This window comes from Ceratotherium simum, chromosome 6 (genome assembly GCF_057802395.1).
Source record: "Ceratotherium simum simum isolate JZ-2026a chromosome 6, ASM5780239v1, whole genome shotgun sequence".
NCBI lineage: Eukaryota > Metazoa > Chordata > Mammalia > Perissodactyla > Rhinocerotidae > Ceratotherium > Ceratotherium simum.
In genome coordinates this window covers 20,632,074-20,771,745 of record NC_141905.1, presented here as the reverse complement: position 1 = coordinate 20,771,745, position 139,672 = coordinate 20,632,074, and the positions used below count along the sequence as shown (strand labels likewise).

The 139,672-nt window shown below is 51.8% G+C and overlaps 1 protein-coding gene, 1 long non-coding RNA gene and 16 other non-coding genes across 19 annotated transcripts; 17 read left to right on the top strand and 1 right to left on the bottom strand.

Annotated features, from left to right (window-relative positions):
* The first annotated feature begins 272 nt into the window (after positions 1-272).
* On the top strand, positions 273-391 carry LOC147916802 (5S ribosomal RNA). Its single transcript, XR_015552629.1, has one exon. It is a non-coding gene; the product is annotated as a 5S ribosomal RNA (ribosomal RNA).
* Positions 392-2,369: 1,978 nt separating this feature from the next.
* LOC147916801 (5S ribosomal RNA) lies at positions 2,370-2,488 on the top strand. The gene has a single exon (XR_015552628.1). It is a non-coding gene; the product is annotated as a 5S ribosomal RNA (ribosomal RNA).
* A 2,001-nt stretch (positions 2,489-4,489) lies between these two features.
* LOC147916800 (5S ribosomal RNA) lies at positions 4,490-4,608 on the top strand. Its single transcript, XR_015552627.1, has one exon. It is a non-coding gene; the product is annotated as a 5S ribosomal RNA (ribosomal RNA).
* Positions 4,609-6,569: 1,961 nt separating this feature from the next.
* LOC147916799 (5S ribosomal RNA) lies at positions 6,570-6,688 on the top strand. The gene has a single exon (XR_015552634.1). It is a non-coding gene; the product is annotated as a 5S ribosomal RNA (ribosomal RNA).
* A 2,000-nt stretch (positions 6,689-8,688) lies between these two features.
* On the top strand, positions 8,689-8,807 carry LOC147916798 (5S ribosomal RNA). The gene has a single exon (XR_015552626.1). It is a non-coding gene; the product is annotated as a 5S ribosomal RNA (ribosomal RNA).
* A 1,957-nt stretch (positions 8,808-10,764) lies between these two features.
* Positions 10,765-10,883, top strand: LOC147916797 (5S ribosomal RNA). The gene has a single exon (XR_015552625.1). It is a non-coding gene; the product is annotated as a 5S ribosomal RNA (ribosomal RNA).
* A 1,983-nt stretch (positions 10,884-12,866) lies between these two features.
* Positions 12,867-12,985, top strand: LOC147916796 (5S ribosomal RNA). The gene has a single exon (XR_015552624.1). It is a non-coding gene; the product is annotated as a 5S ribosomal RNA (ribosomal RNA).
* Positions 12,986-14,962: 1,977 nt separating this feature from the next.
* Positions 14,963-15,081, top strand: LOC147916795 (5S ribosomal RNA). The gene has a single exon (XR_015552623.1). It is a non-coding gene; the product is annotated as a 5S ribosomal RNA (ribosomal RNA).
* Positions 15,082-17,064: 1,983 nt separating this feature from the next.
* On the top strand, positions 17,065-17,183 carry LOC147916794 (5S ribosomal RNA). The gene has a single exon (XR_015552632.1). It is a non-coding gene; the product is annotated as a 5S ribosomal RNA (ribosomal RNA).
* Positions 17,184-19,172: 1,989 nt separating this feature from the next.
* Positions 19,173-19,291, top strand: LOC147916793 (5S ribosomal RNA). The gene has a single exon (XR_015552621.1). It is a non-coding gene; the product is annotated as a 5S ribosomal RNA (ribosomal RNA).
* A 1,995-nt stretch (positions 19,292-21,286) lies between these two features.
* LOC147916792 (5S ribosomal RNA) lies at positions 21,287-21,405 on the top strand. The gene has a single exon (XR_015552631.1). It is a non-coding gene; the product is annotated as a 5S ribosomal RNA (ribosomal RNA).
* Positions 21,406-23,382: 1,977 nt separating this feature from the next.
* On the top strand, positions 23,383-23,501 carry LOC147916791 (5S ribosomal RNA). The gene has a single exon (XR_015552620.1). It is a non-coding gene; the product is annotated as a 5S ribosomal RNA (ribosomal RNA).
* A 1,991-nt stretch (positions 23,502-25,492) lies between these two features.
* Positions 25,493-25,611, top strand: LOC147916790 (5S ribosomal RNA). The gene has a single exon (XR_015552619.1). It is a non-coding gene; the product is annotated as a 5S ribosomal RNA (ribosomal RNA).
* Positions 25,612-27,621: 2,010 nt separating this feature from the next.
* On the top strand, positions 27,622-27,740 carry LOC147916789 (5S ribosomal RNA). Its single transcript, XR_015552618.1, has one exon. It is a non-coding gene; the product is annotated as a 5S ribosomal RNA (ribosomal RNA).
* A 1,973-nt stretch (positions 27,741-29,713) lies between these two features.
* Positions 29,714-29,832, top strand: LOC147916788 (5S ribosomal RNA). The gene has a single exon (XR_015552617.1). It is a non-coding gene; the product is annotated as a 5S ribosomal RNA (ribosomal RNA).
* Positions 29,833-31,810: 1,978 nt separating this feature from the next.
* On the top strand, positions 31,811-31,929 carry LOC147916787 (5S ribosomal RNA). Its single transcript, XR_015552616.1, has one exon. It is a non-coding gene; the product is annotated as a 5S ribosomal RNA (ribosomal RNA).
* A 30,044-nt stretch (positions 31,930-61,973) lies between these two features.
* On the top strand, positions 61,974-116,731 carry CAPN9 (calpain 9). Of its 2 annotated transcripts, XM_014789043.2 has the most exons (20): positions 61,974-62,186; positions 69,835-69,904; positions 72,866-72,984; positions 75,264-75,397; positions 80,843-81,011; positions 81,892-81,975; positions 84,235-84,320; positions 86,433-86,510; positions 96,759-96,919; positions 97,966-98,123; positions 98,292-98,500; positions 102,132-102,168; positions 103,277-103,357; positions 105,344-105,401; positions 106,947-107,011; positions 107,713-107,781; positions 108,140-108,218; positions 110,206-110,322; positions 112,844-112,902; positions 115,892-116,731. In XM_014789043.2, exons 1-20 carry the CDS (start codon positions 61,974-61,976, stop codon positions 115,916-115,918), a joined length of 2,073 nt encoding a protein of 690 aa, XP_014644529.1. In that variant the 3' UTR covers positions 115,919-116,731. The 2 variants fall into 2 exon arrangements, with proteins under 2 accessions (XP_014644529.1, XP_087288081.1); XM_087431955.1 differs by lacking the exons at positions 69,835-69,904; positions 72,866-72,984.
* On the bottom strand, positions 98,610-103,435 carry LOC147916786 (uncharacterized). The gene is made up of 3 exons (XR_015552451.1): positions 102,969-103,435; positions 102,276-102,452; positions 98,610-99,110 (listed from the first exon to the last, which is right to left on the bottom strand). It is a non-coding gene; the product is annotated as an uncharacterized LOC147916786 (long non-coding RNA).
* Positions 116,732-139,672: the final 22,941 nt, after the last annotated feature.

The following is a 139,672-nucleotide window of genomic DNA, read 5'->3' as shown; positions in this document are numbered from 1 at the left end:
CAGCCGGCGGCGGCGGCGGCGGCGGCGGCGGCTAGGTGGCAGGTGGAGCGCGGCGGGCGGGCGGCAGCGGGCGGGGCGCGCGGGGGGCGGGGCGGCGGGGGTCGCCGGCGGCTTGTGAGCCTCACAGGGCTCTGGGGCGCGCGTCACAGAGCTCTGGGGCCGCGCGTCACAGGGCTCTGGGCGCGCGCCTGACAGCGGCCTGGGGCCCGCGGCACAGGGGCCCGGCGGCGCGGCGCGGCGCGCCTTCTTAGGCGCCCGGCGGCGGGCCCGACGTCTACGGCCATACCACCCTGAACGCGCCCGATCTCGTCTGATCTCGGAAGCTAAGCAGGGTCGGGCCTGGTTAGTACTTGGATGGGAGACCGCCTGGGAATACCGGGTGCTGTAGGCTTTTGGCCTCCCGCCGTCTCCCTCTCCTTTTGCCACCGCCCCCAGCGCGGCTCCCTCGACACACCGGCCGCCCCTCCGGCCTCCGCGCCCGCCCCCACCCCCACCGCTGCCCAGCTGCTGCCCGTGTGCGCGACATCCGCCCAGGCGCCGGCAGCAGGCTGTGGAAGCCCAGCCCTTCAACCTCGCGGGCCCCCCCCCACCGGGACCCAGGGCCCACTGGGGCCCGGCGTGACCCCGACTCCGCGCTCGTGGGCTCCCTGTGTCCTCGGCCTCTTCCCAGCCGCTAGGGGCCCGACAGACCCGAGCAGTTCACTCGGCCGCCCCACCCAGTTGGCAGCGTCACCGTCACCGCGTCGCGTCGGAGAGAATGGATTCCGTTCCCCCGTCGGGGGGCCCCCAACGGATCAGAGAGCTACAAGCAGCAAATACTTCTTCCGGAGCTGAGACACCACAGGAACCTGGTGAAGGTTTTCAGAAGACCGTCTGCAAGGACAGGGAAAATGGGTTAGGGGAGCACTGCAGGCAGTTCATCCAAAACGCCACGGCTTCTGGATTTTCTGATGTTTGTGGTGTGTCTCAATCAAGTTAGTGCGTTGTTCTCACTTGTGATCTCACTCAAAATAAACGTCCGTTTCCGCACCTGTGTTTCCACGTGTCACTTTTCATTTATTTATCTTTGTTTGTTTGCTTTTCTCAAAGAAGTCCCCTTCCCCAGTTTGATAACTTTCCGGCCCCACGTGACCGGCATCCTTTCCCTTTTTCTTCCTGGCCCTGCCTTTACTTGAAATATTGACGTTTGGCTCCTCGTGGATATCTTGCAGTCACTTTGGTTTCTAAAACATCCAACGAAAATACCGTGAATCTGGCTGGCTGAGATGTTCCCTGTCCCCTCGCTCAGGTGCCTCGCTCTCGTCTCCCTGGTCCTGGCCCTGTCTGTCAGAGGTAGTGGAAGAGTCCCCTGGGACAACATTGCCCGAGCGGCACCGGACTCCTGAGACCGAGGCTGCGCGTCCTAGGGCCCCAGGAGTGATTGCCTGCCCCAGGGCCACTGCCTCCTTGCCTGAGGCCCAGCTCAAGCACGACCACCCTGCCGTGGGCAAGCTGCCTCTTCTGCAGAGGCTCTCTGTGTCAGCGTCAGTGGCTGTGTGTCTGTCCCGGTGGGTGTCTGTCCAGGTCGGTGTCTTGGATGCTCTCAGAGGCTCTGTCTCTCCGCTCCCTCGCTCAGGAGCTCTCCTGCGTCCCCACGGGGGGGGTGGGGACGAGCGTGGGCGGGGTCTCAGTCTCGGTGGGGGGACGTGGGGTAACGGTGCCCGCCCCCGCCCGACGCGAACCGAGGGAGGGCGGCGGGGTTCCGCCGATGCCCTCTGGTCGCGAGGGGGGCTCGGGGTGGTTTTGGGCCACTTGGGGCCGGCCCGGAGCAGCGGCGGCCAGGGCCCGGGCTGGGAGGCTCCTCGGGCCGGAGGGGGCTCAGAGGAGCGCGGGCCGGGGGGCCCTGACGCCGCGACGCCTCCCGCCGCACGGCCCGGAGCAGCCCGATCTCCTGCGACCTCGGGAGCGAGCCGAGCGGGCAGGAGCCTGGAGACTCCCGGGATGGGGCGGGAGAGCGCCTAGGCTGGCGCCCCGCCCCCCGCCCGCGGGGTGCCGGAGGCCTCTCAGGCCCTGGGCGGGCGGCAGGGCAGCGCACCGCAGGGTTTGGCTGGCCAGCCGGCGGCGGCGGCGGCGGCGGCGGCGGCTAGGTGGCAGGTGGAGCGCGGCGGGCGGGCGGCAGCGGCGGGGGGCGGGGGGGGGGGGGGCGGCGGGGGGTCGCCGGCGGCTTGTGAGCCTCACAGGGCTCTGGGGGCGCGCGTCACAGAGCTCTGGGGCCGCGCGTCACAGGGCTCTGGGCGCGCGCCTGACAGCGGCCTGGGGGCCCGCGGCACAGGGGCCCGGGCGGCGCGGCGCGGCGCGCCTTCTTATGGGCGCCCGGCGGCGGGCCCGACGTCTACGGCCATACCACCCTGAACGCGCCCGATCTCGTCTGATCTCGGAAGCTAAGCAGGGTCGGGCCTGGTTAGTACTTGGATGGGAGACCGCCTGGGAATACCGGGTGCTGTAGGCTTTTGGCCTCCCGCCGTCTCCCTCTCCTTTTGCCACCGCCCCCAGCGCGGCTCCCTCGACACACCGGCCGCCCCTCCGGCCTCCGCGCCCGCCCCCACCCCCACCGCTGCCCAGCTGCTGCCCGTGTGCGCGACATCCGCCCAGGCGCCGGCAGCAGGCTGTGGAAGCCCAGCCCTTCAACCTCGCGGGCCCCACCGGGACCCAGGGCCCACTGGGGCCCGGCGTGACCCGACTCCGCGCTCGTGGGCTCCCTGTGTCCTCGGCCTCTTCCCAGCCGCTAGGGGCCCGACAGACCCGAGCAGTTCACTCGGCCGCCCCACCCAGTTGGCAGCGTCACCGTCACCGCGTCGCGTCGGAGAGAATGGATTCCGTTCCCCCGTCGGGGGGCCCCCAACGGATCAGAGAGCTACAAGCAGCAAATACTTCTTCCGGAGCTGAGACACCACAGGAACCTGGTGAAGGTTTTCAGAAGACCGTCTGCGAAGGACAGGGAAAATGGGTTAGGGGAGCACTGCAGGCAGTTCATCCAAAACGCCACGGCTTCTGGATTTTCTGATGTTTGTGGTGTGTCTCAATCAAGTTAGTGCGTTGTTCTCACTTGTGATCTCACTCAAAATAAACGTCCGTTTCCGCACCTGTGTTTCCACGTGTCACTTTTCATTTATTTATCTTTGTTTGTTTGCTTTTCTCAAAGAAGTCCCCTTCCCCAGTTTGATAACTTTCCGGCCCCACGTGACCGGCATCCTTTCCCTTTTTCTTCCTGGCCCTGCCTTTACTTGAAATATTGACGTTTGGCTCCTCGTGGATATCTTGCAGTCACTTTGGTTTCTAAAACATCCAACGAAAATACCGTGAATCTGGCTGGCTGAGATGTTCCCTGTCCCCTCGCTCAGGTGCCTCGCTCTCGTCTCCCTGGTCCTGGCCCTGTCTGTCAGAGGTAGTGGAAGAGTCCCCTGAGACAACATTGGCCCAGGGGCACCGGACTCCTGAGACCGAGGCTGCGCGTCCTAGGGCCCCAGGAGTGATTGCCTGCCCCAGGGCCACTGCCTCCTTGCCTGAGGCCCAGCTCAAGCACGACCACCCTGCCGTGGGCAAGCTGCCTCTTCTGCAGAGGCTCTCTGTGTCAGCGTCAGTGGCTGTGTGTCTGTCCCGGTGGGTGTCTGTCCAGGTCGGTGTCTTGGATGCTCTCAGAGGCTCTGTCTCTCCGCTCCCTCGCTCAGGAGCTCTCCTGCGTCCCCACGGGGGGGGGGTGGGGACGAGCGTGGGCGGGGTCTCAGTCTCGGTGGGGGGGCGTGGGGGTAACGGTGCCCGCCCCCCCGGCCCCACGCGAACCGAGGGAGGGCGGCGGGGTTCCGCCGATGCCCTCTGGTCGCGAGGGGGGCTCGGGGTGGTTTTGGGCCACTTGGGGCCGGCCCGGAGCAGCGGCGGCCAGGGCCCGGGCTGGGAGGCTCCTCGGGCCGGAGGGGGCTCAGAGGAGCGCGGGCCGGGGGGCCCTGACGCCGCGACGCCTCCCGCCGCACGGCCCGGAGCAGCCCGATCTCCTGCGACCTCGGGAGCGAGCCGAGCGGGCAGGAGCCTGGAGACTCCCGGGATGGGGCGGAGAGCGCCTGGGCTGGCGCCCGCCCCCCGCCCGCGGGGTGCCGGAGGCCTCTCAGGCCCTGGGCGGGCGGCAGGGCAGCGCACCGCAGGGTTTGGCTGGCCAGCCGGCGGCGGCGGCGGCGGCGGCGGCGGCGGCGGCGGCGGCGGCTAGGTGGCAGGTGGAGCGCGGCGGGCGGGCGGCAGCGGGCGGGGCGCGCGGGGGGCGCGGGGGGGGGGGCGGCGGGGGGTCGCCGGCGGCTTGTGAGCCTCACAGGGCTCTGGGGGCGCGCGTCACAGAGCTCTGGGGCCGCGCGTCACAGGGCTCTGGGCGCGCGCCTGACAGCGGCCTGGGGGCCCGCGGCACAGGGGCCCGGGCGGCGCGGCGCGGCGCGCCTTCTTAGGGGCGCCCGGCGGCGGGCCCGACGTCTACGGCCATACCACCCTGAACGCGCCCGATCTCGTCTGATCTCGGAAGCTAAGCAGGGTCGGGCCTGGTTAGTACTTGGATGGGAGACCGCCTGGGAATACCGGGTGCTGTAGGCTTTTGGCCTCCCGCCGTCTCCCTCTCCTTTTGCCACCGCCCCCAGCGCGGCTCCCTCGACACACCGGCCGCCCCTCCGGCCTCCGCGCCCGCCCCCCCCCCCCCCGCTGCCCAGCTGCTGCCCGTGTGCGCGACATCCGCCCAGGCGCCGGCAGCAGGCTGTGGAAGCCCAGCCCTTCAACCTCGCGGCCCCCCCCCACCGGGACCCAGGGCCCACTGGGGCCCGGCGTGACCCCGACTCCGCGCTCGTGGGCTCCCTGTGTCCTCGGCCTCTTCCCAGCCGCTAGGGGCCCGACAGACCCGAGCAGTTCACTCGGCCGCCCCACCCAGTTGGCAGCGTCACCGTCACCGCGTCGCGTCGGAGAGAATGGATTCCGTTCCCCCGTCGGGGGGCCCCCAACGGATCAGAGAGCTACAAGCAGCAAATACTTCTTCCGGAGCTGAGACACCACAGGAACCTGGTGAAGGTTTTCAGAAGGCCGGCTGCAAAGGACAGGGAAAATGGGTTAGGGGAGCACTGCAGGCAGTTCATCCAAAACGCCACGGCTTCTGGATTTTCTGATGTTTGTGGTGTGTCTCAATCAAGTTAGTGCGTTGTTCTCACTTGTGATCTCACTCAAAATAAACGTCCGTTTCCGCACCTGTGTTTCCACGTGTCACTTTTCATTTATTTATCTTTGTTTGTTTGCTTTTCTCAAAGAAGTCCCCTTCCCCAGTTTGATAACTTTCCGGCCCCACGTGACCGGCATCCTTTCCCTTTTTCTTCCTGGCCCTGCCTTTACTTGAAATATTGACGTTTGGCTCCTCGTGGATATCTTGCAGTCACTTTGGTTTCTAAAACATCCAACGAAAATACCGTGAATCTGGCTGGCTGAGATGTTCCCTGTCCCCTCGCTCAGGTGCCTCGCTCTCGTCTCCCTGGTCCTGGCCCTGTCTGTCAGAGGTAGTGGAAGAGTCCCCTGAGACAACATTGCCCCGCCGGCACCGGACTCCTGAGACCGAGGCTGCGCGTCCTAGGGCCCCAGGAGTGATTGCCTGCCCCAGGGCCACTGCCTCCTTGCCTGAGGCCCAGCTCAAGCACGACCACCCTGCCGTGGGCAAGCTGCCTCTTCTGCAGAGGCTCTCTGTGTCAGCGTCAGTGGCTGTGTGTCTGTCCCGGTGGGTGTCTGTCCAGGTCGGTGTCTTGGATGCTCTCAGAGGCTCTGTCTCTCCGCTCCCTCGCTCAGGAGCTCTCCTGCGTCCCCACGGGGGGGGTGGGGACGAGCGTGGGCGGGGTCTCAGTCTCGGTGGGGGGGCGTGGGGGTAACGGTGCCCCGCCCCCCGCCCCGACGCGAACCGAGGGAGGGCGGGGGGGGTCCGCCGGTGCCCTGTGGGCGCGAGGGGCTCGGGGTGGTTTTGGGCCACTTGGGGCCGGCCCGAGCAGCGGCGGCCAGGGCCCGGCTGGGAGGCTCCTCGGGCCGGAGGGGCTCAGAGGAGCGCGGGCCGGGGGCCCCTGCCGCCGCCACGCCTCCCGCCGCACGGCCCGGAGCAGCCCGATCTCCTGCGACCTCGGGAGCGAGCCGAGCGGGCAGGAGCCTGGAGACTCCCGGGATGGGGCGGGAGAGCGCCTAGGCTGGCGCCCGCCCCCGCCCGCGGGGTGCCGGAGGCCTCTCAGGCCCTGGGCGGGCGGCAGGGCAGCGCACCGCAGGGTTTGGCTGGCCAGCGGCGGCGGCGGCGGCGGCTAGGTGGCAGGTGGAGCGCGGCGGGCGGGCGGCAGCGGGGGGCGCGGGGGGGGGGGGCGGCGGGGGGTCGCCGGCGGGTTGTGGGCCTCACAGGGCTCTGGGGGCGCGCGGCACAGAGCTCTGGGGCCGCGCGGCACAGGGCTCTGGGCGCGCGCCTGACAGCGGCCCGGGGGCCCGCGGGACAGGGGCCCGGCGGCGCGGCGCGGCGCGCCTTCTTAGGGCGCCCGGCGGCGGGCCCGACGTCTCACGGCCCTACCACCCTGAACGCGCCCGATCTCGTCTGATCTCGGAAGCTAAGCAGGGTCGGGCCTGGTTAGTACTTGGATGGGAGACCGCCTGGGAATACCGGGTGCTGTAGGCTTTTGGCCTCCCGCCGTCTCCCTCTCCTTTGCCACCGCCCCAGCGCGGCTCCTCGACACACCGGCCGCCCCTCCGGCCTCCGCGCCCGCCCCACCCCCACCGCTGCCCAGCTGCTGCCCGTGTGCGCGACATCCGCCCAGGCGCCGGCAGCAGGCTGTGGAAGCCCAGCCCTTCAACCTCGCGGCCCCCACCGGGACCCAGGGCCCACTGGGGCCCGGCGTGACCCGACTCCGCGCTCGTGGGCTCCCTGTGTCCTCGGCCTCTTCCCAGCCGCTAGGGGCCCGACAGACCCGAGCAGTTCACTCGGCCGCCCCACCCAGTTGGCAGCGTCACCGTCACCGCGTCGCGTCGGAGAGAATGGATTCCGTTCCCCCGTCGGGGGGCCCCCAACGGATCAGAGAGCTACAAGCAGCAAATACTTCTTCCGGAGCTGAGACACCACAGGAACCTGGTGAAGGTTTTCAGAAGACCGTCTGCAAAGGACAGGGAAAATGGGTTAGGGGAGCACTGCAGGCAGTTCATCCAAAACGCCACGGCTTCTGGATTTTCTGATGTTTGTGGTGTGTCTCAATCAAGTTAGTGCGTTGTTCTCACTTGTGATCTCACTCAAAATAAACGTCCGTTTCCGCACCTGTGTTTCCACGTGTCACTTTTCATTTATTTATCTTTGTTTGTTTGCTTTTCTCAAAGAAGTCCCCTTCCCCAGTTTGATAACTTTCCGGCCCCACGTGACCGGCATCCTTTCCCTTTTTCTTCCTGGCCCTGCCTTTACTTGAAATATTGACGTTTGGCTCCTCGTGGATATCTTGCAGTCACTTTGGTTTCTAAAACATCCAACGAAAATACCGTGAATCTGGCTGGCTGAGATGTTCCCTGTCCCCTCGCTCAGGTGCCTCGCTCTCGTCTCCCTGGTCCTGGCCCTGTCTGTCAGAGGTAGTGGAAGAGTCCCCTGGGACAACATTGCCCGAGCGGCACCGGACTCCTGAGACCGAGGCTGCGCGTCCTAGGGCCCCAGGAGTGATTGCCTGCCCCAGGGCCACTGCCTCCTTGCCTGAGGCCCAGCTCAAGCACGACCACCCTGCCGTGGGCAAGCTGCCTCTTCTGCAGAGGCTCTCTGTGTCAGCGTCAGTGGCTGTGTGTCTGTCCCGGTGGGTGTCTGTCCAGGTCGGTGTCTTGGATGCTCTCAGAGGCTCTGTCTCTCCGCTCCCTCGCTCAGGAGCTCTCCTGCGTCCCCACGGGGGGGGTGGGGACGAGCGTGGGCGGGGTCTCAGTCTCGGTGGGGGGGCGTGGGGGTAACGGTGCCCCGCCCCCCGCCCGCCGGCGCACCGAGGGAGCGGGGCGGGGTCCCGCCGATGCCCTCTGGTCGCGAGGGGGGCTCGGGGTGGTTTTGGGCCACTTGGGGCCGGCCCGGAGCAGCGGCGGCCAGGGCCCGGGCTGGGAGGCTCCTCGGGCCGGAGGGGGCTCAGAGGAGCGCGGGCCGGGGGGCCCTGACGCCGCGACGCCTCCCGCCGCACGGCCCGGAGCAGCCCGATCTCCTGCGACCTCGGGAGCGAGCCGAGCGGGCAGGAGCCTGGAGACTCCGGGATGGGGCGGGAGAGCGCGTAGGCTGGGCCCCCGCCCCCGGCCCGGGGGGTGCCGGAGGCCTCTCAGGCCCTGGGCGGGCGGCAGGGCAGCGCACCGCAGGGTTTGGCTGGCCAGCCGGCGGCGGCGGCGGCGGCGGCGGCGGCGGCGGCGGCGGCGGCGGCGGCTAGGTGGCAGGTGGAGCGCGGCGGGCGGGCGGCAGCGGGCGGGGCGCGCTGGGGGCGAGGGGGGGGGCGGCGGGGGGTCGCCGGCGGCTTGTGAGCCTCACAGGGCTCTGGGGGCGCGCGTCACAGAGCTCTGGGGCCGCGCGTCACAGGGCTCTGGGCGCGCGCCTGACAGCGGCCTGGGGGCCCGCGGCACAGGGGCCCGGGCGGCGCGGCGCGGCGCGCCTTCTTAGGGGCGCCCGGCGGCGGGCCCGACGTCTACGGCCATACCACCCTGAACGCGCCCGATCTCGTCTGATCTCGGAAGCTAAGCAGGGTCGGGCCTGGTTAGTACTTGGATGGGAGACCGCCTGGGAATACCGGGTGCTGTAGGCTTTTGGCCTCCCGCCGTCTCCCTCTCCTTTTGCCACCGCCCCCAGCGCGGCTCCCTCGACACACCGGCCGCCCCTCCGGCCTCCGCGCCCGCCCCCACCCCCACCGCTGCCCAGCTGCTGCCCGTGTGCGCGACATCCGCCCAGGCGCCGGCAGCAGGCTGTGGAAGCCCAGCCCTTCAACCTCGCGGCCCCCCCCCACCGGGACCCAGGGCCCACTGGGGCCCGGCGTGACCCCGACTCCGCGCTCGTGGGCTCCCTGTGTCCTCGGCCTCTTCCCAGCCGCTAGGGGCCCGACAGACCCGAGCAGTTCACTCGGCCGCCCCACCCAGTTGGCAGCGTCACCGTCACCGCGTCGCGTCGGAGAGAATGGATTCCGTTCCCCCGTCGGGGGGCCCCCAACGGATCAGAGAGCTACAAGCAGCAAATACTTCTTCCGGAGCTGAGACACCACAGGAACCTGGTGAAGGTTTTCAGGGGAGCACTGCAGGCAGTTCATCCAAAACGCCACGGCTTCTGGATTTTCTGATGTTTGTGGTGTGTCTCAATCAAGTTAGTGCGTTGTTCTCACTTGTGATCTCACTCAAAATAAACGTCCGTTTCCGCACCTGTGTTTCCACGTGTCACTTTTCATTTATTTATCTTTGTTTGTTTGCTTTTCTCAAAGAAGTCCCCTTCCCCAGTTTGATAACTTTCCGGCCCCACGTGACCGGCATCCTTTCCCTTTTTCTTCCTGGCCCTGCCTTTACTTGAAATATTGACGTTTGGCTCCTCGTGGATATCTTGCAGTCACTTTGGTTTCTAAAACATCCAACGAAAATACCGTGAATCTGGCTGGCTGAGATGTTCCCTGTCCCCTCGCTCAGGTGCCTCGCTCTCGTCTCCCTGGTCCTGGCCCTGTCTGTCAGAGGTAGTGGAAGAGTCCCCTGAGACAACATTGCCCGAGCGGCACCGGACTCCTGAGACCGAGGCTGCGCGTCCTAGGGCCCCAGGAGTGATTGCCTGCCCCAGGGCCACTGCCTCCTTGCCTGAGGCCCAGCTCAAGCACGACCACCCTGCCGTGGGCAAGCTGCCTCTTCTGCAGAGGCTCTCTGTGTCAGCGTCAGTGGCTGTGTGTCTGTCCCGGTGGGTGTCTGTCCAGGTCGGTGTCTTGGATGCTCTCAGAGGCTCTGTCTCTCCGCTCCCTCGCTCAGGAGCTCTCCTGCGTCCCCACGGGGGGGGGTGGGGACGAGCGTGGGCGGGGTCTCAGTCTCGGTGGGGGGGCGTGGGGGTAACGGTGCCCCGCCCCCCGCCCCGACGCGAACCGAGGGAGGGCGGCGGGGTTCCGCCGATGCCCTCTGGTCGCGAGGGGGGCTCGGGGTGGTTTTGGGCCACTTGGGGCCGGCCCGGAGCAGCGGCGGCCAGGGCCCGGGCTGGGAGGCTCCTCGGGCCGGAGGGGGCTCAGAGGAGCGCGGGCCGGGGGGCCCTGACGCCGCGACGCCTCCCGCCGCACGGCCCGGAGCAGCCCGATCTCCTGCGACCTCGGGAGCGAGCCGAGCGGGCAGGAGCCTGGAGACTCCCGGGATGGGGCGGGAGAGCGCCTAGGCTGGCGCCCCGCCCCCCGCCCGCGGGGTGCCGGCGGCCTCTCAGGCCCTGGGCGGGCGGCAGGGCAGCGCACCGCAGGGTTTGGCTGGCCAGCCGGCGGCGGCGGCGGCGGCGGCGGCGGTGGCGGCTAGGTGGCAGGTGGAGCGCGGCGGGCGGGCGGCAGCGGGCGGGGCGCGCGGGGGCGCGGGGGGGGGGCGGGGGTCGCCGGCGGCTTGTGAGCCTCACAGGGCTCTGGGGGCGCGCGTCACAGAGCTCTGGGGCCGCGCGTCACAGGGCTCTGGGCGCGCGCCTGACAGCGGCCTGGGGGCCCGCGGCACAGGGGCCCGGGCGGGGCGGCGCGGCGCGGCTTCTTAGGGGCGCCCGGCGGCGGGCCCGACGTCTACGGCCATACCACCCTGAACGCGCCCGATCTCGTCTGATCTCGGAAGCTAAGCAGGGTCGGGCCTGGTTAGTACTTGGATGGGAGACCGCCTGGGAATACCGGGTGCTGTAGGCTTTTGGCCTCCCGCCGTCTCCCTCTCCTTTTGCCACCGCCCCCAGCGCGGCTCCCTCGACACACCGGCCGCCCCTCCGGCCTCCGCGCCCGCCCCCACCCCCACCGCTGCCCAGCTGCTGCCCGTGTGCGCGACATCCGCCCAGGCGCCGGCAGCAGGCTGTGGAAGCCCAGCCCTTCAACCTCGCGGCCCCCCCCCCCCGGGACCCCGGGCCCACCGGGGCCCGGCGGGGCCCCGACTCCGCGCTCGTGGGCTCCCTGTGTCCTCGGCCTCTTCCCAGCCGCTAGGGGCCCGACAGACCCGAGCAGTTCACTCGGCCGCCCCACCCAGTTGGCAGCGTCACCGTCACCGCGTCGCGTCGGAGAGAATGGATTCCGTTCCCCCGTCGGGGGGCCCCCAACGGATCAGAGAGCTACAAGCAGCAAATACTTCTTCCGGAGCTGAGACACCACAGGAACCTGGTGAAGGTTTTCAGAAGACCGTCTGCAAAAGGACAGGGGAAAATGGGTTAGGGGAGCACTGCAGGCAGTTCATCCAAAACGCCACGGCTTCTGGATTTTCTGATGTTTGTGGTGTGTCTCAATCAAGTTAGTGCGTTGTTCTCACTTGTGATCTCACTCAAAATAAACGTCCGTTTCCGCACCTGTGTTTCCACGTGTCACTTTTCATTTATTTATCTTTGTTTGTTTGCTTTTCTCAAAGAAGTCCCCTTCCCCAGTTTGATAACTTTCCGGCCCCACGTGACCGGCATCCTTTCCCTTTTTCTTCCTGGCCCTGCCTTTACTTGAAATATTGACGTTTGGCTCCTCGTGGATATCTTGCAGTCACTTTGGTTTCTAAAACATCCAACGAAAATACCGTGAATCTGGCTGGCTGAGATGTTCCCTGTCCCCTCGCTCAGGTGCCTCGCTCTCGTCTCCCTGGTCCTGGCCCTGTCTGTCAGAGGTAGTGGACATTGCCCGAGCGGCACCGGACTCCTGAGACCGAGGCTGCGCGTCCTAGGGCCCCAGGAGTGATTGCCTGCCCCAGGGCCACTGCCTCCTTGCCTGAGGCCCAGCTCAAGCACGACCACCCTGCCGTGGGCAAGCTGCCTCTTCTGCAGAGGCTCTCTGTGTCAGCGTCAGTGGCTGTGTGTCTGTCCCGGTGGGTGTCTGTCCAGGTCGGTGTCTTGGATGCTCTCAGAGGCTCTGTCTCTCCGCTCCCTCGCTCAGGAGCTCTCCTGCGTCCCCACGGGGGGGGTGGGGACGAGCGTGGGCGGGGTCTCAGTCTCGGTGGGGGGGCGTGGGGGTAACGGTGCCCCGCCCCCCGCCCCGACGCGAACCGAGGGAGGGCGGCGGGGTTCCGCCGATGCCCTCTGGTCGCGAGGGGGGCTCGGGGTGGTTTTGGGCCACTTGGGGCCGGCCCGGGGCAGCGGCGGCCAGGGCCCGGGCTGGGAGGCTCCTCGGGCCGGAGGGGGCTCAGAGGAGCGCGGGCCGGGGGGCCCTGACGCCGCGACGCCTCCCGCCGCACGGCCCGGAGCAGCCCGATCTCCTGCGACCTCGGGAGCGAGCCGAGCGGGCAGGAGCCTGGAGACTCCCGGGATGGGGCGGGAGAGCGCCTAGGCTGGCGCCCCGCCCCCCGCCCGCGGGGTGCCGGAGGCCTCTCAGGCCCTGGGCGGGCGGCAGGGCAGCGCACCGCAGGGTTTGGCGGGCCGGCCGGCGGCGGCGGCGGCGGCGGCGGCGGCGGCGGCGGCGGCGGCTAGGTGGCAGGTGGAGCGCGGCGGGCGGGCGGCAGCGGGCGGGGGGCGCGGGGGGGGGGGGCGGCGGGGGGTCGCCGGCGGCTTGTGAGCCTCACAGGGCTCTGGGGGCGCGCGTCACAGAGCTCTGGGGCCGCGCGTCACAGGGCTCTGGGCGCGCGCCTGACAGCGGCCTGGGGGCCCGCGGCACAGGGGCCCGGGCGGCGCGGCGCGGCGCGCCTTCTTAGGGGCGCCCGGCGGCGGGCCCGACGTCTACGGCCATACCACCCTGAACGCGCCCGATCTCGTCTGATCTCGGAAGCTAAGCAGGGTCGGGCCTGGTTAGTACTTGGATGGGAGACCGCCTGGGAATACCGGGTGCTGTAGGCTTTTGGCCTCCCGCCGTCTCCCTCTCCTTTTGCCACCGCCCCCAGCGCGGCTCCCTCGACACACCGGCCGCCCCTCCGGCCTCCGCGCCCGCCCCCCCCCCCACCGCTGCCCAGCTGCTGCCCGTGTGCGCGACATCCGCCCAGGCGCCGGCAGCAGGCTGTGGAAGCCCAGCCCTTCAACCTCGCGGCCCCACCGGGACCCAGGGCCCACTGGGGCCCGGCGTGACCCGACTCCCCGCTCGTGGCCTCCCTGTGTCCTCGGCCTCTTCCCCGCCGCTAGGGCCCGACAGACCCGAGCAGTTCACTCGGCCGCCCCACCCAGTTGGCAGCGTCACCGTCACCGCGTCGCGTCGGAGAGAATGGATTCCGTTCCCCCGTCGGGGGGCCCCCAACGGATCAGAGAGCTACAAGCAGCAAATACTTCTTCCGGAGCTGAGACACCACAGGAACCTGGTGAAGGTTTTCAGAAGACCGTCTGCAAAAGGACAGGGAAAATGGGTTAGGGAGCACTGCAGGCAGTTCATCCAAAACGCCACGGCTTCTGGATTTTCTGATGTTTGTGGTGTGTCTCAATCAAGTTAGTGCGTTGTTCTCACTTGTGATCTCACTCAAAATAAACGTCCGTTTCCGCACCTGTGTTTCCACGTGTCACTTTTCATTTATTTATCTTTGTTTGTTTGCTTTTCTCAAAGAAGTCCCCTTCCCCAGTTTGATAACTTTCCGGCCCCACGTGACCGGCATCCTTTCCCTTTTTCTTCCTGGCCCTGCCTTTACTTGAAATATTGACGTTTGGCTCCTCGTGGATATCTTGCAGTCACTTTGGTTTCTAAAACATCCAACGAAAATACCGTGAATCTGGCTGGCTGAGATGTTCCCTGTCCCCTCGCTCAGGTGCCTCGCTCTCGTCTCCCTGGTCCTGGCCCTGTCTGTCAGAGGTAGTGGAAGAGTCCCCTGAGACAACATTGCCCGAGCGGCACCGGACTCCTGAGACCGAGGCTGCGCGTCCTAGGGCCCCAGGAGTGATTGCCTGCCCCAGGGCCACTGCCTCCTTGCCTGAGGCCCAGCTCAAGCACGACCACCCTGCCGTGGGCAAGCTGCCTCTTCTGCAGAGGCTCTCTGTGTCAGCGTCAGTGGCTGTGTGTCTGTCCCGGTGGGTGTCTGTCCAGGTCGGTGTCTTGGATGCTCTCAGAGGCTCTGTCTCTCCGCTCCCTCGCTCAGGAGCTCTCCTGCGTCCCCACGGGGGGGGTGGGGACGAGCGTGGGCGGGGTCTCAGTCTCGGTGGGGGGGCGTGGGGGTAACGGTGCCCCGCCCCCGCCCCCGGCGCGAACCGAGGGAGGGCGGCGGGGTTCCGCCGATGCCCTCTGGTCGCGAGGGGGGCTCGGGGTGGTTTTGGGCCACTTGGGGCCGGCCCGGAGCAGCGGCGGCCAGGGCCCGGGCTGGGAGGCTCCTCGGGCCGGAGGGGGCTCAGAGGAGCGCGGGCCGGGGGGCCCTGACGCCGCGACGCCTCCCGCCGCACGGCCCGGAGCAGCCCGATCTCCTGCGACCTCGGGAGCGAGCCGAGCGGGCAGGAGCCTGGAGACTCCCGGGATGGGGCGGGAGAGCGCCTAGGCTGGCGCCCCGCCCCCCGCCCGCGGGGTGCCGGAGGCCTCTCAGGCCCTGGGCGGGCGGCAGGGCAGCGCACCGCAGGGTTTGGCTGGCCAGCGGGCGGCGGCGGCGGCGGCGGCTAGGTGGCAGGTGGAGCGCGGCGGGCGGGCGGCAGCGGGCGGGGCGCGCGGGGGGCGCGGGGGGGGGGCGGCGGGGGGTCGCCGGCGGCTTGTGAGCCTCACAGGGCTCTGGGGGCGCGCGTCACAGAGCTCTGGGGCCGCGCGTCACAGGGCTCTGGGCGCGCGCCTGACAGCGGCCTGGGGGCCCGCGGCACAGGGGCCCGGGCGGCGCGGCGCGGCGCGCCTTCTTAGGGGCGCCCGGCGGCGGGCCCGACGTCTACGGCCATACCACCCTGAACGCGCCCGATCTCGTCTGATCTCGGAAGCTAAGCAGGGTCGGGCCTGGTTAGTACTTGGATGGGAGACCGCCTGGGAATACCGGGTGCTGTAGGCTTTTGGCCTCCCGCCGTCTCCCTCTCCTTTTGCCACCGCCCCCAGCGCGGCTCCCTCGACACACCGGCCGCCCCTCCGGCCTCCGCGCCCGCCCCACCCCACCGCTGCCCAGCTGCTGCCCGTGTGCGCGACATCCGCCCAGGCGCCGGCAGCAGGCTGTGGAAGCCCAGCCCTTCAACCTCGCGGCCCCCCCCCGGGACCCAGGGCCCACTGGGGCCCGGCGTGACCCCGACTCCGCGCTCGTGGGCTCCCTGTGTCCTCGGCCTCTTCCCAGCCGCTAGGGGCCCGACAGACCCGAGCAGTTCACTCGGCCGCCCCACCCAGTTGGCAGCGTCACCGTCACCGCGTCGCGTCGGAGAGAATGGATTCCGTTCCCCCGTCGGGGGGCCCCCAACGGATCAGAGAGCTACAAGCAGCAAATACTTCTTCCGGAGCTGAGACACCACAGGAACCTGGTGAAGGTTTTCAGAAGACCGTCTGCAAAAGGACAGGGGAAAATGGGTTAGGGGAGCACTGCAGGCAGTTCATCCAAAACGCCACGGCTTCTGGATTTTCTGATGTTTGTGGTGTGTCTCAATCAAGTTAGTGCGTTGTTCTCACTTGTGATCTCACTCAAAATAAACGTCCGTTTCCGCACCTGTGTTTCCACGTGTCACTTTTCATTTATTTATCTTTGTTTGTTTGCTTTTCTCAAAGAAGTCCCCTTCCCCAGTTTGATAACTTTCCGGCCCCACGTGACCGGCATCCTTTCCCTTTTTCTTCCTGGCCCTGCCTTTACTTGAAATATTGACGTTTGGCTCCTCGTGGATATCTTGCAGTCACTTTGGTTTCTAAAACATCCAACGAAAATACCGTGAATCTGGCTGGCTGAGATGTTCCCTGTCCCCTCGCTCAGGTGCCTCGCTCTCGTCTCCCTGGTCCTGGCCCTGTCTGTCAGAGGTAGTGGAAGAGTCCCCTGAGACAACATTGCCCGAGCGGCACCGGACTCCTGAGACCGAGGCTGCGCGTCCTAGGGCCCCAGGAGTGATTGCCTGCCCCAGGGCCACTGCCTCCTTGCCTGAGGCCCAGCTCAAGCACGACCACCCTGCCGTGGGCAAGCTGCCTCTTCTGCAGAGGCTCTCTGTGTCAGCGTCAGTGGCTGTGTGTCTGTCCCGGTGGGTGTCTGTCCAGGTCGGTGTCTTGGATGCTCTCAGAGGCTCTGTCTCTCCGCTCCCTCGCTCAGGAGCTCTCCTGCGTCCCCACGGGGGGGGTGGGGACGAGCGTGGGCGGGGTCTCAGTCTCGGTGGGGGGGCGTGGGGGTAACGGTGCCCCGCCCCCCGCCCCGACGCGAACCGAGGGAGGGCGGCGGGGTTCCGCCGATGCCCTCTGGTCGCGAGGGGGGCTCGGGGTGGTTTTGGGCCACTTGGGGCCGGCCCGGAGCAGCGGCGGCCAGGGCCCGGGCTGGGAGGCTCCTCGGGCCGGGGGGGGCCCAGAGGAGCGCGGGCGGGGGGCCCCTCCCGCCGCCACGCCTCCCGCCGCACGGCCCGGAGCAGCCCGATCTCCTGCGACCTCGGGAGCGAGCCGAGCGGGCAGGAGCCTGGAGACTCCCGGGATGGGGCGGGAGAGCGCCTAGGCTGGCGCCCCGCCCCCCGCCCGCGGGGTGCCGGAGGCCTCTCAGGCCCTGGGCGGGCGGCAGGGCAGCGCACCGCAGGGTTTGGCCAGCGGCGGCGGCGGCGGCGGCGGCGGCGGCGGCGGCGGCTAGGTGGCAGGTGGAGCGCGGCGGGCGGGCGGCAGCGGGCGGGGGGCGCGGGGGGGGGGGGCGGCGGGGGGTCGCCGGCGGCTTGTGAGCCTCACAGGGCTCTGGGGGCGCGCGTCACAGAGCTCTGGGGCCGCGCGTCACAGGGCTCTGGGCGCGCGCCTGACAGCGGCCTGGGGGCCCGCGGCACAGGGGCCCGGGCGGGGCGGCGCGGCGGGCCTTCTTAGGCGCCCGGCGGCGGGCCCGACGTCTCACGGCCATACCACCCTGAACGCGCCCGATCTCGTCTGATCTCGGAAGCTAAGCAGGGTCGGGCCTGGTTAGTACTTGGATGGGAGACCGCCTGGGAATACCGGGTGCTGTAGGCTTTTGGCCTCCCGCCGTCTCCCTCTCCTTTTGCCACCGCCCCCAGCGCGGCTCCCTCGACACACCGGCCGCCCCTCCGGCCTCCGCGCCCGCCCCACCCCCACCGCTGCCCAGCTGCTGCCCGTGTGCGCGACATCCGCCCAGGCGCCGGCAGCAGGCTGTGGAAGCCCAGCCCTTCAACCTCGCGGCCCCCCCCCACCGGGACCCAGGGCCCACTGGGGCCCGGCGTGACCCCGACTCCGCGCTCGTGGGCTCCCTGTGTCCTCGGCCTCTTCCCAGCCGCTAGGGGCCCGACAGACCCGAGCAGTTCACTCGGCCGCCCCACCCAGTTGGCAGCGTCACCGTCACCGCGTCGCGTCGGAGAGAATGGATTCCGTTCCCCCGTCGGGGGGCCCCCAACGGATCAGAGAGCTACAAGCAGCAAATACTTCTTCCGGAGCTGAGACACCACAGGAACCTGGTGAAGGTTTTCAGAAGACCGTCTGCAGAAGGACAGGAGAAAATGGGTTAGGGGAGCACTGCAGGCAGTTCATCCAAAACGCCACGGCTTCTGGATTTTCTGATGTTTGTGGTGTGTCTCAATCAAGTTAGTGCGTTGTTCTCACTTGTGATCTCACTCAAAATAAACGTCCGTTTCCGCACCTGTGTTTCCACGTGTCACTTTTCATTTATTTATCTTTGTTTGTTTGCTTTTCTCAAAGAAGTCCCCTTCCCCAGTTTGATAACTTTCCGGCCCCACGTGACCGGCATCCTTTCCCTTTTTCTTCCTGGCCCTGCCTTTACTTGAAATATTGACGTTTGGCTCCTCGTGGATATCTTGCAGTCACTTTGGTTTCTAAAACATCCAACGAAAATACCGTGAATCTGGCTGGCTGAGATGTTCCCTGTCCCCTCGCTCAGGTGCCTCGCCCTCGTCTCCCTGGTCCTGGCCCTGTCTGTCAGAGGTAGTGGAAGAGTCCCCTGAGACAACATTGCCCGAGCGGCACCGGACTCCTGAGACCGAGGCTGCGCGTCCTAGGGCCCCAGGAGTGATTGCCTGCCCCAGGGCCACTGCCTCCTTGCCTGAGGCCCAGCTCAAGCACGACCACCCTGCCGTGGGCAAGCTGCCTCTTCTGCAGAGGCTCTCTGTGTCAGCGTCAGTGGCTGTGTGTCTGTCCCGGTGGGTGTCTGTCCAGGTCGGTGTCTTGGATGCTCTCAGAGGCTCTGTCTCTCCGCTCCCTCGCTCAGGAGCTCTCCTGCGTCCCCACGGGGGGGGTGGGGACGAGCGTGGGCGGGGTCTCAGTCTCGGTGGGGGGGCGTGGGGGTAACGGTGTTCGCCTCGCCCCGACGCGAACCGAGGGAGGGCGGCGGGGTTCCGCCGATGCCCTCTGGTCGCGAGGGGGGCTCGGGGTGGTTTTGGGCCACTTGGGGCCGGCCCGAGCAGCGGCGGCCAGGGCCCGGCTGGGAGGCTCCTCGGGCCGGAGGGGCTCAGAGGAGCGCGGGCCGGGGGCCCTGACGCCGCGACGCCTCCGCCGCACGGCCCGGAGCAGCCCGATCTCCTGCGACCTCGGGAGCGAGCCGAGCGGGCAGGAGCCTGGAGACTCCCGGGATGGGGCGGAGAGCGCCTAGGCTGGCGCCCCGCCCCGCCCGCGGGGTGCCGGAGGCCTCTCAGGCCCTGGGCGGGCGGCAGGGCAGCGCACCGCAGGGTTTGGCTGGCCAGCCGGCGGCGGCGGCGGCGGCGGCGGCGGCGGCGGCGGCGGCGGCGGCGGCTAGGTGGCAGGTGGAGCGCGGCGGGCGGGCGGCAGCGGGCGGGGCGCGCGGGGGCGCGGGGCGGGGGGTCGCCGGCGGCTTGTGAGCCTCACAGGGCTCTGGGGGCGCGCGTCACAGAGCTCTGGGGCCGCGCGTCACAGGGCTCTGGGCGCGCCTGACAGCGGCCTGGGGGCCCGCGGCACAGGGGCCCGGGCGGCGCGGCGCGGCGCGCCTTCTTAGGGGCGCCCGGCGGCGGGCCCGACGTCTACGGCCATACCACCCTGAACGCGCCCGATCTCGTCTGATCTCGGAAGCTAAGCAGGGTCGGGCCTGGTTAGTACTTGGATGGGAGACCGCCTGGGAATACCGGGTGCTGTAGGCTTTTGGCCTCCCGCCGTCTCCCTCTCCTTTTGCCACCGCCCCCAGCGCGGCTCCCTCGACACACCGGCCGCCCCTCCGGCCTCCGCGCCCGCCCCCACCCCCACCGCTGCCCAGCTGCTGCCCGTGTGCGCGACATCCGCCCAGGCGCCGGCAGCAGGCTGTGGAAGCCCAGCCCTTCAACCTCGCGGCCCCCCCCCACCGGGACCCAGGGCCCACTGGGGCCCGGCGTGACCCCGACTCCGCGCTCGTGGGCTCCCTGTGTCCTCGGCCTCTTCCCAGCCGCTAGGGGCCCGACAGACCCGAGCAGTTCACTCGGCCGCCCCACCCAGTTGGCAGCGTCACCGTCACCGCGTCGCGTCGGAGAGAATGGATTCCGTTCCCCCGTCGGGGGGCCCCCAACGGATCAGAGAGCTACAAGCAGCAAATACTTCTTCCGGAGCTGAGACACCACAGGAACCTGGTGAAGGTTTTCAGAAGACCGTCTGCAAAAGGACAGGGGAAATGGGTTAGGGGAGCACTGCAGGCAGTTCATCCAAAACGCCACGGCTTCTGGATTTTCTGATGTTTGTGGTGTGTCTCAATCAAGTTAGTGCGTTGTTCTCACTTGTGATCTCACTCAAAATAAACGTCCGTTTCCGCACCTGTGTTTCCACGTGTCACTTTTCATTTATTTATCTTTGTTTGTTTGCTTTTCTCAAAGAAGTCCCCTTCCCCAGTTTGATAACTTTCCGGCCCCACGTGACCGGCATCCTTTCCCTTTTCTTCCTGGCCCTGCCTTTACTTGAAATATTGACGTTTGGCTCCTCGTGGATATCTTGCAGTCACTTTGGTTTCTAAAACATCCAACGAAAATACCGTGAATCTGGCTGGCTGAGATGTTCCCTGGCCCCTCGCTCAGGTGCCTCGCTCTCGTCTCCCTGGTCCTGGCCCTGTCTGTCAGAGGTAGTGGAAGAGTCCCCTGAGACAACATTGCCCGAGCGGCACCGGACTCCTGAGACCGAGGCTGCGCGTCCTAGGGCCCCAGGAGTGATTGCCTGCCCCAGGGCCACTGCCTCCTTGCCTGAGGCCCAGCTCAAGCACGACCACCCTGCCGTGGGCAAGCTGCCTCTTCTGCAGAGGCTCTCTGTGTCAGCGTCAGTGGCTGTGTGTCTGTCCCGGTGGGTGTCTGTCCAGGTCGGTGTCTTGGATGCTCTCAGAGGCTCTGTCTCTCCGCTCCCTCGCTCAGGAGCTCTCCTGCGTCCCCACGGGGGGGGGTGGGGACGAGCGTGGGCGGGGTCTCAGTCTCGGTGGGGGGGCGTGGGGGTAACGGTGCCCCGCCCCGACGCGAACCGAGGGAGGGCGGCGGGGTTCCGCCGATGCCCTCTGGTCGCGAGGGGGGCTCGGGGTGGTTTTGGGCCACTTGGGGCCGGCCCGGAGCAGCGGCGGCCAGGGCCCGGGCTGGGAGGCTCCTCGGGCCGGAGGGGGCTCAGAGGAGCGCGGGCCGGGGGGCCCTGACGCCGCGACGCCTCCCGCCGCACGGCCCGGAGCAGCCCGATCTCCTGCGACCTCGGGAGCGAGCCGAGCGGGCAGGAGCCTGGAGACTCCCGGGATGGGGCGGAGAGCGCCTAGGCTGGCGCCCCGCCCCCGCCCGCGGGTGCCGGAGGCCTCAGGCCCTGGGCGGGCGGCAGGGCAGCGCACCGCAGGGTTTGGCCAGCCGGCGGCGGCGGCGGCGGCGGCGGCGGCGGCGGCGGCGGCGGCGGCGGCTAGGTGGCAGGTGGAGCGCGGCGGGCGGGCGGCAGCGGGCGGGGCGCGCGGGGGGCGCGGGGGGGGGGGCGGCGGGGGGTCGCCGGCGGGTTGTGAGCCTCACAGGGCTCTGGGGGCGCGCGTCACAGAGCTCTGGGGCCGCGCGTCACAGGGCTCTGGGCGCGCGCCTGACAGCGGCCTGGGGGCCCGCGGCACAGGGGCCCGGGCGGCGCGGCGCGGCGCGCCTTCTAGGGCGCCCGGCGGCGGGCCCGACGTCTACGGCCATACCACCCTGAACGCGCCCGATCTCGTCTGATCTCGGAAGCTAAGCAGGGTCGGGCCTGGTTAGTACTTGGATGGGAGACCGCCTGGGAATACCGGGTGCTGGAGGCTTTTGGCCTCCCGCCGTCTCCCTCTCCCTTTGCCGCCGCCGCCAGCGCGGGTCCCTCGACACACCGGCCGCCCCTCCGGCCTCCGCGCCCGCCCCCACCCCCACCGCTGCCCAGCTGCTGCCCGTGTGCGCGACATCCGCCCAGGCGCCGGCAGCAGGCTGTGGAAGCCCAGCCCTTCAACCTCGCGGCCCCCCCCCACCGGGACCCAGGGCCCACTGGGGCCCGGCGTGACCCCGACTCCGCGCTCGTGGGCTCCCTGTGTCCTCGGCCTCTTCCCAGCCGCTAGGGGCCCGACAGACCCGAGCAGTTCACTCGGCCGCCCCACCCAGTTGGCAGCGCCACCGTCACCGCGTCGCGTCGGAGAGAATGGATTCCGTTCCCCCGTCGGGGGGCCCCCAACGGATCAGAGAGCTACAAGCAGCAAATACTTCTTCCGGAGCTGAGACACCACAGGAACCTGGTGAAGGTTTTCAGAAGACCGTCTGCAAAAGGACAGGGGAAATGGGTTAGGGGAGCACTGCAGGCAGTTCATCCAAAACGCCACGGCTTCTGGATTTTCTGATGTTTGTGGTGTGTCTCAATCAAGTTAGTGCGTTGTTCTCACTTGTGATCTCACTCAAAATAAACGTCCGTTTCCGCACCTGTGTTTCCACGTGTCACTTTTCATTTATTTATCTTTGTTTGTTTGCTTTTCTCAAAGAAGTCCCCTTCCCCAGTTTGATAACTTTCCGGCCCCACGTGACCGGCATCCTTTCCCTTTTTCTTCCTGGCCCTGCCTTTACTTGAAATATTGACGTTTGGCTCCTCGTGGATATCTTGCAGTCACTTTGGTTTCTAAAACATCCAACGAAAATACCGTGAATCTGGCTGGCTGAGATGTTCCCTGTCCCCTCGCTCAGGTGCCTCGCCTCGTCTCCCTGGTCCTGGCCCTGTCTGTCAGAGGTAGTGGAAGAGTCCCCTGAGACAACATTGCCCGAGCGGCACCGGACTCCTGAGACCGAGGCTGCGCGTCCTAGGGCCCCAGGAGTGATTGCCTGCCCCAGGGCCACTGCCTCCTTGCCTGAGGCCCAGCTCAAGCACGACCACCCTGCCGTGGGCAAGCTGCCTCTTCTGCAGAGGCTCTCTGTGTCAGCGCCAGTGGCTGTGTGTCTGTCCCGGTGGGTGTCTGTCCAGGTCGGTGTCTTGGATGCTCTCAGAGGCTCTGTCTCTCCGCTCCCTCGCTCAGGAGCTCTCCTGCGTCCCCACGGGGGGGGTGGGGACGAGCGTGGGCGGGGTCTCAGTCTCGGTGGGGGGGCGTGGGGGTAACGGTGCCCCGCCCCCCGCCCCGACGCGAACCGAGGGAGGGCGGCGGGGTCCGCCGATGCCCTCTGGTCGCGAGGGGGGCTCGGGGTGGTTTTGGGCCACTTGGGGCCGGCCCGGAGCAGCGGCGGCCAGGGCCCGGGCTGGGAGGCTCCTCGGGCCGGAGGGGGCTCAGAGGAGCGCGGGCCGGGGGGCCCTGACGCCGCGACGCCTCCCGCCGCACGGCCCGGAGCAGCCCGATCTCCTGCGACCTCGGGAGCGAGCCGAGCGGGCAGGAGCCTGGAGACTCCCGGGATGGGGCGGGAGAGCGCCTAGGCTGGCGCCCCGCCCCCCGCCCGCGGGGTGCCGGCGGCCCCTCAGGCCCTGGGCGGGCGGCAGGGCAGCGCCCCGCAGGGTTTGGCTGGCCAGCCGGCGGCGGCGGCGGCGGCGGCGGCTAGGTGGCAGGTGGAGCGCGGCGGGCGGGCGGCAGCGGGCGGGGCGCGCGGGGGCGCGGGGGCGGGGGGTCGCCGGCGGCTTGTGAGCCTCACAGGGCTCTGGGGGCGCGCGTCACAGAGCTCTGGGGCCGCGCGTCACAGGGCTCTGGGCGCGCGCCTGACAGCGGCCTGGGGGCCCGCGGCACAGGGGCCCGGGCGGCGCGGCGCGGCGCGCCTTCTTAGGGGCGCCCGGCGGCGGGCCCGACGTCTACGGCCATACCACCCTGAACGCGCCCGATCTCGTCTGATCTCGGAAGCTAAGCAGGGTCGGGCCTGGTTAGTACTTGGATGGGAGACCGCCTGGGAATACCGGGTGCTGTAGGCTTTTGGCCTCCCGCCGTCTCCCTCTCCTTTTGCCACCGCCCCCAGCGCGGCTCCCTCGACACACCGGCCGCCCCTCCGGCCTCCGCGCCCGCCCCCACCCCCACCGCTGCCCAGCTGCTGCCCGTGTGCGCGACATCCGCCCAGGCGCCGGCAGCAGGCTGTGGAAGCCCAGCCCTTCAACCTCGCGGCCCCCCCCCACCGGGACCCAGGGCCCACTGGGGCCCGGCGTGACCCCGACTCCGCGCTCGTGGGCTCCCTGTGTCCTCGGCCTCTTCCCAGCCGCTAGGGGCCCGACAGACCCGAGCAGTTCACTCGGCCGCCCCACCCAGTTGGCAGCGCCACCGTCACCGCGTCGCGTCGGAGAGAATGGATTCCGTTCCCCCGTCGGGGGGCCCCCAACGGATCAGAGAGCTACAAGCAGCAAATACTTCTTCCGGAGCTGAGACACCACAGGAACCTGGTGAAGGTTTTCAGAAGACCGTCTGCAAAAGGACAGGGGAAAATGGGTTAGGGGAGCACTGCAGGCAGTTCATCCAAAACGCCACGGCTTCTGGATTTTCTGATGTTTGTGGTGTGTCTCAATCAAGTTAGTGCGTTGTTCTCACTTGTGATCTCACTCAAAATAAACGTCCGTTTCCGCACCTGTGTTTCCACGTGTCACTTTTCATTTATTTATCTTTGTTTGTTTGCTTTTCTCAAAGAAGTCCCCTTCCCCAGTTTGATAACTTTCCGGCCCCACGTGACCGGCATCCTTTCCCTTTTTCTTCCTGGCCCTGCCTTTACTTGAAATATTGACGTTTGGCTCCTCGTGGATATCTTGCAGTCACTTTGGTTTCTAAAACATCCAACGAAAATACCGTGAATCTGGCTGGCTGAGATGTTCCCTGTCCCCTCGCTCAGGTGCCTCGCTCTCGCCTCCCTGGTCCTGGCCCTGTCTGTCAGAGGTAGTGGAAGAGTCCCCTGAGACAACATTGCCCGAGCGGCACCGGACTCCTGAGACCGAGGCTGCGCGTCCTAGGGCCCCAGGAGTGATTGCCTGCCCCAGGGCCACTGCCTCCTTGCCTGAGGCCCAGCTCAAGCACGACCACCCTGCCGTGGGCAAGCTGCCTCTTCTGCAGAGGCTCTCTGTGTCAGCGCCAGTGGCTGTGTGTCTGTCCCGGTGGGTGTCTGTCCAGGTCGGTGTCTTGGATGCTCTCAGAGGCTCTGTCTCTCCGCTCCCTCGCTCAGGAGCTCTCCTGCGTCCCCACGGGGGGGGTGGGGACGAGCGTGGGCGGGGTCTCAGTCTCGGTGGGGGGGCGTGGGGTAACGGTGTTCGCCTCGCCCCGACGCGAACCGAGGGAGGGCGGCGGGTTCCGCCGATGCCCTCTGGTCGCGAGGGGGGCTCGGGGTGGTTTTGGGCCACTTGGGGCCGGCCCGGAGCAGCGGCGGCCAGGGCCCGGGCTGGGAGGCTCCTCGGGCCGGAGGGGGCTCAGAGGAGCGCGGGCCGGGGGGCCCTGACGCCGCGACGCCTCCCGCCGCACGGCCCGGAGCAGCCCGATCTCCTGCGACCTCGGGAGCGAGCCGAGCGGGCAGGAGCCTGGAGACTCCCGGGATGGGGCGGAGAGCGCCTAGGCTGGCGCCCCGCCCCGCCCGCGGGGTGCCGGAGGCCTCAGGCCCTGGGCGGGCGGCAGGGCAGCGCACCGCAGGGTTTGGCTGGCCAGCCGGCGGCGGCGGCGGCGGCGGCGGCGGCGGCGGCGGCGGCGGCGGCGGCTAGGTGGCAGGTGGAGCGCGGCGGGCGGGCGGCAGCGGGCGGGGCGCGCGGGGGGGGGGCGGCGGGGGGTCGCCGGCGGCTTGGGAGCCTCACAGGGCTCTGGGGGCGCGCGTCACAGTGCTTTGGGGCCGCGCGTCACAGGGCTCTGGGCGCGCGCCTGACAGCGGCCGGGGGGGCCGCGGCACAGGGGGTCGGGGGGCGCGGCTCGGCGCGCCTTCTAGGCGCCCGGCGGCGGGCCCGACGTCTACGGCCATACCACCCTGAACGCGCCCGATCTCGTCTGATCTCGGAAGCTAAGCAGGGTCGGGCCTGGTTAGTACTTGGATGGGAGACCGCCTGGGAATACCGGGTGCTGTAGGCTTTTGGCCTCCCGCCGTCTCCCTCTCCTTTTGCCACCGCCCCCAGCGCGGCTCCCTCGACACACCGGCCGCCCCTCCGGCCTCCGCGCCCGCCCCACCCCCACCGCTGCCCAGCTGCTGCCCGTGTGCGCGACATCCGCCCAGGCGCCGGCAGCAGGCTGTGGAAGCCCAGCCCTTCAACCTCGCGGCCCCCCCCCACCGGGACCCAGGGCCCACTGGGGCCCGGCGTGACCCCGACTCCGCGCTCGTGGGCTCCCTGTGTCCTCGGCCTCTTCCCAGCCGCTAGGGGCCCGACAGACCCGAGCAGTTCACTCGGCCGCCCCACCCAGTTGGCAGCGGCACCGTCACCGCGTCGCGTCGGAGAGAATGGATTCCGTCCCCCCGTCGGGGGGCCCCCAACGGATCAGAGAGCTACAAGCAGCAAATACTTCTTCCGGAGCTGAGACACCACAGGAACCTGGTGAAGGTTTTCAGAAGACCGTCTGCAAAAGGACAGGGGAAAATGGGTTAGGGGAGCACTGCAGGCAGTTCATCCAAAACGCCACGGCTTCTGGATTTTCTGATGTTTGTGGTGTGTCTCAATCAAGTTAGTGCGTTGTTCTCACTTGTGATCTCACTCAAAATAAACGTCCGTTTCCGCACCTGTGTTTCCACGTGTCACTTTTCATTTATTTATCTTTGTTTGTTTGCTTTTCTCAAAGAAGTCCCCTTCCCCAGTTTGATAACTTTCCGGCCCCACGTGACCGGCATCCTTTCCCTTTTTCTTCCTGGCCCTGCCTTTACTTGAAATATTGACGTTTGGCTCCTCGTGGATATCTTGCAGTCACTTTGGTTTCTAAAACATCCAACGAAAATACCGTGAATCTGGCTGGCTGAGATGTTCCCTGTCCCTCGCTCAGGTGCCTCGCCTCGCCTCCCTGGTCCTGGCCCTGTCTGTCAGAGGTAGTGGAAGAGTCCCCTGAGACAACATTGCCCGAGCGGCACCGGACTCCTGAGACCGAGGCTGCGCGCCCTAGGGCCCCAGGAGTGATTGCCTGCCCCAGGGCCACTGCCTCCTTGCCTGAGGCCCAGCTCAAGCACGACCACCCTGCCGTGGGCAAGCTGCCTCTTCTGCAGAGGCTCTCTGTGTCAGCGCCAGTGTCTGTGTGTCTGTCCCGGTGCGTGTCTGTCCAGGTCGGTGTCTTGGATGCTCTCAGAGGCTCTGTCTCTCCGCTCCCTCGCTCAGGAGCTCTCCTGCGTCCCCACGGGGGGGGTGGGGACGAGCGTGGGCGGGGTCTCAGTCTCGGTGGGGGGGCGTGGGGGTAACGGTGCCCCGCCCCCCGCCCCGACGCGAACCGAGGGAGGGGGGCGGGTTCCCCCCGATCCCCTCTGGTCGCGAGGCGGGCTCGGGGTGGTTTTGGGCCAGTTGGGGCGGCCCGGGAGCAGCGGCGGCCAGGGCCCGGGCTGGGAGGCTCCTCGGGCCGGAGGGGGCTCAGAGGAGCGCGGGCCGGGGGGCCCTGACGCCGCGACGCCTCCCGCCGCACGGCCCGGAGCAGCCCGATCTCCTGCGACCTCGGGAGCGAGCCGAGCGGGCAGGAGCCTGGAGACTCCCGGGATGGGGCGGGAGAGCGCCTAGGCTGGCGCCCCGCCCCCCGCCCGCGGGGTGCCGGAGGCCTCTCAGGCCCTGGGCGGGCGGCAGGGCAGCGCACCGCAGGGTTTGGCTGGCCAGCCGGCGGCGGCGGCGGCGGCGGCGGCGGCGGCGGCGGCGGCGGCGGCGGCTAGGTGGCAGGTGGAGCGCGGCGGGCGGGCGGCAGCGGGCGGGGCGCGCGGGGGGCGCGGGGGGGGGGCGGCGGGGGGTCGCCGGCGGCTTGTGAGCCTCACAGGGCTCTGGGGGCGCGCGTCACAGAGCTCTGGGGCCGCGCGTCACAGGGCTCTGGGCGCGCGCCTGACAGCGGCCTGGGGGCCCGCGGCACAGGGGCCCGGGCGGCGCGGCGCGGCGCGCCTTCTTGGGGCCGCCCGGCGGCGGGCCCGACGTCTACGGCCATACCACCCTGAACGCGCCCGATCTCGTCTGATCTCGGAAGCTAAGCAGGGTCGGGCCTGGTTAGTACTTGGATGGGAGACCGCCTGGGAATACCGGGTGCTGTAGGCTTTTGGCCTCCCGCCGTCTCCCTCTCCTTTGCCACCGCCCCAGCGCGGCTCCTCGACACACCGGCCGCCCCTCCGGCCTCCGCGCCCGCCCCACCCCACCGCTGCCCAGCTGCTGCCCGTGTGCGCGACATCCGCCCAGGCGCCGGCAGCAGGCTGTGGAAGCCCAGCCCTTCAACCTCGCGGCCCCCCCCCACCGGGACCCAGGGCCCACTGGGGCCCGGCGTGACCCCGACTCCGCGCTCGTGGGCTCCCTGTGTCCTCGGCCTCTTCCCAGCCGCTAGGGGCCCGACAGACCCGAGCAGTTCACTCGGCCGCCCCACCCAGTTGGCAGCGGCACCGTCACCGCGTCGCGTCGGAGAGAATGGATTCCGTTCCCCCGTCGGGGGGCCCCCAACGGATCAGAGAGCTACAAGCAGCAAATACTTCTTCCGGAGCTGAGACACCACAGGAACCTGGTGAAGGTTTTCAGAAGACCGTCTGCAAAAGGACAGGGGAAAATGGGTTAGGGGAGCACTGCAGGCAGTTCATCCAAAACGCCACGGCTTCTGGATTTTCTGATGTTTGTGGTGTGTCTCAATCAAGTTAGTGCGTTGTTCTCACTTGTGATCTCACTCAAAATAAACGTCCGTTTCCGCACCTGTGTTTCCACGTGTCACTTTTCATTTATTTATCTTTGTTTGTTTGCTTTTCTCAAAGAAGTCCCCTTCCCCAGTTTGATAACTTTCCGGCCCCACGTGACCGGCATCCTTTCCCTTTTTCTTCCTGGCCCTGCCTTTACTTGAAATATTGACGTTTGGCTCCTCGTGGATATCTTGCAGTCACTTTGGTTTCTAAAACATCCAACGAAAATACCGTGAATCTGGCTGGCTGAGATGTTCCCTGTCCCCTCGCTCAGGTGCCTCGCTCTCGCCTCCCTGGTCCTGGCCCTGTCTGTCAGAGGTAGTGGAAGAGTCCCCTGAGACAACATTGCCCGAGCGGCACCGGACTCCTGAGACCGAGGCTGCGCGTCCTAGGGCCCCAGGAGTGATTGCCTGCCCCAGGGCCACTGCCTCCTTGCCTGAGGCCCAGCTCAAGCACGACCACCCTGCCGTGGGCAAGCTGCCTCTTCTGCAGAGGCTCTCTGTGTCAGCGTCAGTGGCTGTGTGTCTGTCCCGGTGGGTGTCTGTCCAGGTCGGTGTCTTGGATGCTCTCAGAGGCTCTGTCTCTCCGCTCCCTCGCTCAGGAGCTCTCCTGCGTCCCCACGGGGGGGGTGGGGACGAGCGTGGGCGGGGTCTCAGTCTCGGTGGGGGGGCGTGGGGGTAACGGTGCCCCGCCCCCCGCCCCGACGCGAACCGAGGGAGGGCGGCGGGGTTCCGCCGATGCCCTCTGGTCGCGAGGGGGGCTCGGGGTGGTTTTGGGCCACTTGGGGCCGGCCCGGAGCAGCGGCGGCCAGGGCCCGGGCTGGGAGGCTCCTCGGGCCGGAGGGGGCTCAGAGGAGCGCGGGCCGGGGGGCCCTGACGCCGCGACGCCTCCCGCCGCACGGCCCGGAGCAGCCCGATCTCCTGCGACCTCGGGAGCGAGCCGAGCGGGCAGGAGCCTGGAGACTCCCGGGATGGGGCGGGAGAGCGCCTAGGCTGGCGCCCCGCCCCCCGCCCGCGGGGTGCCGGCGGCCTCTCAGGCCCTGGGCGGGCGGCAGGGCAGCGCACCGCAGGGTTTGGCTGGCCAGCCGGCGGCGGCGGCGGCGGCGGCGGCTAGGTGGCAGGTGGAGCGCGGCGGGCGGGCGGCAGCGGGCGGGGCGCGCTGGGGGCGCGGGGGCGGCGGGGGTCGCCGGCGGCTTGTGAGCCTCACAGGGCTCTGGGGCGCGCGTCACAGAGCTCTGGGGCCGCGCGTCACAGGGCTCTGGGCGCGCGCCTGACAGCGGCCTGGGGCCCGCGGCACAGGGGCCCGGGCGGCGCGGCGCGGCGCGCCTTCTAGGCGCCCGGCGGCGGGCCCGACGTCTACGGCCATACCACCCTGAACGCGCCCGATCTCGTCTGATCTCGGAAGCTAAGCAGGGTCGGGCCTGGTTAGTACTTGGATGGGAGACCGCCTGGGAATACCGGGTGCTGTAGGCTTTTGGCCTCCCCCCCGCTCCCTCTCCTTTGCCACCGCCCCAGCGCGGCTCCCTCGACACACCGGCCGCCCCTCCGGCCTCCGCGCCCGCCCCACCCCCACCGCTGCCCAGCTGCTGCCCGTGTGCGCGACATGCGCCGAGGCGCGGGCAGCAGGCTGTGGAAGGCCAGCCCTTCAACCTCGCGGCCCCCCCCCGGGACCCAGGGCCCACTGGGGCCCGGCGTGACCCGACTCCGCGCTCGTGGGCTCCCTGTGTCCTCGGCCTCTTCCCAGCCGCTAGGGGCCCGACAGACCCGAGCAGTTCACTCGGCCGCCCCACCCAGTTGGCAGCGTCACCGTCACCGCGTCGCGTCGGAGAGAATGGATTCCGTTCCCCCGTCGGGGGGCCCCCAACGGATCAGAGAGCTACAAGCAGCAAATACTTCTTCCGGAGCTGAGACACCACAGGAACCTGGTGAAGGTTTTCAGAAGACCGTCTGCAAAAGGACAGGGAAAATGGGTTAGGGGAGCACTGCAGGCAGTTCATCCAAAACGCCACGGCTTCTGGATTTTCTGATGTTTGTGGTGTGTCTCAATCAAGTTAGTGCGTTGTTCTCACTTGTGATCTCACTCAAAATAAACGTCCGTTTCCGCACCTGTGTTTCCACGTGTCACTTTTCATTTATTTATCTTTGTTTGTTTGCTTTTCTCAAAGAAGTCCCCTTCCCCAGTTTGATAACTTTCCGGCCCCACGTGACCGGCATCCTTTCCCTTTTTCTTCCTGGCCCTGCCTTTACTTGAAATATTGACGTTTGGCTCCTCGTGGATATCTTGCAGTCACTTTGGTTTCTAAAACATCCAACGAAAATACCGTGAATCTGGCTGGCTGAGATGTTCCCTGTCCCCTCGCTCAGGTGCCTCGCCCTCGTCTCCCTGGTCCTGGCCCTGTCTGTCAGAGGTAGTGGAAGAGTCCCCTGAGACAACATTGCCCGAGCGGCACCGGACTCCTGAGACCGAGGCTGCGCGTCCTAGGGCCCCAGGAGTGATTGCCTGCCCCAGGGCCACTGCCTCCTTGCCTGAGGCCCAGCTCAAGCACGACCACCCTGCCGTGGGCAAGCTGCCTCTTCTGCAGAGGCTCTCTGTGTCAGCGTCAGTGGCTGTGTGTCTGTCCCGGTGGGTGTCTGTCCAGGTCGGTGTCTTGGATGCTCTCAGAGGCTCTGTCTCTCCGCTCCCTCGCTCAGGAGCTCTCCTGCGTCCCCACGGGGGGGGTGGGGACGAGCGTGGGCGGGGTCTCAGTCTCGGTGGGGGGGCGTGGGGGTAACGGTGCCCCGCCCCCCGCCCCGACGCGAACCGAGGGAGGGCGGCGGGGTTCCGCCGATGCCCTCTGGTCGCGAGGGGGGCTCGGGGTGGTTTTGGGCCACTTGGGGCCGGCCCGGAGCAGCGGCGGCCAGGGGCCGGGCTGGGAGGCTCCTCGGGCCGGAGGGGGCTCAGAGGAGCGCGGGCCGGGGGGCCCTGACGCCGCGACGCCTCCCGCCGCACGGCCCGGAGCAGCCCGATCTCCTGCGACCTCGGGAGCGAGCCGAGCGGGCAGGAGCCTGGAGACTCCCGGGATGGGGCGGGAGAGCGCCTAGGCTGGCGCCCCGCCCCCCGCCCGCGGGGTGCCGGAGGCCTCTCAGGCCCTGGGCGGGCGGCAGGGCAGCGCACCGCAGGGTTTGGCTGGCCAGCCGGCGGCGGCGGCGGCGGCGGCGGCGGCGGCTAGGTGGCAGGTGGAGCGCGGCGGGCGGGCGGCAGCGGGCGGGGCGCGCGGGGGCGCGGGGGCGGCGGGGGTCGCCGGCGGCTTGTGAGCCTCACAGGGCTCTGGGGCGCGCGTCACAGAGCTCTGGGGCCGCGCGTCACAGGGCTCTGGGCGCGCGCCTGACAGCGGCCTGGGGCCCGCGGCACAGGGGCCTGGGCGGCGCGGCGCGGCGCGCCTTCTTAGGGGCGCCCGGCGGCGGGCCCGACGTCTACGGCCATACCACCCTGAACGCGCCCGATCTCGTCTGATCTCGGAAGCTAAGCAGGGTCGGGCCTGGTTAGTACTTGGATGGGAGACCGCCTGGGAATACCGGGTGCTGTAGGCTTTTGGCCTCCCGCCGTCTCCCTCTCCTTTTGCCACCGCCCCCAGCGCGGCTCCCTCGACACACCGGCCGCCCCTCCGGCCTCCGCGCCCGCCCCCACCCCCACCGCTGCCCAGCTGCTGCCCGTGTGCGCGACATCCGCCCAGGCGCCGGCAGCAGGCTGTGGAAGCCCAGCCCTTCAACCTCGCGGCCCCCCCCCACCGGGACCCAGGGCCCACTGGGGCCCGGCGTGACCCCGACTCCGCGCTCGTGGGCTCCCTGTGTCCTCGGCCTCTTCCCAGCCGCTAGGGGCCCGACAGACCCGAGCAGTTCACTCGGCCGCCCCACCCAGTTGGCAGCGTCACCGTCACCGCGTCGCGTCGGAGAGAATGGATTCCGTTCCCCCGTCGGGGGGCCCCCAACGGATCAGAGAGCTACAAGCAGCAAATACTTCTTCCGGAGCTGAGACACCACAGGAACCTGGTGAAGGTTTTCAGAAGACCGTCTGCAAAAGGACAGGGGAAAATGGGTTAGGGGAGCACTGCAGGCAGTTCATCCAAAACGCCACGGCTTCTGGATTTTCTGATGTTTGTGGTGTGTCTCAATCAAGTTAGTGCGTTGTTCTCACTTGTGATCTCACTCAAAATAAACGTCCGTTTCCGCACCTGTGTTTCCACGTGTCACTTTTCATTTATTTATCTTTGTTTGTTTGCTTTTCTCAAAGAAGTCCCCTTCCCCAGTTTGATAACTTTCCGGCCCCACGTGACCGGCATCCTTTTTTTTTTTTTTCGGTCTTCCTGCCTATCTTTAACATGTTGATTTTTCTTCCTCGTGTGTATCTTGCATTCATTTTATTTTTTGAAACATTGAATCAAAATTCTATGAATCTGGCTGGCTGAGATGTTCCGTGTCCCCTTACACAGGTGCCCCCCTTTCTTTTCCCTGGTCCTGGCCCTGTCTGTCACAGATGGTTGAGAAGCGCTCTGAGATAATATTTATTTTACATTTCTCTGTCACAATTGACATCTTCCCATCAGTGAATTACCTTATATTTGTTATTTCCCATGCATTTCCATTAGCTTACTAATTAAACACAACAAGAAAATCAAATAAATATTTCTTAAGTACATCCTCTCAAGTTATACAACCTCTTCTAAACAATATTGTCTTTTGTATTAAAACTGTTGTCCTTCGGCCGTGTCCTAGTCAGAAGCAGCCTTGCATTGCCCTCTGGTGGCCACCTGAGAAATGGTAGGAGTGCTGCTGGGCTCCCTGGTTTTGTCAGGTGAAGAAGGCATGTTGAAACTTCAGCGATCTTTGCAGGATTGCTATTAGACCAAAACAAATTCTGTAAGATTCACTGTTTTGTGGGTGGAAGTCATTGTCTTGTCACTTCACGCTATGAAACTATAGGCGTCTTCCAACCGCAGTATTTCAGGTCGTGTTACTGAGCGCCTGAGTACGGCTCTAGGTTTCACAGAAAACAGACGAGGCATCTGCCTCCCAGGACCCACAGGGGTTGGGACGAGAAAACAGCTCTACATCGCAGAGGCTTACATCTGTTTGAAGAAAATAGTGTATCACAACAAAGTACATTCATAGAAACTTTCTGATTAAACAATCAAACATTTTAGGAAGTTGGAAAACTATTACTCAACACATTTGTATACTTTCATTTAAATTTAGATATATAGTTTTTCCAGAAATTGGATCGCCCTATATTCCTACTTACTGTTCATTTAGTATGAATAATTATTCCTGCCCTTTCATACTGTTGAATATATTATTTCAACGGTTGCATAGTATTCCTCATTATACTTTGTACATAATTGACTGCTTCTATGGTTCCTGCTGCCATCTTCCTCCAACCACCATATCTTGATTACCTCTGAAAGTGGAGTTCAATTGCCATGAGCTCTAGACAGCTTCCAAATCTAGAATTATTCACTGAACTTCCAGAGCACTTTGACTTTCTCCTTTTCTCTTAGGATGGCAGGCACTTCATACCACGTCTCATCTCCTTCTTTAGATTGGGAACTTCTTCCAGGCCAGGATGCTGCTCGATCCATCCTCCATCCAACTCCTAGCCCAGTGCTTGGCATATGGTGAAAACTCAGTAAAGATTTGAGAAACACAATAAATCTAAATGAGTTAGTCATTGATGCAGAGAACCTTAATCGTCCATCAAAATCCATTCTCCGATCTTTGGGGCACACAGCTGGACTCCATTATCCAGCCTGCCTTGGGGCCATATGACCCTGTGTCTGACAATGGAAGAGGAAAGGAACTGCTGTGTGCCATTCTAGACCTGGCTGATAAAATCCTCCCGCATTCGTTTCTTTATGTTATTTCCCCTGATGCTGATGGATGCAGATGTGGATGATGTCCTAGGGATGGAGAAGGCACGTGGTGGAAGAGCTGTGGGTTCCTGAAGGACTACATGAAGGAGTGTGGTCTCTCCAATGTGAACACCCATCTGCACTGTATGTAGGACAATATATAGTGATATGCTACTGAAATTTGGGGAGTTATTTGGTAATTCAGCATAACCTAATATACCCATGAAAGGTTTAAATCACAGGATTAAGTTAACTAGTTGTCAATCTAGCACATTTAAAATGACCAAAGGCACTTTGGCTCTAACAACTGAGCTGGTCAGGGGTAGGATGGGTCCCCTTATCTATTCACTCAGCAACCGTGCCCTGAGCACTCAAATAGTGCCGGTGCTGGAAAACCCACCAAGGCCCCTGCCCTCAAGGAGCTGACAAACTGGAGGGGAAGATGGATAAAACCATGAAAACAAATGAATGAAAAGAGCAATAGCTGTATGGAAAAACAGCAGGTGCAACAATAGAGTGCTGGGCTCCACTAGGTCAGGGGTCTGGAAAGGATGCATGGAGGTGACATTTGTATTTCCAGCAGCAGGCCAAGAAGGAGCCAGCCCTGCACAAACCTGGGGATAGTTAGCCTGGCAGAAGGCACGACGGTGAGGACACTTGGAGGCAGAAGTGAGTTTGGCCAGAGAGGAGGTTAGACTGGAGGCCAGTGTGGCTAGAAGGAGCTTAGGAGGAGAGCAGGGGAGGAGGGAGGAGGAGGGGGCAAGGCCAAGGCCTAGAGCAGGAGAACAGTGTTAGCGATCTATCGCCATTGCTGTGTGATAACATTTCTCCGAACATAGTGGCTTAACCAGCAAACATTTATAATCTCACAGTTTCACTGGACCAGGAGTCCGGCAGCACTCAGCTGGGTGCTTCTGCCAGAATCTCTCAGGAGGTTGGGCTGTGGTCTCAACTGAGGCGGGATCTGCTTCACTCAGGATCTGATGTACTCGGGGGTATTAACAGGACTCTGTTTGGATGGAAGGCCTGAGTTCCTCTCTGTCTGTTGGTCTCCCTCAGCACAAGGCCACGTGGGCCTCTCTATCTCCAGTCACAACACAGAGGTTTGTTCCCCAGAGTGAGGGATCTGAGAGAGAGAGGTCCGAGTGAGCAGTGGTCAGGCACTGACTGTTTATACCCAAATCTTGGAAGTGGCATTGGGTCACTTTGCGTCTTCTATGGAATAGAAGTGAGTCACTAAGTCCAGTCCACATTCAAGGGGAGGGGATGACACAAGGATGTGTCCCCCAGGAGGTGGGGATCATGGAGACCCGCTGAAGGGAGAAGGTGAATACCCGAGAGGGTCAGTGCTTTGCCCAGAATCACAGACTGGAGAGAAGGTGGAGCCGGGTACAAACCCAGCTCTGTGTCCTCCAAGTGGGGCCCTGGCTGCACCCAGGCCTTCTCGGGGGGACTCTGGAACAGGCTGTGCTGGTGTAACTGTGTAAGATATGGAGATGGCCTGGGGGCAAGGGGAGCATTCGGCAGCCTAGACGGGCATCTGGCAGTTCTTGTCTGAGGAGGAGCCCAGGTCAGGGCACCCCCTGAGTGTACCCTTGTCCAAGTCACACCCAGGGTGGAGGGAGCCGGGGCCACTGTTATGCTGAGCTCATGCTTATGCAGTTCTGAATCTAATCCTTCACTGGATAATGGGGAAACTGAGGTCCGTAGAGAGGCAGGGACTGGCCCGAGGCATACGACAGGCAGAGTCCAGGCGGAAGGGCATGTTCTCACCTTCCTTGTAGACCAGGGCTTGAACAGCTCCCATAGGTTTGCTTTGGAAATTAGAAACTCTAAGATCTGGGAAGCTCTTGCCCATCCCCCCCTGTGTGGGGGTCATTTTCTTTTGGGCATCCAGGACATGAGCACTCCCACACACACACACACACACACAGTGACCTTAGATGTGAGGACTATGGGGTGGGATCAGAAGAGGAGCAGACACAGGAGAGGTGAAAAGAGGAAGAGAAAAAACGTTGGAGGCATTACCTACATGTGACACCACTCCTTCAACTTTATCGGTATTATCCCACATATGCCTGATGACATCCTTAGGAAGCACATGCTAGAATAATCCCCATTGTGCAGATGGGAGACAGATAGGCCCTGAGAGGCACAGTGACTTATCCAGGATCGAGAGCAGGTAAGAATGATGAGTTGCGTCTGAACCCAGGTCTCAAAGCTGGGCCCCTGGCTGCACCCAGATCTTCCCAGGGCCCTGAGGAGAGGGGTGTGTTGGTGTAACTGTGCACAGATACAGTGTTACCTGGAGAAGGGGCGGAGCAGTCAGCAGCCCAGAGGGCTGTTTGGATAGGTGTTATCCGAGGAGGGGACTCCAGAAGTGAAGTCACTTCCTTGATAATAGACCCCAATAGAACTTGGAACTCCTGTAACCAGGAACCCACATCCTAGTGACAGCCTCACATTCAGCTCACTTTGCTGGAGATGCTTGATCGTGAAAGATGTTCTCCTGCTGTATCCCCACTTACTGGGGCTCTGGCTTCAGGAAACCCCTGAGTGAGAGTCTTTTCAGATGCTGCAGACATTGGCTCAACTTTCACCCCCGATGCCTCTGGACATTTTCCAGAGGTCCCCTAAGGTAACACAAGACAGCCTGGGTCGGGCCAATCCAGGCCAGGCCACCTCTGTGAGCCCTCCCTGGGCAGCCCCCATCCCCTCCTCTTCAGTGTGGGGGGAAGAGGGACATGTGGGGAGGGCCTACCCTGGGCAGGAACAGGTTGGTGGGTGGTTGATAACCTGGTGGTCCTGTCATGTTCACACCCCAGGTCAGAGCTGGCAGGAGGAAAGGGGATTCCTGAGGTGCCCCTTATCTACACCAACGGAAATCCAAGGCCCTCAGGCTGTCATCTCTTTTCCCTCTTTGGTGGAGGTCTGTGCAGACTGTGCTGTGTGTGTTTCTGGAGTGGAGAGAGTCACATGGGTGTGAGAGCCAGCAAAGGCAGCCAGACAGGGCTTTAAGGCTCCCGCTGTACTGCCAGGCACTGTCTTTACAGAGCTCCACACAGGGGCTGATTGACGGGTCCTCTACTCCATCTCCCTGAGGAGAGGAAGGCACCCCACACCACCAACAGAGTCCAGTGCTGGCTCAGAGTGAATGCAGATGCTGAGGAGACCCCACACCCATGGCCCCCATACAGCCAAAGGGGGCCCCAGGTCCCAGAACACCCTGATACTCCCCTGGGCTCCCTCCTAGAGCCCTGCTTCCTCAAAAACTTGAGACCCCATCTCCTCCCCCAACCCACCCTCACTGCCCAGCCCCTGTCTTGGCCAAACGCAAAGTCACTGTACACATACTTGTAGGAACATCAGAAAAGAGGCTTTATACTATTTTACCTCATGTTCAGACAAGAGTATTTTTTTCATCTTTCTACAGTTTTCCAGTTTTAACTCCCATCCCCAGGTGTCCATGTTTGTCTGACAGTCCTTCCATGCCTTCTCCAGGTCGTACACATCATCATGAGTAGTAGGGATGCTTTTACCCAAAAGGACATGCTGGTCATGGTATTGAGTCTGTTGCTCTGCAACTTGCTGTCTCGAGGACACGTCCCTGAGGCCCATCCAGGTCAGGGGCTGGGGCATCCTTGGGCTGCACAACATTCCAGAAGGGAGAGTGGTCACCACAGCGATTCAGCCCTTCACTGATGTGGACCTTCTGTTGCCATTTCATCAGTGCTGCACTGACCATCCTGCATGACCTGCCATCCCACTCCCTCCCACGCCAGGGAAGCCTCTGTGTTCTCGTCTCCACAGTGGGTTGTTTGTCAGGACTCACGTGGATGATGCTGTTAACACAGGAAGGTGCTGTCAACACTCCACTAACAAACTGACCTGAGATACTAATATATTTTCTTGTTCCCCACCTCAAATTCTAATTTTAATGCCAAGAACTTTTTTCCTCCTGCGGGCACTCCTGCCCCGCCTCTTCCCACAGGTCACTGAGGGCTTGGGGGTTCCATCTGAGCTCCTGCCCCCAACCCTCCTGGTGTCCATGGTGCTGCTCTGACTGCACATCCCTCCTCTATCCCACCCCAGGTGAAAATGCATCAACAGAGAACAGGAATGAGAGCCGCATGGTGTGGACTGTCCAGGCAGGGACTCTGCAGAAGCTACTGGAGCACCTGGTGCCTGCCTTCCTGGGCAGCGACGCTGACCTATGTCCCCACCTTCCTGGGCACCTGCAGAGCATTTGCCACCACCTGACAGGTGCTGAGCCTGCTGTTTAAAAGGTGAGCGCCCTGCGCCTCCACAGTACAGTGGTGACTTGGCACCTACTAGCTGTGAGTCTTCAGAATGTCACTACACCTCTCTGAGCCTCAGTTTGCTCCTCTGCACAAAGGGGTGAATAGAGGGTCAACCTCCCAAGGTTACTGCAGGGACTAGTGGGGTCCTCATGGAAAGTGCTTTCCGGGTGCCTAGCCCTGTGGACAGGTCTGTTGGAGGGGCTGTGGTTGTGCTAACTGACCATTTTCCTCTTCCCCCTGACGAAGCCTCTGCCTCATCCCTCACTGTCCCCATGGCCTTGGGCTGAGCTCTTTTTCCATTTGAAAAGGAGATTTGAGATTCCAACTAGGGGGCCTCTGTCCTGGGTAATGCCAGAGCAGGGATCCCTGGGGGTGAGTAGGGGCCCCCCGCCCGGCCCACTCAGACATCTGTGACGGGGCTGGTTCGAACCCCTGCATTCGTTAAATCTGTAGGAAGCCCCACTAGGTGCAGGCACTTTTCTAGGCACTGACCATAATCCAGTGCACAGCGCAGACAACACCCCTGCCCTCCAGGGCTCCCTCCTAGTCGGGAGTCAGACAGTCACCCTAGACCTCACAGGCAGGTACTGTCCACAGTCCAGTCCACGTGACGCCCTCCTGGCCTCCTCTAGACGTGGATGCATCCTCCCTTATTCTGATGTGGATGGCGGACCCCTGGACCAACTGAAAAAGTGAGTGGGCTTTGATCAAGAAGCAGGTCTTCCCTCTCCACAGAACTGTGAGGGGAGTGGGGGCCTGTGAATCGAGGGTGCTGGCAGCACCCGGCATCCCACACATCCTGTGATTCCTGCGGGAGGGCAGAGCTCTGAGGGCTTCTCCTAGAAAAGAAGAAAGCTGTCCTAGAGAGCCGTGCACGGGACTTTGGGTGCTGTGGGAGAGTGGGGGATAGGGCTGGAGGATGGAATCAACCCCTAGGAGAATCCACGCCCATCCCCTCCCCATCCCAGCCCTGCCTCCACCCCCTTCCTGGGACCCAGAACAGGGGGTGCGGGAAGCATCCTGCTCACTAATCTGGTAGAACCTCAACACTGGGTGCTCAGCTGGCGCTCAGGGGACTCAGTGAGGGCTCAGGAGCAGCTGAACCCCATCCTGTGAGAGATTAGTGTCAATGGGAGGAGGAGACACACATGGGGCGCCTATTGAATCAGGCTGCACGTAGGCACAGGGGCTAAAGTTTGAGTTATTAGGAGGGTCCTGGGAGGCCTGGGCAAGAGAGCCTGTTTGTTCCTCCATTGGTCAGATACCCTTGGAGCGCCTACTGTGCGCCAGTGAGTGCAATGAACAGAGCAGACTCCACATCGCTGCCCTCATGGAGGTGACATTCCAGTGGCAGGGGGCAGGGAGACAGACAGAGGAGTGTGTCAGGCTTCCCTAAGGAAGAGCAGAGATGATCACACTGCTGATCAAGGGCTCTCACTGCAAAGGCTTTTTGCAGCTCCTCCTGGTGCCCAGGCCTGTCTCTGCCAGGACAGCCAGATTGGAGGTGGAGAAGGAGTAGGACTAGCCTCTGGACAGCCAGGAGCAGGAGACACAGGATCCCAGGCCCCCACAGGGGAGCCCTGGAGGGGCAGCATGGAAGGAAAGGCCAGTCCTCTGACCCTGCTGCCCACCTGTCTATCCTCAGGGCCATCTCCTCCATTCTGGATGCCTAGCTGGACCAGTACTCTGAGGATTTCTGTCAGCTCCCAGAATTTCCCTGCCTGAAGGTACATTGGGCTTAGCATGCCAGGCTTGGACCTGGAGCACCATGCCCTCCTTCTCCTCTCACAGCTGGAACACCTTGAGCCTACTGAGGCAGAGACTGAGGGTGAGGAGGACTTGGGGTGGGTGATGTGGGTGTGTGTGGAGGGGATGGGCTGGGCCACACAGAGCAGAGCCTCCAGAGGCTGGGGTTGGGCCAGGAGCAATAAGCAGGCTCAGATCACTATTCCCATGGACTCCAGTCTGGGAAGATTTCCCGGGGATTGGTTCTTGGACTAAGACGACATTGATTGGTATGAGAGGTTTCCTTTATTTGGAAGGGACATGGGAGCCAGTCATGTTGATGGTATTTTCTCTTCTTGGAGCTACAGCGCCAGCTCCAGAGCAAGATCCAGAACCACTTCAAGAGCTAGCACCAGCTCCAACTCTAGGAGACACAGGTTCAAATCCAGAGCCAGAACAGGCTAAAGCCACAGCTCTCATGCAAGTTCAAGAGCTAGAACAATCGCCTGTATCATCTCAGCAACCAGTCTCAGCTCCTGAGCTGCAGCACCAGAGAATTCCTTCCCCTCCCCTATCTTTATTTTTATTTTTTGGTGAGGAAGATCGGCTCTGAACTAACATCCATTGCCAACATTCCTCTTTTTCCTGAGGAAGATTAGCCCCGAGCTAACATCTGTGCCCATCCTCCTCTATTTTGTATATGGGATGCCGCCACAGCATGGCTCGATGAGCCCCGCGTCAGTCTGCGCCCAGGATCTGAACCTGCGAACCAAGGGCCACCGAAGTGGGGCACATGCACTTAACTGCTACGTCACCGGGCCGGCCCACATTTTTAAATTTTTGTTTTTATCTTACATATACTTAATGGTTTCTTATATTTTATCTTATAATATTCACTAAAATAAATTTTAACTATTTGATCCTTTTAAATTGTACATTTAAGTGGCATGAAGTACACTCACAATGTTGCCCAACCATGACTGCTCTCTAAGCCAAGAACATTTTCATCAAGGAGAAACCCTGTACCCATGAATCAGTCAGTCCTCCTTCCTCTCAGCCCCAGTTCTGGCAACCACTGATCTTCTTTCTGTCTCTATGGATTTACCTGTTCTGGATTTTTCATATAAATGGAATCTTACAACGTGTGGCCTTTTGTGTCTGGCTATGTAATGTATGAGGGGAGTGACTAAAAATTTTTTTTTTGTTTTCAATAAAAATAATTTTTTATTAACAAGGAAAATCCCTGATAGATCAAAGATTATGTATAAAAAAATGAAGCCCCAATATTAAATATTTTCATTATCTTGAGATAGGGACCACTTTTATAAATATGACACGAGCTGGAAACCATAAGGGAAATGTCTAGGAAAGGGAGACACTTTTAACATCTTTTCTTTTTCTGGATGGGCCATGTTTAAATTTTTCGAATGTGCATATTACAAAAATATTAAAACCACATATTGTTTCCATTTATTACTAATATATTATGTAATAAAATACATTATATAGTTTTTTAAGGTTTTAGACAGATAATGTTTATTTAGTAAAATAATGATTTAAATATGAATAAGAAGAAACATATACTCTTTCTACCAAGAAATAACAAGTGGTCACCATCTTTCCAGTCCTTTCTCTTTAAGTGCAGTAGGGTGTAGGGGGTGGGGTGGGGAGGATCCCAGAGCCCTGCTCTTCCACAGCCTGGTGTCCCCACAGGTGGACATGCACAGTCAGTCCTGTCCCCTTGTGTGTTCCCAGTAGCCACGTGTCACAATTTGCTCAGCACTCCCAGCTGTGAACAACTGGGTAATTTCCAATTTTTCACTCTCATCATTGTACTGAGGGTACCTCTTTGTCCACAAATCTCTATTTTTTTAGCACTGATCCCTAGGAATGGAATTTCTGGAACCCAATTTATACGCATTTTTTAGGTGTTGGCTGCAGTTTCCAATATCTATGATTTCTTTACGAAGTTTGAGCCTTGTTTGGGATAGCAGGGACTCCAGAGACACTGGAGGTGACACCTGAAGGAGGGAGGTAGACAAGCCAGGAGTGAGGCCATCAGGGTACCTGGGAGTGACCCAAGGAGCAGGGAAGGGCCAGCCCAGTCCCCCTCCCTCAGGTGTCCTCCCCCACAGCATCCCCTGCTCCATGTCCTGAAACACACCTCTCTCAGGCCCCTTCTCATGACACACCCCAGGTCCCGGCCCAGGCCGTCCCAGCCCCGCCTGCTCCACAACTCAGCTTCTGAGCAAAGCAGCCAGGCCCTGCTTCCAGGCCAGTGGAGGGGGCAGGCCAGGTCTCTCCTTCCTGCCCACTCCCCCTCCCCCTGGCTGGGCCCCTTTCTCTCAGGAAGGAACCTCTAGGGGCAGGTCAGGGAGTTATAGACACCACCTTGAATGTGTTCATCCAGATGAAGTTTTTAGTTGCAACAGCAAGGGCCACTTGAGCTTGTGTGAGCATAAGAGACCTTTACAAAGTGCATCAGGTGCTCGTGGAAGCTGCGGGGTGGATAGAGACTCACCAGGGGCTTTGGCACTGGGCAGAGCCCCTAACACCCCTCAGCCTCCTCCAGTGGTGACCCCCTGCCCCTTGCCAGCCCCCAACGTCGGTATCTCCCATATTCAGCTTCTGCGAGGGAGGGGGCTCTACTTCCTGCTAAAGACCCCAAATGAAAAGGTGGGAGCCCTCACCTCCCTCAAAGTAAGGTCAGGGGGAGTCCACTTTGTCTGAGGCTGTGGGGAGGCCATGTCAGCAAGCTCTTTGTGCTCTGCCGAGAGATGGAGCCCTCCAATCAGAGAACACAGGTCCTGAGAGGGGGGAAACTCGGGGATCTCCCTAGAGGAAGAGAGAGAAGCTCCACTGAACAGTGAGCAGCTGAGAGTGGAGAGCAGGGAGGACTAAGCGGAAGGGCTGCCATGGGCTGGGGCAGTGACGTAATGGTGAGGGGCACGGGCTCTGTGTTGGTCTGTAGGAAGTGGCCGGCATTCATCCCACTGATGTTTCCATCAAAACACAAATTCTCGGGCCGGCGCCATGGCGTAGTGGTTGAGTGTGCACACTCCGCTGCTGGTGGCCCAGGTTCGGATCCTGGGTGCACACTGATGCACCACTTCTCAGGCCATGCTGTGGTGGCGTCCCACATAAAGTGGAGGAAGATCGGCATGGATGTTAGCTCAGGGCCAGTCTTCCTCAGCAAAAAGAGGAGGATTGGCATGGATGTTAGCTCAGGGCTGATCTTCCTCACAAAATAAATAAATAAATAAATAAATAAATAAATAAATAAATAAATAAATAAATAAATAAATAAATAAATAAATTCTCCTCCAGGAAATGCTTTCAATACCGACTACTAAAAGGACACCAGGACACCTGGTGGCCATGGTGGCCATGGAGCCTAAGATGCCCTGTACTAATGATTGCACAGGTGGGGTGTGGAAGGTGGGTCCCACGGAGCTCAGGGCAGCTCACCGTGGCTGCCTTGGAAGGGGAGAGCCCCTTCACTGGATGCCCCATCATTTGGCCCAAGAGGCAGATGACACAATTCAGAAAGCTCCAGAGTACAGTTCTCAACACTCAGGACAGTGGCTGTAGACAGACATAAGGACAGGAGCTGTGGGTAATGTCTGGTTCCAGGGCTAGCCTGGGCCTGATGGGGTGAGCCCCAGTGCTGTCTGTGGGACCCCAACCGAGGGACATCCCACCCAAACCAGAGGGTGGAAAGCTTTCTGGAGGAACAATTGAGTCAGAGGGAGGTGCACCTGCCAGGCAGAGGGCACAGAGTGAGCAGAGGCAGGAGCCCATGGCAGCTGTGGGCTCACAGTGGTGTACCATCATCAGGTACAGCTAAGGATTACTAAGTTCTTACCAGGATCTCTTATCTGGACGTGAATCATCTCACTGAATCCCCACAACAATTCTATGAAGGAGATAGAAATACCTACCCTCTTTGCCTGATGAGGAAACTGAGGCTTAAAGACACTGCCCCCTTCTATGCCCTACAGAGAGGCAGAGGCAGGATTTGAATTCAGTGCTTGAAAACCCCCACGGGGCCCACCTGCAAAGACACTGCATCCAGATGCTATAGGAAGGACCTCTCACCTCTGAAGCTACATGAAACTTTCTTTCTGGTGCCCAGAGAGAAACCTCCTCCCGCCCAAGGATTGGCTGGTCTTGGTACAGGGAGATCCCACATTGCCCAGTGCTGGCCATCCCGGCCAACACGCCAAGCTCAGACACTGACCCCTGAGTGCAGTGAGGTCTCAAGGCCTAGGGGATTGGATCTGGAGGAATTCTGGACCCCTGAGTTTCATGGAGGAGCAGTGGGGGTGGGGCACGGCGCCCAAAGACAGAGACTGCAGTTGTAGTCTCTGCTCAGCCGCTTTCTAGCTGGGTGACCCCAGGCAAGGCTCTAAGCCTCAGTGACCCCGTCTCTAAAATGGACAAAGTAAATGGAATTGTTTAATGTGTTGTTGGGAGAATTATTTGAGAAATGACTTGTGCGGTTCTTGCCTGGTGCCTGGAGCACAGTAAGAGCCACAGGGAAAGGCAAGTCATGTTGGTGACTATTTATCCAACGTATCTGTTTTTTCTTTTGTTGATTTTGGCGTCATCCTTGAGGAACAGATGCTAAATCCAAGGTCATGAACATTTTCTCCTATGTTTTCTTCTATGAGTTTTATAGTTTTAGCTCTTAAACTGAGGTCTTTGATCCATTCCGGGTTAATTTTTTATATTATTTTAGGTAAGGATCCCCCTTCATTTCCGTCATTTAGAATTATATGTGTCTACATGTGTAATGAGGGACATCTTCCAGTCAGTGCATTACCGATAGTTATTACTTGTATGGAATTTTCTTTAGATTCCAAAGAAATTGAAGAAGAAAAGAAAAGAAATAATCCATAAGGAAATTGTCTAAGTTTATAAAACATGTTCTGAAGATTAACTTGTCAAGTAAAACTGTTGGCCATGTCATCGCCAGGAGCAGCCGTGCACTGCCCTCTGGTGGCCACGTGAGAAATAGCAGGAGTGCTGCAGGGCTCCTGGGTTCTGCCAGCAAAAGACGCCACGTTCAAACTGAGACATTTTCACAGAATTGCAGGCAGATCTAAATAAATTCTGTAAAATTCATGTTTTTGGTGTGCCTTCTAGTGGAAGTCATTGTCATTTCAGACTATGAAAAAATAGGTTTCTCCCCAAGTGCAGTCAGTATTCGGGGCACCTAAAGTTGAGCACCTGAGTCAGGCCCTGGCTTCCGGGACAGAAAACAGAGACAAGGCTGCTGCCTCCCAGGACCTGCGGGGGGTGGGGTGGGAAAGTGTGGGGATAACTGGTCTACATCACAGCTCTGTGTGTCTGGTTTAATGAAAATAGTATATCACAACACAGCATATTTATGGAACCCTTTGATTACATTAATAATAAAACATTTTAGAAAATTTGAAAACCATCACTCAATATATCTGTACACTTTCATCTAAATTAGAGGGGATCATCCTATATTCCGAGTTACTTTTTCACTTAGTAGGAATACTGATCCGTGTCCTTAAATGTTTTTGAAAATACGATTTTTTTTCTTTTTGTAAGGAAGATTAGCCCTGAGCTAACATCCGTTGTCAGTCCTCCTCTTTTTGCTGAGGAAGATTCGCCCTGGGCTAACAGCAGTGCCCATCTTCCTCTACTTTATATGGGAAGCCGCCTCAGCGTGGCTTGACAAGCGGTGCCTCGGTTGGTGCGCGGGATCTGAACCTGGGCGCCCGGGGCGACCGAAGTGGAGCTCGCGACCTTAACCGCTACCCCACTGGGCGGCCCGAAAATATGATTTTAACGGCTGCTTAATATTCATTACCATCTTGCTCATAAATTACATGAGTTTCAGTTTCTCCATTGAAATATATTGCCAAAAAAAGTTTTCAATTTTAACCTAAAGCTTGCCTTTTAAGTTTAGTTTAATGAGAATTCCTCTGAAGAGCTAGAATTCTTATGGAAAGTAAGTTTGTTCGAGTTCTTCCTTTCACTAGTTATGCCTTATTGTAAATTACTTCCAAGGACTTTCTGACTTTAGTAATATTTATTTATTTAACTATATTTATTTATTTATTTATTTAAATATATTTAAATTTTATTTATTTGAACTATTAAATGAATTTTTATTGTTTATATAATAAATATTAATAATAAATAAATAATTGATAACTAGTCAAATAAAACAATTATATTATTTATATTTATATATTTTATATATCTTTATATATAAATACATATTTTATATAGAAAATTTATAATATATGATATATTATATATTTATATTATATATTATTTATATTTATATTATTTATTTAGTTATATTAACAATCAGAATTAAATAATTAAATTAATTAAATAAAAACAATTGATAATAAATAATAAAAATTATTAAATAAAAATATTTAAATAAATTTATTTATTTAACTATAATTTTTTAATTATTTAGCTATAATTTTTCATTGAGATAACATTTTAAATTTGGAGTCTAAGAATGTCAAGAAGGACCCTGATGAACACAGTTGCAAAAATCTTTGACAAAATATTAGCAAACCAAATTCAACAATACATGAAAAGGATCATATACCATGATCAAGTGGGATTTATTCCAGGGATGCAAGGATGGTTCAACATCTGCAAATCAATCAATGTGATATACCACATTAACAAAATGAAGACAAAAATCATATGATTATCTCAATAGATTCAACATCAATTTATGATAAAAACTCTCAACAAAGTGGGTATACAGGGAACGTACCTCAACATAATAAAAGCCATATATGACAAGCCCACAGCTAACATCATACTCAACAGTGAAAAGCTGAAAGCTTTTCCTCTAAGATCAGAAACAAGACAAGGATGCCCACTCTCGCTACTTTTACTCAACGTAATATTGGAAGTCTTAACCAGAGCAATTAGGCAAGAAAAAAAAATAAAAGACATCCAAATCAGAAAAGAAGAAGTAAAACTGTCACTATTTGCAGATGACATGATATTATATACAGAAACCCTAAAGACTCCACCAAAAAACTGTTAAAACTAATAAGCAAATTAAGGAAAGTTTCAGGATAAAAAATCAATATACAAAAATCTGCTGCATTTCTATACACTAATAACAAACTATCAGAAAGAGAAATTAATAAAACAATTCCATTTATAATTGCATCAAAAAGAATAAAAATACCTAGGAACAAATTCAACCAAGGAGGTGAAAGACCCTTACACTGAAAACCATAAGACACTGAAGAAAGCAATTGAAGAAGACACACATAATTAGAAAGATATCTTGTGCTCATGAATTGGAAGAATTAATATTGTTAAAATGTCCATACTACTCAAAGCAATCTACAGATTCAGTGCAATCTCTATCAAAATTCCAATGGCATTTTCCACAGAAATAGAATAAACAATCCTAAAATTTGTATGGAACCACAAAAGTCCCTGAATAGCCAAATCAATCTTGAGAAAGAACAAAGTTGGAGACATCATGCTTCCTGGTTTCAAACTATATTACAAAGCCATAGTAATGAAAACAGCATGGCACTGGCATGAAAACAGACACGAAGATCAATGGAAGAGAATAGAGAGCCCAGAAATAAACCCACACATATGTGGTCAATTAATTTACAACCAAGGAGCCAAGAATATGCAGTGGGGAATGGACAGTCTCTTCAATAATTGGTGTTGGGAAAATTGGATAGCTACATGCAAAAGAATGAAACTCCTATCTTACATGATACACAAAAATGAACTCCAAATGGATTAAAGACTTGAACATAAGAACCGAGACCATAAAACTCCTAGAAGAAAACATAGGTGGTAAGCTCCTTGACATCGATCTTGGAGCTGATTTTTTTAAACTTGCCACCAAATGCAAAGGCAACAAAAGCAAAAATAAACAAGTGTGCCTATTCCAAACTAAAAAACTTCTGTACAGCAAAGGAAACCATCAACAAAATGAAAAGGCACATACCAAATGGAAGAAAATATTTGCAAAGTACATATCTGTACTTTGGGGATAATATCCAAAATGTATTAAGAACTCATACATAACTCAATAACACAAAAACAAACAATCTGATTAAAAAATGGGCAGAGGATCTGAATAGACATTTTTCCAAAGAACACATACAGATGGCCAACAGATACGTGAAAAGATGCTCAACATCACAACAATCAGGGAAATGCAAATCAAAACCACAATGAGATATCACCTCACACCTGTTAGAATGGCTATTATCAAAAAAGACAAGAAATAACAAGTGTTGGTGAGGATGTGGATAAAAGGGAACCCTTGTGCACTGCTGGTGGGAATGTATATTGGTGCAGCCACTATGGAAAACAGTATGGAGGTTCCTCAAAAAATTAAAAATAGAACTACCATATGATCCAGCAATTCTCCTTCTGGGTATTTATCCAAAGGAAACAAAAACATTAATTCAAAAAGGTATCTGCACCCCTATGTTCACAGCAGCATTATTCACACTAGCCAAGACATGGAAACAACCTAAGTGTCCATCTATGGATGAATGGATAAAGAAAATGTGGTGTATATATATTTTTCTCCCCAGTAGAATATTATTCAGCCATTAAAAAGAAGGAAATCTTGCTATTTACAACAACATGCATGGACTCTGAGGGCACTATGCTAAGTGAAGTAAGTCAGAAAGAGAAAAACAAATACCGCATGATCTCACATATAGGTAGAATCTTAAAAAACAAAAACTGAGCTCATAGATACAGAGAGCATATTGGTGGCTGGCATAGGTGGGGTGAAGTAGGTGAAGGGTGTCACAAGGTATATACTAATAAAAAAAAGAATGTCAATAAGGAAATTGGAGAATAAATATGACTTCACTATATAAAGCCTTGCTTCCTATATTTCAAGAACCTTAGTTAATGTGTTCTATTACATTCAACTCTCCTGGCCAACCAGAATTCCTCGATATGATTTGGTAGTATTTTTTGAAATGAGTTATTTATTTAGTAAGTACTTCTTATTGATAAGTACAGAGTGCGCAGATTCCAAGGTGTGTTAGTCTATAAATTTTTTTACAGCTTTTTGAAGTATAATTATGTAAGAAAAAACTCCATAGATTTAAAGTGTACAATTTCATGAGTCTTGAGATGTGTACACACCCCTAAACCATCACAGTAATTAAGGTAATGTACATGTATCTATCACCCCCAAAATATTTTTCTTGCTTTTCTTGTAATCTGTCATTAGCTTGCTGTATAACTTCTGTTCATCCCTCCCGATTCACTCCTCACTCAGGGAGAAGGTCTTCTATACAATGGAAGAATCGCTTGACTTTGCTGATCCGTACAGGTAGGAGCCCATAATAGAAGTAGATCTACATACAGATTTAAAAATAGTCAGAATAGAAAGCTCCAAGGATTTCCTGGAGGAGATAGGATCTACGCTGAAAGTTTACAGGACCTTGCCAATCTGTGCTGGCAAATCCTGGGCAGCGTGGGTGGGAATGAGTCCTAAGAATGGTGGACCAAAGGGATAAGATAAAGGTCTTGATTGGACTGAATTCCTTGACATGAACGTCCTCACTAAGGATTTGGGATTTAAAGTATTGCCTTGACCACCTGCAAGTGGTGTTGATGTTCTGGACCCTACATTGGGTCCAAATGGTCAAAATGCTGGTGTGTCCTTGGTACACTGTTGAGAAAGGCAGGAAAGAGTCAGGAGGCATCAGGAAATGGGAATGTTGGCATGGATCTATGATATGCAATCTGCTCAGCCATCCAGAATCACACTTGAAGGACAGGAGTTCACTGCCTTCGTCAAAGCATTCAAAAACGCATTGTTACGGGAGGTGCCAGCGTCCTTGAGCTCTGTGGGGGCTGTCCTTCATTGCAGGAGATGATGGTAGGGGACGGTGACGGGTGGAGGAGCAGGCGGCTCAACCATCAGAGACAAGGTATAGGCAATTCACACAGTAAACCACAGGGACAGAATGGTAATTAGAGAATGTGACCCACAGCAATACGTGGTGATGGATAATGATCAGGTGTGCCTAGAAATGAAACTGTTGGGCAGGCTTCAAGGAAAAAAAATCCAGATATAGTGGTTGCTACAGTGAGGAGTCGTGGTCTCTTCCCTAGGTACCAGCTCTAATCAGGTGTTGGACTCTGAGCCCCTAGACTGTGGGAGAGACTGGAGCCCTTTGGGGAATGTCCTGCATTATAGTCTGAGGTGTGTGCCATGCTTCTTCTCCCCAACTTTCCCCAATTACCCCAAAGCAGCAGATATTTACCAGTGTGACTTTACTCTAGAAAGAGGAAAAAAATGCATTTTCTGGGGGCTTTTATATACTGGTTCTGAACATATGCTGATTCCCAAAAATCAGAATTGCTGTGTGGCCCACTGGTTGGAGTGGGGACTTTTGGAGGTCTGGGGGTAGAAGAATCCTTGGTCCACATTTTAGTTTGTTCACTGGGACCACGGACCCATCCTGTGCTTATTTCCCCGGTTCCAGAATGTATAGTGGGAATAGATATATTTAGCAACTGTGGGAATTCCCATTTTGGTTTCCTGAACTTAAGAGTGAAGGTTTTTAGGGGAAAAGGGACCAGATATAAGTCTTTGGACCTGCCCCCTCTCTCACAGTAAACCATGGGCAATACCATATCCACGGGTGAGACTGGAGAGGTTGGTAATCTTGTCAAGGGGCTGGCCCCGCGGCCTAGTGGTTTAAGTTTGGTGTGCGCTCTGCTTCGGCAGCTCAGGTTCAGTTCCCAAGCACAGACCTACATGACTCGGTGGTGGCCACGCTGTTGTCGCAATCCACATGCAAAACAGAGGAAGATTGGCACAGGTGTTAGCTCAGGGCGAATCTTCCTCAAGCAGAAAGAGGAAGGTTGGCAACAGATGTTAGCTCAGGGTGAATCTTCCTCAACAAAAATAAACAAACAAAAAAAGTAATTTCATCAAACCCTGGAGCGATGCAGGGTTGGGAATTCCTCCCATTGCTCATTTTACTAGCCTCCTTGGCTACTGTAAAAGCCAGATGGGTCATGGAGACTGACAGGTGTTCACAAATTTAATCACGCAGATGGCAATTGCAGGTTTGACTCTGTACGCGGTTTCTCTACTAGACAAATCCATCAGTTACCTGACCACACAGAGCATCAAGGCCACTGCTGGGGGAGGCCAGTGACTTCATCAGTGTTCCCTGTAATTAAAAATAATAATTGCTGGTGCCAGCCCGGTGGTGCAAGCAGTTAAGTGCACCTGCTCCACTGCGGCGGCCCGGGATTCGCCAGTTTGGATCCTGGGTGTCCACGGATGCATTGCTTGTCGAGCCATGCTGTGGCGGCGTCCCATATAAAGTAGAGGAAGATGGGCACAGATGTTAGCTCAGGGCCAATCTTCCTCAGCAAAAAAAAAAAAAAGAGGAGGATTGGTATCAGATGTTAGTTCAGGGCTGATCTTCCTCACAAAAATAATAATAATAATAATAATTGCCCAATCATATGATAATATCATTGATAATAAGATACATGTGAGGAGAAAGTATCTTCTCTTTTCTGATTATCATTTTGTGTGACTGAATCTCAAAAATTACAAAAATGTTAGAACTACTCCAACCACATTGGAGATAAGTGGTTTTTAACTCAAGGGAAAACTAGCTCATTTGGGAATCTGGTAAAAAATGTGGACTCCTTTCCTAGAAAAGTGAGCAGGGACCATGTACAATACTATCAGCATTGCTAGTTAGCCATCCTGATCCAGCTTAACCAGTAGGGTTGCGAGTGACAACCAGATAATCTTACCTGCAGGGTTCTCACAGAACAGATTTCCTTAAAGTCTGTTCACGGGGAAGAAACAAATCCCGGTGGATGGGACTTTTGGACATTAGTGCCTTGAGGGCAGGCATGCAGACCAGACTGCCTCCAGTGGCTCCTGAGTCTGTCCTTCCTCCTACATGATGGAAGATGCTCCAAGGTATTTCCCACTCTGCATCATTCATGCCCAGAGCCAAGTGACTTGTCAGCAAAGTCCTCTGCCAAAGGGCTTCCTGGAGCCTCAGGTCCCCCTTACTCCAATCTCCCTAGATGTATGAGCCCCAAACAAAATAAGGGTCTTGCTTGATTTTATAGTAAATCTAAGGTCCTCCTCAAAGCTCAGATGGTCTCTCATTCCAGGACCCTGGGACAGGTTGAGTAATCGTGAAGCCTTCTGGATTTGGGAAGATCCAGGACAGTGAGTGTTCTGCCTAGATGTTCTGAGAATATTCCTTCTGGTGTATCAGAGTGTACTTGACATGGTTCTGCTTGGACTTGGGATGGAATGATCCTTCAGACTCAGAGCAAACCCCCCACAGTATCTCTAGATAGGAAGAAGGGAGTCTCCCAGACCCTTCCCAATCCACGTTTCCTTTGGGTGATCCAGGGGAGAAGCAGGGCTGGACTAACAGCACGGACAGTAGACCTAATGCAGGAATTGGAGTCAGGGCAGCTGATACCCTCACAAAGCCATCAGGATGGAGTCCAGGGTTGTGAGAGCCTCTCCAGCTCTTGCATCCTGCTTTCTCATCAAAGCGAGGAGATCCCAGTGATGCCAGCAACTGCCCCTGCCCTCTGGGGTCTATCTTTGGAATGCTTGTACAACCCTAGGCAGGGGCAGAGCCCTTCTAAAACCTAACCAAACTTACATTTTTCATCAGTCCTGGAAACTGGCAGCTCGGGCCAAATGTAATTTGATTTAGAAAATGACATGGGGGCCGGCCCCGTGGCTTATCGGTTGAGTGCGCATGCTCCGCTACTGGCGGCCCGGGTTCGGATCCAGGCACACACCGACACACCGCTTCTCTGGCCATGCTGAGGCCACGTCCCACGTACAGCAACTAGAAGGATGTGCAACTATGACATACAGCTATCTACTGGTGCTTTGGGGGAAAAAAAGGAAGAAGATTGGCAATAGATGTTAGCTCAGAGCCGGTCTTCCTCAGGAAAAAAAAAAAGAGGAGGATTAGCATGGATGTTAGCTCAGGGCTGATCTTCCTCACAAAAAAGAAAGAAAGAAAGAAAGAAAATGACGTGGATCAGGGATATTTTTAGGCACTAAATCCTAAGCCAGTGTATTTTTACACCCAGTCATCCTCAGTTCCTAGCTGTCTCAGGACTACCCCGCCACCACCACCACCTTAATTCCATGACATTTATTGTTTCTTTGGAAGTGCGTCAGTTAGCTTTTGCTACATAACAAACCACCTCCAACTTAAAGGCTCTCAACAACAACAGGTTGTCTCTTGCTAGTCTGTGGTTGGCATTTTACGTCAGGCTCAGATGGGCTGTCCTGTTCCAGGTGGGCTGCATTGTTCCGCCTGAGGTCACCCAGATGTCTGGGCCTGGGCCGGTTGGCTCCTGACAGCTGAGATGGCCAGAGCCTCTCTCCCTGTGGTCCCTTACCCAGCAGAACACTAGTCAGGGCTTGTTGACCCGGTGCCGGAAGGGTTCTCAGGGCAAGAGCAGAAGTTCTGAGGTGTCCAGAGGCCTGAGCTGGGCACTCACACTATCCCTTCCTCAGCACTGTCCTGATCCAAATAACTCCCAGGCCAGGCCAGACTCAGGGGGGGAAATAGACTCCCCTCTTACTGGAGCAGCTGCAAAGAATTTGATGGCAATCACTTTAGAAGGACAGAACTCAACCAAGGGCTCAGAACTGAGTTTCGAAATAGAGATTTTTAAGTCCACGGTGAGGTAACAGTCTGAAGGTAAGTACATTGAATTAGCTGAGAGAAAAAGAATTTTCTCTAAATTCCCCAAATTGGTATTTTATGTGTCGAGAGCCAAACCTAGCATAATAAGGTCATTGAGTGCCCTCTATAAATCCAAAAGTCAGAGAGAAGGAATGTATGGTGTAAGAAAAGTCCCTACCAGGCCTGGAGACAAAATGGCAAATGCTTGTGGTGATGGGGTGGGGGCGGGGGGAGCTGGGAGAAGCTGAAAACGATGATCAAACTCCCATGTCTGAGGTCATTGCCCCCACCCCGCCCCACACACTCACTCCTCTTGGTCGAACCCGTTGAGGGAGAGCAGTAGGAAAAATCCCGGATGTTTGCAGGGGACACTGATAACAGACTGCCTCATGCTCCAGGTTCTGTTGGCATCTGTGGGGGAGACAGCTTCCCAGGGCAGCCTGTGTCAGGGCAGCGGACCTAGACAGGACACGGCAGCAGGCTGTTCAGGTGGAGGGGGGCCTGTGAGCCCATCCAGGTTCCACAATCCCCAACCCCCACGTATCACGTGGAAATCAACCAAGAGCTCCCACAGGCCCCAGGAGGGGACAGAGCAGCATGCAAGCCAGGATTCCTAGTCACAAACAACAGTTGCTAGTTTAAGCAGAAAAACCATTTATTAAAGGATATTAGGGAGCTGACAGTTCTGAGGGGAGCCAGAGATCCAGGCTCAGAAAGAACAAAGCCAGAAATAATACTTGATCCCATCATGAGGCTGCTTTAGAGAAATATCATTGTCACTGCCACCAGCAAAGACCTTGTTCCTCAGCCGGCATGCTAGAGCTCACATGGGACACCCACGGGTAGACAGCAGACGCTTGCCACGCAGACCACAAAGACCCGGACACCGCCACCACCGCTTCGCACACACGACACACAAGATGAGTTCCTTCTCTCCTGCTTCTCCATGTCACTCACTCTGAATCAGTCTTGCACGAGCGCATCTGAGGAGCAGAGCCTGAGTCATGTAGCCGGGCAGCCAGGAAGACCCGGGAATAAGTTCTGCTTCCATCCCTGGGAAATGGGACTATAAAACGGGAAACTCTCTAGTTGGAAGAGGGTTCAGATGATGCCGGGTGGCCCAAACATGACAATTTCCACTGTCAAGGAGGGTGGGGGCTGAAACTTAAGAGATGCCTTTTCTCCCAGGGCATTGCCCTGAGCAGGCAGGAGATGGCCCAGCGGAGGCTGCAGAGCTGAGAGCCCAGCAGGGGCCGGGCAGGCAACTGAGTGTCAGAGAGACCAGGGGGGAGCATGTTGGACCCATGCTGAGCCCCAGGGGAGTGACAATGCATTGTCCATGATAAGCAATTGAAACACAAATTACACTAGCTGGGACCCTTCAGCAGCGAAAACCATGAGGAAAGAGGTTAATTCCCAGAGACCCCAGAGGGCCTGAGGCCCCCGGCCCGATGCCCTGAACAAGTAAGATTCCTCTAGTCCACGTGCCACTATTGGAAAGAGGAAGGGAAAGGAAGACCACTTGAGTGGGGAGAAATGGACCTTATAGGGTGTTTGAACTTTGAAGTGACGGCTAGTTTATCGAAAGAGAGAGAGAGAGACTATTTTAAAATGAAAGACTGTGTCATACAGCAAAATTTAAATTAAATTTTTAGTATCGGATGGGAATGGGGGCTCCAGAGCAAGAGGAGATAAAATATATAGTTTTAAAACAGTAAAGTTAGGGGCCAGCCCAGTGGCGTAGTGGTTAAGTGTGCGTGTTCCGCTTCGGCGGCCCGAGGGTTCGCAGGTTTGGATCCCGGGCGTGCACCGATGCACCGCTTGTCAAGCCATGCTGTGGCGATGTCCTATATAAAGTAGAGGAGGATGGGCACAGATGTTAGCCCAGGGCCAAGCTTCCTCAGCAAAAAGAGGAGGATTGGTATTGGATGTTAGCTCAGAGCTGGTCTTCCTTACAAAAAAAAAAAAAACAGTAAAGTTAGAATGTTTGTGCCCTAAACCATGGGGAGTAAATTCCCATTCTTCCACACCCGGGTTCAAGTAGTCCTAGAAAACCCAGTCATCTTGGAATGAGATCAAACTGCAGAGAGCAAAGTGCCAGAGGGGCAGCAGAGGGAAGCCGGGATATATTATCTTTCTTCAACACTGCATTTTTAAGGAGCGAAACTCCTTCTCAGGGATGCAAGGGCAATTTCAACACTGTCACCGTAGGCCAAAAGGGCAGTGGCCTAGAGTTTATTTGGGGAGATTAGGCCTTGGGGGAAACTATATTCCACAGTCGAGACAGGAAAAAAGCCTGCGGCTGAAGGAAGCTGCGGGCAGCTTGAGCAGTCCTGGGAAACCAGAAGGAAACCTCCAGGTAGTCTGTGAGTCTGTGTGTCTCCAAGCTGGAATCTCTCTAGGGTCAGACAACTGAGGCCAAAGACTGGGCAGAGGGCGGGGGGAGATTTGGGCTGGGTGCCTGGACATGACCTCTCACCCCGAGATGCGATGCCTACGCACGGCTCATTTCCACAGAGGAGGAGCTGGGCACCCCGCGGGGAGGAGGAGTGGACAGCGGGATAGTGGAATGAGGGTCCCCCAGGGGAGGACAGGTCCCAGGGGAAGGAGGTGAGATCTCACCTGGTACCCAGGTACCCACAAGAACTTGGGAGGTGGGAGATGGAGCACCAGCTCTCCCCTTCCAGGAAATGGAGTGGCACTCAGGACACCACTCCTGAACCTCCTCTGCAAGGACATAGAATTCCTGGGGGCGAAACACAGGGAGAGGAAGGCAGAGCCCACCCAGAACAAAGACAGCATTGCTCGGCTTTGAGTTTCAAGCTAGACTGTTAAACGTCCACGGTGAGATTTGGGAAGGCTGGACTTTCGAGTGAGAGCACAGAATCGCCTCAGAACCCTCAAAATGGGATTTTTAAATGTCAAGATCAAAGCTCGGAGGAGTAAGTGGAGAATAAATCATAAAGCGAATTAGCAAGGGGACAGCAGTTTATAACACAACGGTCATCACCACCTTAGAGAGAAGGCCCTCTGGGGCCAGAGAGAGGTGCCCAGTCCCCCAAAGGCCGGGAGACTTGGGGACCTCTGGTCTGGTCCGCGCATCAAGGAAGGCTTGCAGCTGCTGCAGAGACAGGCATGCCGACCAGAGGCCCTTCTCCCCGAGCCCACGTGCTACTCGGGAGAAAGGGGAAGGGTCAGAGACACTGAAGACAGTGTTTACCCCAAGAGGACTCAGCTTTGGCCTTAGGAGTGACCAAGACAGTAATATTCAAAACTGACCGAAAACTTACTGCACTGGACTGAACACCCTGTAAAGGGATAGGATAAGCATGTGCTCTGGGCAGTTTGAGGGCTCAGGGGCCACAGGGAAGAAGGTACCAGAAGAGAAGGAATTCCATATCTGCACACGTGAGACGTAGTGTGCGAATTTTGAGGACCCCATCCCCACCACTTACTGCAGAGGCTGACGTTTCTCACCTCTAAGTGTGGAGAGCCCCTTCCCACACACCGTGAGTGACATTTACTGGCACACAGAGGTCAGGTATGAGGGAGGTGGCTAGGAGAGCCAGGAGAGCCATGCTGAGGGAATGCACCATTCCAGGATCCAGAGGGACACAGAACCTCAGAGAGGAGGACAGGGCATCCCTCCAGCCAGGGCCTCCTCTTCTGCGTCTCTGTCCCACTGTCTGACCACACACTTGACATCTCCCTTTCATGGGCATCTCAAACTTAAAAAGACAGTCAATCACATAAGCTTATAGGGTTACAAGGAAGAAAGTATAAAAAGGCATATAGAGATGTCTCCCCAGCACCCCGTTCCCCCGTCTCCTCCGCCCACCCCCAGAAGTCGGAACCCTCTTACTGTGTCTTGTGGAGTTTCCAAGATTCTTATGTAGCTATAAATACAATTCTTTCTTCCCCTTTCTCCACAAATGGTAGCATACTCTGCACAGCATGCTACACCTTGACCTTTCAATCAAAGTGCATACCCCAGAGAACCCCCGTGTCTGTGTCTCGAGTTTCCTAGTCCTGTTCTGTGTCTGCATGCTATTCCATTTCGTGATTAGCTGTGCCGTAATTTTTTGATCATTCTCCCTAATAGCAGGCACTGAGTGCTTTTCATCTTTTTTCCAAAGTAAACAATGCTGCAATGACATGAATAAACTTGTACATCTTCCACTTTTCAGGGGTGCAGGTTTATCTGCAGGCTAAGTTGCTAGAAGGAAATGACTGGGTCAGAGAGTCTGCACTTTTGTAATTTTGATAGATATTAATAAACTGCTCTCCAAAATGTTGATATCAGTTTACCCTCCCACCAGCAATTAGGAGGGCATTTTCATCTCAACATATCCAGTGTTGAACTTTTCTACCAGATCTGCCCCTCACCCGTTCATTTGCTCAGGTCTGAGCAGAAAACCCCATCCTAGCACCCCGACAGGAAGCCCTGGCACTAATTCCCTTAAGAGCATCTGTCTCCTCTTGCCTTCTTGCCTACCACTCCGGCCCCTCTCACCTGGACACCTGCGCATGCCTCCTGACTCACCTCCCGTCTGGTATCCCCCTCCACTCCTCAATCCTTTCTCCACACAGCAGGCGGTGAGCGCAAACATCACCCGTCGCTGCGGAGCAGGCGCATTATCCGCCCTGCGCAGGCGCGGAAACCGGAACCATTCGTGCGTGAGGATTAAGCCTGTTTTGCGTACCTGTCAAAACCTGGTGATGAGTCTGCACTGCCGTAATGTCCGAGCCCACTTGAGTCCTGGGACAAAGTTAGCACACCAGGTGAAGCTTCAGAGCATTTATTCTTGAGATCCACCCAGGCAAGATTCACGCATCTCCCTGCCCAGCCAGGCAAGCACTCCCGGGCTTACCCAGGCCGCTTCCCTAGAGAAAGAGAAACAGTGTCTTCCATGTGGGTCCAAGGATGCAGAGGAGAGAGAGAGAGAGAAAGGACTGGAAGGCTCCAGAGGCCAGGGTAAGCATCAATTAATTCAGAATTCACTTTAGCGGATTGTTTAGCTTAAAGGGAGGAAATTACAGCTAAAATGATGAATGGTCCCTGTGGGACTCACAAAGCTCAAAGTCACCCATGCGTCTAGGCTGGTGACAAGAAATGCACACTGTTCCTCTGAGCAAACCCGCGGACCTCGCCCTCTGAGGTGAGGAGTGTCTCCCAGCGTGTGGGTGGGCTCCGTGGAGGAGGTGTGGAGGGCCTGCTGGGCGTCCAAACGGTGTGGCTGAAGTTCCTCTAACCATTTTCCATCCTGAGAAGAAGCGAAGGTTTGGAAAATTAAACTGAGAGGCTCAAGAACGATATCTGCTTTCCCGAGGCGTTGGTTCAGTGTTCATCCAGCAAATGTGCGTCCGGCTCCTACCCCGGCGTGGCTGAGCTGAGGGCGGGGTTACAGGCGCTAGCATCAGCCCTGAGTGCGGGGCAAGAAGGTCTGCAGGAAAGGTCAGCACAGAGCGCCCTGGGCCCCTGCGCTGGGGTCATGGCACTTCCCAAGGAACTGGACTTGGGGCGCGCCGCGGCGGGGGGGCGGGGTCGTGAAGGCTGACAGGTGGTGCCACCTGAGCGGAGCATCCTTCCCGCAGACCTTTGCAGGGGCAGGCAGGCACACTCAGGCAGGGCCCAGCAGCAGTCCTGGTCTCCTGCACTGGGACGAGGGTCCCAGAGAGCAGGGTGCAGGATGAACTCCAGTAGGCTGGGGGATCGCTACACAGTGGTAGTGTATTTCCCACTCGGAGACATTTTTGCTTTAGTCACAAATGACAATGCAGCTCTCTGATTACCTAGTAACTAAATTAGGCCTTAAATAAAAAGACTGGTTCTGGGGCCGGCCCGGTGGTGCAAGCAGTTAAGTGTGCGCGCTCTGCTGCGGCGGCCGGGGTTCGCCAGTTCGGATCCCGGGCGCTCACCGTACGCGCCGCTTGGCAAGCCATGCTGTGGCGGCGTCCCATATAAAGTGGAGGGAGACGGGCATGGATGTTAGCCCAGGGCCAGTCTTCCTCAGCAAAAAAGAGGAGGATTGGCAGATGTTAGCTCAGGGCCGATCTTCCTCACCCCCCCCCCAAAAAAAAAGACTGGTTCTTCCAGTCCAAAGGAGAGACGACGGTAGAAGGACAGGACCCCTGCCTGGAGAGGTGTTTGTAATGGGGACGGAACAAGGACGGTACTTCCTAGAGCTTGGAGAGAGTCCAGCATTAAGTAAACCCTTTACACTCTCGACAGTGTAGAATTTCACTTCAAGGTCCTTTCCCCAGTTGCTCTGGCGTTTGAAGGGGAAATTCTCAGAAATCTGGGCTGGTGAGCATTTCCCTGACTGACGTGTCACCAGAGATGGATGACCCTCATGTTGTCGCATCTGTCTCTGTAGCTGTCTGAGGGGGCGGTGGGACACAGGACACTGGCAGCTCCGCCTTTTCTAGCAGAGAATCATTCCAGAATCCTGTATTGTATGGACAGACACAACAAGAGAGCCTTTATAAGTGGCAGCAAATGAGCCTCAGAAGGGGGCCATGTGATCCGGTGTCTGTGGGATGGAGGGCAGGGGACAGACAGGACAGGGATGGGAGGAATCAGAGGTCCTGACTGCACGTGCCAGACTCTACAAGCTGCTTGTTCCCAGAACCCCGCAGCAGCCTCGGAGGCCTTGCTGTCCTGACTCACACTGCAGAAACAGGCTCAGAGGGGCCCTGCCCAGGTCACCCCCGGCAAAACTGGGGATTCAACCAGGTGTCTCCAACTCTGATGTCTGCACATTCCCTGTAAAACAATATGCAGGATCCACTCAACAGAAAGTGTGGAATTAAGTGACCATTCCTGGGAATTGGGAGGTCATGTAAAAACTCATGTTACAGGCTTTTAACTGCACCCATTAACTCAAGACCCCTTGACTCCAAAAGCCAACCTTGACTAGTTAGAGAATCGCACAGAAATCATTGTAAAGTGCTTAGAAAACCAGGGGCTTCACCAAGTGGCTAATACTTTTGTTAAACTAAGTACTTTTTGTTAAACCACCAAGTGGCTTCTACCTTCTAAACTTCACTTCTTCTCAAATGTGGGACCTTCTTTGCAGAGTTTGACAGGCAAGAAATTTTATTAATATGATGTCTGTTTTTGCAAATGTTTCCCAAGACCAGCTGCCAGGAATGTTGGAGAAGAGAGGCATGTCTGCCCTGGAGAAGAAGCGAATGTTCTCTTTGAGTTCACCTATACCAGGGATCAGAGTCACCAAACTCTAGCCGGATGAAATCTGGCCCCTGCCTGCTTTTGTAAGTATTATTAGCACACAGCCACACTCATTTGTTTACGTAGCATCCATGGCTGCTTTTGCATTACAACCAAAAAGTTGAATAGTTGCAGCACAGACCATATGGCCCACAAAGCCAAAAATATTTACTATCTGGCTCTTTACAGAAAAAGTTGCTGACCCCTGTTCTAAATCAAAATGAGATAGCCTCTGAGAGAACTGTGTAAGTAAGCTCTGTTCATGTAATACGTACTATATGATCCACTCAGCTCCCTTCCAACTACAAAACTCTGCAATTCTCTGATTTAAGATCACACAGTGCACTCTCCCCACAGTAAAACAAGCACTGCCTGCCACCTCCTGGACCAATTCGATATCTTGTTCTCTTTCCCCATAAAGCAATCCTCTCTCTCCCACCGGGCCTCCCCAGTGCATTAAGCAGAGGGTGCTGCCTCTGCCCGGAGTTGGCCCAGCCTCATGGCTCCCTCTGGGTCTGCAGGAGCTCCTGGGAGGGCCGAGGGCTCTCTCTACAATTTGCCATCAGGGCGTGCCCCATTTCAGTCTAAAAGGGAGGTTCCCAGACAAACAGGCAGAGACCAAGGGCCGCTCAGTCCAGGAGCCACTGAGCTGGTTCCTTCTTGACTGGCAAACACATTTCGCTTTTTCCCACCCATCGCCAACCTGAGCCTGCTGGCCGGCCAGGGAGCAGCCATGCCTTACCTCCATCGGTCCCCAGGGCCCCAGGAGCACCCAACTCCCAAGGATGCCCGCATCACTCATTCCTCAGGCCAGAGCTTCGAGCAGCTGAGGCAGGAGAGCTTGCAGAAGGGCATCCTGTTTGAGGATGCAGACTTCCCAGCCAACAGCTCCTCTCTCTTCTACAGCGAGAGGCCCCAGATCCCCTTCATATGGAAACGACCAGGGGTGAGTGCTGCGAGGAGGGGTGGGGGTGGCAGGCAGAGGTGAGGTTCAGCAGTGGGAAGAGACTAGCAAGGAAAGGGGGGTGGGGGAATGGGGTAAGCACAAAGCCAACTTGGGCACAGCCACTGAGTCTACTGCTGAGAAGCTGTGTAGTTTGAAGACAGGAAATGATGCAGGGGACACGTAGCAGCAGGCCTGGGGTGCTGGTGGGGGGCTGCCTAGGGAGTCTGCCTGCACTCTGCCCCCAGTTCTCTGACTCCCACCAAGGCCTTGTCAGTAGACAGTGAGCAAGAGTCAAAGCTTTATCCAGGACAAGCCTCAGGCAACACGTTCCACCGGACACCAAGGGCAAACATACAGAGATGGGTGGGAGGCAGTCCCCCACCCCCCGGGGGGCTAACACTAAGATGCTGCATGGAAAGTGCTAGTGGCTTCTGACCCAGATCCCAAGGGCTCAGTGTGGGTGGACGCTCCCTCAGCAAGCACTCAGCATTGGTGTGATGGGTAGAATGCACGTGAAGCAGGAGTTCTCTCCCTAAACCTTGCATCTCCTTTCCTGGAGGGGAGCTAGTGTCTGCACCGCCCCACCCCAGCAGTCTGGAGGTGATGGTCCCCAGGGACACCAGCTGGTGCCTGGGACAAGGAGTCAATATTTGCCATGCTGGGCTAGTCAGGGCTCCACCTCTGACCGGCCGCTGGCTCTCACTCCCTCTGGGTGGGAACTGGCCTGGGAGCGGCTCCTGTGGGGACAGGTTGCTGTAGGCAAGGAGGAGAGTGCAGAGGGCTGGACCTAAAGGTGGGACTCTGAGTGCTGGTCCCACCCTGCCACTCATTTGTCCCATGACTGTGGCCACGTCACTTAACTTCCCTGAGCCTCAGTCTCCTCAGCTGTAAAGTGGGAACAGTAGTGACCAATGTAGATCCGATGTCTAGCACACAGAAATTTTCAGTAAATGACAGCTATTCTTGGTATTGCTATTACTGGTATCATTATCATCATCATCATCATCATTATTAGCTCTGAATCTCATCTTACTTATGAGCAGCACAGAGGTCACCATATCTTCTTCCTCTCTATCTCCTACATTAAAATAATGCTGATGTTTTAAATACATAACTTGTCTATTTTAAAAAAACAAACACACACACACGAAAACTTCTGGGCTCTTCAGGGCCGGGCCCAGAGTACACATAAGCTGTTATTTCTGCAGTGGAAAGCTCTTTATTGCTATTTCCTGTCAGAGGCCGTGTGTGCGTGTGTGTGCATGTGTGCATGTGCATGTGCATGAATGCATGTGTGTGTGTGTGTGCACGCTTGCCTACATGCCATCCTGCCCTGGGTCATGTGTCAGCTGCTTCTGGGTCTCTAGTATTTGCCTAAGTCTGACAAAGCTATCACCAAATGGCTAAGCCTTTCTTCTGAGTAATTCCCATAGCTTCCTTCCCTCCTCACTAGTCTCCCTGCCTCCAGTCTTAGCCCATCACATCCCCCGTCTGCCTCCAGGGGTCATGCTATCCCCTGCTCAGCACCCTCGTGGGCTCAGCATTGCCTAGGAGTGAAGAGGGCTCCCCAGCAGCCTCATCCTATGTGCAGCCTCGCCCTGTGCCCCCTGCTGCCCCCACACCCCGTGCCTCGCTCATGGTCAGATGCTCCCACAGCATCCCTGTCCCCTCCCACCTGCACATTCCGTCAGTCTGGGAGGCCCTTCTCTGCTTGGGAAACTTGGACTCATGTTCAGTGGCCTCCCCTGTGAAGCCTTCTTTATTCCACGAGCACACTCGGTGATCTTTATTTCAGCATTTATGCCCTTGTAATACAGTGATCTGTGTAGCTGCCCCTTTCCTCCTTAGAGGCGGAGTCTCCTGGAAGGCAAGCGCTTGTTTACCCCATACCCTGCTGTGCCCTCAGCCTCATACACCATCTGGCACGTTCAAAACCATGATAACAGCAACAGTCACTATAGCCCGGGCAACATTTGCTGTTGGCTGGGATTATCTCACTTAATCCCAAACAACCCTAAGAGATGGGCATAATTATCAGCCCCGTTCTACCGGAGAAGAAAGTGGAGCCTGGAGGTTGACGTCACACGGCTAATACACGGCGGTGCCAGGGTTCTCCCCAGGCCGCTGCCTGCAGAGCACTGGCCACTGCGCTCACCGATAGACTGCTTCCTCATGGAGTGGGGAGCACTCCTCGTGGCTCTGAAAGCCAAGTATGGTTGTTAGCAGAGCCAGGCTATTCTGTGAGCCCACCTTGGCCAGCCCTCTGCCACCCTCTGCCTCTGTTCCTCAGGCAGGAAATGGCACCTCCACCCACCTGAGAGTATGCACATACAGCTGGCTGACCTTCTCTTTGGGCCCCAGACACAGAGTAGCCTGCAGGACATTTATCAGTTTATCAGGGGTGCTCTTAGGATCTACATTGTGGAAGGGGAGGGAGCAGAACTGGGCAGAAGGGGCCACTGGGTTGAGGTGTGGCCCCATGAAGGCCTCAGCCAAGTGCAGGGGTGCTCTGGCCCTGGATGGTCCCTCAGAGTCGTCCCACGTTGGGGTGACAGGCCCACCTGTGTCTGTACCCCTCATTGGTCAGCCACTGGATGCAGATACCCACTAGAAGCATGAGCTTGGAAGAGGGAGCTTTGTCACACTCCCAGCAGTGGGAACAAGCCTTCCTCCCTGATGGGGGATCCAAGCAGCGCACCATGGAGCCTTGGTTTTCTCTCCCACGAAACAGGGGTGATAATGCTGCCTCCCTCACAGGGCTGTTTCGAGGATCCACGGTGTTGACACGTGTTGAGCACGTAGGAAAGAGCCTGGCCTGTAAATAACAAGTGTTGGTCACTGTGATTTCTACCGCTATTGTTGTAACCAAATATCATCATCTCTGCATTCCCAGAGGGCGCCCCACCCTCGAAGTCTACACTGCCATCCCCTGGCTTAAAGTGTAATTCTGCAGCCTACAACTCACCTTCTTTTTGCCGAAGTTGGAATTTTTCCAAGATAAAAGCTGGAGGCGCACAGGCCAGGGTGGAGAACATCTTTGTTCCCACTCTTGGAGGTCTCCCTCCTGGAACAAGGGCCACCAGGACCCCCAGGGATTCCAGGGTCGCAGATCTCAGCTCTGGGAGATGGTCATCTTCACTCTTGATCCCCTCTCAATGTTGCCCCAAATGATGGGTGAGGCCTCCATCCATGGACCAGGGTCTCTGATATACTCAGGCCACTCTACTCTCTGCCAAGGGCTGAACAATCATTTCTTTATCTTAACTCAGCTCTACTGTGTTGCTGTCCTTCCTGTGGTTTCATTTTTAGAATCTGTCCTGCCTTTTGCTTTGTCTGCAACTGAGATTGTCCCCTCCATCGTCATTCTCAGAAACACACCTCTGTCTGTTTCCTGTTCAAGGGAGCTGGGGGCTTTGTGTTATATTTTACAGACTTCTGTGAAACCAGGAGCAAGGGGCTGGGGTGTGGATTGAGATTCCTCCTGCAGGACGGAGGTCCAAGGTCCCTGGTTTGTGGGCGGGTGGGGGGCAGCAGGGAAATGGTGAGAGTTGCTGGCATCCCTCCAGAAGCCCTCTGTGGCTCGGGCACTGTTTGCATTTCTGCTCAGACTTAGGTGGTGCATGTTCTGGCATCAAGTGCCGAGCTGCCCGCGGGACGTGGGGCAGGGCGCCCTGCCAGCACCACCTTCTTGTCAAACACAGCTGTGCTTGGGGGCGGAGGAGTGGAGCTCAAGAGCAGCTGGAATCAGAAAAGTGGACAGCAGAGTGGTGGGCAGCCAGCCTTGCCCTCCAGGGAGCCCAGGGCAAGGAGTGCACTGAGGGGCTGAGGGGGATGACCTGGGGGCCTGGGGTGGGGGTGGGGTGACAGGCTCAACTTGGAGAGAAGGTGAAATCACCCCCAGTGGGTGTGGTCTGCAGCAGGCCTCATGGAAAGGGTTGTGTATCTGAGTGAGGAGGCGCGGGTCTTGGGTGGGGGTCTCCCAGCCTAATGAGAGACAGCCACAGCACAGTCCAGCCAAGGGCCTGCCCTCCTGGGCCTGCAACCTGACTCCCTCAACTCACAAGTACTTCTTTTTGGCCTCTTTTTTCTCCACAACTCCCTGTCTGCCTGCACCCATCTGCTTTCTTCCATGCAGTTTCCTCCCCGACTTCTCAGCCTAAATCCAGGACACCTCCTCCCTGAAGATGCCCGTACCCTTCTAGCCCCGGCTGATGGCCCCCTGGCAGCCCATGTACACCGTGGCACGTGGCCATGATCTCCCTGCACAATGGGCTCGCAGCTCCCTGTGTGGCTCCACCTGCCCTGCAGAGGCCATCAGCTGTTCTGGAACACCCCTGTGTCCCCGCGTGCCTCCACATCCCTGGGCACACAGCAGGGATTGGCACACAGCTGTCAATCATAGGGCCCAGCCTCTCCAACCTTGTTAGAAATGTGGCTTTTCCCTTTTTAAATTAATTACTTAAATCACTTAATTAATTAAAAGCCTGTGTGTTTGGCTGACCCCCTGATGATGTATAACGTGAACAGAACAGGCCGTGGAAGCAAACATCCCAGGATGCTCAGCCCTCAGTCCTCCAGGAAAAGCACCGGGTGGTGCCAAGGCCCTCCTCCCTCTGGGGCTCCCTGGGTCCCCAAGCTGCATTCTGGGTTCACTTCAGGTTTGTTCCTGTCACAGGACTGTGGTTTCAGATAACCCTCAACCTCAAGCCCCCAAACAGCATTTCACATAAACAAACATACCTCTGGGCCCCGTACACGTAGGCAGGACTCAGGCACAAAAATAGTGCACCCAGAGTACACACACAACCGTACACATATGGGACATACACACGGGCACATGTATCCCACATGCCTGCACAAGTCACACACAGTAGGACCCACATCTGTCAGCACGTGCTGCTACATGGCACGGGTGTTTACCCCTCGCCCACAGCACAGCCGCCCTTCAGCGCACACATACACAGAACCCCCTGTGACTGGCACACGTATGCACCGACTCACAGAATCGCTGGACAGATAGAAGTATCAGTCACACATCTGAGGGTCTCACCAGCTTGTACCTGATGGCTAATTTATGTTCACTTGGTGAGAATTTCTGAGTTTTCTCCCTTTGTATTTTTCTCCATCAATCCACAGTTTGATGGAATTTGATGAAATACTCCTGGACAAAAACAACCAATTGCAAGACAGGCGCTGGGAGGCGGTGGCAGCTGCAGGCGCAGCTGGTGCAGTTGGGGGGCCAGGCCTGCAGAAGACGGGGGAGGGGAGGAAGCCGGGGTGGGAAGGAGGGGCCTCCATGCCCACAGCCCATCCAGGAGGCCTGGCATCTGGCACAGCCTGCTGGGCAGGGATCTGCCAGCCTTCAGAGTCCGTTGTACGTCCGCTTTAGGAATGAGTAACAATGGCAATGGGAGCATTGCTTGTTAGGGCCCTGGAGCAACTCCGCTGATAGGGGCTGGGCAGTGCAGGGGGCGCTGTGGGAACTCCTGGTGGTGCCGTTTGGGGCAGGGGCTCCAGTACACATTCTGCAAGGAGCCCAGAATGTCTGAGCGGTGGTCTGTGCCTCCCGAGACAGGTGAGGACAAAGCCTGAAGAAATTAGATGGCCTGCCCAGAGCCCCTCCTGATGGGTGAGGGCTACTGCTGGGACCACTAACATTTTCCTGGTTTGCACCTTCCCACTGGCCCGGCTCTGAGCCACCTGCAAACACCCTTGGGAGCCAAGGTCAAGGAGGAGAGAGAGCATAGTGGGAGAGGGTCCGCACGGGCAAGCCAGGAAATTAGCAGGAAGGAGCCGCCTCCCTCACCTTCAGCTGCCCTTCCTGCCATATTGGAGGTTAGGGTAATCTAATGACAACAAGATGCCAAAGGCTCCCTGGGGCTGAGGGCAGGAATGTGAGGGGCTGGCATTCAGGACGTCAGTCGAGCCTCTGCCAGGCCTGGGTTTGTGGTGCCCCGATGGCACAATGTTCTTCAGAAATTCTCCTGGCTGAGTGTACTGGAATATTTTAAAAACTAATAAATCCACGCCAGGCTCTCTGGGCAGATGCTCTGGGAGTCCCTCACCCCACGAGCCTGGCACATCCTGGAGGCTGCAAAGAGAGCACCATCATTTTATGCTTTAGCTCTTAGACCTGGGAAGTCTCCCTTCCTTCAAAGAAATCGCTATCCTTCCGCTGATTCTTTGAGACACAGAGCAGAGGAGGAGCAGGGTGCTGGGAAGCTTGAGGAAGGAATTTCAGGGCAGAGCTCTACCCCTCGGCATCCTTCCAGGCACTGGAGGGGAGTTTCTGCCTCCAGCTGCTTTCTGGAACCATCTGCTTCAGATCCTGTTAAAATAATCGAGTGTCCGCTGTGTGCCAGAACTTCCTCTGCGTCTCATGATTTGCTATTTCCTCTCCCTGGACCTTCACATGACTCCCTGCTCAACTGTCTGCTTCCCCGAGAGGCCCTCCTGACCAGTCCAGCTACCGTGGTCCCCGCCCCGCGCCGTCACTCTCTGTCCTGGCACGCACCACTCCTGAATTTCTGTGTCTGTTCACCTGTTTATGGTCTGTCCCCGAGTCACTCAGCAGAGACTTTCTCTTGTTCTTTGCTGCAGTCTATGCAGGAATGGAGCCTGGTGCCTCAAAAAAATGGAAAGAATATATGAATTTTACATAATTGCTTTCAAACACTTTTTCTTAATATTTTATACATATCCCTCCCTGTTATGTATATTAATATATATTAATGATTATATCATATACACATAATATATGTGATCATGTGTAATATGTAATAAAATATGTATAATGCACTTTGGTAAGATTATATGAGATATATATGCACATATCTCTCACTGTATAGTATAGATATGTGAAAAATTTTTACTTAAATGCATATTTTAAAAAAGAAAGAAGTTGAGCCAGCCCTGATGACCTAGTGGTTAAAGTTGGGCGTGCTCTGCTTCGGCAGCCCAGGTTTGGTTCCCGGGCGCGAAACCAAACCACTCATCTGTCAGTAGCCATGCTGTGGTGGCAGCTCACATAGAAGAACTAGAAGGACCTACAACTAGAGTATACAACTATGTAATGGGGCTTTGGGAAGGGAAAAAAGAAAAAAGAGAGAGAGAGGAAGATTGGCAACAGGTGTTAGCTCAGGGTGACTCTTTCCAAGAAAAAAAAATAAAGAAGCTGGGTAGCCCAAGTAGGGATTTGTGTCTCATCCTTGGCACCAGCCTGTGTTGTGTGTATTAGCTCATTTTAAGGTGAAGAATTTGAAGTCCACAGAGGCATGGTGCTCATAAGTAGGGAGCGGGGATTTGAACCTGCAGCCCCTGACTCCTAGCCTAGGCCCTGAGTGGTGATGGTAATGCTCAGTGCAGCCAGGCAAGGTGGGAGTCTGTTTGGCTGGAGGACGGTGCTGAGGGGCTGCCCAGAAGGCAGGACCTCTCCTGAGGGGTGTGATCTCCCAGAGACAGGCCCAGGTTTGTGGGGTATAGAACCATGGCCACCTTTCACTTCCTCATGTCCCTCCACAAGAACAAAATTAAACACAGGAAAAAAGCCCTCTGCTCCGAGAAAGGAGAGAGTCCCTGAGCCTGCTCCATCGTGCTGGCCCACTACTACGTGGCTGGCCTCACTTTAATAATGTTCTCATTCTTCCAGGAAATAGTGAAAAACCCAGAATTCATCCTTGGAGGGGCCACCAGGACTGATATCTGCCAGGGGGAGCTTGGTAAGTGTGAGCGGATGGAGTATGGAGAGAGGGGGTTGGACAGACCTCCCATGCGGGCCATCGGGATGGGGCCCCTGAATTGCTGATACAGCAAGAGTAGCGTGGGGTCCCTGGAAACCCACAGGGCACAGGGGTTGGGGGACATCACTGCTACTACCCTCTGCTTCCTCCTTCCCACTCTCTGCCCCAGTCTGCCCATCAGCTCCCCACTGAATGGATCCCAGTGACTCCAAGCCCCTCGCACTCTCATTCTCCAGCCTGTGGTCCTGGGCTCACAGCCCAGGAGTTTACAGAGAACAGAGATACCCAGCGGCACTGGTCCGGCTCTCCTACACCACGACAGTAGCTGATACTTGCATATGTTAACTCGGTCACATGCTAGGCATTCTCCTAAGCACACATTGCCTCATTTCATCTTCCCAGCCACCCTCCGGATTTTACAGATGAAAAACCGAAGTGGAGGGAGGCTATAACTTATCCAAAGTCTCGGGAGTGATAGGTAGGCAGAGTCAGGCTCTGAACTTGCTCTTAACTGTTTTGCCACACTGCCTTCCAGGGGCTCATACTTTGGGGGAGCCCCCCAGAGCAACTCAATCTCTTTCCTGCAGGTGGCCTGAGAGTGCTCCCAAGCCAGTTAAATTTGGTCCTGCTTTTCAGGATTTAGTCCCAAATTGGGGGAGAGGGGGGGTTACTTTATTCTATCTATGAAAAAAAAGAGAGACCTAATCTAGAATCAGCCAAAGAGAGCAAACCACTGCAAGCTTGTGAGACCCCAACTTTCTTACAGCTGAGGTTACCATCGTCATCTAATGGTTAAAGTGGGCCATGCCAGAACCTCCATGCTGAGTGACCGAGCTGCCCTAAACACAGAACCAGAAAGTCACAAACCTAGAGTGATGATAGTTGATAGAGAGAGATGGAGAGATACATAGATGATAGAATTACATGTTCTAGATATAATTTAGACTTCTCAAAAAAATTGCATTCGGAGTGGTCTTCATTTACTGAGGTTAAGTCTCCCCTAGGAGATTCTCCCTGCCCTGTCCTACATCTCCCCTCTCATTTCTCCACCCCACTCTTCCTCTGCCTCCCATCACCCCGTCCCCCATATCCCTTCATTACTATTCAAGAGAAAATCATTGTATGGGCTTTTTGTTTTTCAGAATTTTGGTTTGTCACATTGGTGTAAACGTATATTTGGAATTACAACCTTACATTTAACCTTAGTTGGTGGTTGATTATAAATGTTATTTTGTAACACTTTTATTGCATCCAAATATTGTACATAACATACGTATATGTTATGAAGAATAACAATAAAATGGACAGCTGTGAGCCTGCCACCCAAAATAAGAGCTAGAACAGCATCAACACCATCGCCTGCCCCTCCCCTCTAGTAACCCCTTGCATGCTACAGTCCATCCAGCTGTCCAACAAACTGACCTTCGGGGTACCCCCTCCTGGGCACAGTGCTGTGGCGGCCAATCCCACCCATCGGCACAGGCCCAACAGAGATAAAGCAATCTTGTTTTGTTTTGAGTTTCTTTCTTTGTTTTAAATTGCATAAATAACATTGGTTTCTGAATCTCCCATTAAAAGTTCGGAGCATTTCTGGCTGAATAGACATGAGGTGTTGCACTCTCAGGCCAGGGAAAGAAGCATATTTTCCTACATTGGGCAAAGTTATAACTTGGAGAAGACGGTGGAGGAAGTCAGCCCACAGCAGGGAGTCACTTCATTAGACTCTGGTCCGCCCTGGCCACCCTCGAGCTAAAAGCAGGGACCACCACCTGAGAGGCACTCGGTCAAGTTTGCTGAAAAAATGGTCCCAAAAGCCTCCAGCCTGTGTCCCTGCCTGTCGGCATCTCCCCAAAGCCAGAACCAAGGCTGCCCAAGACCAGCTGAGGCTTTAGAAACCAGTGGCCTGCACCCTGCTGGCGACACCCTAGGGAAAGACAGAGGCAGAGTGACTCCAAAGTAGCTTTCCTGACACTCGGCCCTCTGTGAGTCTCTCTTGCCTGTGTACAACAGCCAGAAAGGGGTCAGTGACATGACCCAAATCCAGTGGTACATGGTACTTTCCAGAAACATGAACTCTGAGGAAGCCAAGCTGAGCATGATGGGGTCATAAGTTCCAATGACATTGGTGTTATCTACTGAAAACAAATAGATCTGGGATAAAACGGAGAGGTCCTGTGGGTTAGATGGATACTTCCAGATAGCTGCTGTCACATATTTCATAGGCAGCATCTAAAAGGCTGCTAGGCTGTACGAGGAGCTCATTCCCTTTTCAATGGGGGCAAACGAATGTATCCGGGTACGATGCTGATAGCATACTGCTTGGTGTTTGACTTCAGTCTTGAGTTTTCCTCTAGATGTGTGTTAACATGAAGACACAGCTGGGGAAATCAGTAGATTAGCCAACAAGTCTTGAAAATGCAAGATAATTGAAAGCAAATGCCTGCAGAGCTACCATTATCTATAACTCAATTGAGTCTGGGCTGGGGAGAGGGCTCAGTCCCAGAAATATACTCCCCAGGCACCACAGGGGGCTCTCTCTGAGGCCCCCCAAGTGCTGCAGACCTGCCTGGGCTGCAGCTGTGAAATGTCAGTTCAGCCGGCCCATGCTGACGCTGCCTCATGCAGCCGCCGGCCTCCGGAAGGGAAGTTGCTGGAATTTCACAGAGCTGATGCATAACGGAGCATAGGGCTGAAACCCAAGTACACATATCCTATAACGTTGCCAAGACGACAACAGCTGTTTATGATAAACTGGGCAGGGAAGAGCCAGGAAGGGAGGCAGAGGGAGGACAGAGGTATTTGTTGGTATTCTGTCCATTTTTTTAATGCAGAAAAGATGTGACCACATCTGGAACTCCACACAGCTCCTTCTGGCACAGAGTTGTCCCATTTCCTGTGAAATAGCAATGGAAACTGTGATTCGTGGCTTTCATTTTGCAGGCGACTGCTGGCTATTAGCCGCCATTGCCTCCCTTACGCTGAATGAGAAAGCGCTGGCCAGAGTCGTCCCCCAGGACCAAGGCTTCGGCCCCGGTTACGCTGGCATATTCCATTTCCAGGTAGGAGGGAGCACGGCCAGCGGACCTACCTCTCAGGGGCCCAGTGTGATGCGTGGGCCTCTTCAGCTGCCTGGTGATCCTGGCAGGAATGTGAGCCTGTCTGTGTGAGAGCTGCGCCCCGAACTGCCCACACCTGCTCCATCGTGGGCAACCTCTAAATGCGAAGAGGAGCAGTGCGGGCATCTGTGGGGAATCTTTTCAGAAAGTGTACACTGAAACTTAAAGGGCCATTTTGGCAAATCTGGAGGTCCATTTGTTAAGCAGTTTAGTATCTGGAATTTCTTGTGCTTTAAGCATGCATGGCCTAAAACAATTATACCTCTTGGGAACTGGATTATGTCTCATAAACTGAGAGAGTCTCCTTATTGAAGAAATATAGATTTGGAGACATGAGTGAGTTTAAAAAATAAAAACTAAGAGAAACGCAGAGCCATTCTCAGGATCCATTGGGATCCTGTGGAGGACACATGAGGGACTTACAACAGAGCCACGCATGGGGCAGGGCCTGCCTGGGAGCTGCTTTCCCATTTTTCTCCTCTCTCCTTTTGTCCACTCTCTTCACCCCCGGTCCTTGCACAGGGCTGACCGGGTTTGAAATTTGCCCTCCCACTTACTTCAGTGGGTGACTTCAGGCAGTTTTCTTAGTGAAACTGGGCTTTCATATACTCTCTGGAAAAAGGAGAGACTAATATTTACCTTGCGGGGTTCTCATAGAACTACAGGGATCCTACAAAGGAGACGGCACAGTGCAGGCATGCAGCAGATGCTCCCTACCCCACCACTGGCACGGCCATGTTCTCCTCATAGGCCACCATGCTCGGGCCTGCCCTGTCCCTTCCATCCCTGAGGCCTGTGATCTGAGTTCTGACTCCGGTGCTGCTCAGAGTTGCCTCTGACCAGGTGGGGGCTGGCCCTATTGGGGGCCTGTCAGTCACACGCTGACGTCTTGTGACAATCTTCCATCATCTCCCCTCCACAGCCTTGTGGGAAGCAGGGCATTAGAAGTAAGCATCCTCCTCCCAGCTCCTCTGCTGTCCTCAGCCACAGCGCAGGTGTGTGCATGCAGGAGGGCAGCAGAGCCCTCTGGGCTGGTGGAGCCATCTCTCTGCCACCCTGTAAGGCCCTCTGAGCCAGCTTTCCCCTGGAAGGCCAGCCCTGAGCTCCCCACAACCCTGCCCCTCTTCAGGAAGTTCCGGCCTGGCCATTACCGTTAAACACCTGCCCCAACAGCACCTCTTTGGAACTTGAAGTCACGTTACCCCCAAGAAAGCCTGAGGTGACATGTTGGAAGGGTGAGGCACCCAGGCGAAGCCCCCAAAGAGGAGCCCAGCTGGGGTGGTGGCAGCGTCCCCACACTGCACTCTCCTCAACATACCTTAGGGCTCATCATTGAGAGCCCAGGGGAATATTCCTTAAAACATGCACAACTTTGGCCAGGCACCAGGCTGGCCCAGTCTGACTGGGGTGGAATCACTGACATAGAGATGCTCAGGATGTCACAGCAAAGCTGTCAAGAAATGCTCCCGGAGCCACTGTGCCTTCCCTCCTCTTCTGACTTGCTCTTTCTTCTCACCTCTGTATCTCTCTCAGGCCAATGGAATGAGAAGGAACATACACATACACACACATCCATGCAAACACATGCACATGCTCGCACATATGCCTGCACGCACACAAACACATGCATACACGTCCCCGACACATGCACACACTTACAGGCAGATACATGTGAGTGTGCACACGTGTGTGTGCACACGCACACTCACCTCACGTCTGCACACCTGGCATGAGTGTCCACCTGTCTCATTACCGCCTCTCTCTGTGTGTGAATGGCCAAAGAGTCAGTCTCAGAGGCTCCACCTCCGGGCAAGGAGGAAACTCAAGGTGAAGGATCATCTGAGACAGAACCTGAAACTGGGTGGTAGAGAAGGAGAAAGCGCAGGCCACACCCGCACTACCACCTCTCTCTCGTGAGAGAGAAGAACTAATTCAGAGTGCAGTGGAGTGTCCATGCGGGGCCCCTGTCCTGCTTGCCCCTGGCTTTGATGGGCTGACACCAAGTCTTTGAGCCGATGTCAGTGGTGGGGTGGGATGCTCAGCATGTAGCTTAATGGACAGCGTCCCAGTGGCCCCGTCATGAAACCCGTGTGTTATTTTCCTCGAGGCTGTAAAGGCAGTTTGGTCCAAGGGAGAAAAAGCAAAGTGAGAAGCATTTACAGATGGGGCTGGACCTCCCGTGTGACTCACCCCCATAATTTCCGTCTCCACCCCGGCAACAGTTCTGGCAGCACAGTGAATGGCTGGACGTGGTGATCGATGACCGACTGCCCACCTTCAGGGACCGCCTGATCTTCCTCCACTCGGCCGACCACAATGAGTTCTGGAGTGCCCTGCTGGAAAAAGCGTACGCCAAGTGAGTGCCAGCTCCCGGCGCGGGCAGCTCCCTATCTGAGGACACCGGGTCTCCAGTGCCCAGGGCTTTTTCATGGAGCTTCTGTGGAGCAGGAGACCGAGGCTTTGGGTTTACAGGCGCGGCACGGTGGGGCCCACCTGCTTGGGGCTCTGTCAGGGTTGGAGATGGAAAAGGAGTGCCCAGAACAGTTTTCCTGTCATGGCCTAGCTATGCCCATCTTTGGGTATTGAGGTGACACGTGTCCCCTTTCCCTCTCTGAGTCTCAAATCTTTGGAAGAGCTGGGAGGGTAAGTGGAGGGAAATTCTGGATGTGTTGACAAGGCTTGGTTCTCCGTACTGCCCGCAAAACATTGTCATGGTTCAAACATCAGGGCTATTAACCACGTGGCTGTCGAGACATCAATTTTTCTCCCTTCATAATGCTCCTTTCTTTCTCTTCGAACAAAATTGTGGTAACATTTAACATCTTAATCATTTCTAAGCGTACAGTTCAGTGGCATTAACTACATTCACATTGTTGGGCAACCATCACCACCATCCATCTCCAGAACTGTTTCGTCTTGCAAAACTGAAGCTCCACACCCATTAGATGCAAACTCTTCATCCTCCTCTCCCCCAGCTCCTGCCAACCACCATTCTGCTTCCTGTCTCTGTGGATTGGACTGGTCTAGGAACCTCATACAAGTAGAATGGAAACAGTATTTTTGGCCTCAGTTCTCTCCAGTACTCTCAACTCCCAGCCAACCAGCTTGTGCACAAAAGGCCGCAGCAGCCTGAGTTCTGTGTTCAGATGACAGCAGAGCTCCCCTGGGAGCCCCCCTCGGGTCGTCAGAGAGAGGAACCAGGAAGGATGGTCATGCCTTTACCTCCAAGTGGGGTTTACAAGTGGCAAAATAAAGTGAAGATAAACCAGGGACAAACTAACCTTGAAATTAGCAGGACAGAATTCAAATCATCAGTGAAGAAGCAAAGGTGCCCCCTCCCCACCTTCCCCACCCAGGTCTGTGCAAATGCCCTCAGTGCCATTGGACAGGCCTGAGATGGGCAAAGGGGCACTCCTTCCAGGCAAGCTGGGGGAACCCAGCCCCGGCTCTGCCCTTCAGTGAGGTTTCTCCCACCAGGGGACCTCAATGGGCACCTCTCCAGGGCCAGCTCCTGTGTTCTCCAGGGCTGGGCAGGGCACAGCTTCATTCTCAGTGAGCCGGGCACAGCTTCATTCTCAGTGAGCCTGGCACAGGGAGACCCTCCCCCTGCAGCTGTGCGAAAGACTTGGGCCAGGACCTCCAGCTCGTGGGATTCAATGGAACATGAAAAGTAAGGCCTTTTCCTCAGAGAGAAGAGTAAAGAATAGGTTTCCTGAAAAGAAAATCTTTGTTTATTTTTTGGTCATTAAAAGATACCAAAAATGGTTGGGAGGACACCTCACCAAAATAGATGTACAGATAGCAAATAAGCACGTAGAAAGATGTTCAACATCATTTGTCATTAGGAAATTGTAAATTAAAACAATAATGAAATATCACTACACACACAAGGATATGAAGTAACAGGAACTCTCATTCATTGCCGGTGGGAATGCAAAATGGTTCGGTCATTTTGGAAGACAATTTGGCAGTTTCTTACAAAACTAAACATAGTCTTACCAAATGATCCAGTAATCACACTCCTTGGTAAATGAGTTGGGTAAAAACTCATTTTTACCCAAGTGAGTTAGGTAAAAACTTATGTCCACACAAAAACCTGCACACAGATGTTTATGGCACTGTTATTCATAATTGCCAAAACTGGAAGCAACCAAGATTTCCTTCAAAATGAATGAATAAACAAACTTTGGTACATCCAGAAAATGAAATTGTATTCAGTGATAAAAAGAAATGAGTTATTGTTACTGAGCAAGGGCTCTCTCCACCCATGCTCACAGAAACCAATACTGTGGTACACCAGTCTTTGAGGAAAGAAAGTTTATTACACAATCAATTGGTAAGGAGACAGAAGGAAGGCTCTCAACTCTTTCTGCCCAAGCCGAGGTATAGGGTAAAGTTTAAGGGATCAGCAAGGGCAGGCTGGTGTGCAGAAGTGCTGGCAAGATCAGTTTCGATTGGCAGATCAAAATTTTTCTCTTCTGTGCATGCTCCTGGCTGGCTCCCTGCCCCTGAAAAATATCCTTAACATTCTGTTGTTAGGATGAGGTCAGCACAGTAAACAAGGGTAAAGTTCTTATCTAGATTTAAGTCATTGCCTTCTCTATTGATAAGAGTTTCTAGAGATTTGGTCATCCTCTTCTTCCTGGTACTGAGAGGAAGGCACTCTTACAAATGGAGATTTCTCTTGTAAATATAAATTTCCCTAACAAGCGGATAACTTCTACTAGGTTTTCAGAGCTTTCCCTGGGTCTGCTGTTTTTTTAAAAAAATTATGAGCCCAAAATAATTCTTACACCAAAGAGGCATATTTTGGGGTGGCAAATTCTGTTCCTGGTCCTACGGTTACATTATCGAGCCGTGAAAAGACTTGGAGGAATCTTAAATGTATATTGCTAAATGAAAGAAGCCAATCTGAAAAGGCTACATATTTTATGATTCCAATTATATGATATTCTGAATAAGGCAAGACTATGGAGACAGTAAAAAGAACAGTGGTTGCCAAAGGTTCAGTGGGGAGAGAAGAAGGGAGGAAAGGATGAATATGTGGAGCACAGGGAATTTTTCTTAGGGCAGTGAAACTATTCTGTGTGATACTGTAAAGGTGCATACATAAGACCACGCATATGTATTTATCAAACCCATAGAAGTTTATAGCGCAAAGAGTGAACCTTAATATATGTGAATTTTAAAAAATCATGTAGGAGGATGGGGGATCCCAGGATGAAATGCAGACTGTGACAAAAATCTATGAAGCAAAATCACTGAAGGGGTAGGAGAGAAGGGTGCTGACCTAGGTAACTTTGGAAATGAGTGGAGTCTGTAAGATTAAAAGCAAGAGAAAATATACATCAGCATTGTACTCCAGCTGATAAAGTTGTTTCTCATAGGAGTACAGGACAATTCTGATCCCATTATACATATACTGAATCAAACAATTAAGTGAGTAGGTGGCAGATGGTGGAAGCCAGGTTTCTCATTGTTGGAGTGAGAGGTTACAAAGAAGCAAGGAGAAGAGGCTAAATGATGCATGTGGAAATGAATTAGAGTTGGAGACATCAGTACAAACTCATGTTTAGTTTAATAGAAATGGTTACATATAGCTATATTTATAGATGTATGTATATATACATGGGTTAGTATATGCATATGTATTTCCTTGCTTTGTCAGCTGAGAGGGCCTAGAAGCAATGACAACCGCATAGCAACAAGCACTCCTACTTCTCAGGTCTTGGTTTCTAAAACCCTTCTCCAGTAAAGGGAATCAGTGCTCCTGGGAGATAAGGCTGATTCTAGGACTGGGGCAGGAAATACATAAGATGAGCTTAGAGCATCTTGTAGTGTCAGAAAGTGAGAACATGCTTTAAACACACATACACACACACACACACACACACACACACACACACACTGATGGGGTTATGCAAAGGGACACAGCAGCCGACTGAAGTAGCTGAAAATAGCCAAAGCTGGAACAATTTGAGCAATGAAGTAAGTAAAGTAGTTTGGGATTATAAACCAAAGTATAAAATAAATATCGATGAATGCATACTGATAAAAATAAATGATTGAATAAATAAATAGGGAAGAAGAGACAAGTCTCCCATGTGGAAGAATTCCGAGTAATTTATGTAGACTTGTTACTGAACCAAAGTGGGTCCGCTTCTTGGTGAGGTGAAATCAGAGCCTTCACCAGAAGTAGTTGTCACACGAAGTAAAATTTATTTGCCACAAATAAGGAGACCACGTGGAATCACTTCCAAAGTCGTGGCTCCCCAAGCATGGGACAGCAGGAGCCTTTTATTTCAGATGGGGAATGAATAGTCAAAAGGGAGAGGTGGGTATTCCCTTATGCAGGCCTAGTTGTAAAACATGCTTCCACATACATCGCACGTTATGGTCATCTGCGCAGGCGCTGCTCTTGTAGTGGGGCTCAGTCTAGTTCATGGTGGTTGGTGATTGCATTTCTTAACATAACAACAAAAAAAGATTTGGAGAAACAGTCAAATACTTCTGAAACCTCCCTTGAGTTCCTGGGGCAATTAGTTGGTAACACACTCTCCACCCTCAAGAAGGTGGAGCATAACTCCCCACTCCTTAAGTGAGGGCTGCATGTAGTAATGTCCTTCCAAAGAAGACAGTGTGGAAAGGGGAGAGGGAGAGAACTTCACAGTGGAGAAACCTGACAGACACCACCTCAGCCAGGCAGTCAAGGCAACATCAACAGTGATAAGTCATGAAGACAGCATGTACCCCTGATGTGATGGGGTGAGAAGGGCACTTCACCTCTGTGGTCTTCCTCCCCAGAACGCATAACCCCAGTCTAATCATGAGGAAAACATCAGACAAATCTCAACTGAGGGACATTCTACAAAACACTTGACAGTATTCCTCAAAACAGTCAAGGTCATCAAAAACAAGGAAAGTCTGTGAAACTGTCATAGCCAAGAGGAGCAAAGGAGACATGAGGACTAAACGTGATGTGATACCCTGGATGGGATTTTGGAACAGAAAAAGCATATTAGGTAAAAACTTAAGGAAATATGGAGAAAGTGTGGACTTTAATAATAATAGTGTATTGGTTCAGTCACTGTAACAAATGTACCATAACTAATATAAGATGTTAACAATAAGGGAAACTGGGTCAGGGGTATATGAGAACTCACTGTACTATTTATGAATTTTTCTATAAATCTAAAACTCTTTTAAATGGAAAAGTTTATTTTAAAATTCAAGCAGAGTGTCTATAAACACAAACACACACTCATATTAATAAAAGAGATGACTATGAGGAAAAATAATTGGGAGCACGTGAGACCGGAAAGGAAGAAAAAGGTCTTCAACTCTGTCTCAATCTTCATACAACTATCACCCTCCTGGTCGGACTCCTGAGAGAGAGTAAGAGAGAGAGACTCATGTAAACCTCATGGCAGTCCTAGGAGGGAGCATACGCCCATCACCCTCATTTTGCACATTAGGCAACTGAAATACTGAGTGAGTTGAGATCACTCAGCTTGTAGGTGGGAGAGCTGGCACTTGAACCTGAAGCCAGTCAGGGACCAGAGCCGGTGCTCTTTACTACCACACCACACTGCCTATCTCACAGAGAGCTCAGGACCTCTCGTTTCCTCAGAGATCCAAGTAAACCCCATCCGTGCTTCCGGTCTTCCTCCACACCACCCCACCAAGGCAAGCGGTGGGAGATGGGTCTTAAACAAGTTAGAAAAACTCTGGCTGAGGGGCGCCACCTGGTGGCCTTCCTTGTTTCCTGCAGCAGTTTCCATGCTTCTTGCCGCCCTTATAGGCTGAACGGGAGCTATGAGGCTCTGAAGGGGGGCAACGCCATTGAGGCCATGGAAGACTTCACTGGGGGCGTAGCAGAGACCTTCGAAACTAAACAGGCTCCAGAGAACTTCTATGAGATTCTAGAGAAGGCCTTGAAGAGGGGCTCTCTGGTGGGCTGCTCCATTGATGTAAGTCGCTGGCTTGCTCACCTTTCAGGTGCTGTTCCAGGGTATCAACGTTTATTTTAATTAAAACAAAAGTTTTTATTTAATGTTTTCCAATCACAAAGGTAAGCCATACTTACTGTATCAGGTGGAACAATCCTGAGATTATATATAAAGGCAAATTCTATCTCCCTCCCCCAGTCCCACCCCGTGGCGCCTGGGGTGTGCCCTTCACACCACTCTCCTTGCTCACACAAACAGGCACACACATATATACACAAACACAGGGTGGGGGGGTCGATTTTACTAAATGGAATCTTCCTATATACTCTTCTGAAACTTTTTTTTACTTCATATATCATGAAAAAATATATCAGTGGGTAGAAATCTAACAGTATTTTTTCTAATTTTTTTATGCATATAAATACATATAATTTTACCTCATCTGTTTTTTGAAACCTATTCGAGTTTTCTATTTCTTCTTGGATTAACCTTGGGAATTTATTCTTTGCTACTAAATTATCCATTTCCTTTACATTTCCAAGTTTGTGACATGGAGTTGTATGTAACACTGTTATGTGCTTCTCATCAGTGTATGTGGTTGTACTTCTGTCTCGTGCTGTGCATGATGGGGATGATCGAGTTGTTCTGTCTGGGAGCAAAAGAGTAAACTTTTCGTTGGAGTCCAAGCTGGGAATGAGGGTATCCTCACCTTGGGAAGAGACGGGGAATTGCTGTATGTCACTACTAAACATCTTGGGGGTGTCTTGTGTACCCATTTTATATGCCTCGGCCCTCACCTGGGGGAGCAGGAGTGGCCGGGCCAGATGCGGAGCTGGGTCTGGCCAGATAGGGAAGGCTTGACTTACAAAATGGGTTCAATGCCGCTCTTTTCATGTTTTAGATCAGAAATGCTGCAGAATCTGAAGCCCGGACACCTTTTGGTCTTATTAAGGGTCATGCCTACACTGTGACAGGAATTGACCAGGTAGGCCACATGAAGCCCCGTTGACAGAGCACAGAGACAGACTTGACGACGCTAGTCCCTTACACTTGTTTAGTGCATCGCAGTGTAAACCAGACTTTCAGACATTTCAGAGAATGTCTCATCTAAAGGAGGCAGGCTGGAATGCAAAACAGCAAAACAGGAGAGAAACGTGTGATTTCACCACAGGACAAAACTTGTTTAGCAGATGTGAGAACCTGGTCTTTGTTTTTTCTTTTCTTTTCTTTTCTTCCCTTATTCCACATCGGTCCTATAATAGTCAGGGTTCCCCAGAGAAACAGAATCAATAGGCCATATCTATATATAAAGAGACTTGTTATGAGGAATTGGGTCACATGATTTTGGAGGCTGAGAAGTCCTCTGACCTGCCATCTGTAAGCTGAAGACCCAGGAAAGCTGATGATGTAATTCCAGTCCAAGTCCCAAGCCTCAGAACCAGGAGAACCAATGGTATAAGTCCCAGTCTGAGAGTAGAAGAGGACCAAAGTCCCAGCTCAGCAGTCAGGCAGAGAGAATTCTCTCTTCCTCAGCCTTTCTGTTCTATTCAGACCTTCAACTGATTAGATGGAGCCCACCTACATGGGGAAGGCCATCTACTTTATTCAGTCTACTGATTCAAATGCTAATTTCATCCAGAAACACCCTCACAGACACACCCAGAATAATGTATAACCAAATATCTGGGCACCCTGTGGCCCAGTCAAGTTGACACATAAAGTTAACCTTCACAAATCCTATTCTCTGCAGCTATAGTCCAGGGTGGAACTGATCCCTGTGGGCCACCTAGACCCCAGCACTGCTCTGGCTTCTAGTGAGTGCTTGGTTGGGAGGAGAGCTCTTTAAAGGACTTGTGGGAAAGAGAAGGGAAGAGAAGGGAAGAGGATGAGATGAAAGAGGAAGACAAGAAGCTAAGGGTTGCGCCCTCTCAGGTTCAGTCAGTGAAGTCCAAAGGCCTGACTTTGCCCGCTCCATGCCTCTCTTGGACAAGTCTCAAACCCAGTTTGTAGAGGACACAGGCACCTCGGGTGTCCTCCCGTTGCTGCCCACCTTTTGAGTAACACTCCAAATGAGTGAGGAGTAGAGACACAGAAGGAAGCCGTCCTTCCTCCTCAGCCGGGTTTCTGAGCAGAGCGTTCAAGGTGGGAGATGCATTTGGATTCTTCAGAACTTTAGCTCTTTCGGTTGGTTCCTCTCCTCCTCCTTCTCTGTCCATTCGTGCCTTGCCAATCACTCACTTGAGTAGGCACGCAATTTTTAATGTTAGATCTTCTAAATATTATTCCAAGTAACAACAGAACCCTTCCATCATCTCTGTTCAATTGCTTTTGCTTTCTCTCCAGCTACAAGGAATTTACCTTCCCTGCACATTTCAATCAATGAACCTCTTAAATGGTGAACTGTAAGCTACACCTTGACCTCTGGAGAGGATAAATTAACTTAAATTATTTTTACACATCAAAAATAAAATTTGTGTCAAATGCATGAGGATAAAGTGTTCTGAGAGCTAAAATTTCTGGTTAGTTGATGACTAGAAGTCTTCTATTTCCACTCTCTTTCCTCCAAAATCTTTCTAAAATGCACTAGTCCTCTTTCTGCTCGGGGGCAGAGCATGAAGGGCATGGCTGAATCCTCTGTCTTTACGGACTCACCAGTTCTCAATGTGAACAGCAGAGATTTTCATATGACACCTGAAAGGGGGAGTATATCAGATTTAGAAGACTTAGAAGTGGTTTTTGTTTATTGTCATTTAAATTCCCAGCATATGCTTATATTGTTATCATTCTTCTGTGAATAAGATGCTAAGGATGAAGAAAGCTCAGTAACGGTTCCATGAGCACTTCTGAGAACTACTCCTCACCGTTCGCTGTGCTGGATGCTGAGGACACACAGATAAATGAGACTTGGCCCCTGCCTCTAGGGAGATCCCAGTCTAGAGAGAAAACTCATGCATTTGAAGATTCATGTGGACTAATTTCACGTTAATTACAGCTCCACTTCCTTCCCCAGATGCAGCATAACCATTCTGGGGGGATTAATATAACATCATTGGTAATGCTAGCCATTATGTTCAATAGGAATTAGAAAATCCCGAGGGCCCATTAAGAGTTGATGAGTTTTGACATGTCTTTACCCTGTTGTAGTCGACACTTTCAGTGAAGGCAGCCTTGGCTGGAGAGGAACCACTCTGGACCTCATGAATGAGTTCGTCATTTCCCATTTCCCGATGCTTTTCTCTTCTAGGTAAACTGCCGAGGCCAGGAAATCGAGCTCATCAGAGTCCGGAACCCTTGGGGCAAGGTTGAGTGGAATGGGTCCTGGAGCGACAGGTCAGTCCCCGCCCCACCTCTCTGACCGGTCCCCTCCTTCTTGCTGCTCATGGGGCTCGTGGGGCCAGGGCTGGCTTGTGCAGGCATGTGAAGGAGGAGCATTTTGTCTACAGTTCTCTCCTGGCTCTTATTCAGGGTCCTGTCCTACGTCTGGGTGGCCTTGCTCCCTCCCCTTTCAGCCCTCAGGCCCACTTTGCAGTCAAACTTGAAGACTCTTATAACTGCTCTTTAACTTTCATATAATTGTATTTATGTTAGTGAATGTATTCCTTCCCATGGGATGTTTCATATCCCCATGTGAAAGGCTTTATCTCTGGTATGAGTAGCTTCAATAAGCAGTGTGCCTGTGTGTGTATGTGTGTGTGTTCAGGGTGGTGGTAAGGGTGGCAGTGAGTATTTTCGGGTGAGAATCCCTGAAATCTTGCCAAATGGGTCACTATAGGGTTCTCTCTGATGGTCTCCGACCGTGGGCCAGAGGCCCGGTGGCCCGGTAGAGACATAGAGGAAGTGAAAGAGGAAATTCATCCATGACAGAGCAGTGAACCAGGGTTATTTATTTGGCCTCTAATTATGAAGGAAGGTCTGCCTTTCTGATATGTGTCCCCTCCTCATCCCTTGGGAGGTGGCCCAGGTGACTAGGAGCATGGGATGTTTAGGCATCCACAGGCAGGGCCCACCTGAGCTGTCTCTCCCTCACTGCCTCCTCCCTCAGCCGGGGCCACTGCCTCTTGAGCTCCTGCCCCGCACCCCCGCCCATGCACGGCTCGTGGGGCTGAGGAGCCCTGCAGGAAGTCTAGAACTTGCGTAAAGACTGAGCCAGTGTTTGTCCTCAGCTCAGACAAAGCCACCTGGTCACCAACCATCGGTGTGTCCATGTTTATTAACCAGACTCCAGCCCGAGGGCCCAGCACACACCTCTGGGACTGCTTGTCTCCACATGGCTGCTCTTGTGTCCTGTCGTCCCCGCTTTGGCATCCGCCTCCTCAGAACTGAGGGCTGGTGGCAGAGACTGATTCAGAGCAGACCAACATCAGAGGAGGGAAGAGACCGGCCTCCCTCTCCTTGCGAAAGTGAAAAGAATACAAATATTGAGACCAAAATTAATGGGACTGCTTCATATCGTGCACAGACCTGTGGAGTCCCTTGATTTAGAGAATGCCGTCTATAAAAGGACAAAGGCCACTTTTTCCTTCTCCTGGGAAACACACAGAGGGAAAAATAAAGAAAGTGCATTTTTACTGGAGTCTGGGCTGGAAACAAGCTTGCCTCCACCCCCACTCAGCCTCGGAGTAGAGATTTGGACCCCATCCTGACCCTGACCTTGCCCGTTACGAGAACAGGGCTGACAACACTGCTTAGCCCATCAGGCCCGTTATCGGGATGTGAGCCACTTGGAGGATAATGGCTCAAAAAGAAAATAATGGCTCTTAGTTCTGCTCTTCCTGCCCTGGCACGAGGGACCTGGAGAGATGCTTCTCCTGAGTCCTTCACTTGGATCTCCTGAGTCCTCCCCATGAAGTCGAGATCTACAGGATGTAGATGAGGTGGCCACATCGGTGATAGCACCATAGTGGCGGGAACTCAATTTGAACTATTTGGAGGCGGCTGTGGGCTCATAGAGACGCAGTGAAATTGAAGGCAGGACTCCTGAGTTTGGGGGACACTGGGTGGCTGCTCACCTGTGCCCTCTTGTCCCTAGGATGGGCACGTGTACCTCACAGAACCCTACCTGGCTTCCTGGTGAGGTCACGTAAAGAAGGAACCTGGTACACTAAATGTCAAGCATGGTCGAACATAAGGTATTATCATCATGTTTCAAAGTGTCAGCTTATAAACGAAGAGGAGCAGTCAAGTGAGGGCTCCAGGTCACACGTTTCAAGCACTGTCCCGAGGGCCTTTTTCCATCAGCTGCACTTGGAGATGTGCTTTCCGACCAGCCTCTAGATCCCTTGGCACATTTCTGGGGCCCAGCGAGTGGTCACTGACCAGGATCAATTCCTCACATAACCTCAGATCGTGGTTCTAGGGAGGGGCACTCCTCCACCCCCAGGCCAGCTGTTCCGGCTGCTGTTCACGACCCTCTACGTAAATGCGGACTTTGTTCACTCCTAGTTCTTCTGAATGGCGTTTCGTCACCCCAGCTGAGCAAAGGCGCCTGTGTCACACTGCCCTCGACGACGGGGAATTCTGGTACAGTGCTCATCTCTGTTTCCATTTCTATATTAACTGCATAAGGGGTATGAACGTGCCCCATGCCCTTTGGTTGTAAGGAGCACCATCTTTCTTTCTTTTTATTTTATTTTTTTGGTAAATCAAATACATCTGTCTCAAACCCCTTGTGTTCACCCAGGTCAGCAGAGAATTTAATCTGTCATGTTTGGGGGACTCATCCCATCTCCAGGTTTGTTTAAGAGTCTTAGGGGAGTTAGTGAGATCCAGAAAACATGGGGCAGAGCCTCTGGTCTCCAGCCCAGCATCCCTCCTCTGAGCCATTTGTCATCCAGGTTTTCATGGTGAATTTGAAGACAGGCAGCCTACTGCTCACAGGGTCCACTCCCTCCATGCCCAAATGGATGGCAGTGCCCCTTGAAGGCAGTTACCTTGAAAGCATCTAAAAATATAGACCTAAGTTGGAAGGAAACATTCCTATTCTGGACTTTCCACAGGGCTGAGTCTCTGTTTAACTGAACATTTTTAATGGGCCTTTGTCTCTAGAAGCTTTTTTCAATCTTATTTCTTCCTGTGGGATCCAGAAACAGTTAGCTCTTCCAACCTGGCAAGACCACAAATTTCTGATTTCTAGCTCTATTCTTTTTCCTGTGCTCAAACCACTCAATTCCTGCCTGAGTTAATCTCTTTGGTATAACACCTTATTTAATACAACAAGCAAAATCCAGCACACGCTAATATTCCAGCTTTTTCCAATCTTTTCCCCTAGAGCACAGCCTCATTAGGCATTTGTTCTGTTTTCCATATTTTTTTTTCACCTCATAATAACCCTGTGAGGGTATACTATTATTATTGTCATTTTACACATGAGAAACCCAAGGTCTAAAGAGATTAAATTGCCTACTGTCACATAGCTGATAAATTGCAGTGCTTTAATTGTATCTTTTATTTACTACTTACTATATCATTTTTATTTTTATTTATTTTTATTGCAGTAACATTGGTTTATAACATTGTATAAATTTCAGGTGTACATCATTATACTTCTATTTTTGCATAGATTACATCATGTTCACCACCCAAATACTAATTACAACCCATCACCACACACATGTGCCAAATTATCCCTTTCGCCCTCCTCCCTCCCCCCTTCCCCTCTGGTAACCACCAATCCAATCTCTGTCTCTATGTGTTTGTTTGTTGTTGTTATTATCTACTACTTAATGAGGGAGATCATGCAGTATTTGACCTTCTCCCTCTGACTTATTTCACTTTGCATAATATCCTCAATGTCCATCCATGTTGTCACAAATGGCTGGATTTCATCGTTTCTTATGGCTGAGTAGTATTCCATTGTGTATATATACCATTTCTTCTTTATCCATTCATCCCATCAAGGGCACTTGTTGGGCACTTAGGTTGCTTCCAAGTCTTGGCTATTGTGAATAACGCTGCAATGAACACAGGGGTGCATGTATCTTTACGCATTGGTGTTTTCAAGTTCTTTGGATAAATACCCAGCAGTGGAATAGCAGGATCGTATGGTAGGTTCTATCCTTGATTTTTTAAGGACTCTCCATACTGTTTTCCATAGTGGCTGTACCAGTTTGCACTCCCACCAGCAGTGTATGAGAGGTCCCTTCTCTCCACATCCTCTCCAACACATGTTGTTTCCTGTCTTGTTAATTATAGCCATTCTGACGGGCATGAGGTGATATCTCGTTGTAGTTTTGATTTGCATTTCCCTGATAGCTAATGATGTTGAACATCTTTTCATGTGCCTGTTGGCCATCTGTATATCTTCTTTGGAGAAATGTCTGTTCGGGTCTTTTGCCCATTTTTTAATTGGGTTGTTAGTTTTTTTGTTGTTGAGATGCATGAGTTCTTTATATATGTTGGAGATTAACCCCTTGTCAGATGTATGGTTTGCAAATATCTTCTCCCAATTGTTAGAATGTCTTTTCATTTTGTTGATGGTTTTCTTTGCTGTGCAGAAGATTTTTAGTTTGGTGTAGTCCCATTTGTTTATTTTTTCTATTGTTTCTCTTGCCCGGTCAGACATGGTGCTTGAAAATATGTTGCTAAGACCGATGTCGAAGAGCACACTGCTGATGTTTTCTTCTAGAAGTTTCATAGTTTCAGGTCTTACATTCAAGTCTTTAATCCATTTTGAGTTAATTTTTGTGTATGGTGTAATGTAAGGGTCTACTTTCACTTTTTTGCATGTGGCTGTCCAGTTTTCCCAACACCATTTGTTGAAGAGACTTTCTTTTCTCCATTGTATGTTCTTGGCTCCTTTGTCGAAGATTAGTTGTCCATAGATGTGTGGGTTTATTTCTGGGCTTTCGATTCTATTCCATTGATCTGTGTGTCTGTTTTTGTGCCAGTACCATGCTGTTTTGGTTACTATAGCTTTGTAGTATATTTTGAAATCAGGGAATGTGATACATCCAGCTTTGTTCTTTTTTCTCAGGATTCCTTTAGCTATTCGGGGTCTGTTGTTGTTTCATATAAATTTTAGGATTCTTTGTTCTATTTCTGTGAAAAATGTTGTTGGAACTTTGATAGGGATTGCATTGAATCTATAGATTGCTTTAGGAAGTATGGACATCTTAACTATGTTAATTCTTCCAATCCAAGAGCACGGAATATCTTTCCATTTCTTTGTGTCTTCTTCAATTTCTTTCAGCAACGTTTTATAGTTTTCGGTGTACCGATTTTTCACCTCTTTGGTTAAGTTTATTCCTAGGTATTTTATTCTTTTTGTTGCAATTGTAAATGGGATGGTATTCTTAATTTCTCTTTACACTACTTCGTTGTTAGTGTATAGAAATGCAACTGATTTTTGTATGTTGATTTTGTATCCTGCAACTTTACCGTATTCGTTTATTACTTCTAAAAGTTTTTTGGTGGATTCTTTAGGGTTTTCTATATATAAAATCATGTCATCTGCAAATAGTGAGAGTTTCACTTCTTCCTTTCCAATTTGGATCCCTTTTATTTCTTTTTCTTGCCTGATTGCTCTGGCTAGGACTTCCAGTAATATGTTAAATAGGAGTGGTGAGAGTGGGCATCCTTGTCTGGTTCCTATTCTTAGAGGGATAGCTTTCAGTTTTTCACCGTTGAGGATGATATTAGCTGTGCGTTTGTCATATATGGCCTTTATTATGTTGAGGTACTTTCCTTCTATACCCGTTTTATTCAGAGTTTTTATCATAAATGGATGCTGTATCTTGTCAAATGCTTTCTCTGCATCTATTGAGATGATCATGTGATTTTTATTCTTCATTTTATTAATGTGGTTTATCGCATTGATTGATTTGCGAATGTTGAACCATCCCTGCATACCTGGAATAAATCCCACTTGATCATGGTGTATAATCTTTTTAATGTATTGTTGTATGCTATTTGCTAGTATTTTGTTGAGGATTTTTGCATCGATGTTCATCAGTGATATTGGCCTGTAATTTTCTTTTTTTGTGTTGTCCTTGTCTGGTTTTGGTATCCTCCTCAATTTTTTGGAAGATTTTGAGAAGGATAGATATTAAGTCTTCTTTGAATGTTTGGTAGAATTCACCAGGGAAGCCATCTGGTCCTGGACTTTTATTTTGGGGGATGTTTTCGATTACTGTTTCGATCTCCTTACTAGTGATTGGTCTATTCAAATTCTCTATTTCTTCTTGATCCAGTTTTGGAAGGTTGTATGATTCTAAGAATTTATCCATTTCTTCCAGATTGTCGAATTTGTTGGCATATAGCTTTTCATAGTATTCTCTTATAATCTTTTGTATTTCTGAGGTGTCTGTTGTAATTTCTCCTCTTTCATTTCCGATTTTACTTATTTGAGCCTTCTCTCTTTTTTTCTTTGTGAGTCCAACTAAAGGTTTGTCAATTTTATTTATCTTTTCAAAGAACCAGCTCTTGGTTTTATTAATTTTTTCTATTTTTTTATCTCTATTTCATTTATTTCTGCTCTGATTTTTATTATTTCCCTTCTTCTACTGATTTTGGGCTTTGTTTGTTCTTCTTTTTCCAGTTCCTTTAAGTGCATTGTTAGATTGTTTATTTGATATTTTTCTTGTTTGTTGAGATAGGCCTGTATTGCTATAAACTTCCCTCTTAGAACCACTTTTGCTGTATCCCATAAATTTTGGCATGTCGTATTTTCATTTTCATTTGTCTCCATTTATTTTTTGATTTCTCCTTTGATTTCTTCATTGACCCAATTGTTATTCAGTAGCATTTTGTTTAATCTCCACGTATTTGTGGCTTTTCTGATTTTCTTCCTATAGTTGATTTCTAGTTTCATACCGTTGTGGTCAGAAAAGACACATGGTATTATTTCAGTCTTCTTAAATTTATGTAGACTTGTTTTGTGGCCTAATATGTGATCAATCCTGGAGAATGTTCCAGGTGCATTTGAAAAGAACGTATATTCTTTGGTTTTGGGATGGAATATATCTGTATATATCTCTGTATATATCTACTAGGTCCATCTGTTCTAGTGTGTCATTTAAGGCCAATATTTCCTTATTTATCTTCTGTTTGGATGATCTATCTGTTGGTGTAAGTGGAGTGTTAAAGTCCCCTACTATTATTGTACTACTGTCTATTTCGCTTTTTATGTCTGTTAATAATTGCTTTATATATTTAGGTGCTCCTACATTGGGTGCATAGATATTTACAAGTGTTACATCCTCTTGTTGGATTGTTCCCTTGATCATTATGTAATGCCCTTGTCTCTTTTTTTGTCTTAAAGTTTTTGTTTTACAGTCTATTTTGTCTGATATGAGTATTGCTACCCAGCTTTCTTTTCATTGCCATTTGCATAGAGTTTCTTTTTCCATCCCTTCACTTTCAATTTGTGAGTGTCTTTAGGTCTGAAGTGTGTGTCTTGTATGCAGTATATATATGGGTCTTGTTTTTTTTATCCAATCAGCCACCCTATGCTTTTAATTGGAGCATTTAGTCCATTGACGTTTAAAGTAGCTATTGATAAATATGTACTTACTGCCATTTTTTCACTTTTTTTTTCCTCAGTGTTTAGTAGTCCTTCTCTGTTCCTTTCTCCTTCTATACAGAATTGATGGTCTCTTTAGTTTGACCTCTGTCTGAAAGCTCTACTCTTTAACTCCCCTCCTCCCTCATTTTATGTTTTTGATATCATATCTAACCTCTTTTTAGTACATTTGTATCCATTACCCTTTTATCATGGAAATAGATAATTTTTCCTATTTGTGGTCTTCTCTTTTCCCCTTAAATCAGTCCCTTTAACATTTCTTGTAGCACTGGTTTCTTGGTGACAAAATCCTTTAATATTTGCTTGTCTGGGAAACTTTTGATCTCTCCTTCCATTTTGAATGATAACCTTGCCAGGTAGAGTATTCTTGGCTGTAAGTTTTTTCCTTTTAGCACTTTAAATATATTGTGCCACTCTCTTCTAGCCTGTAAGGTTTCTACTGAGAAGTCAGCTGATAGCCTTATGGGGTTTCCTTTGTATGTAACTTGTCTTTCTCTTGTGGCTTTTAGGATTCTCTCTTTATCTTTAATTCTGGACATTTTGATTATGATGTGTCTTGGTGTGGGCCTCTTTGAGTTTATCTTGTTTGGGGCTCTCTGTGCTTCCTGTACCTGGATGTCTGTTTCCTTCCTTAGGTTAGGGAAGTTTTCATCTATTATTTCTTCAAATAGATTCTCTGTCCCTTTGTCTTGCTCTTCTCCTTCTGGGACACCTATAACACGGATGTTAGTGCGCTTGATGTTGTCCCAGAGGTCCCTTAGACTGTCCTCACTCTTTTTAATTCTTTTTTCTTTTACCTGTTCAGCTTGGGTAATTTCTTCTAGTCTTTCGTCCAGCTCGCAGATCCATTCTTCCGTATCCTCTACTCTGCTTTTGAGTCCCTCTAGTGAATTTTTCATTTCCAGTATTGTATTCTTCATTTCTGATTGGTTGTTTTTTATATCTTCCATTTCTTTGTTGGCATTCTCACTGAGTTCATCTGTTCTTCTCCCCACATCAGTGAGCATCCTTAACACTCTTTGTTTGAACTCTCTGTTGGGTAGGTTGCTCATTTCTGTTTCACTTAGTTCCTTTTCTTGGGTTTTGTCCTGTTCCCTTACTTGGAATGTGTTCCTTTGCCTCCTCATTTTGCCTTTTTCCCTGTGCTTGTGTCTATGTATTAGGTAGGTCAGCTACGTCTCCTGCTCTTGGATAGGTGACCTTATATAAGTGATGCCTTAGGAGGCCTGCAGTGTGCTTCCCTCAGTTCTCAGTGTTCCAGGAGTGACCCCTATGTGGGCTACATGTGTCCTTCTGTTGTGGCGTGTTTGCTCCCCCTGTAGGCACCCAGAGAGGCTGAGTTATGCTCCTGGCCAGCTGTTGTAATGCTCAGCTGCTTGTAGTTGTTGTGGGCTCTTCAGTCTCTTTATTGGGTGTGGGGAGCCCCAGCACAGTTGGCTGCAAGTTCTAATAGCACATTAGTGTTTTAGTATTTCTTTTAAGTGAGTAGGCCCCCAGCGTGGCAGGTTGTTAGGCTCAGGGGCTTACAAATGCTATAAGCTTCCAGCCTTTAGGTCTCTTGTCAGCTTTCTGAGGATTGCAGCTGTGTGGGGCTGGCCTCAGGCATGGGAGCACCCAATTGCTTCAGGCTTTGGAAGGTGGGGCAAACCCCCTATGTGGGTCTTTGAGAAGCACAAGTCTTCTGCAGCTGACAAGCCCTGCCGCCCACAGGTCCACACACACAGTCAACACAGTCCTGCCCCATGTGCACACCCCAACCTCCTGAAGTGTACCCAGTCTCTCCACCCGCTCCTTGTGCATGCCCTGCCCCACTGAAGTGGGCTCAGTTGCCAGGCTGCAGAGAATCCAGTCACCAATCTATGCAGGCCCACAAGTTGCCTGAGGGCTTGTTGTTGGGTGGGGCCAGTCTCTAGGGTGGGCTGCCTGCCTTGGCTGAGCTGGATTAAATCAGTGCTCTAGTGGGTGGGGCAGACCCTGGGCTAGCAGGCCCCAGGGAGAACTCCAATGGTGTCTGTGTCAGCACGCCCACACCAGGCCACAACAATGGCTGCTGCCAATGTCCCAGTCCCTGGAGAGGTCTCACCTCTCACTGCAATGCACTCAGAGCCTATCTGGTGAGTCTCTTTTCACCAAAGCACTGTGCCCCTTTCTTTTTGGTAATTTTAGGTTGCTTTCTGAAACGAGTGAGTTTGTGTGTGGGCCCTTTAAGAGCCGGTTTTAATTTCTTTGTGGACCAGCTTTTCTGGGGGTACTCCCCAATGTTTTAGTAGCAGGCGAAGTCAGATATTATGCCACTTGTCTCGATTGTGTTGGGTCCACAAAATGCCCACAGTGGGAGTGCTCCTCGGCTCAGGGCCCCGCTCCTCCAGGGAGGGCTGTGTATCTTTAGGCGGCTCCTGGTGGCCGTGAAGCTGGCAGCTTGTGAAGGCAGCGTTTTTTCTCTCCAGAAGGGAGTTTCTGCCTCTTCCACCTCAATTAGGATTGTCCTTTGTTGCAGGAGTTCCTCTTATCCAGTTTTCAGTTCTCTCTCAAGGGTAATTTTTCCACGAGTAGTTGTAAATTGGCTGTGTCCACAGGAGGAGGTGAGTTCAGGATCTGCTTATGCCTCCATCTTGACTTCTCTCTGTTTTCCATATTTTTACAGACAACGCTTTTAGCAAATATTTTGCCATTTGTAACATGGATATCTATTTTCCAGCTCTAATATTGCCTTTCAACCTCCTGCCCAACTGCTAAGCTGATATCACCTATTTTAGAATTCTGTTATGGTGGCCTCATGCTCCAAGGCACCTGACTTAGGATAACACCAGCTGCTGTAACAAGTAGACTCAAAATGTATAAAGACTCAAATGCAATAAAGTTTATTTCTCACTCATTGTAATAGTCCAGGAGGACATTCCTCTTCTGTGGGTGGCTCTCTCCACCCACAAGGACCCAAGCACTTTCCATTGTGTGGCTCCACCAGCCCCTGGAGTCACACAGTCATCTGCAGGAAGTCAGCAGAAGAGGAAGAAAGGAGACTGGAGAAGACATCCCCACTCCTAAGAGCCTTGACTCAGAATTAACACACATCACTGCTTACATGCTGCCCTAGATGGAAGGGGCGGGGTGCAGTCCCTGGTCCGTTCTAGTGGGTCAACTTTGGTGGCCTGCTAGCTATCTCTGCCTCAGGAACCATGAGGTCGTAAGTCAAAGAAATTTGTGGAAAACCTGCAAGGTGTTTGGAGAGATTGACAAGCTGTTGAATTGGAAATTAGAGACAAATTTACTTTGAATTTTGTGTACAGAGGCTCTGGGTTAATGAGTTACATAAAAAGAGTAAAACCTGCAGAGGGAAGCTGAGGCCTGGAATTAGTATCTTCCCACAAATTGCCAAATATGAGCAGGAGGTAGGAACCGGAGTTTGAGAGGCTATCTGAAGTTAAGCTAGTGGCAGGAAGGTCTGACACAGAAGGAAAGGGAAATAGAGCAGAGGAAATGAGGAAATGAACAGTGAGAGGCCCACCGAAGTGTGTCCTTGTGGGTGCTCCATTGCCCTGCCCCCCACCACATCTGCCCTTCTTCGAGGAGCGGCACCTAACACCTGGGGCTGAAACTGCCCGAGGCAGTGCACGGTATTAAAATCATCAGCACTCTGGGTAAGGAGCCTTTCCTCCAGGGATCTTGACATAAAAGCCCAATCTCTTTCCATTTTCATCTTTCACCCACTCTAGGACATAACTCTTGCAACACCCGTCTCCCCTTATTTATAAATTCTCTCCCTTCTACTGAATCATTTACATTAGCATTCCAATGCTATAGTGTCACCTATTTCAAAGGAAAAAAAGCCTCTCTTGACCCACTCAAGCCACCAACCCATTTCTCTCCTCTTCTCTACGGCAAAACTCACCAGTTCCTCTTTGCCCTCACTCTCTTGACTCCCCTCAACTATGGTGTCTGCCTCACCATCCCACTGAACCTGCCTTTGGCAGGGACACCATGGACTCTCCCTTTGCTAAATCTAATCGTCTTGATACATCAGCAGCATTTGACACGGCTGCCACTGTGCTCCTTGGATTCCAGGTTCTCCTGTTACCTGGGCTCTTTCTCAGTGTCCTGTCCTGGTCCCTCCTCATCTCCTAACCTCTTAACATTGAAGTCCCCTGGGCTCAGTCCATGGAGCCTCCCCTCACTATCTACTCCCACTCTTTAGGTGATCTCATCCTGTCGCATGAGTTTAAAGATGGTTTTTACACTGATAACTCCCAGGTTTATATCTTCAGCTCCTTTTCCCAGAATTCCAGATCCATACTCAACTGCCTTCTCAACAGTCCCTTGAATACGTAATAGACACCCCAAGTTAACATGTCCAAACCTCAGTGTCTGATCTTCTTTCCCAAACTTGCTCCAACACAGCCTTCCCCCCATCTCTATCCTTACACTTGCTCAAACCAAACATCTTGACTCCTTTCATTCTGTCCTTCCCTACATCCAATCCATCAGCAGGTCCTGTAGGATCTACCTTCAGAATATGTCTCAAATCTGACCACTGTTCACCACCTCCCCTCCTACCAGCCTGGACTGAACCACCCTCATCTCTCACCTGGACGATGGGCTAACTTCCTAGCTGGTGGCTCTGTGCCTTCTGAAATCTATTCTCAACACAGCAGCCATGGGTCATGTTACTCCTCTGTTTAACACCTTCCAATGGCTCTTTATCTTCTCAGAGTCAAAGCCAAAACCCTTATGATGGCTCACCTGACCCACTGTTATCTTTGGATCTTATTCCTTGCTGCCACCTCGTGCCACCTCATTGGTATTTCTTGAGCACATCAAGCACTTATCCATCTCAGGACCTTGCTGTCCATCTGTCTGGAACCCTCAGAGAGCCACTTTTCCCTGTCACCCATGGTTCAGGTCTTCACATTTGATCAGTGAGGCTCTCCTTTACCTCCTTGTTAAAATAGCGCTCACCCCTACATGCTCATCCTTCACCTGACTTCATTTTTCTTTGTTGCACATATATAGTCAACCTAAATTTTTTACCTTTTTTCCCTTTTTAAACCTTTTTTTTAACCTTTCTTTACCTTGTGTATGTGTGTGTATGTGTGTGTGTGTGTGTGTATTTTCTGTCTCCCCACACCTGAGGTCTCCCCACTCCTTGAGGACAGGAGCAGGCACTGGATAACTGTTTGTTAAATGATTGAATGAATGAATGGATCATGTCATGACCATCACCTCTTTTGCAGTGTCTTTCTACTTTGTTGCAGGATGGCATTTAGTGACTTCAAGGCCCATTTTGACAAAGTAGAGATCTGCAACCTCACTCCTGATGCCCTGGAGGTGGATGCTCTCCACAAATGGGAGGTGACAGTCCATCAAGGAAGCTGGGTGCGGGGCTCCACAGCTGGGGGTTGCCGCAATTTCCTGGGTTTGTAGTCTGCCTGTCATTCTCTCTGTTATTCCCAAGTGTCCAGTCCAACCAGGGGACATCAATGGATGAGGGCCAAGGCTGTAGAGAAAGCCTGAAATGTGGAGTTAGACTGTAGGATTTCAGGGCTGACTGGGAAAAGAAGGCTGCAGGGATTTAACAGGAAGTTGGATAAGAATTGCTCAGAGAAACGCCCTTGTTTTACCACTTGGATTATTTTCGTTTACAAGTAATAGAAAACACAACTCACACTAGTTTAGCAATAACAAGGGTTTGTTGTCCTACATAACTGAAAAGTTCAGAGGAGAAGTAGGTGGGCTTCAGACATAGTTCTATCAGCCCATTTGTTTGTTATTCTCTGTTCAGCTCTATTTCCTCTGTTGACTTCTTCCACTGTCTGGATTTCTTTATAGTCAGAGGAGGGCTGCCAGAGCATTCAGGGCTTCCTGAGCCCTCATTCAACATGCTCAGCAACAGCTCCTAAGGGTCATTAAACAAAAGTCCTCAACTTCCCTCTAACTGGGAATTTCTTGAACCAATATTGCCCGGTGAATGCTATGGGCTGATTGGCTTTGTTCCAATTCTCCAAGGCAAGAGGGACTAGCATAGACCAATCCACGTTCACCCTTGGAGCTAGCAGTAAAGTCAATTCTGCTCAAATTGCACAACCATTGAACGGATGCTGGGAAACAACCACAGTGCACTGCACTCCCCTTGAAATGCCACATGGAAAAAATAAGATGGACCAAACAGTAACTGACTAGACTCGGAAGAATGTCTTTAAAAAGCTGCATGGGAAATGGTTCAAAAGAAGGTGGAAACAAAAGGGAGAACACTTTGCCTTCTCACAGGGGCTTATCAAAAGTAGGGCAAGAGGGCGATGGGGACAAGAAGCGAAGAAATTATTTTCTTAGGTTTGGGAGGATGTGGTGGGAGTGGATAGGGGTATGTGAGAGAGAGAGTGTGTGTGTGTGTGTGTGTGTGTGTGTGTGTCCTTTGTGTTTCTTTAAAGGAAGGGGAAATAATCTGCCTCTTTCAAATGGCAGATACCTTTTGGACCAATCCACAAATAAAACTGTCCCTGACTGAGACAGATGAGGGGCAGGAGGAGTGCACTTTCCTTGTAGCCCTGATGCAGAAAGATCGAAGGAAACTCAAGAGGTTTGGTGCCGACGTGCTGACCATCGGCTATGCCATTTACCAGGTGGGTGGGAACAAACTGCTCTTCCGAGTCCACCATCTGAGTTCTAAATTCTCAGTTCTTCCTTGGCCTCACACCTGAGGCTTAATGCCCAGTCCCCAAACTGTGTCCAAAGAGCCAACACCAACAGTCCTCCCTAGAGAAACCACCCGCTTTGTGTCTCCACTACAGTGCCCCAGCAAAGATGAACACCTGAACAAGGACTTCTTCAGATACCATGCTTCCCAGGCCAGAAGCAAAACCTTCATCAACCTGAGAGAAGTCTCAGACAGGTTCAAGCTGCCCCCTGGGGAATACATCCTGATTCCCAGCACTTTTGAGCCCCATCAGGAAGCCGATTTCTGCCTGAGGATCTTTTCAGAGAAGAAAGCCATTACCCAGTGAGTAACAGGTTCAAGAGTCCCTCTTCATTTAGTGGTTCTGATATCGAACCAAGTGGGCTTGCTTCCTGGTGAGTTAAATAAGACTCTACACCAGTGGAAATTGTCTCACAAAGTAAAGTGTATTTGCAGCAAATAGGAGGCCATGAGGAATCATTTCCAAAGTCACAGCGTCCGAACAAAGGAAAGCAGGAACTTTTATTTGGTTGGGGAATGAATATTCAAAAGGGAGAGGTGGGTATTCGCTTGCACAGGCTCAGTTGGAGAACATGCCTCCACATAATGAGGCCTAAGCTCCTCCTGGAGAGATCTTTGCATTAAAAATAAGGCAAAGGTCATGGGCATAGCTCTTGTGGTGAGGCTTAGTCAGTTTCAGGATGGCTGGTGGTTCCATCTCCCTTGAGTGCCTGCCTTGGTAGTTTCAGTATGACTGCTGGTTATATCCACTTAACACACAAAAGGAAAAGAAACAACTTGAAAAAATGGTTAATTGCTTCCAAATCCACCTTTGAGTTTCTCAAGGCACCTAGTCAGTGACAGTTCCTTCACAGAGAAGTCACCAGGGGTCTGTTGGAACCATGACCCCATTCTTCCCTTTTCCATGATCGACCTGAAAAACCAGGCAGGAGAGTTTCTTAATCCGTTTGAAAAGCAGGATATATTTCCATTTTAGTTCCACTCCTCCCCTCCCCCAAGCATACCATTAAAAAGTTGCTCTCCAACTGCTCCCAGAATCATGCTCACAAGACCCTCTTGGGTGGAGCCCTTTATTTTCCAGACCATATTACCAAGAAGCTTCTGCAGTGGGAGCCACATTTAGGGGATGCTAGACTTATTTCTGTGCACAGTGCAGGGAGTGGCTATTGCAGGTTGCAAAAATGATACGTTCTTTCAGCTCCAATTTAAATAAACATTGGCAGGGCCGGCCCCGTGGCTTAGCAGTTAAGTGTGTTCGCTCCGTTACTGGCAGCCCAGGTTCGGATCCCGGGAGCGCACTGACGCACTGCTTCTCTGGCCATGCTGAGGCCGCATCCCACATACAGCAACTAGAAGGATGTGCAACTATGGCATACAACTATCTACTGGGGTTTTGGGGAAAAAAAAAGAGGGAGGATTGGCAATAGATGTTAGCTCAGAGCCGGTTTTCCTCAGCAAAAAGAGGATGATTAGCATGGATGTTAGCTCAGTGCTGATCTTCCTCACACACACAAAAAAAACTTTAAATAAACGTTGGCACATTGTTTTGAGTTGGTCTCAGCCTATAGCTAGTGATGCTGGTGGCTAGGAATGCCTGAGGCACTGGTCTGCGCCTGGTGTGGCGAGCCCCAACAGACATTTCCCCGGTGGATCAGAGCCAGTGTTGTGGCTGGACCGGCCCTTGTGGTTCTTATTATGATTTCAAGACACTCCTCAGCAACAACCATTAGGAAACTTTGAAAAAACAAGGTTTACTACTCACAAGTGCTGGAGGACACACCGCAAGCCTGGGGCCATGTAGCAATGTCATGGGGAGAGAGAGAGCGCGCACCTGGGGTTCTGCTTTTACTGGGGTGGAGGGTGGGGAGCCTAGGGTTTTGTGGGTTCACTCTTTATTGCTGTGTTTAAAACATCAGAGTGAGAATTAAAGCGCCGGAAGGGAAAAGCAAGCCGTCAGTCAAATGGTCAGCTATCTAGGTCACCAGAGCTTTCCCAATAAAAGGGCACTCCCCGGGTGGGGCGGCCTGGCTCTTTATCCAGTGGTGTAGCTGGCAATGTGTTTATTTGAGATGAATGTCTTTGAAGTGGACACCTTGGCAATCAAAAGCTTAATGTCAGGAGCTTACATTATAATCAGAAAAGCTGATTGCCCGGTGCTTACGCTACACAGTCTGCCCACTCTTACGTAGGTGACGTCCTGCCACTTCTCCTTGGCAACGTCAACAAAGTTATTTTGTATCAGGTACTTCCATGGAAAAAATTTCCCATTACTGCCCATTTGCCATTAGTTGCTCTCTGGCAGAGAAAAAAATGGTTCAAGATACAAGAGTCCATTTCTTTTCCCAGTGGAGACATTCTAGGGATTGCAGAGAATGGCAAATCTGTTAGTTCTGTATTTAAGCTAGATCAACCCCAACAAGGGACTGACCTGAGACAAGTTAGAGACAGCTGGGACCACATGGCCTGCTCTGTTTTTATCTCTTATTTAGTGGGATAGAATTGGATTGGTGGCAGCAGTGAGAAGACTCCCAATTATAAAGTCTGGTTGAGTTTCCCAAGCTGATTACAACAGGCATGGTTCTTTCTCGTCAGCTAATAGAAGCAATCAAGTCTTTAGTTTTAAAAAACTCTGCGGGAGAGTTGTTCTCCAGTCTTTTCCCAGATTAGTACAAGCTGAGGATGAATCTCCCAGTATCTGCCCACACACAGCACCCCACGCAAGATCCACGCAGATTGGCAACTCTTGTGGGTACAAGAACGAGAGAGAGAAGCCAGGCTGTGCCAGTCTTACTCTGTGTCCTCTGTCCTGTTGGTGGGTGAGGTCAGAGTCCTCGGCATTTATAGGCAGCTTTTGTGTGGCAAAGCTAACTCCATACTCACACTCGCCCTGAACAAGATCCTTTAATCTGCTGTGATATTGAGCCTGAGTCAGCTCTGTAGCTCGGTGACAGAAGAGCCACATTAAGCTCTATTTCCATCAGTTTAGTTCTCATGAGAGGGTCCCAAACAATGATAAAAAAGCTCTACAGCCTTCTGTGTGAGTGCCGGGGTGAGGAGGAAGGGGGGCTACCCTGGTCCCGTCTTACTGTGTGCTGATTTGTATTCCTTTTGAGTTTTTAGCAGTGTTTCTTTGGGAGTGCTTCAGGTTTTAATCTAGAATATTGGATTCTTCCAAATGATTTTAGTATCAACAAAAGCTGAAGCCTGCTCCTCCTCTCTGTATTACTGCTTTCCAAATGCTGTGGGTTCCCCTAATATGTTCCCCTAAATATGCAAAATAAACATATTTCCAGTATTTTTCTTCTTTTTCCCAAACATAAGCACGCAAACACACAGCCCTTAGCCACCGCCCCCTCTCCATGGGCGTAAGGATTTACATCCATGGAGAGGGGCCAGGGAAAAGGACGCAGCTCCAAGGCAGTCTTGTTGTTCTGACTCAGCTTGCTCTATAATCTTTTAAAATCCACCCCCCCAAATGATTAACCCTCCATAGGCTGAATGACTGTCTCCAATGAACTGTTGCTCCTTTGAAGATGTATAGTTTATGCCGAGTGTGTAATGAAACTGCTCAGCTGTGGGTCTGCTCTGCTTTTCTATGTCACACTTCATAAATATCCCTTGTTAAAACACACCCAGGAAATAGAGAGGGACTGCTGGCTTAGCTTCTTTTCCTTCTAGAAGCCCAGAATTTACAAGTGTTCCTTAAATGATAGCTAAACAGCCTCCCTCTTCTTTTCATGCTGGGCAGGGTCTGAGTGATGTGGGGAGAGAGAGGTCAGTGCAGGGGGTCTGCAGACCCTGTGAAATGTAAACATCAGTGAAAAAGAAGGGCTTCAATGGGACAGAACCTTCCAATACCTCTGGGCCCTTTATGGCTGCAGATTCTAATGAGAAAGGTAATCCACGTGAGCCAGTGTGTTTTTTGCCTCCACAGGGACATGGATGGAAGTGTCGACATTGACCTTCCTGAGGTGAGCCTTCTCGTGTTACTATGGAGGGTGGGATTCAGTGACTGTCCTGGAACCTGTCCTTCTAACCATAGCATCATGTAAAACTTTGAAGTTCAGGGAATGGTTACCTGCGATCAGGTAAGCGTCTTGATTCTAATCTCCTGGAGAACGAGACTTGTGCCTTCTAGTCCCTGATGTCCCAGCGGGCTGCAGCACGGGAACCAGGTGGGTGCTCGGTAGAAAGCTCTGTTTGGAGTGATCTTTCTCTCTGCTACCGACTCTCTCTGTTCCCTGAGAGGCAGCTGCTGCTTAGGAAAGGGATGGAATATCCTTAAAATGTATTCAGTTTAAGAAAAATATTCAATAAAAAGAAAACGAGAGAGGCCGGTAGATCTTTTACTGCAGGTTGGAGGGGAACACATTACTTCTTCCCTACATTGTGTGTTGTAGGGAGGAGCTGGCTGGTTTTATACTTGTCCAAGGGCTGTGAGACTTTCAAGAGGTGCTGAGGTGTAGCCAGCACAGTCTGACACTTCCAAAGTCAGCAGTGATCTGCTTTGGAGGGGGGAACTTGCTGCTCCTTGCTGCCCTCTCTGGGTTGTGGCTTATTAATGAGGTCAAAAGCAAAACAAGACAGAACACCCAAAACTGAGCTCTTTCCATCCACCAGGCCCGGTGCTCCGTGCTAGAAACAGACTCCTGCCCTCAAAGATTTTACCACCTATCACGATAGATGATTAAGCAAGTAACTACAGTCACGGGTGGTGAGTGGTGAGACAGAGGAAGTGCAGGGAGTGGCGTCCCCCTGGCCGGGACCCTACCTCAGGCAGGAGTCTGGCCTCCTTTAGTGTGCTCGGTCCCTTTAGTGGGCCAGGAAGCTCAATGAGTCCCTCTAAGAAGTCCTTCCAGACTCTTCTTCTAAAAAGCCTTCACAAGGAGTCGAGACAGCCGTTCGTAATGCTCCAGGCCAGTTCTGAGCTCCAGCAAACAGCTCATAAGGTCCCGGCTTCTCCCACGGGGCAGCACCACCTCCAGCCCAGGCCTCTACTTCTTTGCTATTCCTTTGGGAAAGCAAATGTCAAGTTTCTTTTTTGTGGCTCAAATGTAAGTTCCTCTGGTTAATTTTCAGCCTCCAAAGCCGACTCCACCTGGCCAAGAGACAGAGGAGGAACAGCAGTTCCAGGCCCTGTTTGAGCAAGTGGCTGGTGAGGTATGGCTGCCCTTGATCCCCCGCCGTGCTGAGGGGCCTGCTTCCCGCCCAGGGGCGCAGGAAGGTGATCATCAGCAACACTTACCAGAGGGATGGCGCCGAGGAGGCAGGGTGGAGCTAGTCGCAGTGATATCAGCCCCGGTCGTCTGAGAGGCCCTAGAGACTGCCTCCTCCACAGCACCTCTCACACCATCTGCCACAGGTGACGGGGCAATAGCACCCAAAGGAGGTCAGACCAGCCCAGAAGCTTTTCGTGGGAGGCTAGAGAAGGCCTTAAAGAGGTGGCTTCTTTGAACTCTGCCCAGAAATCGCTGCCTTTAGAATGCTCTCTCTGCTCTGGTCGAAGGTGGTGTTGTTCAGGGAGGCCACCATTACATTGCAAACATGTACCAGCACTTTGTCCATTAACACCAGAGGCGTGACCAGGTTTGGCAGCTGCAGGCGGGGGCCAGCCACTGGGGAGGGAGAGTGTCCCCGACTTCCTGCCCTTTGCCCCTCTCTGCCCCATTCCTGCCCTCTCAGTTGCTCAGCTTGTTTCTTGGGGGCTCTGGCCACTCCTGGGGGACCTGGGTCTTCCCTGCCCCTGCCCCAGCCTCTGGCCTCCTAGAAACTGCCCTATCCTGTTCCCTTGAAGGCTCTCAGTTGGTAGCCATAAATAACATTAGCCTGATAAACCAATTCATGGCAAGGTGCTAATGACTCTATTAGCCGCCTTCCCTTGCCTGCTCCTGAATTATAAAAAATGGGTGACACCAAACCTGGGAGAGGAAGCCCTAATGGTGGGATTTAGGCACTGTCAGGGAGGTCAGGGGGACTTGGGGATGATATTCTGGGGTGGAGAAAAGTGGGGACCCATGTGACTTTGTTTAAACCACAGCAGGCAGAGCAGCCATCAGGTCTCCTTCCCAGGGCCAACCATAGCCTGGGGCAGGGTGGAGCACCTGTGAGGCGTGGAAGGGAGCTGTAAATTTGCAGCTTCAGGCGCCATCGATTGGAGGAGTGGCCTGGGTGAGCCTCTCCTCCTAGTTGAGGAGGTATGTGAGGAGGGACAGAAGTTGCCAGAAATGGAGATCCAGACTTGGAAGGGAAGCAGCGAATGTTGCAGGAGATTCATTCCACCTTTATTCACAACCAAAAGCACCTCCAGAGTTTAGTTGTTCGGTCCTAGTCCTGCTCTTCTTCCAGCCAGCCTATGACTTGGACTCCATCCTTCTTGCCTCTTCCGCTCAGTGGGGGCTTGAGCTGGATCAGCAACTCTTCGCCAGGGCTGAACATCCCAAACCCCCATTCCCCAGGCCTCAGAAGCTCCAGGGGCGAAGCCTGCGCAGGCACATGTGAAAATAACTCCACAGGTGATGGTGTTGCACACTCCTAGTTCAAAACCCTGGGCAAAATGAGCCCTAAGTCAGTGCTACTCAAACTGTCCTGTACATAAATATCACCTAGGCATCCTGGAAAATGCAGATTCCTCGGTAGGAGGTCTGGGGCAGGGCCTGAAACTCTCCATTTCTAACAAGCTTCTAAGTGCTGTAAATGCTGAGATTCAGTAGCATTTAGTGGACAGCCTTAGATCAATGGTTCTGAGATTCACCCCTAGAGGTTTTGAAAATAATCAATGAGCCACACTCCCCGGTATTCGGATTGAAATGGTCCCTGGGGTAAGCCTCGGTGTAGGCATTTTTTAAAGCTCTCCAGGTGATGCTGCTTTGCAGAGGCGTGGAGACTCAGACCCAAAAGTCCTCTAACATACGCACCGTCTGGGGAGCTTCAGCTCAGGGGTCGGGAAGCGTGCTTTGCCCAGTTTTCTCATCCTTTCTGGGACGGGAAATAAGCGGGCTGCAGCCACTGAGGAGATGGGCACATGGATCTGCAGCAGGTCCTGAGGGCCTGGTCTATCATTTGAGCCAAATCAAGCTCAGAACTGAGAGAAACTCTAACAAAGAAGGTGCTAAAGGCCATAAAAAGCAACTGTCTCCACTTTCACAGGACATGGAGGTGACAGCAGAGAAACTTGAATATGTTTTAAATGCTGTGCTGCAAAAGAGTAAGTGCTCAGACCCACCATCCAGCGGGGACCCCAGGGCTCCTATGGAGGGGACTTGTGACATGTGATGGCATGCTGCCTGGGTCCCCTCCAGCTCCCTCAGGCTCCCTGCTCCTCAGAGCCACAGACCTGCTTTCCAGGGCTGACCTTTGGTACACTTTAAAAAGAGCTTTCATTGCTTATTTCTTGATTACAAAAAATGAGGGGGGGTTACAATAGAAAATTCCAAAAAATGCAGAAAAGCCTAATGACAAAGATGAAAATCATCAATAATCTTACCACCCATAAATAACCACTGTTATCCTACATGTGTGTGTGTCTTCGTGTTTGTATATGTGTATGTGTAGTCTGTGTGTCTCTATGTGTCTATGCGTGTGTGTATGTACGCACACGTAAGTGGTTTTAAATTATAGATACAATTTTATTTTTTAATATAACAGCTTTGAGATATAGTTCGCCTACTATACAATTCACCCATTTAAAGTATACAATTCAGTGGTTTTTAGTATGTTCACAGAGTTGTACAACCATCACCACAACCAATTTTAGAACATTCCATCACTCCACAAAGAACCCCTATACCCAGTAGCAGTCACTGCCCACTTCCCCCAGCCCCTGGCTATCACTCTACTTCTTGTTTCAATAGATTTGCCTATTTTGGACTTTTCATATAAAAGGAGTCATATAATATGTGGTCCTTTGTGGCTGGCTTCTTTCACTTAGCATAATGTTTTCCATGTCCATCCATGTTGTAACATGTGCTGGGACTTCTGCATTCCTTTTTACAGCCAGATAACATTCCATTGTATGACTACACCAGGTTTTGTTTATCCATTTATCCACTGATGGACATTTGGGTTGCTGCCACTTTTTAGCTATTATGAATATGCTGCTATGAACATTCATGTACAAGTTTTTTGTGTGGACATGTGTTTTCATTTCTCATGGGTATATAGCTAAGAGAATTGCTGGGTTACATGGTAACTCTATATTTAATGTTATAAGGAATTGCCCAACTATTTTCCAAAGTGATTCTTTTACATCTCCACTAGTCATGTATGAGTGTTCAAATTTCTCCAATAATTTTAAATCATGCCTTTTAAACTCAGTTTTTATAAGCATTTCCCCAGGTCATCAAATATGCTTCAAAAACATGATTCTGAGGTATTGTGTAATATTCCATCATATAGACATCACCTAACTTATTGCCCATACCTTTCCATTGGTCATTTATATCATTTCTAAATTTTTGCCATTATAAATAACCCAGTGATAAAAATCTTAATTTGTAATTCTTTGCTTGGGATTCTTAAAACTAGAATAAATGGGTGGAAGGATATTCCCATTTTTAAGGCTTTTTTCATATTTTGCAAATTTTCCTCCCAAAAGGTCATGTCAGTTTCTACTCTCACCAGCATCCTAGGAGTGACCACGTCTTCACCCTCACCAGCCCCAGATCTAACCACATTGTTAGACTTTCAGCAGACAAGAATAGGTTTATCTTCTCAGGGGTTGACTGAATTCTGCTCTCCTGTGTGCTTTCAGAAAAGGACATCAAATTCAAGAAACTCAGCCTGATTTCCTGTAAAAACATCATTTCTCTAATGGATGTATCCTTCCAAATACAGAGGCAGAAACAGATGTTCAGTGTTTTTCTATAGTGCAGACCTTCCTAGAATGTGGCATCCTTAACCAATAGGATAGTCTTCTTCACAGAGGATAACCAAAGCCTGGGAGACTCCTGGTGCTAGAGGTGGAAAGGAATCAAGGCACAGACTGTCCAGTGGGGGCAATGTTATTGAAGGGATGTGGGGATCTTGTTGTCACTTTGGGGTCCTGTCCAAGGGAATGAAGAGCTTTTTTGAGTGTGCTGTTTCAAAACTTCTGGTGGGGGCCAGCCCCGGTGGCCTAGTGGTTAATTTCAGTGTGCTCTGCTTCAGCGGCCCAGGTTCAGTTCCTGGGTGCCAACCTCCACTACTCATCTGTCGGTGGCCATGCTGTGGTGGTGGCTCACATGCAAAAAGAGGAAGATTGGCAACAGATGTTAGCTCAGGGCGAATCTTCCTCAGCAAAAAAAAAAAAACAACAAAACTTCTGGTGCCATCTCCATCTGACCTCTTCCATGTTCCCTCTTCAGAAATTCATGGTTTAATAATTAAAGCACTTCCCTCAGAGCCCTGAATCTGTGTCACCCATGTCACCAATGCCAGCCCATTACCACCCCCCACCAAAGTCCCAGGCCTGAAGTCCCTCGAGGAGCCTTGGGTTGAAAAGCCGCTCACATCTTCCTTCCTTAACACGCTCGGCACAGACCAGTGGCAACGGGAAGCTGGAGTTCAGTGAATTCAAAGTGTTCTGGGACAAACTGAAGAAGTGGACAGTAGGTAACCTGGCCAGTGCATGGCCTCTGGGGGATTCTAGAAGCTTAGAGCAGAAGGGGATTTTAAAAGGCCAAGGTGCTGCAGGCTAGAGGATTTTATTCGAAAAGGGCGGAAAGGAAGAAATCATGATAGAAGCCCAATACTTTATTCCGAGACTTAGGGAAATACCGCAGTGCTTCCGCCCAAATGAAAAGGAAAACAAAAGGGACCAACTCCTTCTGGAGGGCCTGACCCAGCCATCGGCTCTTGGGGCCCTTGTGAGGAATCTCTCCTACGCTGGCCATCCCCCAGTTACTTCTATCGATGGTGCCCTCTGGTGCTTTCTCGTTCTCAATGCCTCTGCTCTCCTCCCCTTAGAACCTTTTCCTTCAGTTCGACGCTGACAAATCCGGCACCATGTCCTCCTACGAGCTGCGGACTGCCCTGAGAGCCGCAGGTAAAGAGAAGTCTGGGTGTCAGGTGCAGGCTGACTGCTGCCAGGTACCATCTGTGGGTGGGCACAGCCCTAGGAGGTGGCTGGTCTCTGACCTGAGTTGATGTTTCTTAAGGTCATGGCACTTTTAGTGACAGAGCCAGGCCTCAGAATCAGGACTTGCTCGCTCACTTGAGGGCCCATGTTTTAAACCCTGTGCAGTACTGGCAGGAATCTTTAAAATGCACCCACTGAGGATGAACTTTGCCTGACCCCCAAAGGCCTCTCAGCCTCTGATCAAGTTTTCTGGCCAAACAGAGTCCATGTGACCTTTTGGTGGCAAGCCACAGTACTTCCAAACCTCTAATTCCTGCTTTCAGATGGTGACTATCACGGACAAGGCAGGGCATAGGGCATGCTCAATCCCATGGTTTGTGGTCAGGGAGGAGCTCACAGAGCTCATGTATCCTCTGCCACCTATGTCCCTGCAGGCTGAATCCAAACTGGATGATTTGGTCGTAGTTTATAACTGACTCCCTGCACAAAGGATGCGTTCTAGGTGGCGTTCCTAACCCTCCGGCCATCACTGCTGTGGCAGCCTGAGTCTCTGGGGCACAGCTGTCCTTTGCATACAGCCTTGATGTCAACATCCACTGCAGCCCACAGCGCCCCGCCAAGCTGCACGGCATTTCCAGAAAGCATCCTTCATAGATATGCCCTCTGGGCCCTGCCAAAGCTTGTAATCTGGTTCCCTGCTGGGTAAACCAAATATTTGGAAACACTGACAGCTTCATGGTCTGATACAGGAACAGAATGTACAAAATCAGGACCAGCTTGGAACCTATGTGAGGGTGAAGAAAACAAGATTAGTCATACGTGTGGAGAGTACCACAGAGAAGGTCCTGATTTTCTTAGGGGCTGGTGACTCTGTTTCTAGGGCAGGAGGACAGAGCAGGGGACTAAGGGAGCCCTTCAGAGAGGAGAGGTGTGACCAAGTCATTCCTATCCTGACTTGAGGAGGGGGAGGGATTGCTCCCCCTGCTCCTCCAGCCCCATCCAGAGCAGATGTCAGGATTCTGGGCATCACCAGCAGCCAGCACCACTGTGCTGGCTCCAGAAACTGTGCTCTGCATCTGACTGGCCTCCTCCTCTGTCTGGAATTTGGACTGAGGAGGCAGGAAGACCCCATGTGGACTTCTAAGCAATATTTTGAACATTTCCTGGGAAGTGAGCATGTAGGCTGAAATGAAAGAGGGATAAAGTCATCCTAATGATGCTGGTTAGAAATCAAAGCATTAATTATTGGCTCTAAAAGGAACTTTCCCTTGTCTAAACCCCTCATTCAGCAACTGAGGAAACCAAGCCCAGAAAAGTGAAGCATACTGCCCCTGGCCCGAGCAGCACCCGGGCTCAAATCCAGTCCCCGGCTCCAGCCTGGCGTTCTCACTCCATCATGGATGTGCTTGAATTAGCCTCTGCACTGCCTCATTCAGTGGGGGGAGCAGCAGCCCTTCTGACACACGTGATTTCTAGAGCCTTCAACACCTTTGGGTTAAAATGCCCTTGAGAAACATCCACCTGTTGCAGGTGTCATGGCTGGAATCCTCCTAGTCCCAGCAGAAGCTGGAAGTGAGTTCAGACCGAGAGGGGAGGCTGGTGCGGGAGTGCGACTCAGCCACCGTCCGGCATTAGGTTCCCCCAAGCGAGGCTTCCTGAAAAGTCAGCAAGACACGATGGGTGATGTGGGCATCGAAACCAAGACCCCAAACTCATTAAACTCAGAAGGTACACCTATGAGTTCACCAGCATCGCCTCAACATAGACACACACTGTCACCCCACATTCACACTGAGGACAGCAGCCCCCGCTGGGTCTGGGAAGCTGCACTTTACAAGAGGAACTCTGGCTCCCTTTCCTTAGTTCGCCCCTCTGCTGACAGAGTGCTCCCCGATGCACCCCTTGGGGCTCGGCCAGGCTGTGGCAGGACAGTGTCTCCTCACTCTTCTCACAGGCTTCCAGCTGAGCAGTCACCTCTTGCAGCTGATCGTCCTCAGGTACGCGGATGAGGAGCTCCAACTGGGCTTTGATGACTTCCTCAACTGCATGGTCCGGCTGGAGAACGCGAGCCGTAAGTGTCCTCGCCTTGGGGAGAGTCCACCTCCCCTCAGTCACCTTCCAGGCACATGTGAGAAACAACCTGCCAAAAATTACATCAAGGACAGGCCACAGAGAGCCATTGTCAGATGGTGGTTAGCTGAGGGGAGAGAAAGTGTGTCTTCTCTGCAGTGCATTCATTATAATAGTCATATAATAGTCAATATATGAATCCACAGTGTCTTTGCGGGAGGATGATGGGGTGGGGGTGGGGTTCCTGCCTCATATCTGAGGAAAGGTCGATTTCAGATCAAATCCCATCATGGCACATAGGATCAGAAGAGTCTCCCTCACCCCACCCAACCCCCATCCCTCTGTCCCCCTCCCTCTCTCTCCCCCCTGCCTTTGTGTTTTGAAGGACTTGACACTGACCCAGCTATTTCAAACAAGATTTGTTAGCCCAAGAAGAGAAAGATATTATGTAGGTGGTCTTTAGAGTGTGCAGGTTATTGTCATATCGACCCCGCCCCTCACAAGGTGGTCACAAAGTTGAAGCTGAAAGAAGCGCATCCAGGGGCCTGTAACTCAGCACCAGGGCAGCTGCCATGGGGGTGCCATCTGTGCAGGCACATGAGGCCCACACTGCCAACGACGCCCATGTTTGATTTAACATTCCAGGGTCACCACTTTGAATTTTAATAATTTCTGAACAAGGGGCCCCATCTTTCTATTTTGCACTGGGCCCCACAAATTATGCAGCCAGTCTTGCTTGGCATTTTCTAAAGTATGTTTGATAGGTGACTTCAAAGCACTTGCTAAACCAAGACAGCGTCTGTACTTCTCAGTTCCATGGTGCTAGAGCTCCTTCTGCTTCTTTTGTGAGGCTTAGAATACATGTCTGTAGTTAGTTGTTTGAAGCCTGTCTCCACTAGACTGTAAGCGCCAGGAGAGCTGTACTTAGGGGACAAGCAGGGCGTACATGGTGACTGATAATGTTGATTTCAGAGAGGCAAGCAGGTCCTGAAGGCCTTGTACGTCAAGCCAGGAGACTGGACTTTCTCTAGGGGGGTTACCAGGAGCTAGTGAGAGGAGCACTTTAGAAAGATCCTCCTGAGAGGTGGTCACTTATTTCTTACAGGGTGGTCAGACTGACCTAGAAATAATGAGATATGATAGCTTCTCTTCTCTCATTGCCCTTTTCCTTTCTAACCCCCCTCAGGCCCAATCCTTTCCATCAGGGGGTTCTCAGCTTGTTCTTATAATTGAGGAGTGGCAGGGAAAAGGCACTTTTGTCTTAACATCATCTACTCTGGGGAAACATTTAAAAATACCAAGGCTGGGGCTTTACCCCAGGATTATTTTAACATTTTTTTGTAGAAATTTTTAATCATGTACTTAAGTATAAAGAATAATAATCAGTCCCCTTGTGTCCTCCACCAGTGCTTCTCAAACGTTGCCACACATTGCAATCCCTGGGAGAGCTTAAAAAAATTTTGATGACCAGGCTGCACAGTAGACCAATTAAATTAGAATCTAGGGGGTGGCACACACCATCAGTATTTATGAACATTCCCCAAGTGGTTCCAGGGCCTCATACCCAGCCTCAACAATTATCATCTTGCTGATCGTTTTCATTTGTTCCCCTAACACATTTTTTTCTGAGTTACTTAATAATGGATCTCAGAAATTCAGTCCTTTTATCTGTAAATATCTCGAAGAGATAGACTTGTTTTTAGCATAATTGTCATGCCATTTGCACACTAACAAAATTCTCAGTAAGTCCTCACGTCGTCTGAGAGCCAGTCCATGCTGAAACTGCCCAGGCCATCTTGCACATTTGCCTGCTTGTGTCAGGATGCATCCACTGTGTTTGGCTGTTGGGTTCTGTCTGTTTTGTTCTGTGACGATCCCTTCCCCCTTTTCATTATATTTTTAAAGCTCCCTGGATGAGTCTCAGGTGAAGGAGGGTTTATCAGCTCCATCTCTTCGACTAAGATGGGGAGACTGAGGCCCAGAGAGGAAAGTAACTGTCTCAGGTTATTCGGTGCAGTAGAGGTGGCATCCGGCTCAGACTGGCTCTCTCTCCTACCCTGGCTCTTCCCACATGTGGGAGCCCCTACAGTGCTTACCTTCTTATAAGGGACTCATAGAGATTGAACAGCTTTCAAGACTCATGCAAAACTTTATATACATGTGCTTTTTTTCTGGGGAGAAGGTCCATGGATTGCAAGGGCTCTGGAGACCCCAAAAGTTAAGTTAGGGGAGATGTTTTGGATCCAGGAGCTGGCTGGCCAACTGGCATATTGTAGATGACAGCACATGCCATCCAATGCTAAGGCCACTGGGTTCTGCCATCACAGGGATTCAAGAGGCTTCCACCAGGTAAGAGAAATCCCCATTCAGTGGCCCTGAGTCTGGCCTGCCACTCTAGAAGATCCTTGCTACCACCAGATGGAGCAGCTCCTCTGCAGAAGGCCCCACAGTGGTGGGGAGATAATTAAGCCTGGTGAAGGACTGTCCCCACAGTGATGCTTTCCTCGTGTCTCTCCTATTAGGGGTGTTCCAGGCCCTCAGCACCAAGAACAAGGAGTTCATTCATCTCAACATAAACGAGGTAGGACCAAGCCACACTTTCCGCTCAGGGACCCTGCCAGAGCTAGGCAGAGCCCACGCTCCATAAACGTTTGCTGAATGCATGATTGTGTGTGAAGGTTAACATTTAGCCGTGGGGGTAATGACAACAATAAAATTGCTAGTGTTTTTGAGGTACTATTCATTTAGCAGTCAATGTAATCATTACTACAGCCCTCTGAGCTAAAGATTAATAGTATCCCCGTTTTGCAGAGGTGGAAACTGAGGCACAGAGAGATTAATTACCTGGAACAGAGTGAGCAAGCAAACCCTGCCTTCTTTTTCTTCTCTTCCTTATGCCCCATGGGCCCCTCGGCCTGCCTGCCTTCTAGCTTCCAATTTGTTAACTCCCCTTGTTCATGTTGTCCTGTGGGTCTCATAGTTCTTGAAGGGTGTGTGTATGCACACACGCACACACCTCACAAACCCTGAGAAATACACAACTTTTACCAGTTACAGGGGCTTATCACAGCAAAAATGATGGAGGCGAGAGCGTGGACCAGAGTTTCAGAGGCTTGGAAGAGGCAGCCCAGGTGTGGATAGCCCTCTCCCCACTTCCCAGAGTGTGGTCTGGGAGCGGCACGGGCACCACGTACGGGAGCTTGTTAGAAATGCAGAGAGCCACATAGTGATGGTCGGCACCAATACTGTGTCATAAACTTCAAAGTTGCTAAGAGACTAGATCTTAATTCTCACCACAAAAAAAAAATTATAATTATGTGACATGAGGAAGGTGTCAGCTAAGGCCACAGTGGTAATCCTATTGCAAAATACGTACCAAATCAACGCTTAACTTACATCTTACACTTAAACTTACACAATGTTATATGTCAATTATATCTCGATAAAATAAATAAATAAAGTAAAACAAAAAACAAACACAGAGTCAGGCCCCACCCCAGACCTGCTGAATCAGATCTCGTTTTAACGGGATCCCCAGTGATTCGTAAACGCATTAAAGCTTGAGAATGCTGCTTAGACATTCTCCTGCCCGAAGGCAGAGGGGAAACTCTGGGATGCTTTCCTTCAACAGTTTTTGTTTCCCATTTTTTCCTTTCTTTCCCTATGTCTTTCTGTTTAGCGCTGCTTTCCCTTGGACCTAATAGTAGTAAAGCCGGGCAGCCTGTGTCTCCTTCCCCATCTCTGAGCTCTTTCTCTGCCCACCCATTTCCATACTCACACCACACACATGGGCTCTTTTCCACAGTCAGTAGCGACTTTGGATTTGGGTACTATTTTATTGACTATTCCAAGTTAAAGAGAGATGACAGTGTGTATTAGACAGCAGATGGAACTCTTCCTCTTCCTGTGCTCTGATTTTAATCAATCAACCTGCTCTGTGCCTCAGTTTCCCCATTTACAGAAAGAGATCTAGGCCTTAATCTTACACCAAAAGTTTGGATTATAATAATATCATATAATTTGGCAATTTATTATGTTGACTTGTCACTGATTTTCTCATGTGCTTACCTCAGATCCCTGGATACATTATAATTTCACTGAGAACAGAAACTGGACATTTTTCTTTTCTAGTATTTTCTTTCATCTTTAGCATGTACAACACATTCAATAAATATAATTCCTCTGATTGATAACTGTATAAAACACCCCAGGATTCCAAAGAAAGATGTGCATACTCAAACTAGTCCCTTATGAAAATAAGAGGGACTCCTAGACCCCCTCATTTACTTCAAGGTTTTACCACTAATAAGCACTAAGAAAGTGTGACAGTCGCCACTTGTCCATAGTACAGGGGGAGAGTAGGCAAGTTTGGTATTCAATAGCCTCTTAGCCAGTCAAAGTCCCCAAAATACCAGAAACATGGAGGAAACATTCCATTGCTTCAGGTTCAAGGTATCACTTCCAAACCAAGTGTCCATAGGTTTAAGGGCTGGAATGAGCTCTTTATCCCATCCCCTCTCACCTCAAGCGACCCAAGTCATTTGGTGTGAGCTCTTGCCCCTAACCCATAGTTATCCCTCTCTAAGACAATAGGAAAAATCTCTGAGTCCTTTCCTTCTCCCTCTCCCTCTAAACCTGCCATCCTCAACTCTGGCTGCACATTAGCATCACTTGGGGAGATTTTAAAACTCCAATGGCCTGGCCGTACCCCAGACCAACTAAATCTAAATCTTTGGGTGTAGGACCCAAGCATTGGTAGTTTAAAAATTCCCCTGCTGGGTCCAGTGTGCAGCCAAGTTCAAGGGCCACTGTCTTGAATGCCCCTTTCCCCTCCCCCAGGAAACAGAGCCTTTCTCTCCCTGAATTGGCCTCACCTGCAGTTACTTTGCCAAAAAAGCATGTTTGTCTTCCTCCAGCCAGCCACCTCCCATAATCCTGGCCTTGGCACCTACCATGTCCAGGAAGGAGGGCACAGAGGAGAGAAAAAACCATCCCACATAATCATGTTCCACCAAGTCACCATGTTGTGATAAGAAAGCTGGTGGGGAGGAAGAAGCAGGATGAACTCAGGATAGAGGAAGTAAGGAGGAACTTCATGCTACTTCCTCACCAGTTCACTTGTAAAGAGCCCCAGACATAGAGCCTGCTTCCCTTTCCTGCAGTCCCTCCATGATAGAAGATCACCTCTCTCTTCAAGCTGAAGAGACCCCTCACCAAAGAGGAAAAGGCCCTTTACACTGCCCTGCCCAGGGTGCCTCAGGGAGACTGTCTGCTTAGACAGGGAGAAAGCACATTTCTCTCTCTCTCATACACACACACACACACACACACCATCTGCCCTTGACCTGAGCTCACTCAGAAGATGCTCAGGACCTCTGGAAAACATGAAGTGCTGAGAATTAATTAATTTTTTTTTAATGTTTCATGTCGAGGCAGAAGTCCATGTTTGCAGGCAAAACGATCAGATGGAGGAGCTCCTGTGACATAAGCAAACTGGGGCCGTTCCTGAGGCTGGTAGGGAAGTGGAGAGATAACAAGTCCTCTCTCTCTTTCTTTCTTTTTATTTTCAGTTCATCGTCTTGACAATGAACATTTGAGGCTTCTCTGGCAGGGATGCGGCCTGTCCAACTGAGTCTTGACTTTTTGACCATGAACTTCACAACGTCTCCTGGTGTAGAGCCGTCATGCCCAGGGCTCTCTCCCTTTCTGTTGTCCAACCCTCTCCCCACCATACACGCTCCTGATCTTGGAAGAATGAAATGGACTCAGCTATGCTCTTTGATTTTATGCTACTTCTTTATAAAATCACTGCCCTAACATGGCTAATGCCACCACCTGTGCCTTACATCCAGGATCAGGCATCTCGAGCCATTCCTCCCTCTACTCTTCCTACCTCATCCCATTACTAATTATTCAAAGTTCTAGTGCACAGCCCTGGCTTCACTGTAGCATCAATCATTGTACTCAAACATCCCCTACAGAGCAATGTTTTTATAAATGTGTATGTAGCCTGAGATGAGAAGGGAAAGGTATGAGGTCATGATTAAGCAGTTTCTGCATCATAAATGTGTTTCCTTATTGGGGCAAACATCAGGGAATTCTGGATGCTTACTGGTAAGACTGGTACAATGTGAAAATCTCTACCTCCTCCTCCAAGAGCTGGTAACTAAGACAGTCTCTGTCCAGTCCAGATATTCTTTGTGTCCAAAGTTTTTGGGTCAGAAAAGCCAAATGCAATATTATTTCTTCTCGGGGAGTCCAGATTCAGGTCAGACTTGATCTCATTCATCTCTACCATGATGAGGAATTACAGAGTGGAGAAGTCTTTCTCTAGCTCCTTTGACACTAGACAGGAAAACTCCACTGAACTGGAATCATGGAAAATAACATGATAAGATATTGGCTCAATAAATGCTAGGTTTCATTTTCTTTTTTTTTTTTTTTTTTTTTTTTTTTTTTTAAAGATTTTATTTTTATTCAGTTTTTTCCCCCCAAAGCCCCAGTAGACAGTTGTACGTCATAGGTTCACATCCTTCTAGTTGCTGTACGTGGGACTCGGCCTCGCGTTGGACGGAGAGGTGGTGCCTCGGGGCGCTCCCGGGATCCGAACCCGGGCCGCCAGCATCAGAGCGCGCGCACTTAACCGCCAAGCCACGGGGCCGGCCCTCATTTTCTTATTAATATACTTGTGACAGATGAGGTGGAATGGAGGGACATGCAGAGAGGGAAGTGGAGGGAATAGTTGAGATGAAGATAGAATTAGAAATGGAGCTTCATATTCCACTGCTGGGTATTTATCCAAAGAACTTGAAAACACCAATGCGTAAAGATACATGCACCCCTGTGTTCATTGCAGCATTATTCACAATAGCCAAGACTTGGAAGCAACGTAAGTGCCCATCAAGGGACGAATGGGTAAAGAAGATGTGGTATATATACACAATGGAATACTACTCAGCCATAAGAAATAATGAAATCCAGACATTTGTGACAACATGGATGGACATTGAGGGTATTATGCAAAGTGAAATAAGTCAGAGGGAGAAGGTCAAATACCGTATGATTTCCTTCATTAAGTAGTAGATAATAACAACAATAAACAAGCACATAGAGACAGAGATTGGATTGGTGGTTACCAGAGGGGAAGGGGGGGAGGGAGGAGGGTGAAAGGGATAATTCAGCACATGTGTGTGGTGATGGGTTGTAATTAGTATTTGGGTGGTGAACATGATGTAATCTATGCAGAAATAGAAATATAATGATGTACACCTGAAATTTATACAATGTTATAAACCAATGTTACTGCAATAAACAAAAAATTTAAAAAAAAAAAAAAAAGAAATGGAGCTTGATCAAAACCCTATCCCTTGACTCATGGCTAAAGATGCCAGAGCAACATGGTCTCCTCCCTCACTTCCCAACCCTTCCCAAGCTCACCCAGCTTAAGCTTGGGTGAGCAATGAATGCAGGATAGAAGCATAGTGTGATAACCATGTTTTCTAGTTTCTGTATTCGATATTTGACATCTGGGGGCCTTGCTGACTCTGGAGGGACTGCCCCTCCCAAGGCTAGTCAATTCCTAGAGATAACAAACAACTTGCTTGCAAGCATGCCTTTCATATGCAAACCAACCAAACCAGAGCCCACACCCAACCCTCCATCTCCCTTTTAGTCTCTCACACTCTGGGCCACTATCCCCCTGCCCTAATCACCCCAGGGCTAGGTACCAGACAAACAAGGAGAGCCCTTATGTCCCAGAGCCCTGAAATTATTCTAACTAGCCAATCCCCAGCCTGCTTCCCCTGCTTCACTCATTTCTTTCCACAGAAACCACAATAAAGGCTCTTGCCCAGGGTTCCTCCCCTCCCTCTGCCTTCTGACCAACCCTGGTGTTTCCCCTTGTGGCCCTGCATAGCGTGGTATGCCCCCTCCCCTTGGAATCTATGAGTACAAGAAGTTATCTTTTCAATGGCCATTGTCTCCTAAACTGTTGGCCTCAACATACTTGAATAATAATAATACCTACATTTTAAAGATTTTATTTATTCAGTTTTTTCCCCCCAAAGCCCCAGTAGATAGTTGTATGTTGTAGGGTCACATCCTTCTAGTTGCCGTACGCGGGACCCGGCCCCGGGCTGGACGGGGAAGTGGTGCCTCGGGGCGCGCCCGGGATCCGAACCCGGGCCGCCAGCATCAGAGCGCGCGCACTTAACCGCTAAGCCATGGAGCCGGCCCTCTACATTTTAAAACACATTGTTTCTCAGGTGCAGGGCTTAGGACCAAGGCTCTCTGGTGGAGTATACCAGTACAAGTACATGTCATCTGTTCTGCTTGGTCTGTGCCCAGTCTCAGTGGTTTGTGCTGCTGCCATATTGTTTGTAAGATATTGTGAACACTAACCCTGCACACAGACAGACTTGGGTGGAGGTCTTCAATATATGAGCCCTTTATCCTAGTGTCATTTCTACAGAGTGCTTTTAGGCCTTTGTGTCTAAGAGCACTCAGCTGCCTCTCCACTGATTTTTCCAGGACTTGAAAGGAGTGCGATGAACTGGGCATTCTCTTTCATCTTCCAGCTGTGTATCCCTTATTAACCTCTCTGAGACTTAGTTTCCTTAACTCTAATGGAGGGATGTAATTCCTGCCTCACAGAGATCTTGCAATGAATAAGTGAAATTGTGCATGGAAAGAACCAAGCACAGTATCTGACACGTAGCGGATGCTCAATGCAGCTAAAACCCATTCCCTTTTCTCATTTTGCAAAGAACCAGTGGCTTGTTAAATGCACAAAAGAGTTAGCTACTATCAAATTCTTTGGGGTTGCCTCTGTTCTTCATTGCAAGAATCTATGTATTACAGAACTATCAATCTTGAACTCTCAATGAGACTTTATGGATTGTTTTATGATCATGAGCCCAGAACCAAAAAAAAAATGTGTGTGTGTACACATACATATAGGTGTGTGTACGTGTATGTGTGTATTGCTTCTATTTGTTTCTGAATTACATAGTCTGATACTGACACCTGGAAACCAAGGATGGTGTTTCAGATGCATTAGTTCAATTGATATAATTAGAGAGTGATTTTGTAGCTTTAACTTCAAATCAAAAGCTTTTGAGTATAGGAGGGATAATGTTAGTTATAATACCAGAACAATAGATGTAAACTGGAACTGTTCTGGGAAAATTGAAATTTATATTTGCCCTAATTATATCCATCATCACTTATATAATAATATGCTTTAGGTCTTGACACCAAAAAAATCCATCTTCTGCTGCCTTTAACAATAATATAAATGAGCTACATGCTACTGACAAGTATATTGCTTTGTGCCAAAAATCACATGAAACACATAAGATATATACCTAGACAAATCAGAATCAAACTGTTGAAAGGAAAAGAAAAAATCTGAAAAGCAGCAAGAGATGCTCATCATGTACAAGGAACAGCAATACAATTAGCAGCTGACTTCTCTTCAGAAATAATGAATGTCAGAAGGCAGTAGAATGATATTCAAAGTGACAAAAGAAAAAGGCATTCAATCAAGAATTCTATATCCAGCAAAAAGGCAAAAATGAAGATACAATAAAGATATTCTCAGATAAACAAAGACTGAGAAAATTCATTACTAGCACACCTGCCGTAGAGGATCTTTCAGGGTGAAAGGAAATGACACCCAAGGATAACTTGAATTTGCAGGAAGAAATGAAGAGCACTGGAAATGGTATCTGCGAGTAAATATAAAAGACAGTGTAAATGTGTTTTTTCTCCTTTGTCCTAATTTTGTTAAAAGACATAAAATTATATAAAGCAATAATTATAACACTATCTTGTTGGCTTTATAACAAGATATATGATAACAGCACAAAGGAGAGGGGAGGAAATGAAGATCTATTAGAGAAATAGTGTTATATTTTACTGGAATTAAGTCAATATTAACCTGAAGTAGATGGTATAAGTTGATACACATATTGTAATCTGTAGAGCAACCACAAGAAAATAACAAAAATACAGTAAAGCAACAGAGGAATCAAAACCACACACTAAAAAAAGTTGTTTAGCACAAAAGCAGTAACGAAAGAACAGATTTAAAAAATAAGACATAGAAAACAAAATAGCAGATCTAAATACAACCATATCAATAATTATATTAAATATAAATGGACTAAACATTATAATCAAAAGGCAATGATTGTCAGACTGGATAAAAAAGCAAGATTTAATGGATAGTGTAAACTTCACACAAAAAGACACAAATGGGTTGGAAGTAAAATGATGAAAAGGGTATACCATGCAAATGGTAGCGATAAGAAAGCTAGAGTGGCTTGGGCCGGCTCCGTGGCTTAGCGGTTAAGTGCGCACGCTCTGATGCTGGCGGCCCGGGTTCGGATCCCGGGCGCGCCCCAAGGCACCACTTCTCCGTCCAGCGCGAGGCCGAGTCCCACGTACAGCAACTAGAAGGATGTGAACCTATGACATACAACTATCTGCTGGGGCTTTGGGGGGAAAAAAATGAATAAATAAAATCTTTAAAAAAAAAAAAAAAAAGAAAGCTAGAGTGGCTATATTAACATGAGGCAAAATAGACTTAAAAATATTACTAGAGATAAGGATGGACATTTCATGATGATAAGGGTAAAAACATTAGGAAGATATAACAATTATAAATGGAACAGCAGAGCCTCAAAATTTATGAAGCAAAAATGGATAGAATTAAAAGAAGAAATAGGCAATTTAATGACGAGAGAGTTCAATGCCTCACTTTCAGCAATTGATGAAACAATTGGACAGAAAATCAGGAAGGATATAGAAGACTTGAATGACACTATCTACCAACTTGACTAATAGACATTTATAGAAGACTCTACCCCAAAATTGCAAATACACATTTTTTTAAATGCATATGGAATGTTCTCCATGTTAGACCATGTAATAGGCCATAAAACCAATTTTAATGTATTTTAAAGGATTTAAATCATTCAGAGTATGTTCTCCAGCCACAAAGGAATTAAATTAGAAATCAGAAACAGAAAGAAATTTGGGAAAGCGTCAATTTTTAGAAATTAACACATTTCTAAATAACTCCTGAGTCAAAGAAAAAATCACAATGGAAATTAGAAATATTTTGAACTGAATTAAACAAGAATACAACATATCAAAATTAGTGGGATGGAGCTAAAGTAGGACTTAGAAAAGCAGAAAGTTCTCAAATCAATAATTTAAGCTTCCATCTTAAGAAACAAGAGAGACAGAAAGAGAGAAAGAGAGGCAAATTAAACCCAAAGAAAGCAATAGGAAAGAAAAAAGGATCAAAGCAGAAATCAATGAAGTACAAAACTGAAGAATAGAGAAAATCAAAGAAATGAAAAGTTTGTTCTTGGAAAAGATCAACAATATTGATAACTTTTAGCTTAACTGACCAAGAAAAAAGAGAGTAGACACAAATTAACAAAATCAGGAATGTAAGAGACGGCATCACTACTGACCTTACAAAAATTAAGAAGATTGTAAATGAATATTATGAACAACTTTATGCTCACAAAGTAGACAACTCAGATTATATGGAAAAATTCCTAGAAAAAATGAAATTCCCAAAACTGACAAGAGGAAACTGAAGGTCCAGAATAGACTTGTAACAAGTAAAGAAATTGAAATAATAGTTTAAAACTCTTCCCATGAAGAAAAGCCCAGGCCCAGATAACTTCACTGGTGAATTCTATCTAATATTTAAGAAGAAATAATACCAATTTTACACACTCATTTAGAATACAGAGGAAGGGGGAAGACTTCCTGACTCATTCTATAAGGTTAGTACCACCCTAACAAAGCCAGACAGAGACATCAAAGAAAAGAAAACTACAGACCAATGTCCCTATTGCAATAGAAGCAAAAATTCTTAACAAAATATTAGCAAACCAAATCTAACAGCATATAAAAAATTTTATATACCATGACCAAATAGGATTTATCCTAGCAACACAAGATTGGTTTAACATTCAAAAATCAATCCATCTAATACACCATACTAAAAGAATAAAGGACAGAAACCTCATGATCATCTCAATAAATACAGAAAAAATCCGACAAAATCCAACACCACTCATGATTAAAACTCTTAAAAAACTAAGAATATAAAGAACTTTCTCAACTTTTTAACGAATGTCTGTAAAAAACCTACAACTGTCATACTTCATGGGAAAAGACATGGGAAAAGACTGAATCCTCTCCTCCAAAGATCAAGGATAAGGCAAAGATATCAGTGCTCACCACTTCTATTCAACATTATACTAGAGATTCTACCCAATGTAATAGGGGCAAGAAAAAGCAATTAAATACAAACAGACTGGAAAGGAAGAAGTAAACCTGTTCACAGAGTCACAGGTGACATGAATCTATATGCAGAAAATCCTGAAGATTCTACATAAAGAACATAGTAAGAAAACTTACACTGCTCGACTTCAAAACTTAGTATAAAGCTATAGTAATCGAAAGAGTGATTTTGGCTTAAGGACAAACATACAGATAAATTGAACAGACTAGAAAGTTCAGAAATAAACACTTACATTTATAGTCAATCGATTTTTTACAAGGGTGCCAAGTCAATTCAATGGATGTATACACAAAGACTTGTATGTGACTATTTACAGCAGCATTATTTATAAAGCCAAAAAATGAAAACAGTCCATGACTGGGGAATGGATAAACAAAATTCCTGACAATGGAATTACTGTAAATATTGTAAAATAAACTGCTGATATATGCTCATTCCACTTTCCATTTACATAAAACTCCTAGAAAAGGCAACTCTATAGACACAAAAAGCAGATCAGCGGTTGCCTAGGGCTAGAAGTGGGAGTGGGGATTAACTACAAAACTAGGAGGGAAATTTGAGGGGTGATGGAAATGTTCTAAAGGTGGATTGTGGTGATGGTTGCACAACTCGATAAATTTACTAAAAAGCATTTGTTTGTACACTTACAATAGGTGTGTTTTGTGGTATTTAAATTATACCTCAGTAAAGCCATTAATAAAAAGTACATGATCTATGAGATAAGAGACAGAAACAGAGATATGAGAGAGAAAATGAGTAAATAAATAATATTGAATTAATCAATGTCTACCTTAGTGACCTTATCAGTCAAAATGATAATCCATGTTTGTGCTTTTTTCTTAGTTTCAACAATAATTATTGTCTTCATTCATCTTTTATGGGACAAGAGTTCTTATTTAGGGTAGTAGCTGTCAATTCAACGAAACACAATTTGAGCTGAGCTTGAGCACATCTAAGTAGGCTAATCTGTTTGTTAATTTTCAATTTTTTAATAACAGAAACATCAGCTTGGTTGGGTGAAATACATATATATCTAGAAGGGTCTCAGCCCCTTCCCTGACTGCAGAGGTAATATTCAAAGTATTTAACAACCTTATGGACATTTGGTCGGGCCACTGTGTTCAGCCCCAATTGCCCACCTGGACTTTGGACTAGACATTTTAATTACTGAATTGAAAGTGTTTCTTGACTTCCAGTGTCGGTAGACCTGTCTGTCGCCTAGGGAAGACCAGCGAAGGCATGAGGCCTGCCCGGCTTTCCATCCAGGGCTGGGCAAGAATGAGGCCTATTCAGTGAATTCGAGTGGAAGACAAAAACAAGGTTGCTTTCATCCTAGTCGTTCAAAATACCAGTTATGCTTTATAAAGACCACATTTAATATTCAAGCAATCTTACAAGTTTGGTTTTCTCATCCCCATAAAAAAGATTTTAAGACAACCCAAACTGAGGCTCAGAGCAGCTCAGGAGGTGGTCGAGGAGCCATGTGAACACAATGCCATCTGCTTCCTGTTTCAGCAGAAGTTCCAGCCTTGGCTGGAGGAAGTGGAGTCCTTCCCCATCTTGAGATTCTGTGATGCTGTAAAATAACCTGAAAATTATTCTTATAATAGTCTAAGTGACTAATGATACTTTTTAAAAGATCTCCTCTCCTGTTTACACTTTGAAGGAAGATGAAAGCTTTAAGCTTAAGGAATGACACTCCTCAGTGGGTTCAGAGAGGAGGGTAGATATTATTTTGCAGTGTGGACTTTCTCCCGCTGTGAGTGAAGGAAGTAAATTATATTAAAAATTTAAAAGTTAATACCTTAGAGACAGGCACCTCCACACCCTAAGGATTCCTGGTATAAGGGGGAACGTTTATCGATCCTGACTGACTCTATTCATAGAAGACTCGCCCTAAACTGTTCGGGGAAAATTGAGAACAAGAGAGTGCTCCAGAGGGATAAGTTTGGGAGGGTCGGGGTGGAGGGGGTCCAGATGGGGACGCGTGTGTGTAACCTGATAATTGCTTCGCGCCATAGCAATTCGCGCCATAAAATGTAACTGTTTAAATGTTTTAAATTAGCCAATCATGTAAGACCGCGCCAACCTTTTCCCGCTTTATGCTTCCGAATCCTATAAAAGAGCTTGCCCCTTAAGGTTCGGGGTCGACCCCTCTGTCTCCTGGCAGAGATACGTGTCGACCGGGAGCTCCGCTTAATTAAAACCTCGTGCATTTGCATCAAGCTCGGTCTCCTGTGTCTGTGGGTCCGCGCCTTCCCGAGACTGGAGTTGGATTTCCTTTTTGGAATCCTACATTTGGGGGCTCGTCCGGGATCTGCGCGGTCACCCCAGACTCCGAAGACCCCTTGGAGGTAAGCCTGAGTGACTGGGTGTGCGAGTGTGTGCGGCGCCGCGAAGCATTGCTTTGGTCTCGGTATCTGGGCAGCCGCCGCTTCGGGCCGAGAGGGCCCAGCGGCTGCAGTGGCAGACGTGCTGGGAACTGCAGGCTGCAACCCTGGGGGACGCCCCAAGGGACAAGGGGAGTCAGGAAAGCCTGACTCCCCCCTTTCAGGTAGAAAAAGAAACGGCACTCTTTTTCCCAGGGAGGACACGAAAACCCCTCCCGTCTGAAACCGCCTTCGGTTGGCTTGTACAGACACCAACCGGGCAAAGTTGTTTTTGTCTTGCTGTGTTTTTGATGTTCATTGTTCTGTTTTTGTTCGTTACGTGGACCTCATTTGACGGGATGGGACAGACTATGACGACCCCCCTCTCTTTGACCTTAGACCACTGGACTGAAGTGAGAGCGAGAGCGCCGCGATTTGTCGGTAGAAATAAAAAAGGGCGTTGGCAGACTTTTGCGCCTCTGAGTGGCCCTCCCTCAATGTGGGTTGGCCCCTGAGGGACGTTTAATCTAACTGTTATCCTCGCGGTGAGGGCTATTGTTTTCCAGGAGAAACCGGGTCCCATCCTGACCAAGGACCTTATTTTACAGTGTGGCAGGCTCTGGTGCAGAATCCACTCCCGTGGGTTAAGCCATGGGTAAAAGCAGAAAAACTAAGCCCCCGAGTCCTGGCGCTGCAGGATGCGGAGACACGGCAAAAATCGAAATCAACTCGAACAGCGGAGTCGGAGACCCTTCGGCCCCCGGGGTCTACCCTGAGATTGAGCCTCCTCCCGAATGGCCCCTTTCTCGCCTCCCCTTACCCCTCCCCGCTCCAGGATCGCAATCAGGACGGAGGGCGACTGGCTCGGGTCCCTCCGCTGGAACCCGAAGCCGCCGCGAGCCACTCCGGACGGGCCTGATACCACGGTGGCGCTCCGCTAAGAGAGTATGGAGCTCCTGCGGGGCCCAACCAGCTGTCACCCCTCCAGTACTGGCCTTTCTCTTCCTCAGACCTGTATAACTGGAAAAATAACCATCCCCCCTTTTCAGAAAACCCCCCCGGATTAACCGCCCTGATAGAGTCCCTAATGTTTTCCCATCAGCCCACTTGGGATGACTGTCAACAGCTCTTACAGGCACTCTTCACCACGGAGGAGAGAGAAAGAATCACACAGGAAGCAAGAAAGAATATCCGAGGCACCAACGGGCAGCCGGCAACGATAGCTGAGGCGGAAGAAGGGTTTCCGCACAACCGACCCAACTGGGACTATAACACGGCTGAAGGTAGGGGGTCGCTGTCCGCTTACCGCCGGGCTCTAGTGGCGGGTCTCCGGGGAGCCGCAAGGCGGCCCACCAATTTGGCTAAGGTAAGAGAGATTCAGCAAGGACCCACTGAACCCCCCTCCGTTTTTCTAGAACGATTGATGGAGGCTTACCGCAGGTACACGCCCTTTGATCCGTCCTCGGAAGGGCAGAAGGCCTCTGTCATTATGGCCTTTATTGGACAGTCAGCCCCAGATATAAAGAGGAGATTACAAAGGCTAGAGGGGCTGCAAGACTACGACCTGCGGGACGTAATAAAGGAGGCTGAAAAGGTGTATCATAAAAGGGAGAGTGAAGAGGAAAAGCGAGAGAGAGAGAGAAGGGAGGCTGAGGAGAGGGAAGACAGGAGAGACAGGAGACGAGAAAAAAAACTAACTAAAATACTGGCCGCAGTGATAAAAGCGACAGGGCCAGATCACAGACAGTCAGGGAACCTGGGCAACGCCCCACGACCAGGCTCACGCAGACGGCAACCCTTGGACAAGGACCAATGTGCCTATTGTAAGGAGAGAGGACACTGGGCAAGGGAATGCCCCAAGAAAAGGGCCACACCCAAGGTGTTGTCTTTAGGAGAGGACGAAGAATAGCGGGGGCGGGGCTCGGGCCCCCTCCCCGAGCCTAGGGTAACCCTAACTGTTGAGGGGACCCCTATGAGTTTTCTGATTGATACTGGGGCTGAATATTCAGTACTGAAGCAACCTTTGGGGAAATTAAAAACTAAAAAGACTCTGGTTGTTGGAGCCACTGGGCAGAAACAATACTCATGGACTACTTCCCGGACAGTGGACTTGGGGAAAGGAAGGGTGTCCCATTCCTTCCTAGTGATTCCTGAATGCCCGACCCGTTGCTAGGTCGAGACCTTTTAACCAAACTGAAAGCTCAAATAGATTTTGCTCAACCTCGGCCTACAGTATCCTGGTCCGCACCTACCACCATGATATTGGCCCTGGAGCTAGAGGAAGAATATCGGCTCCATCAGCAGCCTAAGCCTAGAGCTCGGCTCAATACCGATAAGAGGCTGATCGAATTTCCAACGGCATGGGCTGAAACCAGGGACTAGGGACGGCTACGAGAATTCCCCAGTCGTGATAGATCTTAAGGCCGGAGCCCTCCCGATAAGGGTGCGTCAATACCCAATAAGCAAAGAGGCCAGAGAAGGAATCCGCCCCATATCCAGAGGCTGCTCCAACAAGGAATCCTGGTTCCTTGCCAGTCTCCTTGGAACACCCCCCTCCTGCCTGTAAAAAAGCCTGGAACTAATGATTATAGGCCGGTCCAGGATTTGAGAGAAGTAAATAAGAGAGTGCAGGATTTACACCCTACCGTGCCAAACCCATATAACCTACCCAGCTCCCTCCCCCCATCACGAAAATGGTACACTGTCTTGGACCTGAAAGATGCATTCTTCTGTCTACGGCTTCACCCAAAAAGCCAATTACTTTTTGCTTTCGAGTGGCGCGACCCTGATATGGGGATCGTTGGACAACTGACTTGGACGAGACTACCTCAAGGTTTTAAAAACTCCCCTACCCTGTTTGATGAAGCCCTCCACAGGGACTTGACTGATTATAGGGTTAAAAACCCTCAAGTGACTCTTTTACAGTATGTAGATGATCTACTGTTGGCGGCGGAAACCCCGGGAGACTGTGAAGAAGGGACCAAGCGCCTCCTGGCCGAATTGGGTGAGTTGGGATACCGGGCGTCGAAAAAAAAAGGCACAGTTGTGCCAGGAAAAAGTAGTCTACTTAGGCTACACACTAAAGGACGGCCAAAGGTGGTTAACCGACGCACGGAAAAAGACTGTGACCCAGATTCCGGCCCCAACCTCCGCTCGCCAGGTAAGGGAATTCCTGGGGACAGCCGGCTTCTGCCGATTGTGGATCCCTGGGTTTGCTACCCTGGCTGCTCCACTGTACCCATTGACTAAGGAAAGTGGGAACTTTGTCTGGACTCTAGAGCACCAGAAGGCTTTTGAGACTCTAAACCGGGCATTATTAGAGGCACCCGCGTTGGCCCTACCAGATTTGACCAAGCCCTTCACCTTGTATGTAGATGAAAGAAAGGGAATCGCCTGGGGAGTCCTAACTCAAGCCCTTGGGCCCTGGAAGCGCCCAGTCGCATATCTATCAAAAACTGGATCCGGTAGCCAGTGGATGGCCCTCCTGCTTAAGGGCAATCGCCGCCACTGCCCAGCTGGTAAAAGATGCAGATAAGTTAACTCTGGGCCAACAGATAACCGTAGTAGCCCCCCATGCCTTAGAAAGCATTATCAGACAGCCTCCAGATCGATGGATGACTAACGCCCGGATGACTCACTACCAAAGTCTGCTCCTAACTGAGAGAATTACCTTCGCCCCACCGGCCATCTTAAACCCGGCCACACTACTGCCCGAAGCAGATGATGAAATACCTGTTCACCAATGCGGCGACATCTTGGCATCAGAACCGGGGACCCGACCCGATCTGCCGGATGAGCCATGGGCTGGGGCCCCTAATTGGTACACCGACGGCAGCAGCTTTATGGCAGAAGGTAAGAGGATGGCTGGGGCTGCTGTGGTAGACGGAAAAAGACTCTGTGGGCAAGCAGCTTGCCGGAAGGGACTTCTGCACAAAGGCTGAGCTTATCGCCTGACACAGGCGTTAAGGTTAGCTGAAAATAAGACTGTGAATATATACACGGACAGCAGGTATGCCTTTGCTACTGCCCATGTTCATGGGGCTATTTATAAACAAAGAGGGCTGCTTACCTCGGCCGGAAAAAATATCAAAAATAAAAAGAGATTCTGGGCCTCCTAGAGGCTATACATTTGCCTAAAAGGTGGCAATCATCCATTGCCCAGGTCATCAGAAAGGCACCGACCCCATAGCTCAAGGGAACCGCTTAGCAGATTTGGAAGCCAAGCGGGCGGCACTAGGACCTATGGTCCTGACTCTCCAGGGAGCTAAGGTCAACAAAACTGTCTCCGGTGGGGAACTAACTGAAGAAGAGAAAGTCCTTTCCGTTGCAGAAGGGCGAGAATATCTATCACATCTACACCGGCTAACCCACTTGAGCCCTCAGAAACTAATTAAAATTATTGAGGCCTCCCCGTACCAGGTACCAGATTTGAGAAAGGCGGCTGAGGAAATTTATAAGGATTGTAGAGCTTGCGCTCTCACAAATGCTGCAGTTACCAAATACCGCACTGGACATAGACTCCGGGAGACAGGCCCGGAACCTTTGGGAGATAGACTTTACTGAAATCAAACCGGCCCGGTATGGGAATAAATATCTTCTAGTATTTGTAGATACCTTCTCGGGATGGGTAGAGGCTTTCCCCACCCGAAAAGAGACTGCCTCTGTAGTAGCCAAGAAGATATTGGAAGAAATCCTCCCGAGATTCGGGATCCCAAAGGTAATTGGATCTGACAACGGTCCTGCATTCGTTGCCCAGGTAAGTCAGGGACTGGCCAGTCAACTGGGGATCAATTGGAAATTACATTGTGCTTATAGACCCCAGAGCTCAGGCCAGGTAGAAAGGATGAATAGAACAATTAAAGAGACCCTAACTAAATTGTCCATAGAGACCGGCGATAGTGACTGGACAGCCCTCCTGCCCTTTGCCCTGCCGCGCGCCGGGAACACCCCACAGGGACCCTTAAAACTTACACCCTTTGAAATCCTCTATGGAACCCCTCCCCCTTTGGCACAAATAGGGATACATGACCCTGACATTATACCTTCTATACCTTTGTCAGCCCGCTTGAAAGCACTCGAGGCCGTCAGGCGCGACATCTGGAACCAGCTAAAAGAGGCCTACCAGCCTGGTGATCTGCTCATCCCGCACCAATTCCAGGTTGGGGACTCTGTCCTTGTGAGACGACATCGGACGGGGTCATTAGAGCCACGTTGGAAGGGGCCCTACGTGGTGCTCCTCACTACGCCCACAGCAGTCAAGGTGGACGGTATAACCTCTTGGGTTCACGCCACACACGTAAAGAAGGCACCCCAGAATGCAGCAGATCTCTGGAAGGTGGAAAAGACTGATAACCCTCTTAAGCTGCGTTTGCGTCATGGGAACGACGAGCAAGTCGTCCAATCCTAATCCCCACGCTCCTCAACTGCTCACGTGGCAAGTCGTCTCCCAGGTAGGAGATATAACCTGGTCAATCCAAAAAACTGCTTCCCCTTGGACATGGTGGCCAGACTTACACCCTGACCTTTGTAAACTGGCTATAGGAACCCCCGACTGGGATTTCATGGGTCGACGAAGGGGGGCAAAACAAGCCGGAGGATGCCACTCCCCCCATCGCAAGGGTAAACTAAAGGCATACCCCTTTTACGTGTGCCCCAGTCACCACAGACCTCGTTCAATTGACTCCTGGTGCGGGGACAAAGAAGACTTCTACTGTAAAAACTGGGGATGTGAAACCAGTGGGACTACTTATTGGGAACCCTCCTCTTCTTGGGATTTAATCAGGGTTAGAGCAAATTATAGCCACCAGATGAGTCGGGGCTCAGAATGCAATACCTGGTGCCACCCCTTAACCATTCAGTTCACAGGGAAGGGAAAAACAATTAAAACCTGGATCGGGAATGGTCATTCATGGGGAATAAGATTGTACAAAGAACGGTACGATGATGGCCTGACCTTCTCTATTAGATTAAAAATAGAACCCCCCGCCAGCAGACCAATAGGGCCAAACGGGATCCTAGCCGATCAGAGGCCCCCTCTGTCCCAAAAATCCCCCGCCAGCAGACCGATAGGGTTAAATAGCCCCAAACCCCCCCAGGTAAAATCCATAACCCTAAATGGGGCCGTAGATATGGTCACCAGATCTGCTCTGCGACCACCATCTACGCCACCTCCCGCAGTACCTACTGAGCAAAGATGGCACAGACTGTTTAACTTAGTATGGGGAGCTTACTACGCCTTGAATGATTCCAACCCTGAAATGACTGAATCATGCTGGCTATGCCTAGCGGTCAGCCCCCCTTATTATGAAGGAATTGCCACCATGGGGTCTATAATAACACCCCAGACCACACGACTTGTCTTTGGGGCAAAGAAGGCGGCTAACCCTAACGGATGTGTCGGGGCCCCGTTCACGACCATGCTTAGGAAAAATTCCCCCAGGCTACCAAGCTCTATGTAATAAGATTGAAGTCAGCCTTCCGACTACTCCTGGTCATTTTTGGTACCAGGACCCAATAGGTGGTGGGCCTGCACCACGGGCCTAACCCCCTGCATCTCAACTAGCGTATTCAATTCGTCACAAGATTTTTGCGTGCTTGTGCAGTTGGTGCCTAGAATTTATTATCATACTGCCAATAGTTTCGAGGATGAATTTGACCAGAGATCCAGATTATGGAAAAGAGAACCAGTATCCCTCACCCTGGCTGTACTCCTGGGACTGGGAGTTGCCGCGGGCGTAGGGACTGGCACTCTGACCTTAGTCACAGGAGAAAGGGGATTAACTGCCTTGAGCAATGCTATAGATGAAGACCTCAGGACTTTAGAACAGTCCATCTCTAAATTAGAAGAGTCCCTCACCTCCCTGTCTGAAGTAGTGCTCCAGAATAGAAGAGGATTAGATCTGCTGTTTTTAAGAGAGGGAGGACTTTGTGCGGCCCTTAAAGAAGACTGCTGTTTCTATGCAGATCACACAGGGGTAGTCCAAGATTCAATGCAAAGATTAAAGAAAAGATTAGACATGAGGCAGCAAAGCAGGGAGGCGCAACAGAGCTGGTTTGAATCCTGGTTCACTAAGTCCCCCTGGATGACGACCTTACTATCCTCCCTAGCAGGACCCTTGCTGATTCTTTGTCTACTTTTGGTCTTCGGACCGTGTGTTTTCAATAGAATTACTGCTTTCATAAGAAAAAGAGTCAATGCAGTGCATGCTATGATGCTCCAACGCCATTACCAAGCTCTCCCACACAATGAGCCACTGATAGTAGACACCGAAAACTAAGTTCTAAGATTAGAACTAGGGACAAAAGAAGAAGTGGGGAATGAAGGAAGTAAATTATATTAAAAATTTAAAAGTTAATACCTTAGAGACAGGCACCTCCACACCCTAAGGATTCCTGGTATAAGGGGGAACGTTTATCGATCCTGACTGACTCTATTCATAGAAGACTCGCCCTAAACTGTTCGGGAAAATTGAGAACAAGAGAGTGCTCCAGAGGGATAAGTTTGGGAGGGTCGGGGTGGAGGGGGTCCAGATGGGGACGCGTGTGTGTAACCTGATAATTGCTTCGCGCCATAGCAATTCGCGCCATAAAATGTAACTGTTTAAATGTTTTAAATTAGCCAATCATGTAAGACCGCGCCAACCTTTTCCCGCTTTATGCTTCCGAATCCTATAAAAGAGCTTGCCCCTTAAGGTTCGGGGTCGACCCCTCTGTCTCCTGCGAGAGATACGTGTCGACCCGGAGCTCCGCTTAATTAAAACCTCGTGCATTTGCATCAAGCTCGGTCTCCTGTGTCTGTGGGTCCGCGCCTTCCCGAGACTGGAGTTGGATTTCCTTTTTGGAATCCTACATGAGCAGGTGCCTGTTCACCTGGGCCAGCTTGGCACTTTTATGGGCCACCTTTTGTGGGTGGCCGTTGACTCTCTGTGTATCTTAACTTTCCTGTGACCTAACTTTCCCGGGCGCACACTGTACAATGGATGATAAATTGAAATTTATGTATGTGATAGCAGTATTTGACACATTGTAAGATTGTAAATCCTCAATAAAGTACAATATAAAGGAAAAAAATTCTCTAAATCAAGACTTCCGTGGGCCCTGAGATAGAACAGCGGCAGCTTGTGGGCCACTGCGAAGTGGTCAATCCTCCAGCCCCATTCCCTCAGGCAGCAGAGATGACCCATCTTCCCAATATCTCTCCCCACAGGGCTGTCCCCAGACCCGATGTCAGTTGTAGCCCTGTGGTCACATCTAAAGAGACTGTGCCCAACCCAGGGAGTGGAAATCTTTCCCCACAGATCATTAGACAGAATCCCTCGGGCCCTACCAGAAGGGAGCCACAGGCCGCAGGCACCTTTATCTGAAATGCAGAGCCTGACCCTTGCTTCTCCCCCCACTGTGCTAGGCAGAGCCATGCGGTGCACTGAGGGGCTAGGGCTTCAGAAAGTACCAGAGCATGTGACGCGGTTGGCAGGAGTACTGAGGTCATTGGTGCCAGCTCAGTTCAGTGCACTGATCATTTGTGATAACAAAGCACCATTCTACTGAGAGCCAAGACCGCCTGCCAAGTACCAGTGTGAAGGCTGTGTTGGCCCCACGGCTATGAATCAACAGTTGGGCTGTGCTTGCTACTGATGCCTGCCTGGGGCATTTTCCCAGCCACACAGTGCCTTTCTGAAGGGGAGGGACTGACGGAGAAGAGAGAGAGAGGGGTGGGGGGAGGGGGAGAGGGAAAGAAAAAAAGAGAGAGGGAGAGGGAGAGAGAAGAAAGACGAGGGAGAGGAAGATAGAGAAAGTGATACAGGAGGAGAGAGACAGAGACTGAACGGCACCTCTGGGTGGAAGAACATAGCCCAGTGATGTTCCTGAGAAGGAAGTTTTTCTGTTCATTATGAGTAGAACTCTGCTGGGAAGAAAAGTCACTCTCTTTTCAAAGAAAGGGAACAACCACAGTTAGGCAGCTGAACTGCATGGAGGAAATGCACAACATAACAGAAATGGCATTGGCTTTCGAATCTGGAAACGTGTAGTCTAGTCTGGAATTTACCTTCAGCTAGCTGCATGACCTTTAACCATATCACTTAACCTCTCTGGGCTGCCTTGCACTATGCGATTGTAAGATTCCTTCTCTAACTCTGGGACCTTGAAGGCAAGTCAAGTGTGGCTCAGCCCTGGTCCCGTGGGGTGGATGGAGAGAAGTAGCATGGTGGACTGGTAGGAGGTAGCAGAGGAGGGGCCCACAAGACTGAGAATTCATTCATCTGATTCCCTGACAGAGCTTGGGGTTCTGAGAAGAATGAGACCGTCCGGAGGATTCTCTCTGGACCACATCAGGACCTGGCTTCTAGGAAATACTCTGTACCCCTTCTTCCTTTCAACATCTCAACATGCTCAGCTCCTCCATCTTCTAAATTCGCCAGAACTCAGCTTATCCATATGGTTTTAGCTTTCCCTCTTGTCCCTCACAGTTGACCTTCTAGGTTTTAAAAAGACAGTCATCCACCTAGATGGTATCCCCCATGGTCACTTCTCAACACACTGCCGGAACTGGCTTCCTCCCCTCAGCACTGTGCTGGCACCTCTGCTAGGACGGTGCCAGTTCCAGGGGACGCCCGTCAGTGCTCATCCTGTGTGCGGTCTCTGCAGCACTGGGCGCTCCTGGCCACACCCTACTTCATGAACCCACTCCTTCCCTCCGGGCACTGCTAGACTCTGGCTTCCCCCTGCCTTCCTGGCTGCTCTTGACAGTCTCATTTTCATGCTCTTTTCCCTTTGTCCAGACTTAAATGTTGGTGTCCTTTGGGATTCAGCCCTCAGCCCCTTTTCATCCCACTCTATATGCGCCTGTATTTTGTGTACTCATGGTTTCAACCGCCATTTCTTTTTTTTTTTTTTTTTTAATTTTTTATTTATTTATTTTTCCCCTAAAGCCCCAAGCGATAGTTGTAAGTCATAGTTGCACATTCTTCTAGTTGCTGTATGTGGGACGCGGCCTCAGCATGGCCGGAGAAGCAGTGCGTCTGTGCGCGCCCGGGATCCGAACCCGGGCAGCCTGCATGGGAGCGCACGCACTTAACCGCTAAGCCACGGGGCCGGCCCATCAACTGCCATTTCTATGCCACTTCCTCCCAAACCTGTCTCCCTCCTGGCCTCTCCTGGGCTCCTTGACAGCACGTTGTGGAGGAGAATTGTATCTGCACTTGCCTCTACAGAGCTCCATAAGGCCTCCCACAGGCACCTCCCTTTTGCCTTCTACAAATATTGAATGCTCTCACTCAGCCAGCACTGTGATGGGTGCTATGTAACCTTCCTGCTTAAAATATAGTCATGCCTCATTGCTCCCAGGAAAACGCCTGGAGCTCAATACAGCCCTGCTTACCTCTCAGCGAGTTCTTGGCTGAGTCTCACTTGTCCGTCAGGACCCAGCCCAGAGCTGGGTCGGCTGTCGTCCCATTTGGAACCATGCCCTGGCCTTGCTGGATCACAGCCCTGCCTCCACTATGCTTTCACTCCTGCTCCCTGCAAGTATCCCCTGTAGAACGGGAGTGACTTGATCGTGGGGACAGGGTCAAGTCATACCTACCTGTGTGTGTCCTAAGTGCCCAGCACAGCTTCTGGCCCATGGGAAATGCCAGTTAATGTTCGTGGAACACGAGCATAGAGGGAGGGAAATTGGACCCAGAATGTATACTCCTGTGCTGCTTTGATCCCTTTGATCCGTCAGAATAGGCTTAGCTGTTGTGATCTGTGAAGGGCCGCTCACCAAACATCTGTTTGCTAGCATGCAACCCCAGCTTTGCTGCTGCTCTAAAAGTATCCAGGGTGTTCTGCTCCAGAGATTGCATTGCACCTTCCAGATACTAGAAATTTCAAGCTACAGGGTGGTCTTCACTGAAGCAAGGAGCACTATGGTAAAAACCTTCCATAGAAAACAGGTGCAAGTCTGTTTCTAAACAAAAGAATCATAGTACAGTTAACAGAAAATGTCTGCTGTATTCAGTATCTACAGTTTTTAAAAAATCACCCTATCCAACCAGCATTCAGTTGGTTGAAAGTCCCTGGAAAAGTCATCAAATGTGAGATTGAGATTCCCATAGAAATTCTATATGATGTTTACCTTTATCTTTTATTACATTTGGTAGAAATATATAAAATTCAGTTCATTTTTTGCCAAGCTGATATTACTTTTGCTGGTAATTGGTCACTGTATCTACAGAAACAGAACTTTCCTTGGCTGAAATCACAGAGACATTTACGACTGTGGATCATATCACAGGACATACAGACGATAATAATCCACAGAGCCCTTGAAGGGCTAATCCTCAAGGCCTATTGTAAGCCCTGACATTTTTAAAACCCACCCCAATTTTTTTTAAACCACTTTATGTTTTTGTCATTTTATTATATTTATTATAAAGAGTATAAGTGATAAAAAAAATAAAGAATGAGGTTGAAAAAATCATCCCAAATATCATCATCCAGATAAAAATAATTTTTTTACTTTATTTTATTGTGGTAAAATATATGTAACATAGAATTTACCATTTTAACCATTTTTCAGTGTACATTTCAGTGGCATTATGTATATTCTCAATGTTGTGCAACCATAATCATGATCCATACCCAGAACTCTTTCATCATTTCAACAGAAATTCTGTACTTTTTAAATAATAATTCCTCATTTCCCTCTACTCCCAGCCCCTGGTGACCTCTATTCTACTTTCTGTCTTTATAAACTTGCCTATTCTAGGTATCTCAACTAAGTGGAATGATACAATTTTTGTCCTTTTGTGTCTGGCCTATTTCACGTAGCATTATGTCTTCAAGGTTCATCCAAGTTGTAGCATGTGTCAGAATTTTATTCCTTTTTATGGCTCAATATTCCGTTGCATATATACACCACATTTTGTTTATCCATTCATCTGTTTATAGAGATTTGGGTTGTTTCCACCTTTTGGCTCTTATAAATAATGCTGATGTTCTTAGGAACATGGATGTACAAATATATGATTGAATCTCTGCTGTCAGTTCTTTTGGGCATATACCTAGGAGTGGAATTGTTGGATCATATGGTAATTCTATGCTTAATTTTTTGAGGAACATCCATACTGTTTTCCACTGTGGCTGCACCATTTTACATTTACATTCCCACTGGCAATGGATGAGGGTTCCAATTTCTCCACATCCTCACCAACACTTGTAATTTTTCTTTTTAAATTTTTGATAATAGTCATCCTAGTTGATGTGAAGTGGTATCTCATTGTGGTTTTGATTTGCATTTCCTTAATGATTAATTATGTCAAGCATCTTTTAATTTGTATATCTTCTTTGGAGAAATGTCTGTTCAAGTCCTTTGCTCATTTTTGAATTGGGTTGTTTGGGTTTTGTTGTTGAGTGGCAAGAGTTCTTATTTTGGGTATTAATTCTTTATCGGGTATGCGATTTGCAAATACGTTCTTCAATTCTGTGGCTCGTCTTTTCCTTCTCTTCACAGTGTCCTTTGTTGCACAAAAGTTTTAAATTTTGTTGAGGTTTAATTTATTTTTTTTTCTTTTGTTGCCTGATTTTTTGGTGTCATAACATAGAAATCAATGCCAAAACCAGCATGAAGATTTTCCCCTATGTTTTCTTCTAGAAGTTTTATAGTTTTAGCCATTAAGTTTAGATCTTGATCCATTTTGAGTCAAATTTCATAAATGGTGTAAGGTAAAAGTCCAACTCCATTCTTTTGCATGTGGATATCCAGTTTTCCCCACACCTTTTGTAGAAAAGACTCCTTTCTCCCACTGAATGGTCTTAGGATTTTTGCCAAAAATCAATTCACCATGTATGTGATGGTTTATTTCTGGACTCTCTGTTCTGTACACTGATATATATGTCTGTCCCTATGCCAGTACCACACTGTTTGATTATTGTAGCTTTGTAGTACATTTTGAAATCAGGAAGTGTGAGTCCTCCAACTTTGTTTCTCTTTCTCAAGATTGTTTTGGCTATCGCCCTTGAGATTCCATATAAATTTTAGGATGGGTTTTTCTAATTATGCAAAAAATGCCATTGGGATTTTTATAGGGATTGTGTTTAATCTGTAGATTGCTTTGGATAGTATTGACATCTTAAGTATATCTTTCAGTCCATGAACATAGACTATCTCTTATTTATGTCTTTTTTCATTTCTTTAGCAGTGTTTTTTTTTTTTTTTTTTAAAGATTTTATTTATTTTATTTTTTCCCCCCAAAGCCCCAGTGGATAGTTGTGTGTCGTAGCTGCACATCCTTCTAGTTGCTGCATGTGGGACTCGGCCTCAGGATGAACGGAGAAGTGGTGCCTCGATGCACACCCGGGATCCGAACCCGGGCCGCCAGCATCGCAGCGCGCGCACTTAACCACCAAGCCACAGGGCCGGCCCACTTTAGCAGTGTTTTTTATTTTTCAGTGTATAAGTCTTTTGCTTCCTTGGTTAAATGTATTCCTAAGTATTTTATATATTTTTGATAGTATTATAAATGGAATTGTTTTCTTCATTTACTTTTTGGATTGTTCATTGCTAGTGTATAGAAATGAAACAGATTTTTGTGTGTTGATTTTTGTTGTGCCCTGCAGTTTTGCTGAATTCATTTATTAGTGTAACAGGTTTTTTGTGTGCGTGTGGAATCTTGAAGGTTTTCTATGTATAAGATTATGTCATCTGCAAACAGATAATTTTACTTCTTCCTTTCCAATTTAGATGTCCTTTATTTCTTTTTCTTGCCTAATTGCTCTGGCTAGAACTTCCAGTACTATGTTAAATTGGATTAGTGAAAGCAGGTATCCTTGTCTTATTTCTGATCTTAAGGGAAAAGCTTTCAGTCTTTCACCATTGAATATGATGTTAGCTGTGGGTTTTTCGTATATGACTCTATCGTGTTGAGGATGTTTCCTTCTATTCCTAGTTTATTAAGTGTTTTTATCGTGAAATTGTGTTGAATCTTGTCAAATGCTTTTTCTGCAGTTGAGATTATTGTGTGGCTTGTTTTCTTCATTCTATTAATGTGGTGTGTTACATTAATTGGTTTTCATTTGTTGAAACTTCCTTGTACTCAGGAGTAAATCCACTTGGTTGTAGTGTGCAATTCTTTTAATACGCTGCTGAATTCAGTTTGCTAGTATTGTGCTGGGATTTTTGCCTCAATATTCATCAGGCATATTGGTTTATAGTTTTCCTTTTTTGTTGTATTGTTTGTATCAGGGTAATGCTGGCCTCATAGAATGAGTTACTAAGTTTTCCCCCCGTCAACTTTTTGGAAGAGTTTGAAAAGTATTAGTGCTAATTCTTTAAACTGTTTGGTAGAAATCACCAGTGAAGCCAGCTTCTCCTGAGCTTTTCTTTGTTGGGAGATTTTTGATTACTGATTCAATCTCCCTACTAGTTGGGTTTCTATTCAGATTTTCTATTTTTTCATGAGTCAGTTTTGAGAGGTTTTGCATTTCTAGGAATTTGCTCATTTCATGTAGGTTATCCAATTTTTTAACATATAATTGTTCATTATATTCTCTTATAATCCTTTTTATTTCTGTGAAATTGGTTGTAATATCCCCTCTTTCATTTCTGATTCTAGTAATTTGAGTCTTGCAATATTTCTGATGAGAAAGCTGTTGTCATCTTTATTTTTGTT

What these genes read in the sequence shown, in the direction of transcription:
- CAPN9 (XM_014789043.2), top strand. Translation starts at nt 61,974, where the DNA reads ATGCCTTACCTCCATCGGTCCCCAGGGCCCCAGGAGCACCCAACTCCC. An exon ending in CTGGAAAAAGCGTACGCCAA is followed by an intron (nt 75,398 to 80,842) that starts GTGAGTGCCAGC and finishes CCGCCCTTATAG; the next exon opens with GCTGAACGGGAGCTATGAGG. An exon ending in ACAAACTGAAGAAGTGGACA is followed by an intron (nt 107,782 to 108,139) that starts GTAGGTAACCTG and finishes TCCTCCCCTTAG; the next exon opens with AACCTTTTCCTTCAGTTCGA.